Source organism: Ostrea edulis, chromosome 3, assembly GCF_947568905.1.
Source record: "Ostrea edulis chromosome 3, xbOstEdul1.1, whole genome shotgun sequence".
NCBI lineage: Eukaryota > Metazoa > Mollusca > Bivalvia > Ostreida > Ostreidae > Ostrea > Ostrea edulis.
Genome location: NC_079166.1, coordinates 33,718,667 through 33,862,845, shown reverse-complemented (window position 1 = coordinate 33,862,845; position 144,179 = coordinate 33,718,667). Strand labels below are relative to the sequence as shown.

Below are 144,179 nucleotides of genomic sequence, written 5' to 3'. Positions count from 1 at the left end.
AACAAGACAGCTTATAAAGAAGGAAATTTCTAAAAAGCAAGAAAGTTTACAACATATAAACTTATAATTATTATAATCATAATAGATATAGATCCAAACATGTATTGACATTATTTTTATCTTTCAATTGTGTACCTGGCTTTGAATATTTGCTGCCATATGAAGATCGGCACTTATACTGCCCCATTATGGGCATACTGGCATCAGACATCCACATTAATGATGACTGCACAATGCACAACACCTTTATCCTCAGATTCAAGGCATATCTATAAAATAATTCTAAAATATTAAACAATCTTAACCCATCTGTGATGTAACTGATATAGATAGACACATTTAATGCGCTTTGTTTATTGAATATGTATACAACTGTACACTGCAGGTACGTACATGTAGTATCGTTGTTCACCCCCACCCCACCCCCTTTCCGATCTCCCCAGTACGTTCTTATAAACACAAAGCAAGTTTTTATGCATAATCCGTTTTTATTTTCATGTATTAATATATTTTCAATTGGAATGATTTGAGAATATGAAAACGTATTGTACATCTCTCTAGCTCATAGATTACGCTTTTACCAACCTGCTCTTTATCTGCAAGACGTACCCTCGTCGATGTTTGTACACTGGCGGTTATTACACGTAATTCGTCAAACACGAAGCAAAGAATCCTCGACGACTCCACTAATGGTTCAATCCCCATGTTTACCTCGTTAAAACCTCCTCATAATCGATTGACAACGCTATATCTATGTATACCACTCTCTACACTGTGCAATCTGAGATGTTGATGTACCCGGAAGTTAATAATCTCGCTAAATCTCGGCAATCACATGACGAGACTTACAGACCCTATTGGTGATGTCTCCATATGAGTGAAAAATTCTTGAGAGGGACGTTAAACGTTCGCAGTTCACTATTCGCAATTCAATAGTGAACTGCATTCTAGAACGCAGTTCGCAATTCAAATTTCTATATGCATAAAATAACACCACACTGGAGTTATAAGGATGGGGTGCCAGTTACCAACCCCAAACACTGTTAAGAAATGGTGATGGTAATCTCTCTAGTTACGTAGATCCGCCCCTCCAATTTTTATGCGTAACACATTACACTTAGTGAATAAACATCAGTTTCAGAATCATCGAAGACCCCTACCCCAGGGACTGAAATTTTTGTGGGAGGGTATTAGTAGTCCTATCCCACCACTATGAAGAAATGGTGATGTTACTCTCTCTAGTTACGGAGATCCGCCTCTCCAATTTCTATGCATAATGCATTACACTAAGTGAATAAAGATCGGATTTGGAATCATCGAAGACTCCTATCCAGGGGATCGAAATTTTGGGAGAAAGGTTTTAGTGGTCCTCTCCCACCACTATGAAGAAATTGTGATGGTACTCTTTCTAGTTACGGAGATCCGCGCCTCCAAGTTTTATGCATAACGCATTACAGTAATGTAAAACTTATACGGTACCAATTTTGATGCACCAGATGCGCATTTCGACAAAAAATGTCTCTTCAGTGATGCTCAACCGAAATGTTTGAATTTGGAAATAGCTTTGAACTTTTAGAGCTAAATATAGCCAAAACAGCGTGCCAAAAAAAGTGGAGAAAATTCGTCCAAGGATAAGAGCTATGCATGAGGGAGAAAATCCTTAATTTTGAAATGAATTTCTAAATTTTATAACAGCAATTAAATATACATCCGTATTTTCAAGCTAGTAACGAAGTACTTAGCAACTGGGCTGTAGAGACCCTCGGGGACTAACAGTCCACCAGCAGAGGCCTCGACCCAGGGGTCATAACGTAAAACTTATACGGTACCAATTTTGATGCACCAGATGCGCATTTCGACAAAAAATGTCTCTTCAGTGATGCTCAACTGAAATGTTTGAAATTCGAAATAACTATGAAGTTTTAGAGCTAAATTTAGCCAAAACAGTGTGCAAGTGAATAAACATCGGGTTCGGAATTATTGAACACCGCTACCCCAGGGACTGAAATATTGGCGGAAGGGTATTAGTGGTCCTTTGTCACCACTGTGAAGAAAAAGTGATGTTACTTTCTCTAGTTACGGAGATCCGCCACTCCAATTTTTATGCATAATGCATTACACAAAGTGAATAAATACCTGGTTCGGAATCATCGAAGACCCCTACCACGGGGACTGAAATTTTGGCAGAAGGGTATCGGTGGTCATTTACCACCACTATGCAAAAATGGTGATGTTACTATCTCTAATTACAAAGATCTACCTCTCCAATTTTTATGCATAACGCATTACAGTAAGTGAATAAACATCGGGTTTGGAATCATCGAAGACCCTACCCCAGGGACTGAAATTTTGGGGGGAAGGGTATTAGTGGTCCTCTCCACCACTACAAAGAAATGGTGATGTTACTCTCTTTAGTTTTTGAGATCCGCTCCTCCGACATTTCTAAATAACGTTTTACACTAAGTGAATAAACATCAGGTTCGGAATCATCGAAGACCCCTACCTCGGTGAATGACATTGTTGTGGTAGGGTATTAGTGGTCCTCTCCCACCACTATGAAGAAATGGTGATGGTACCCTTTCTAGTTACGGAGATCCGCCCCTCCAATTTTTATGCATAATGCATTACACAAAGTGAATAAACATCGGGTTCGGAATCATCGAAGACCCCTACCCTGGTGACTGAAATTTTGGTTGAAGGGTATTAATGGTCCTTTACCACTACTATGAAAAAAAAGTGATGGTACTCTCTTTAGTTACGGAGATCCGCCCCTTCAATTTTTATGGATAGTGCATTACACTAAATGAATAAACATCGGGTTCGGAATCATCGAACACCCCTACCCCGGGAACTGAAATTTCGGGGGAAGGGTATTAGTGGTCCTCTCCCACCAATAAAAAGAAATGGTGATGTTACTCTGTTTAGTTTTGGAGATCCGCTCCTCGAACATTTTTAAATAGCGCTTTACACTTAGTGAATAAACATCAGGTTCGGAATCATCGAAGACCCCTACCCCGCGGACTGAAATTGTTGTGGTAGGGTATTAGTGGTCCTATTCCACCACTGTGAAAAAATGGTGATGTTACTCTCTCTAGATACGGAGATCCGCCCCTCCAATTTTTATGCATTATGCATTACACAAAGTGAATAAACATCGGGTTCAGAATCATCGAAGACCCCTACCCTGGTGACAGAAATTTTGGCGGAAGGCTATTAGTGGTCCTTTACCAATACTATGAAGAAATTGTGATGGTGCTCTCTTAAGTTACGGAGATCCGCCCCTCCAATTTTTATGCATAGTGCATTACACTAAATGAATAAACATCGGGTTCGGAATCATCGAAGACCCTTACCCCGGGGACTGAAATTTCGGGGGAAGGGTATTAGTGGTCCTCTCCCACCAATAAAAAGAAATGGTGATGTTACTCTGTTTAGTTTTGGAGATCCGCTCCTCCGACATTTTTAAATAACGCATTTCACTTAGTGAATAAACATCGGGTTCGGAATTATGAAAGACCATACCCCGGAGACTGAAATTCTAGGGGTAGGGTATCAGTGGTCCTCTCCCACCACTATGAAGAAATGGTGATGTTACTCTCTCAAGTTACGGAGATCCGCCCCTCCAATTTTTATGCATAATGCTTTACACTAAGTGAATAAACATCGGGTTCGGAATCATTGAAGACCCTTATCCCGGGGACTGAAATTTTTGTGGTAGGGTATTAGTGGTCCTCTCCCACCACTATGAAGAAATGGTGATGTTACTTTCTCTAGTTATGGAAATCCGCCCCTCCAATTTTTATACATAATGCATTACACTTAGTGAATAAAGCTCAGGTTCGGAATTATCGAAGACCCCTACCCAGGGGATTCAAATTTTAAGAGAAGGTTGTTAGTGGTCCTCTCCCACCACTATGAAGAAATAGTGATGGTACTCCTTCTAGTTACGGAGATCCGCGTCTCCTAGTTTTATGCATAAAGCATTACAGTAAGTGAATAAACATCGGGTTCGGAATCATCGACGACCCCTACCCCGGGGACTAAAATTCTGGCGGAACGGTATTAGTGGTCCTTTCTCCACCACTGTTAAGAAATGGTGATGGTACTCTCTCTAGTTACGGTGATCCGCCCATCCAACATTTATGCATAATGCTTTACACTAAGTGAATAACCATCGAGTTCGGAATCATCGAAGACCCCTACCCCGGAGACTGAAATTTTGGGGGACGGGTATTAGTGGTCCCTTTCCACCACTATGAAGAAATATTAATGTTATTCTCTTTAGTTATGGAGATGCGCTCTTCCAACATTTATATATAACGCATTACACTTAGTGAATAAACATCGGGCTGGGAATTATCGAAAACCCTTACCCCGGGAACTGAAATTTTGGGGCTAGGGTATTAGTGGTCCTTTCCGACCACTATGAAGAAATGGTGATGTAACTTTCTCGGGTTACGAAGATCCGACCGTCCTATTTTTATGCATAACGCATATGGTGATGTTACTCTCTTTAGTTATGGAGATCCGGTCCTCCGACATTTTTAAATAGTGAATAAACATCGGGTTCCGAATAATCGAAGACCCTTACCGCTGGGACTGAAATTTTGGCGAAAGGTATTAGTGGTCCTTTCCCACCACTGTTAAGAAATGGTGATGGTACTATTTCTAGTTACGGAGATCAGCCTTTCCAAGATTTATGCATAATGCATTATAGTAAGTGAATAAACATCGGGTTCGGAATTATCGAAACCCCTACCCCGGGGACTGAAATTTTGGCGGAAGGGTATTAGGGGTCGTCTCTCACCACTGTGAAGAAATAGAGATGTTACTCACTCTAGTTACGGAGCATCGCCCCTCCAATTTTTATGCATAATGCTTTACACAAAGGGAATAAACATCGGGTTCGGAATCATCGAAGACCCCTACTCCGGGGACTGAAATTTTGGCGGAAGGGTATTAGTGGTCCTGTACCACCACTATGAAGAATTGGTGATGCTGCTCTCTTTAGTTACGGAGATCCGCTCCTCCAATTTTTATGCATAATGCATTACACTAAGTGAATAATCATCGGGTTCGGAATCATCGAAGACCCCTATCCCGGGGACTGAATTTTTTTTTGAAGGGTATTAGTTGTCCTCTTCCACCACTGTGAAGAAATGGTGATGTTATTCTCTCTACTGACGGAGATCCGCCCCTCCAATTTTTATGCAGAATACATTACACTAAGTGAATAAACATCGGTTTCGGAATCATCGAGGATTCCTACCCCGGGGAGTGAAATTTTGGTGGAAGGCATTATTGGTCCTTTCCGACCACTATGAAGAAATGGTGATGTAACTTTCTCGGGTTACGAAGATCCGACCGTCCTATTTTTATGCATAACGCATATGGTGATGTTACTCTCTTTAGTTATGGAAATCCGGTCCTCCGACATTTTTAAATAGTGAATAAACATCGGGTTCCGAATAATCGAAGACCCTTACCGCTGGAACTGAAATTTTGGCGAAGGGTATTAGTGGTCCTTTCCCACCACTGTTAAGAAATGGTGATGGTACTATCTCTAGTTACGGAGATCAGCCTTTCCAAGATTTATGCATAATGCATTATAGTAAGTGAATAAACATCGGGTTCGGAATTATCGAAACCCCTACCCCGGGGACTGAAATTTTGGCGGAAGGGTATTAGGGGTCGTCTCTCACCACTGTGAAGAAATAGTGATGTTACTCACTCTAGTTACGGAGCATCGCCCCTCCAATTTTTATGCATAATGCTTTACACAAAGGGAATAAACATCGGGTTCGGAATCATCGAAGACCCCTACTCCGGGGACTGAAATTTTGGCGGAAGGGTATTAGTGGTCCTGTACCACCACTATGAAGAATTGGTGATGCTGCTCTCTTTAGTTACGGAGATCCGCTCCTCCAATTTTTATGCATAATGCATTACACTAAGTGAATAATCATCGGGTTCGGAATCATCGAAGACCCCTACCACGGGGACTGAAATTTTGGCGAAAGAGTATAAGTTGTCCTCTCCCACCACTATGCAAAAATGGTGATTTTACTCTCTCTAATTACAAAGATACGCCTCTTCAATTTTTATGCATAACGCATTGCAGTAAATGAATAAACATCGGCTTCAAAATCATCGAAGACCCCTACCCCAGAGACTGAAATTTTCGGGGGAAGGGTATTAGTGGTCCTCTCCCACCACTACAAAGAAATAGTGATGTTACTCTCTTTAGTTTTGGAGGTCCGCTCCTCCAACATTTTTAAATAACGCATTTCACTTAGTGAATAAACATCGGGTTCGGAGTTATTAAAGACCCCTCCCCCAGGGACTGAAATTCTGGAGGAAGGCTATTAGTGTTCCTCTCTCGCCACTGTGAAGAAATAGTGATGTTACTCTCTCTAGTGACGGAGATCCGCCCCTCCAATTGTTATGCATAATGCATTACACAAAGTGAATAAACATCGAGTTCGGAATCATCGAAGACCCCTACCCTCATTCTCTCACCAGAGGGCGCGCTACGCAAGCTTCACTTTCACCTCTGTTATCGTCTGATAAATAGTTCGGCTAACCACATGATCTCGCACGGACAAAATAGCGTCTTTGACTCCAGGAGATAGACACGTTTCTGTTCTTTGTGTAATGTCAGATTTTCATCATTATAATCTCGCTAGTTTTTCTAATGTACTTTTATGTAGAGTCCATAGTTACGAAGGGAAAGTGAAATTAATACATTTGACAAGACAAAATAGTTCCATAAATATGGAGGTTACACTAACGTAATACAGCGTTTCGATACCTACCAATGTGTTTTTAACTCATAAATTTATGTCTTATTTATGAAAATGATGCAGATTTATTTATTTTCAAAGACGCTCTGTTTTACAAAATTCTTGTAAATCAGACTGTTGTGGAGCGTAGCGTAACGCCCTCTGCTGAGAGATTGCCCTACCCTGGGGACTGAAATTTTGGTTGAAGGGTATTAGTGGTCCTTTACCACTACTATGAAGAAATGGTGATGGTACTCTCTTTAGTTACGGAGATCCGCCCCTCCAGTTTTTATGCATAGTGAATTACACTAAATGAATAAACATTGGGTTCCGTATCATCGAAGACCCTACCACGGGGACTGAAATTTCGGGGGAAGGGTATTGGTGGTCCTCTCCCACCAATAAAAAGAAATGATGTTACTCTGTTTAGTTTTGGAAATCCGCTCCTCCGACATTTTTAAATAACGCATTTCACTTAGTGAATAAACATCGGGTTCGGAATCATCGAAGACCCCTACCCCGGGGACTGAAATTTGGGGGGAAGGGTATTAGTGGTCCTCTCCCACCACTATGAAGAAATAGTGATGTTACTCTCTTTAGTTTTGGAGATGCGCTCCTCCGACATTTATAAATAACGCATTACACTTAGTGAATAAACATCAGGTTCGGAATTATTGAAGACCCCTACCCCGGGAACTGAAATTTTGTTGGAAGGGTATTAGTGGTCCTCTCCCACCACTATCAAGAAATGGTGTTGTTACTCTCTCTAGTTACGGAGATCCGCCCTTCCAATTTGTATGCATAATGCTTTACACTAAGTGAATAAACATCGGGTTCGGAATCATCGAAGACCCTTACCCCGGGGACTGAAATTTTTGTGGAAGGGTATTAGTGGTCCTCTCCCGTCACTGTAATGCATTACGCATAAAAATTGGAGGGGCGGATCTCCGTAACTAGAGAGAGTAACATCACTATTTCGTCACAGTGGTGGGAGAGGACCACTAACACCCTTCTCCCAAAATTTCAGGTATTGCACCGTTAATTGTCCAATCAAAATGAATTTAGTCAATTGTAGTTCCATATATTTAAAGAAATATTTTTTTCCTTGCGCGATATTTCTCATTTCCTCTTCTTTTTTCTTAATTTTTCTACCCCTGATTAGGAAATTTTGTGTAATTTTTAGAAATAACCAAGTGTATACAAAGCAATTATTTGCTGTTGGTAGCTGAGGCTACATCCTGAGGGGCACTCCGGCTGTTTACACACATGTGAAAAACACTTGAATTTGAGGGTAGTCTTGTTTGCGGATAATTTAATTTCGAAAATTCCGCGCAGGGTGTTGTTTTTCTGGTGTCAGCAGACGAGATAGGTAACATAGAATGTGTCTGACTGCGTTATTCGGCATCAATTTTGTAAACTGATTTTTAATGATTTTTTCCCCTCTATAGTAATATATAGTCTAAATAATTACCGGTGTGATATCTGAATTCAGTCCTCTGGGTAGGGATCTTCGATGATTTCGAACCCGATGTTTATTCACTAAGTGTAATGCGTTATTTAGAAATGTCGGAGGAGCGGATCTCCATAACTAAAGAGAGTAACATCACCATTTCTTCATAGTGGTGGGAAAGGACCACTAATACCCTTCCCCCAAAATTTCAGTCCCCGGGGTAGGGATCTTCGATGATTCCAAACCCGATGTTTATCCACTTAGTGTAATGCATTATGCATACAAATTGGAGGGGCGGATCTCCGTAACTAGAGAGAGTAACATCACCATTTCTTCATAGTGGTGGGAGAGGACTACTAATACTCTACCACAAAAATTTCAGTCCCCGGGATAGGGGTCTTCGATGATTCCGAAACCGATGTTTATTCACTAAGTGTAATGCGTTATGCATAAAAATTGGAGGGGCGGATCTACGTAACTAGAGAGATTACCATCACCAATTTTTCACAGTGTTTTGGGTGGGTAACTGGCACCCCATCCCTATAATTCCAGTGTGGTGGTTCTTTTTATGCATATAGAAATTTGATTTGCGAACAGCGTTCTGGTATGCAGTTCACTATTGAATTGCGAATTGTGAACTGCGAACTGTGTTCCAAAATCTGAAAGTCGTTAAGGAGGTATACTATATAACCATAATAGCCGACTTCCTTTTCAAAAATTAATGAAATTATAAATATCAGCAATAGTTGTATTTTCCTTTTCGCTTGAATTGCCTAGTGGAGTAGCTCAATCGGTTAGCGCGTTGACTGCTAATCTGTCTATTCGAGGGCTCAGGTTCACCAAGGGTATTAATTTTCTTTTCAGATAACTTTCTACTAAAACTGCATTTTTTGACTAAATAAAGTAAATTTGAAAGTTTTCAATTTCAAAATATTGGTGTACATATCCTCCATATTTTTATCCATATCAAAGTTCTCTGGTGTAGTATTCCTCCTTAACTTTATGGGATCAAGTAGTATTGAAAGACGACGTTCTGTACAAGTCCTGAACGACAACATTAAAAGAGATACTTACGAGCAGCTTATAGTTCCCAAAGTCCTCAAGAAAGAAATTCTGAATATGTTTCATTGTTGGCCATTATCAAGGCGTCTAAGTAAAAAAGAAAATTAAGTTCAGACAAACTAGAAACTTACTGGTTCGAGCTGAAAGAGGAAGTTAGAATATTCATTAACACTTGTGAAAATTGCTCTATGCGTATATGAACAAACCTCTTGTCTCAAAACCAAAGGATCTACTTGGAAATTTGTTGTTTGGAGCACCTTGGGAGTGCCTTGCCACATACTTCATCGGTCTATTCCCTATCACAAAGAAAGGAAATAGTTACATATTCGTTGGTATGAATTATGTTACTAAGTGGGTAGAAGCATATTCTGTACCTCACCAAACTGTTGTTGTCACTTCTAAAGTTTTACTACATGAAGTTATAACTAGATATGGTTGTCCTTTGATTCTACATTCAGACTAAAGTCGCAATTATGAATCAAATATATCTAAATGATTATGTTCTCTTCTGTACATATTAAGGAGGGAAACACGACAGCTAGGAATCCAAAGTGCAATATGGAATTTTCTTGACCATTTCTCTAATACTTTGTGGTTTACAAATAGACAACATATTTCAATCAACATCATATGCATTGTACATAGACAAGACACTAAAGGGGTCCCCAGCATAGATCCTTTGGGTACCCCAGCATTTTTGCTTGTACTTCGAAGAGACAGACCCTACAACATACGTCTACATACAGCTGTACACCAGTTACACGCTTCTTGCACGACCTGCCTTATACACGGGGCAAAACGTTTCTTATATGAAACGATAGGCTTTCTACACGTTTCTTACACTGTTTATACGAAAACATCCACAAGAACTGTACAATTCACGCTGTTTACACGAGATGTATCACACGCTGTGGTCTTATTCTGGTTCATAAACAGTCGGTCTACCCGTCTAGTACGTCTGATGAGACGACACATGTGACTGTCGTCACGTGGTGTTCAATAAAAGAGTAAGCTTATTAAATTTCAACCAAAACCTTTTAAAAATTACACACAGACTTAACTTCAAAGACGAGCATAACTGGGATATCGCCATTTCGGCATATAAAACCACTAAACCTGCCAAACAATTGATTCTAATTTCATTGATATGCATGCCAATTACTATCTATATTTGTTTATTGATTTTAATTTCATTGATATCCATGCTAATTACTATATATATTTGTTTATTGATTTTAATTTCATTGATATGCATGTTAGTTAATATCTATGTTTGGCTATTGATTTTAATTTTATTGATATGCATGCTAATTACTATCTATATTTGTTTATTGATTTTAATTTCATTGATATGCATGCTAATTACTATCTATATTTGTTTATTGATTTTAATTTTATTGATATGTATGCTAATTACTATCTATATTTGTTTATTGATTTTAATTTTATTGATATGCATGCTAATTACTCTCTATATTTGTTTATTGATTTTAATTTCATTGATATGCATGCTAATTACTCTCTATATGTGCTTATTGATTTTAATTTCATTGATATCCATGCTAATTACTCTCTATATGTGTTTATTGATTTTAATTTCATTGATATGCATGGTAATTACTCTCTATCTTTGTTTATTGATTTTAATTTCATTGATATGCATGGTAATTACTCTCTATCTTTGTTTATTGATTTTAATTTCATTGATATGCATGGTAATTACTCTCTATATGTGTTTATTGATTTTAATTTCATTGATATCCATGCTAATTACTCTCTATATGTGTTTATTGATTTTAATTTCATTGATATGTATGCTAATTACTCTCTATATGTGTTTATTGATTTTAATTTCATTGATATGCATGCTAATTACTCTCTATATGTGTTTATTGATTCTGTGGTGGATGTGATTTTTCCATACTTAATTTTTACACATAGTTTCCTCAAGTCATAGTCAGATGAATCAGTTTATAAAGACAATTTCTCACTCTAGAAACGACACTTGCTACAAACGTGTTTTTTTTTCAAAATCTTAAATTTGATTTGTTTGTTTTTTATCAATAAATGAATACAATTTACCGTATGGAATGACATTTATCTCCATGATTTCTAAATCAAATTGAAAACAGTGGGAAATTTTATATAAGGAGGGATAATATATTTTAACTTCTCAACATCATATAAAATTATATATGCATTACCACAGGAATCGGTAATTTTGTCTGTAATAATATGTGTCTATACCATACCACCCCTTAATATTTTTATTAGGGGGGTATGTTAAAGACCCCTAGCTACTATCATTATCACAGTCAAAATTACCGGTTCCTGTGATATTAAAATTCCATTATTGTTAGAAATCTTATATTTCTACATATTACAACCAGTCCAAGCCAAAAAGTATATGTCAACACAGCCATATTCATTTTAGATATAGTTCATACATTGTCAATAATTTATTGATAAACCTAAAAGGATTGGATAACTGGCATAGCCTTTATGGACCCTCTCCCAATCAGTTGGTTTTGAGGAAGTCATTAATTGTTGCTGCATAATGTGATTTGAATTTCCTGGTAGACACCAATAGGACTGTATGATTTAAACTATCATTTAGAAGAAGAAAAGTCGAACCGACTTGGGGAAGAACTATGGAGTTGATTTCTAATGTCAGACATGTTATCCATCGCCAACATTCGAAGTCCAATAATGAATTCTCCTCTGTAATTATGACGACCAGTATGCTTGGGTGTTTTTTAGCAAGCGAGAACTTTTTCCTTCAACAAGCTTGGAAAATATCTCTAGGAGTTCGTTTTGTCCTTGTGCTCAAGATAGTGTTAACAATATTAGCCACGTTTTCCTGGATTGGTGGCGTTGCTCTCGTGAAACTGAAACCCGACATGTTTCTACTTCCATCTGTGTGGGATCCCGTGGCTAATCTCGTGGGACTTTTTCTTTGGATCCTCGGTATTGTGATCATCATTCGTCGTTGTCTGGTCGTTGTCATAAATGTGTCATGCTACTTTGAAATCAAAGCAAATGACAATGAAGAAAACTTCATATATGCTTTATACGTTACTCTCAATATAGCACACGTATGCCTCGTGATCATTCAATCAATTTCAACTTATGTCCTTCGCAGGATCAAATTACGGAAAACAAAAGGTGTCAAGTATTTGCTATCGTTTATAGTTCTTCACCACGCCATTACCTGGATGTTCACCGCCTTCCGACAAGTGTATGGAATACGGACACATCACAAAGAAGTCGTCAACAAATCCACTGTTTTAGTAACAGATTGCTTCTGGGGTTCAAACTTACAAACAAAAGTTTTACATCCGACAGATGGCGTATACATACCAATGCAACAAACTTTCCATGTCCTCTATATATGTCTGACCACATTATTTTCATCATCCAAACGATATTCAACGAAAGAATGTCTTCAAGACATCAACAGAATGACGCCTGAAAACAGAAAATGTCCACAAATCAAGAGCGTCCTTCCTACGGCCCTTACATTAATGGCGTTTGTTCCTGTAACTGTGTTATGCTTGTTCAAATATAACAGCAGTTCAACACATTATTTACGAAAAGAATGGGAAGCAAGTTGGTGTTTTTTAAATCTTGGTTTGATTTCAATCATTTACTGTGGTTTCCACGTCATCCGGACATCCAATCCCCTCCCTCTTCCACAACATTCCCAGACACTGATTGGCGAGGATCTAGTGGTTATCTTGCTTTCGTCTGGGATTTTTGCATATGAAACTGTGGAGGTTTTCGATTCCATTATGTCACATTATTCCGTTCTTTTAATAACTAAATGCATTTTATCAATGACTCAATCATATCTTCAAACGGTCTTTATCGTCTGCTTAGGAAGAACTCGTATTCATGTACTGAAACGTGTACGGGTCCTAGTCATTCCTCTAACGGCAGGGAATTTTGTACTCTGTCTTTACGTGAACTTTGTCGTTGTGCTTCCGACGTTTGAGAGTGACGTAAGCATATTTGGGACTTCTTGGACCGCCATAAGACTTGCGCTGATGCATGTCATTGGTTTTTATAGACTTTTGTCTTTCTTGTATTTGTATCGTATGTTCAGATTTGCAACTGCCAGATAAACCTCATTTGAGAAATCTTTGAAATGTTATCCATGCAATTTCCACACCACTTTATATTTATTGTTCTTTAGTTGGTTGGTTACGTTTAACGTCTCATCTTAGAATTTTTCACTCATATGGAGACGTCACCATTGTCGATGAAGGGCTGCAAAGGTTAGGCCTATGCTTTTGAGCAGCGGGGGAATTTACGGACACGGACCCTTAGACATTGCAATTTCATTTTTGAACAACTGTCCCATTTAGTTGTTTCATACGACAAGCAAGAGGTACTGAGTACCTATTCTACGGATCCCCACGGGTTCTTTAGATTGAAAATATCTATGAATACCGTGAAAGTTTGGAATGTGCAATAACACTTATCGATTCTTCCAGGTGGGCACATTATTTGAAGGTCAGAGATAAAACATTCGGCGTTTTCACTGAACCCCTAGGTTGCAATTCTTACAGAAAGGTGAAGATAATGAAGAGTGATCAACGGACCCCTAGATATACCAGAGGTGGGATCAGGTGCCTTTTAAGAGTAAGTATCTCCTGTCGACCGGTCACACCCGCCGTGAGCTCTACATGTATATCTTGATCAGGTAAACGAAATTATTCGTAGTCAAAATCAGTGAGCCTAACAATCGCTATGAAACACGTCAGACAGCATTTGACGCAATGGTAGGTTATATTCACAGGCTAGATCATTATGACGACCATAGAATTTGTGAAATGCTAACTTTAAACGAGATTGTTGAAACCCCTGTATCATCAACTTGTTTGTCAGTAGCCTGCCTCGATTTAAAACCCGATCATGTGCAGCTCTTGTGTATTGAATCAATTGAGAGATATAAACACCATATACAGTAGATAATGGAATATTGCTACATAAATATGGAAGTTGGCGATGCTGAAATAATCCCGTTTGTCATACATTTGAGTTGTTAGTTTGCCGTTAATATTTATTTTAGATATAATATCTAAGTACGAAGCAGATGTGGAAGACTGTGGTGTATTTTATTTTGAGTTTGCAGGGATAAATCAAATCGATATATGAATGAAAATGATTATTGCTAATGGATAAAACGTCATCGATATATCTAAATGTGGAGTTGAATGCCACAGCAAGAGAATTTTCTTCTCATTTGAATAAATTCTGCTTCATGAAAATATGAAAACAGATCAACTAACAAAGTAGAGTAGTAGCTGGTTCGGTTCCGGAAAGAGACGAAATTACCGGAAAAGTACAAATTTTCCGTTTTTAAAAAAAATTAGGGTCGGAGCGAAAATATAGGGTTGGTCAGCTGACTGTAAACGAACATTTTTCCTTGAGCCTAATGAATACATTTCAGTTTTATTCATTATTAGATAAATAATATGAATTTACTATTTTATGCGAACTTTTTGCACGTAATCCTTGTAATGGCAGTGTGTAAAATATAGAAGCAACTCATTATTTCAATTGAATAAATGAATTGATAAAACCAAATATTTTTTTTTCGGGGGGGGGGGGGAGGGGGAGTGAATATGCTACGGTTGCAAATATTTATATACATGATTTTGTTATACTTTGTTTAAATCCCACGACGTTCAAACAAGAATTGCAGATTTATATGTACAGTATTTAAAGCCAGTCCGGTTATGATATCGCTATCATCACGTGACATAGATCCAGGGTATGTCTTGCCATCACATTCTATTTATAAACTATATGATTGGTTTCCGCAATCTATTGAGACTCAAAATCTAATAATATTGATGTTTGCTTCAATTGATGATGCTTAAGCATTTGAAGATACTTAAAAACATTTTATAAATCAATTTTTAGGATTTCAATTTAGAGGAGTGTGCAAAAGATTTTCAATATTTTTTTTTGTAAACAGAATTTAAATCAAATTGTTTCCTGATTTAAATAAAACATTTCATATTAAATTTCCGTGTTTCTTTGGAACTAGTCTAGAATATCTAAAACGTTAGCAGCCGATTTGATGAACTATTAGGGATGGTAATCGGTCTAAATATTATAACCGATTAGTCGTGAATCATTTCGACCATTTAATTGGATTATCAAACAAAACAATTGGGGGGGGGGGGGGGGGTATTGAAAATTATTAAAGTCATATTCATACGAACTAAATTCCAAAGAAAAAATATGCTTAATTATGATAATCAGAATTCTTATCCTTAATCAATGTTGCAAAATAACCTTGACTTCGTGAGATTAAAATAAATCGTCTTGATATCACTTTTTCACTCGTACTTCTTAATAAAAAAGAATGGATTCACCTTTCATTTTATCAATCCCTCATAATGACAGGCGGCTTCATTGTTCATAAATTTACAAGAACATCAGCAACTATAGAAAAAAAATCCTCTCTGACGGTACAGCTATTCCAGGCATCGTAAAATATTTCCGCGCTAAAATTGAAAGTTACTGGAATGTTGCGCTATCATCAGGCCACCACTGAAGGAGGTATGACACATCCGTTACCTTTTTCTGCTATAAACTCATCTAATTTCAACTTTGTTTCCTGGTCGTCAGATGTGACCGAAATGAGAAAGTCTAAAGATTGTTTGTCCTTGGGTGTTGTTTTTCACTGCTGGTTCGTTTTCCGCGTTATGTATAGGCACATCGTCCGGGTCCGACTCGATTTCATCCTTAATAAGTTTATAATACGAGAATGATTACGCTGAATAATATTGCCCAGTACAAAATATGCTAGGTTTTTTTTTCGCATGATTCAAACAAATACAGGTAGAATTTTTTATACGAGGGTACTTGTATGTGGGTGATAATGACTAACGTACGGGGTTGTGGTGTTTTGATAGCGGTCGTGTCTGTTGATCTTGTAGATTTAAACACGTTATCTAGTTTCTGTTTTTAAAGAAAAACAAGATGTGTTTGTGAAACACAAATGCCCCCGATAATGGCCAATTCCAAAGATGGCCAATATCACAAGGACAAATATCTTATTAACAGTAGAAAGATCTTGTCACAAGAAATGCTCATGTATAAATTTACCATTTACAAGTTATGACCAATGTCAATTTTTCAAAAGTAGGTCAAACTCCAAGGTCACAGGGTCAAACATTTTGGTACCCACGGAAAGGTCTTATCACAAGGAATAGTCATGTGAAATATGAAATCTCTAGTACTTATTGTTCAAAAATTATTAGCAAAGTTAAAGTTTTCAAAAAGTAGGTCAAACTCCAAGGTAACAGGGTCAAAAGTTTCAGACAAAATGACAGAATTTCAGAATGACAGACAGGACAAAAATAATATGCCCCCCGATCTTCGATCTCGGGGGCATAAAAATATTTTAAAAGTCCAAATACTGTAAAAAAAGCATCGACTAACCTGTTATGAATTTGAAACCCATTACGAATTTTCCGACCGATTAATCAGTTAACCGAATAACCGCATCTTCGCAAGCCAAGGGTTTTCGGTCCATTCTGGGAGCGGAATGAACCGAAAACCCTTGGCTAGTGAAGATTGGATAACCTTTGCCATCCCTAAAAATTATCTTGTATCAATTGTTAGGCCGTTCTTTACAGCGGATGATTATGGAATGCTATGAATGCCTTATTTTGGTGCATTTCATGTTAAGATGGTGCTTTGGTATTCCATTCTGTGGTTCTTCATGATAAGGTGGTGCTTTTTCATTATATGTTATGGTTATTTCCTGCTAAGGTACAAGATACATTAACTGATATGTTGTGCAAGTGCCTTTGGGTCATCCCAAACCCTATTTCATAATTGTTGAATTATATTTGAAACAATTGAGTAGATGACCCTTAAACAATGTATATTCCTTCTGCACATATCAAAATACATTGAGTATTCTGATGGCAAATGCCCCAGGGTGATTCCAACTCCCATCGTTTTTTTCTTATAAGGATTATAATCGTTAAAACAAATATATTATTGTAACAAATAGCACAATGCACTCAGCACCAAGTTTTTGTTCGTTGTTTTTCCATTCCATTTACCCCTCAAGATGAAAAAGAAAATTCTGAAAACTTATTGCAAATCTAGAGAACAATATCACGACCATCTCCCAAGCATCACTGAAGAGACGTCCCCGAGGGTCTATACAGCCCAGTAGCTAAGTACTTCGTTACTAGCTTGAAAATACGGATGTATATTTAATTGCTGTTATAAAATTTAGAAATTCATTTCAAAATTAAGGATTATCTCCCTCATGCATAGCTCTTATCCTTAGACGAATTTGACTCCAATTTTTTTTGGCACGCTCTTTTTGGCTATAATAGCTCTAAAACTTCATTGTTATTTCGGATTTCAAACATTTCGGTTGAGCATCACTGAAGAGACATTATTTGTCGAAATGCGCATCTGGTGCATCAAAATTGGTACTGTATAAGTTTTACATTATGACCCCTGGGTCGAGGCCTCTGATGGTGGACTGTTAGTCCCCGAGGGTCTCTACAGCCCAGTAGCTAAGTACTTCGTTACTAGCTTGAAAATACGGATGTATATTTAATTGCTGTTATAAAATTTAGAAATTCATTTCAAAATTAAGGATTAACTCCTTCATGCATAGCTCTTATACTTAGACAAATTTGACTCCATTTTTTTTGGACACGCTGTTTTTGGTTATAATAGCTCTAAAACTTCATTGTTATTTCGGATTTCAAACATTTCGGTTGAGCATCACTGAAGAGACATTATTTGTCGAAATGCGCATCTGGTGCATCAAAATTGGTACCGTATAAGTTTTACATTACAAAAGATAAATTGTAAGAGGGGTTCAGGAAACCAGGGGGTGTTTATTAAAGAAAAAAAGTAGTTTGTCGGCTCCCATTTGGGCCTCAGAGTGAAAATGAAATTTATGAAAAGCTATTGCACATCTACAGGACACCACCAAACATCTTCCAAAAGATGATTTGGCTGCTGCGTAAAATGTAAGAGGAGTTATGGGAACCTAGTCTTTTTATTTAAAGAACACTCATTTTTGCCCCAGGCTAAAATTGAAAGTTCCAAAGCCTTATCGCATATCTACAGGACACCGCCTATCATATATCAAAAGATCAATTGGTTATATACTGTTTGAAACAAAAGAGGAGTTTGAGGAGGAAGGAAGTGTGACACACGGACAATATACCCGAACTTTCTTTAGGTTCTGTTTTCTGGGTGGATTAGAGAGATAGTTAGTGAATACAATTCAGAAATATTCCAATATTATTTCTTACTACCATGTATAATACTTCAATCAATCACATCCATCGTTTGAAAACTGACACATGCGCAATACTATTGCCAGACTGATATATTATTACCACACTAACTCTAGTAGAAGGCAGTTACTTTCGTAAAGTTCAGATGTCGCATTCTACCACGGCTATTGCAAAGATCAAAGGAATGTCGCGGTCATTATACTGTATTATACCCTCATACGTACATGTAATAATTTTATACTATCAGAAAATTTATATTCATCTCGCTTGCACTTCATATTTTGCTAATACAACAATAAAGGCGATAACTCATCATTCAATTCTATACTCATAAAAATCAATTAGTATATCTTGTACAACAAAGTCATAAATGATTGAAAAACATTTGTCATTCAGTATAAATCAATCGTCTGCATTCCAGGATCGATACATGTAAACATTTCGATACATGGACAAGTTTTTCTTGAACTGCGTATTCAAAGCAGTACATATGATCCGTGAACATAAAAATAAATGTACTTGAAATATTTTTCAAAACAGATTTAGAATGCTAGTACCCCTACCATTTCACCTTTCTCGTCAGCAAAAAAACAGGCCTAGTTCGTTTCAGAAACTACAATGACGTCACAGTGACGTAATTCGTAGCTGTATAGGAACACGATCGGCTGCATATTTCTGAGCTGTAGTAGAATAGAAATAAAGTTCTTGTTTACGTGTACATTGCAGGGTAGCCTACATAATCTCAAAATGTTGTTTGAAATATAAGAGTCTCGGCTCTTTTATGTTTCAAAACATATCTCGACCAATTCTAGTAGCTTGAGTTCATACTCGAGCACGAACCGAAGCCGTTCTTTGAGACTGCTCGCGATAGCTCGCTTTGTAACCGGGAGGTCATGAGTTCGAGCCCTAATTTTTGTCGTAGCTGCATCAAACATGTGACGCACTAGTAAACATAGGTAGTGATTGATTGATTGCTTCTTCGTCAAACGCTGTAGCGCTCAGCATGTAGATACTAGAATCTCGGGTCTTTTGGATATAACCTTAGAAACGGAGGTTTCGTGTCGCCGCAGGCGTTGGTACGGTATAGATCCCTCACTGGCCTTGTTGTTTGGTACTATTATCTACAGTTAGTGACTTCTCAGTACGAGTGAAAAATTCTTGACGGGGTGTAAAACAAATAAATAAACTTCACTTGCTTAGGGACTACAAGCTTGTGCAGGGTATGTTTTCCCTCTTTATTCTTAGCAAATAAACCTCAATGTTTTGATGGTCTGAACTTTATTTATTTACATGTAACATGGATTAAGCATTATGTTTGCAGGGTTGGGGACTGTTTAGTAACCTTAAATAGCAAATATTTAGAAATTTTGCTAAGTTATTTTATATATTTCTTATTGTCAAATTTTCAGTGTATGTTTTCCATTGCTGTCTTTACTAAATAATGCATTTGTATACAAATTTGTATTTGGAGAGGTATAGATCAAGATGAAAAGGGAAGAAACCGCATAAAAAATACAAAATTAAGATTAGGACAAACATGGACTCCTGGACACACCAGAGGTTGGATTAGGTGCCCAGGAAGAGTAAGCATCCCCTGTTGACCGACCACACCCGCCATGTGCCTTCTCTCTTGATCAGGCAAAAGGACTTTCAGTAGAAACATTTTGATATATCTCATTATGAATTTGTTACATTTCCTTACCTTTTAGCCCTGACTTTTAATGATATTGCCAAAACCATAATATGTTTATGCAATTAAGATCCAATGAATTCATCTATTGTAGAAAATAGTAATTATTTATAATCATATAGAGTAAAACATTCGAATTCAATTCTTTATACCGAGCCAAACAAATTGCATACTAACCAAATAAATAATTCTGTGTAGTGTATTAAATTGTTTATGATGAATTCTATTAGAGGTGTCCAGCGTTTTATTCCTGTCAAATGTTTATCTAACTTTTTTGTGCAGCATCTTCTGGGTACTAGTATATCAGGTACATATATTTTTTTGTGAAATGATGAGCATCATTGAGAATTCTTATGAAATAAAAATTTCCTTAACATCATCTAAAGTGCTCGAGCTGGGCTTTGCCATTTCCGCGGAGACTTGTTTTCAATGTTCAAAAGTAGCAAATGTTTTACCCTCATTCGACTAAATGCGCCATTCTTGTTTGGCTCTTCAAAGTGGGGTAACGTAAACTTGTCATTTCTGTTTCTAATAAGTCTAGAATTTAAAAAAATTGTATATGCTTGGCTTACTTTCAGTTTGGGTCTGATCATTCAGTCACACCTGTTCAAACATATGATTCAGCCTTAGATCCTTTATCTTCCTCACCTAAACGTAAAGTTATACGTCAGCTAAAAATTTAATATGAACCATATATAGGCTCGTGAATTAAAAATGATAAACTACATCATTTACCGCAATCAATAATCTTTACAATGAAAGGTGAAGATAACGAACAGTGATCAATCTCATAACTCCCATAAGCAATGTCTATTAATTGAAATCCAGTTGAGAAGCAAAAAAATTTAATAATTATGATAAAATGTTATAATAAAACCCAGCTTGATACAGTATTTATAAAACAAATTTCCCTTGAAAAGAAACTTGTGAACGTTTTTAAAAACAATTCTCTTCGTGATTTTACTGACGCAACTCAAAAGAGAAAATTGTTAATTCAACACATACATGTATACTTTTCAGCTGTTTGCGAAAAGAAAAGGGGAAATAGTTCCACGTGCATTACAAAATTTCCGGAAAGAAATGTCTCACGCTGTAGCGAAAAGACCACGACTGCTTTTAATGGAAACATCCTCAAGGAAAGCTTGCCCTAAACCCTATTCGTAATAATCTGAATATTTGTACATGAAATTGTATTGTCTAATCAGTTGCATTGGTTTGGAGGAAGTCGGTCGCTGTTGCTGCATAAACCTATGTGAATTTCCTGGTAGACATCAATGGGATTATATGATTTGAATTATCATTTAGAAGAAGAAAAGTCGAACCGAATTGGGGAAGAACTATGGAGTTGATTTCTAATGTCAGACATGTTATCCATCGCCAACATTCGAAGTCCAATAATGAATTCTCCTCTGTAATTATGACGACCAGTATGCTTGGGTGTTTTTTAGCAAGCGAGAACTTTTTCCTTCAACCAGCTTGGAAAATATCTCCAGGATTTCGTTTTGTCCTTGTGCTCATGATAGTGTTAACAATATTAGCCACGTTTTCCTGGATTGGTGGCGTTGTTCTCGTGAAACTGAAACCCGACATATCTCTACTTCCATCTGTGTGGGATCCCGTGGCTAATCTCGTGAGACTTTGTCTTTGGGTCCTCGGTATTGTGATCATCATTCATCGTTGTCTGATCATTGCCATAAATGTGTCATGCTACTTTGAAATCAAAGCAAATGGTAATGAAGTAAAATTCATATATGCTTTATTCATTACACTCCATATAGCACAAGTATGTCTCGTGGTTATCCAATCAATTTCAATGTATGTCCTTCGCAAGATCAAATTACGGAAAACAAAAAGTATCAAGTATTTGCTATCGTTTATAGCTCTTCACCACGCCATTACCTGGATGTTCACCGCCTTCCGACAAGTGTATGGAATACGGACACATCACAAAGAAGTCGTCAACAAATCCACTGTTTTAGTAACCGATTGCTTCTGGGGTTCAAACTTACAAACAAAAGTTTTACATCCGACAGATGGCGTATACATACCAATGCAACAAACTTTCCATGTCCTCTATATATGTCTGACCACATTATTTTCATCATCCAAACGATATTCAACGAAAGAATTTCCTCAAGACACCAACAGAAGGACGCCTGAAAGCAGAAAATGTCCACAAATCAAGAGCGTCCTTCCTACGGCCCTCACATTAATGGCGTTTGTTCCTGTAACTGTGTTATGCTGGTTGAAATATAACAGCAGTTCAACACATCATTTACGAAAAGAATGGGAAGCAAGTTGGTGTATTTTTAAATTAGTTTTGATTTCAGTAATTTACCGTGGTTTCCACGTCATCCGGAAATCCAATCCGCTCCCTCTTCCACAACATTCCCAGACACTGATTGGCGAGGATCTAGTGGTTATCTTGCTTTCGTCTGGGATTTTTGCATATGAAACTGTGGAGGTTTTCGATTCCTTTATGTTCCATTATTCCGTTCTTCTAATAACTAAATGTATTTTGTCAATGACTCAATCATATCTTCAAACGGTCTTTATCGTCTGCTTAAGAAGAACTCGTATTCATGTACTGAAACGTGTACGGGTCCTAGTCATTCCTCTAACGGCAGGGAATTTTGTACTCTGGCTTTACGTGAACTTTGTCGTTGTGCTTCCGACGTTTGAGAGTGACGTAAGCATATTTGGGACTTCGTGGACCGCCATTAGACTTGTACTGATGTATGTCATTGGTTTTTATAGACTTTTGTCTTTCTTGTATTTGTATCGTATGTTCAGATTTGCAACTGCCAGATAAATGTAGTAGTGTGTTTTTATCTTAATGATAATAAAAACGACATGTACCATGCAACATGTGCACGTTTTAACTTATAGATCCACCCCATAAAAGTTTGTGGTCATGTGGTCAAGTTTAAGGGGCTTGTATTGAACTTTCATTGGTGCTTGTGACTGAGTTTTATTCAGGTACTTTTTCCAGAGATTTTGAGGTAGCAGTTGAAAAACGTTCTAGATTGCTGACAAGACATTTTTGAGATATTTTAGACCTTACGGACTGGACAGTAAGGGGTCATCCATAATTGTCAACCATTTTCCAAAGTGTGCAAAAAGCACACTTTTTGAGACCCCCCACCCCCTCAAAAAGTGCACATCAACCATTTTCAAATTCCCAACAAGAAGATCGACAATCAAGTTTATGAGCAATTTAGTTCAAACAATGAGTTCTTTAATATTGGTACCCCTATTTCTTGTTATATATGAATGATATAATGTTTTATAAATGTACAAATCTTGTGTACATAATAGATTTTTCTTTTCATAGAAAAAATAAAGATGTCTCTATCTTATCTTGTCGTCTTTTTTTTATAGGCATTACACTTTTATATTTTAAATGTGTATTTATAAACTTATTAAGACAAACTATCAGCATTAACAGTGGAGTATTAGAAATGCTTTTTTTTCTTGTTAAACAGGAAATGAAATTTAAAAAAAAATGTATAGAAGGATTCTAGATAGTAGAAACTTGAATTTATTTTTTTTTTTCAATTTGGTTTTCATACATGTGTTTGATATGCAAATTCATTAGGTAAAATCATTTACTGCACCAAAATGCAATCACTTTCTGTAATTTTATTACTTTACTTTTAATACTCAATATCTTATTCATAACCAACATATATATTACAACCATAAATTATATAAAACTACAACATAAGGATACGGAAACAAGCAAATATTGTTACATGTATATTTACCATCCCCTGTACATGCTGTAATTTATTTTTAACAAGTATTTTCTACCTGGTTATGTTGACTCGGGTGAGCGATAATTTTTTTTAATAGTTTCATATTTGTATTTTTTCAAACTGAGGTTTCAGATTCAGTTTTCAAACAAACTATGAATTTGCTTTAAATGCTCTCAGGTATTGGTTCTAGTATTTTGTTCATAATTGAAAATTTATAAGGGACCAGGAATGTTACGTTGTTACATATCAACTTTCTTCCTGTTGTGTAAGGTACTGGAATAAATAGTAATAAATCATTGTCCAGAACATTGATGCTTTACTATTTATCTAAAATTACCAAGAGAAAAAAAGAGCGTATGGTAAAATTGTCGATTTTTCTAAACACCCCCTCCCCCCGAGCGTGCTTTTTGTACACTTTGGAAAATGGTTGACAATTATGGATGACCCCTAAGTATCAACTTCTTTATTAACATGTCTGTATAATTAATTTCACTTTGAAAGAAGGGTGCGAGTTTAAATTATCAAATAAAAGTAAAATCTTTTAATTTATATTAAAGTCAAAGAATTTGGAATAAGTGGTTTTATACCGATAAAACAAATGATGGTCCTATGATTATGTATTTTTATTGACAGATTCACTTCTGGAACATCCAGTTGATATTAAATCATAGCTAGTATATGTACTGGGCTCTGTCCTATGGAGAAGTAATGGAATATTTGACCTATTATGTATGTTACGAGATTTATTAGTTTCGTAGACTCATAATGAAATTTTGTGAGATGTAAACATAATGTATATATTTATATTATCTAGATTAAGGGATAAAACTCTTAATGTCAAATCATTTCATTGTGACTAATAATCTATGCATGATATAATGTATTATTATGAAATAATATTTATGTATGTTTTATTTGTTATAGGGTCGAAAAGATACATTTTAAGTGTATATATCAGCATCAGATTGCATCGATAAATAAATGGATGAACCTAAGCCAGGAGTTTGGTGTTTTGCTTGTGATAATCAGTACTAACCAACCCTGTTTCATAAACTTCATTTGAGAAATGTTATACGTACATGATATCGTAGGCATTGATTAAAACAGAACCCTTCTACACTTGGAATACCATTACCAAACATCTTTCGAATGAGACCGTAAAATCCGGGACCCGTGACACAGCAGGTGTGGCACAATAAAGACCCTTCCAGCTCAAATGCCATAAACTCCGAGCATAGGCCTAAATTTTGGAGCCCTTCACCGGGCTCCAAATTTGAGTGAAAAATTCTCGAGAGGAACATTAAACAATATACACTGACACTGATTTTCACTACGGATAACTCCGTTTACCATCATAGATTGATCACTGTTATCTTCGCCTTTCATGAAAGGTGAGGATAACATACAGTAATCAATTTCATAACTCCCACAAGCAATACAAAATAGAAAGCTGTGCAAACACGGACCCCTGGACACACCAGAGGTGGGATCAGGTGCCTAGGAGGAGTAAGCATCCCCTGTCGACCGGTCACACCGGCCGTGAGCCCTATATCTTGATCAGTAAACGGAGTTATCCGTAGCCAAAATTAGTGTATCAAGAACGGTCTAACAATCGGTATGAAACAAGTCAGACAGCATTTAATCTAATGATAGGTAGTATTAGCAAACTAGATCGTTATAAAGACCATAGAAATTGCGAAATGCTGACTTTAAACTAGACTGTTGAAACCATCAGCTTGATTGCTAGTAGCCTGAATGGAGTTAAAAACTTACCATGCGCAGAACAAGCACTTGCGTATCGAATTATTTGAGAGATAGAAACGCCATATGCAGGTGATAATGGAATATTGCTACTTAGATATGGGAAGTTGATTATGGAGAAGTTTATGTTATGATTTTTATGTTCTCTTATACTAAGATGGTGATACCATACATGTAGCACATGCTGTGGTTTTATCATGAGATGATGCTTTTTAACATTCTTGTTGGGGGGGGGGGGGGGGGGGTCCAGACGATGGGGCTTTTTCAATGAAAGCTGGTGTTAATTCTTTATAAGATGGTGGTTTTGTGACAAATGGAGATTTTTTCATATTGTGTTGTGGATATTTCATTATAATGAGGTGATCACTCAGAACCCCTCGCATAGATTTCTATTTTTTTTTCACCCTTGGGCCCAAATAGGGGTCGAAAACGAAGTTAGATATATATATATATATATATATATACCATACATTCATATATATATATATATATATATATATATATATATATATATATATATATATATAGATGCTGTGATTTAAACAATAAAATCCTAGGTCTAACACACACAGGTAAACCCATTATCGGACATTCGGTTCAATGATGTTGTATGTTTGGGAAACATAGGGGAAGTTCATACGTGGTTTTTTTTCAATAAAGACACATTCTATGCAGTGGTAATCATAATACTAAATATATAGGTATATGATCATCCTTTCAACAGCCAAAGGCGCACTTCAAGCAATTCCAATTAAAGAGATTAACAGCACCGAAAATAAAAATTTCGTTATGTATTCTGTAAAAGTCTATCAAAAATGTGATATTATAGCAGTAAAGAATTGTATTTAGTCATTTCCATTTCTAGACTTAGATAAGCCTTTAGGAAATGATCAATCGAAATAAACTTACAATAAGAGAACAGAAGAGTTTATGAAAAACATCGAGTGGGATAAAAACATGTTATCGGCTATAAGGTAAATGTTATTGGAAAATTCGGTTTTTCAGTATTTATGTTATCGGAAATAAAGTTTCCATCGTGTTTCAAAATACCATATATAGCAATAAGTAGACACTAAATTGGTATTTTAGTGATTAAAAAATCGTGAAATTTCGTGTTGTTAGGTGGTCGGAACGAAGTAACAGAGTCGTATAATTATAGAATTTGTGTTGCGCCATCTCATCTACTGGGTACTGAGTTGATGGATCTAATGGAAATTAAAGAGTTTTCCTCTTGACAATTTGTATATGTGTGACTAACTGTCAGACAAAATAGTAAGCTAGTTCATGTAAGGTATGGGGCATTTTATACTAGGAAGAGGGAGCTTGGACTGATGCCAAGTTATAAAATGATCGTGTAAAAATTTTGAAAACATTTTTAAAAATCTAAGCCCCTCACTATAAAAATGATCCATGACCACTATCCGCTTGTTTCTTGATCATTCAGATATATGACAACGTCCACGATCTCTGGGTTGCTTTGATATTGGTTTATGATATTGCATCTTTGAATCCGAATTTTATATTTTCGTTTCAGATACCATCAATGTTTTCACGTGCTACTACTGTAGCTTCTCGGCATGTCATTTCGAATAATAGTAGAACCATCCTAATGATGTTATTAAATACAGACAATAAGTCATTAACGATTTAACAGTGATATTTCAACGCTATACAATGAGAAAATGGCCTAAATTCGTAAACCTAACAAAGATACCCGAGTGAAAAAACATGTACAGTAAGCTACTAAGAACTAAACGTTGATGTACTACCTACCAAAGACCATTCCACATGTAAATCAAATGTAACAATACTAATTTCTACATAGAATGTATAGCGGCTGACACATGCACCAAAACGCACTAACATGAATGGGTGGGCAGGGATAAATACACGCCCCTTTGTCCATCATGATCAAACCCTAACTTGATGGTACAGTCATTTTCCGACCATACAGAACATGCAATTTGGTGCCAATGCAATTTAGTCCGATAATTATGCAAAAAGGTATTTTTTATGCACTTAACACATTTATTCACTAACCATTTGATATCACGCTATAGGGCTGGTTCTTGCCCTGTTGTTTGATATTGCGCTATAGGGCTGGTTCTTGCCCTGGTGTTTGATATTAGTCTCTTCGACACATTTCTCATTTTCATTGCATTCTTTGAATTTCACACCACATATATACTTAAATTGTACGTACATGAATTTAGATATTCACTCTTATTTGAATGTTTGTCACCATAAGCAGAGTATTATATGTCTCTGTTTTAAGATAAATAGATACAGAACGCCTATTTGTGTATCTGATAATCACTGTGTATTCCTTTCCCAGAAGGAAGGCAGTGTTTTAGTGTGAATTCTTCTTCTTCTTCCGCTTCTCGTACAAAGTTTGTCCCGGACATAACATTTTTGTCTTTCGACATATAGGCCTTTGATATTTGGTATGTGAATATACCATGATACGACAGAGTGTCATGTATTATACATGTATTTGATGACCTTTGACTTTTATATAACAGACAAATATTTAGAATTTTTTGAACATTTTTGTTGCCCAAACCATAATTTTTTTGTCTTTTTACATAGGCCTTTGATATCTAATATATGGGTATACCATGATAAGACAGTGTGTCACGTGCCATTTTTGACGACATTTGACCTTTTATGTAATGGTCAAATAATAAAATTATTTGGGAATTTTTGTTGTCCAGATCATAACTTTTTTTTGTCTTTTGACACAGGCCTTTGATATTTGGTATGTGGGTAAACCATGATACATGTATGACAGTGTGTCACATGTCATTTTCATGATCTTTGACCCTGACCTTTTATGTAAAGGTCAAATGATAGAATTTTAGGGCTAGGCCTTTGGTATTTGGTATGTTGGTATACCATGATAAGACAGAGTGTCGCGTGTCATTTTTGATAACCTTTGGCCTTGACCTTTTATGTAAAGGTCAAATAATAGAATTTTTGGGCATTTTTGTTGTCCAGATCATAACTTTTTTGTCTTTCGACATAGGCCTTTGATATTTGTTATGTGGGTATACCATAATAAGACAATGTGTTATGTGTCATTTTTGCTGATCCTTGACCTTTTATGTAAATGTCAAGTAATAGAAATTTTGGAGCATTATTTTCCAGACCATATTTTTGTTTTTGGTCTTTTGACATAGGCCTTTGATATTTGGTATGTTGGAAATTTGATTTACTATCATATGTTCACAACACTGTTCCTTGTTAAAGCTCATATACATGTAAGCTAATTAAAGACGATCCCCCAAAATGCTTTTAAAAAGCTATGGAAAATGGAAGAGGAGACATCATTTTTAATGTGCTTAAACAATTCTTCCTAGTTTTTAATCTAACTGGATTGTATCATACATAGAAAAAAAACAAAGCCCGATGAACCCGATGATGAGATTATACAACTTGTTTATAAAAGCAAAAAAGGGCAATAAATTGCACTTTTTATTAGAAGACAAGTTTTTACATCTTATTTTATTTTATATACAACTCATTAAATGGCCAATGCTGAGCAATTAGTGTTATTCTTACTATCCTTTACATTAACACCAATCTAATTACCGATAACCAAAACTGGAGTTTCCGATAACATTCAAAACAATAGACCGGATTTCCGATTACGAATTAAAATCAAAACTATTGCTTGTAGATTGACAAAACTTGTTACAACAGACATTGACCATATGTTATATTGTTGACAGTAAGTAATGGTTGATAAATTGCAGAAAATGTTAGGTTGCTTTTACATACAATAAAAAGTGTGACCAAAATGCCTAACAAAATTGGTATATTCTACCTTTGTAAACGTCCCATTCTTCTACATCAACACTACAGAATACATCAGCGCATTTTACTTGACTTTTATTATCTATGGTTCAACGCAAACCGGTTGGCATGCCCTAAAAGAACGACAATCACAATGATTTTAAGCAAATAAACTTACCAGTCAGAAACCAATTTCAACCGAATGTCCGATAACAACCGTATAGCTGATAACGCGTTTACCCGTGTGAGCAACGTTATGACTTTCGACAGGAGTCGCGTACCAGTTATTGTAATCTCGGTTGAGATTCGGCTCGGCTGAATATTTGGACTGACAACTTCAACGAATCTCGAAGCAGTCCTTCATAATTCATGTCTGGAAATTTACTTTCAGCTTCGACCGGTTCTAGCAATTAATGTGCACTTAGGTGACACTGCTGTTCTCTCCATATAAGTGATTTGACTGTTAAACTAACTCTCTATCACTGTTAATTTTGTATTGCTTACCTTCTAGGTATAAAAAATCCCCAAATGAAAATAGGCACTTAATTTTCCGTTCACATGAAGATTTCCACGGCACAATATTTTATCTCCTGGAATTGAAGAGTTCCTATAGTCTGCTTTATCTAGTTACTGATACATTGTATCTCTACATACCTACTTGCATTTCGCTAATTTAAAACAAACTATAGGAACTCTACAATTTTGGGAGATAAAATTTTGCGCTATAGAAGTCTTCATTTGAACGGAAAAATTAATGATGGTTTATTTTATGGGATTTACATACTTAGTCGGTAAGTAATACAGCATTAATAGTGATACAGCTTTGGTTTGATAGTCAACTAATTGATTTGAAGCGATCAGCAGTGTCACCTAGGTGCACATTAATTGCTAAAACTGGTCGAAGCAGAAAGTAAATTTCCAGACATGAATTATGAAGGACTGCTCCGAGATTCGGTGAAGGCGTCAATCCAAATATTCAGCCGAGCCGAATCTCAATCGAGATTACAGTTATTGGTGCCAGGTGCAATGCATAGTTCTCCGTTTTAAAAAAAAAGATCAGTTATCAGTTGGCATGGTGCGTACATAGGGGACATCCCCGTAATCTAAAGACCTGAAAATTCGATAGACTTCACAAGTCTTTCACCATTATTTTTTTGGCTAAAAGTGTTGCGTGAAAGATCGATAGAAGTAAGTTATTGAAATACATGATAAAACCAATGGGAATTTGTGTTTCATTTCATGTCGTGGCGGGTGCTTGCCCTTAGTTCTTAAGAATCCCACAGGTATTTAAATGGCAAATACATAATAAGAGTTTAAATATGGATGAAAGTCAGTTCTTCGTCACAAGAGTTTAAATATCAGGCACGGAGCCCCGATCAGGGAACTTTACCGCTTCTGTTTAACACCCTCTTTACATATATTATACGTAACTTTATTGACAAATCTTAAACCTCAATTGTCTGCTTTCATCATCTTCGCTAGTCAAGGGTTTTCGGTCCACTCCGCTCCCCATAAATTTGGTTAGCGAAGATGGCTTTCATATCCGCAATCTTATCTTCTCCTAACTGTATTCAGTTGCGGGCCTGCTATCGATGCCCGAGTTTCCCCTTCTTTCACAAACAATGTCTGTGTTCCATTGACATTATTCAGATTTTCATGTGCAAGGCATTGATTTCATTTAACAAAACAAACACCGACAGTCAAACTATATTCAGTTGCGTATGAGGGTGGTAGTGAAGAGGACGATCCACAGGACGGACCCGATGCCAAGTAGCTCGCTACGCGAGTCGACTTAAAAATTTGCAATCTTTATTCCCATGAAAATTTTTACTCTGACATAACCCCAAAGAGTCACGACATAGCCATGATACAAGGTCAAAAATCTTGGTATGAGATGTAAAGGTATCAATATGAAAACTCTACCATAAATACTATTAGTTCAAGAGATATATTCCTACATAAAACTGTCATCCCCTATTATAGCCCCTAACTACCTCTGGCGATCCTGAATTGAACAAAAACTTGAATTTGCACTACATGAGGATGCTTGCATATAATAGCTGTTCTTAAGAAGATTTTTAAAGATGCTTTCCTATTATATTCCCATATGAAACTTTAATCCCCTATTGCGGCCCCATCCTACTTGGGAAGCGGATCATGATTCAATATAAATATTCATAGTCCTGCTATTATTGGGAAGATTTTTCCTATATATCCCAATGTGAAGTGCCAATCCTCTATTGTGGCCCAACCCTACCCCTGGTGGCCATGATTTGAACAAACTTGAATTGTCACTATTTAAGGAAGCTTTCATGTATATGGTTATTAAGATTCTAAAATGATCCCACCCTAATTTTGCCTTTTCTTGATTATCCCCCCCCCCCTCCCCGGAGGGAGCATGACCCCATATTTGAACAAACTAGAATCTCATTTACTCCAAGAATGATGATTGCCAAGTTTGATTGAAATTGGTCTAGTAGCTCTTAAGAATTTTTAATATGAGCCACAAATTTTTTGCTAATTCTTAATTGCCTTCATTTGAGAAAGGGTGTGACACTTCATTAGCACAAACTTAAAAATCCTCTTTACCCAAGCATAATTTATGGCAAGTTTGGCTGAAATTAGCCCTGTAGTTCTGGAGAAGAATTCGAAAATGTTAAAAGTTTGTGGACAGATGGACAGATGCCACACAAAAAGGAACCAGGAAAACTCACTACAGCTGAGTTAACAAAGGGTTCTCAAAATACTATAATGTACAGACAACAGCTGTTAACCAGCTGGTCCATCAAATGCTACCAACTGACCAAAGGGAGAGAAAAAAATTGAAATACACATCAACATTATTGATTAAAAACATCAATATACATGTATCAGCACCACATTGATTTATTTGGATTTGCTATACATAATCACATATTCACTGATAGACAGATCTATATGGAAAAATCAATAAGGAATTGTTCTCTTTATTACAGTCCAAATGTCTTTCAATAATAATAATAATAATTTCATTTCTCAGTGTCAAGTTAATTTTTTTTTAAATACAAATGCTTCTTAAAGCATGAATATAGTTCTTTGACATAAACAATGTATCCATTTTCAAAAACTAGAATCTACTTATCACTTCCAATCTAATCAACACATGTTAGATCTGCTTGCATACTCATGCAAGTATGTGAGCAAATATATCATCTAATGTCAATTAAATTGATCATTTCAGACTAAATAGAATGAAACAGAAATATTAACACAAAAAATAAATCCCGAGCAATTCAAGATTTTAACAGGGATGAATTTTCAATTAAAAAGTGTGAACATATATATTCAGTCATAGGAAAACTATATTTGTATGCTTTACATCTAGAAAGATTTAAAAAAAAAAAATGCAAAACCCTAGCAATACAGATATTCCAAAGTATGAGTATGTACATGTATTAAGTAACCATACACTGTACGCACTATACCGCTCGTTATTCCCCAGGTGTACATGTAACACTGAATAACACCATCAACAGTCTCTCACACATTCAACTAATACATAAACCCTGAATTAAAAAAAAGATTGAAATTGAAAACTAATTCTAGTACATTTTATGTACATACACAATGCAAACTTTATGTACATGAAGTTATCATTACAAGTATTGACAACCAAGATAATAATCTGAGTGACAATGTAAGAGTTCAATAAATACCGTCGCTTTAATTCACAAAGCAATAAATATGCAAGAAGGGTCTCGGCTTATTCAAATTATAAATCATAATTTGATTAATGACTTCATGGAAACCTAAAACACTTAGATGCATTAAAAGCATGGAACACAGAGCTGAAGTTTTAATCTGCTTGGTGGAACAAATATGTCAAGCGAAAGTATACGATAAAACATGTTCAATACTGTAACTTAAGTGTACACTCGAATGAAGATCACTAACATAAATATGGGTTTATATGTACAAAGCAAATGAGGCACACCATCTGTTCAGAAACAACTTTCTGCAACATCAAAATCTCCTGCATTTTGAGATTATGCTATATTATTTAATCACTGAAAGTCTTCAGTTGCTGAAATGTTCTGATTTCGAAATCACTACGGAAAAAATATGCATGAAATAGACAACACATAGAATAACCTGTAAAATTCTCCTTACGACAGGTGCACATTAACATAGCTTGATTATTAATCACTTTTAAAGTTCCTACCATACAGGCACAGCCTGGAGTCAACAATCTGGATTTAACAATTGAAAAATCTAATATTTTAACAATGCATTCAGATATAACAAGTTCTGCTCATCACTATACAAAAAAAAAATTTGTAACAATAACAATATACGTATTCTTGATGAGTAGAAATGAGTCCGATGATGAAAATGATGTACGTGATGGGGAGAAAAATAAATGGCACTAAAAATATATTTTAATTGCAGAGATGTAAACATGATTGTTCTATATGTCGTATGCATAGAGATTTGATAACAGTATTTTAGTCATTCTCGTAAAAGTTAAGCATTCCAAGCATAAAAAAACCCAGTCAGCAACAGAATAACACCGTTCAATATTAATAGCGAACCACAACAATGCCTATCAAAATATTTTTGCATCAAATTCAAACTTCCTCCACTTAGGAAATTTTGCTTTGCTTTAAATAAGGGGAAGAAACTTTTCAAATCACTTTATCATGATTATAACATCTTGGCTAATATTCACTTTAAAGCCAGTGTCTACACATTTCTGTGCTGTAGAAATTCAGCGTTGAAAAAGATGCATATCAACAATCCATATGCCTAAATGAACTATGTGCATAATTATTAATAATGTATATCATAAAATGAATAACTTATGTGTACATGTGATTTCTACAACTACGACATGTGTCGACAAATTGTCCTTCGTCACATCTAATTATCACTAAATGTACATATATACATGCCTCGAGGGATACATTAGTGGATGGTGATCGTGAATGAACCACAAGTCAGTACAAGACACAGATGAAACACAGCGCAACATGACAAATTTTGAAGACCGTCTGCTGGTGGCGAGGAATCCGGGACTAGTGGGAACTCTTCTTGCCCCTCAGCTTCCCGGGACTAGTGGGAACTCTTCTTGCCCCTCAGCTTCCCGGGACTAATGGGAACTCTTCTTGCCCCTCAGCTTCTCTATGATATTGCCCAGCTTCAGCACTGGTCCCAGTTTCAGTCCTAGGTACTTCATCATCATGTCACTGTTCAACAGCATGAAGGCGCCACCATCTATTTCCTGTAGATGAGGAGAAATTTCATTTTGTACATTTACTTGTGTTACTGTCACTGAATACATACCGTACTCATACCCTTAATAAACAGCACTTTGCATTGGTTTTATTTTCCTGATCGTTAATGTAATCACAAATACAGCGAAAATAAAACCCTAGCGAATATTTCCCCTTTTACAGTATCGGTACAGTACTGTGATACCTGATCAATGGAAGCAATAATTTCTTATCAATCAAGATTTACATGTAGTTTGATGTCCTATTCAAAATGTCATAACACATTACACAAGCTAGCTATTCATATTTCTTATTTATAGTCAAACTTGTTATAACGGCCACATTCATTCCATGATCACCTCCTTCATGAGGTCATTTTATTTACTCCTGATGAAATATCCAGTTAGCGGTCACCCGTGTAATGGGGTCATCAAATTTCATATGAAATCATTCAATTCTGCTTTTGGTGGCCTTTTCAACCAATCACATGACCCGTCTTTATCAAAGTCAGGTAATTCCTGAATGAACTGTTACTATTATAAACAATCAATCAAGTGTGAGATTGAGAGAAACTACAGCAAGGGTATTCACTTCAAATGGAATGGAGCTAAGGTCTAAAGAAAAGTCCTCAATATAAAAGACTGAACAAGATGTGTATGTTAAACACTGATGCCCCCCCCCCCCCCCCCCCCCCCCCATACAGAGGCAGAGTAATTGTGGTACCTCTTGTCACATGGAATACACATATGAAATCCCTAGCCATTCAAAAGTTATGGCCTAGGTTAAAGAATTTCAAAAGTAGGTCAAACTCCCCAAGGTCAAGAGGTAAAAAATGTTGGTACCAAAAGATGTGAAATAACATCCATTCAATTGTTATTGCCAAGGTTAAAGTTTTTGTCGACATACAGACCAAAAACTAAATGCCCCCCCCCGAATTTCTGATTACACGGGCATTGATATGAGACCCTTAAAATGGAGGAATCAGAATGTGAGCCCCCGCAGTAACCATTAAATCAGGAAAATTTAGTTACAAATAGTTTCAAACATACACGGATAACAAAGGACTACATAAGAACCAAAAGTACAAAAACAAAAATCACAATTAGTTCAAAAATTGAAAGGAATTCATTTCTACGTGTAATTTCCTTGAATGTGTCCTATACTGAATAAATCATAATGTTCAAATATTCATGTTATATTCTATAATATAGTAATTTAAAACACGAAACCAACAAAAATTGGAAGATAATTTTCTAGAAAAATGGACCTGTATTCAAAGATCACCTTTCCATAAATTTTATTTTTACAGATTCCTGCAGGGGACTGATCAATACATGTTTGATTGATAGTTCATTTTACTATGCCATGAGAGTATATACCAGATCATTCAACACTAGACTTTACTAACATGTTTCCTGAAGACTTCAGTGTGTGTAGCCAGCGTTGAGTCCACTTCTGAAATGTACTGAGCCACATCATCTATCGTCCAATCATTAGGATCGGACGACAGCTTACGGGGAGGAGGTCTGCTATCTGTTGTGGAACTGGCTGTAAAGGAAAAATTATTTACCTTTTAATTTTCATTCAATTCAGGTGCCTAATTCAAAATCTTATGGAAGCATCAATCAATTTACTGGTTCTGAAATGCTCAGCTGAGAATTCTTGTAAGTTATCTAGTGGCTGTTCCGTTTTATGGGTATAAATGTAAAGTTTACTAATACAGTCAAACTTTGTTACCTCAAACTTGATGGGACCAAGAAAAATATCAGAGAATTCGATATACTGAGGGTAAAATACTTGGAAGGATAAGTGGTTGGGACTTCCAAATCACCTCGACATATCCATGGTATTCGAATTATCAGTGTTCTAGATGTCGAAGTTCAACTGGATAAGTTTACTTATATACAAACTGTCTCAATTCTAGTCCTACTGAATGAAGACATCGTTCGTTATATGTATCAAACCGAAGATATCAACAAAAACTGCATTATCATGAGAGATAACCAAGCTGAATTCCATTTCTACAGCGTCGAGTTGACTTTATATATATTGCATGTGTACTTAATTTAATAGCAAAATTCGATTGAAGAATTATAATTGGAGGTATACAATATTTGGTGTGAATGTAACACGCCTGTTGAATCATCAGCATCTCATTCTCCAGCACTACAGTATGAACCTCACAACATTAATTACACGTACAGCAGTACAACACACCTTCTGCGGAATCGTAGGCAGAAAACCTCCTGATCTTCTGCTGTGTCTTCAGGGCCTGATTTTCCACAGAATCTGACGACCACCGCCTCTTCAGTGCTCTGTTGATGGATGTCCGATTCTCGTATTCTTCTGACTCTAGGGGCTCTACAATGAACATACAGAAATTGTACACAGTTCTGGGCTCTACAATGAACATACAGAAATTGTACAAAGTTCTGGGCTCTACAATGAACATACAGAAATTGTACACAGTTCTGGGCTCTACAATGAACATACAGAAATTGTACACAGTTCTGGGCTCTACAATGAACATACAGAAATTGTACACAGTTCTGGGCTCTACAATGAACATACAGAAATTGTACACAGTTCTGCAAACAATATGGTTTTTTCGTGTAAAGATAGATTTAGGCATCAGTACATGTAAATCATCGAAATAGAGACATACATGCACATATTCATACACAACAGAAGATATGTATACAAGTGATACAGTCTGGAATCTGGACCAGGAGATGGGCCTTCAAAACGCAAAAGATCAGGGGATCATTTCCTGGAGATTTTTATCATCAACATACAGTGTATAAAGTAATTAAAAGAGCCACTGCCAACCCCAATTTTTAATGAAAATTTAACTTTTAGAATTAAAGATCTATCTACATGTATATATAATTGTTCCCATTCAATATGATCATAATAAAAGCATCTTTCTTTTCAATTTGACACATTTACATAGGTCAGTGTATATTCAAAACAGTAATTCATTCACTACATTTTGGTAGCAAAATATATGTACATTGTATATGTACTGTGAATTCATAACAATTATTCTTTAAAAAAAACATGAGTCGCCGATGAGCAGATTATCAATGCTTGTCTAATCCGTGCAATTAAAATAACATCATGAACATGGAGCTCTGCTTCCTCGAGAAATAACATCTTATTTTAATTACTAGTATGCGTCTTAATGAGAAAATCAGGTTTTGACTCTTGGTAGGAGACGCTTTTTGATGTTTGAATTCAGGAGCCTCCTGGCCGATCCAGATGATATTACAAGTATGCATATGGACAAAGACAAGATTAAATTGTAGGTGTAAACAACCATGTATTTACATTTTGGAATCATTGATAAATGTGAAAATGGACCCTCCTTTGCTGTATTTAGCAAAATGCTAGAAAGTTTCTCCAATAAATGACACCCAGCGCCGGAGTTTTGCCCTTTATTCACTACAGTAAGACCACTTACTCTTAAAATCACTACCTGTCTTCTTGTCCCTGTTACACTGAGCACAGTATCCATGTAATGGCTGACTGGCAAAGAGATTCTCACAACAGCCCAGCTCCTCCAGCGATTTCTCTACGAAGCGCCAGACATCCGACACCTTTTCTATAGGTGGAAGTCGCTTTGTATGTGTCTTGTTGCCCTGGTTTGCTGAAATATAAACCATGCATTGTACATCAACATCTACTTGCTGATCTACAATTACAGCTGGATACTCTCAAGGGCCTAAATCACTAACCTGGCTAAATAATTTCAGTTAATTAAAACCATGGTGGCCAATATAAATTTCAAATCGTTCAAAAAGAGCAAGAACACTTATATGCAAAACCACTAGCATAAGCTTTGTATGTACGAGGACTGGATACACCCATTCTGGAGAAGAAGTCAATTCATAAGTCATGGTGGTAATACTGACACTCTGATAACAATAATCCCACTAGACTACTATAGGAATTTTTCTATTAAGGAAAATGACTTGAAATGCATTTGTTCTGGAGAATGACAATTTTGTTTGGACCAATCTAGAGCCATGGTGGCAATATGAAAATTTGGATTGTTCTAAAACAAAACAAGACTTCTGCATGACCCCTTCATATTTGCACTAAGTACAGTGACTAGGGATGATGTTGTTCTTGAAAAGTTGGTTTTGTTTTGGCTAATCAAAAGCCATGATGGCTGAAATTCAAATAGACCCAAAAAAGTAAAACCTATTAAGTGGGACTACTAGAAGAATATTTGTTGGGTGTGGTGACAGGGTTTGCAGCCATTATAGATGTGACTATTTACAGATCTAAATTAATGACAGATGAACAATGAGTGATGGTAACAGCTCACACTGGCTTTCGCTCAGGTGAGCTAAAAATAAAAGCATTCTGAAAAACTTAAATCCCTGCTCAAAATTCCCATCATACATCACATAAAAATTCATTCAAACCTATCTATATTAATCTCATGATAAAAATCTTGTCTCCTCATACCGATATGCACATGTCAAATTCCCACATAACAACAATGATAACCCCACACATTTTTGGATGCTTACCTGTGATAACGATCTTGCCATTACCATCCTGAATGAAGTTGTACACCTGTTTTTCGTGATTAGCACAATCCACACAGGCCTGGATGACCTCCCTTAGTACTTTCTGGTAAGCACCCGGGCCATACTGACTAGGAAGCTGTTCTATCTTTTTGGGATTCAGTAAGATGCCACAGCTGCAGTTGTGATTTACAAAGATGGTGACTGAAATAGAAGCCATGTTTGCTGGTTGAATATGAATAAGATTTATGATCTATTTACCTGAATTTTTCCCAGTACATGTATCTACATTGCTGTATATTTGTCCATCAGATTTTGATATTCGAATTTGAAATAAAAACAGAGCCTTTGTTGAAAAATGATCCACACCTATTGCTGTAAAACCTTAATTCTTTTTTTGAAATGTTGCAATAATTGACACTCTACTTGTAATTAGAAGTTTGTCATTACCTTTGTCTGTGGCCGTGGTGGATGAGCTGGTGTCGGGCTCCGTAACAGTAATAACGGGAGATTCTGCCTGGAGAGGGGACACAGATCTATCATGGGGGAGGTTTGGACTGGTGGGACCAGAGGAGGAGGAGGAGGAAGAGGATTTGGATGTGTTGCTCTGATTTCCGGGAGAGTGAGCAGACTGGGACACAGATGACTCCCGAGATTTACTCTTTACCTGGGGGGTACCTGTGTAAAAGTTCAATGTAAAATGTAATTCACATCTCAATGTAAAATGTACTCCACATCTCAATGCAAAAATGTAATCCACATCTCAATGTAAGATCTCAATTTTCAAACTTTCATTTCACTGTAAGATTTTTTTTTAACTCTACAGTGCTACAATTTCAGGATTCGTTACAATGGCAGAATCAAGATGGTTTTAATTTCACTTTCACATAATCTACTTTTAAATTTTCGAATAGCATTGAAATATGTTTAATATATTATTCACTATGGGTTGTATTTTCACTGAAAAATTATAAATTGTGAACATAGAAAAATTTAAACCATTGTTAATTTTCAAATCTAAAGTATGACTTAAGTTCAACTCCAATAAATTGAACAGCTGTCGAAGTAGATACACAAAGAATTAAAAAAACAAATCCAAGCTTGTAAACAGTAGAAACCATTCATGTGAAATAGTGTTGTATAGATTTACAGTTACAACTCTTTTTTGGCTTCAACTGTATAATGAAGTATCTGGTAGAGAATATAATTTAGATAATACACTGTACATTTACTTCTAAGTTTTCTTGACAGTACATGTACACAAACCTTTTTGCCCTGGGGGCTGAAGTGGGTGTCCACTCATCGCACACCAACCCACAGGAAACAGATCCCGTGTATCGCGCCTGGTCCAGTAATCGAAAGCTCCCCTCCAGCCATCAAATGTGACATGAACCTCCTCTCCCTTCACTGCACCAACGGTTGCTGGACAAATCAACTGGGGGTTCTTTCTGTCGACAGCCTCTAGCTTCATACCAATTTTGAATTCATTTGTTTTTGGCGTGGAGGGCTCCTTTTTAAAGCAGCCCTCAGGAGATCTCTCTGCTCCTGTCAAAGTCTTCTGCAGAAATGATGGCCATAACGTTGGGTTCTTGCAGAAACCTTTAATGATTCAAAAATCCACTGTCGTAAATCATGGTTACTTAAAAAGATTATTACTTAATGATTATATCATGGATGACAAAGTAAAATGGATTGTGCACAACCTCGCCCCAAGCATCAGCATAGCAATTGTGACAAATTTGATTTTGACCTTCATCAGCCACAGAGCTTTGACCTTGACTTTCAAATTACCATACATGTAGGAAGTCTCTAGTACAATTCAAAAGGTAGGAATAAGGTTAAAGTTGTGAACAGACAATGAAACAGACACAGAGAGAATAGAAATGATGTACCATCTTCACTCTTGGTAACTTAAAATATTCCATAGATGTAACAAATGATGTTTAATATAATTCGAGATGTGTTTGTGAAGATAACTTGCCCCCGAGCGAGACCACATTCAAATGTGGCAAATTTGACAGATGACCTTGACCCATATCAGTCCAGTATCTTTTAACTTAACCATTCCGTTCAAAAGGTATTACATGTATCTCTGGCAGACAGATAGAAGGGGCAGACAAAACAATATACAATCTGATCTTTGATTCTGGGATCCCAAAAATCAACTGTCCATATCACTTCCATCCCTAAAACTTTCAAAACAATTACTTCAACCGTAGAAGTCCTGTGATGATGCTGGAGGTTATATAGTTCCATAATGTACTGTAATAAATAACAAACCTAAAGGAGGTTGTAAGAGTCTTCCTGTTTTTTCACAGAACCCCACAGGGTGTAGATCTGCGGAGTCCACCAGCCTCCAGAAGTCATTCGTGTTATCACTGCCGTCCAGTCGCAGGCGGAGACGAGGGCCAATCATCCCCACCACAGTCGCCACGCATATTGAGGTCAGGTTACGGGGGTCAACGGCCTCAATCTTCTGGTTCAGTTTGAACTCATTAACAGGTGGTTCTACTGACTAATAAACAAGAGTTTGCTTTTTTACATCAATTATTTATGTGCATTACATATACAATGTACATCCATAGAATTACATATCATATAATACTTCTGAATCATACTAACCTAGCAAAATATACCGGTTTATTCATGCCATCTATAAAGTAACATCTCATTAAACAATTAATTACTTAATAGATCTACAGCATTCAGACCAGCTTGTGAAAGTGAAAGTTGAAAATAAGAAAACATCGAACAGGGAATAATAGTTTACTTAATCTATAATCTACATTTTGTCAATTTTGTGGTACTCATACTTCAAATCATTTTTATCATGGTGAATAGGGTGCAACTGTTGTCTGACTCACCTGTTTAAAACAAGACTGGGGTGCAGGTACACCATCATTTTCCTTCAGATACTCATCCCAGTCAAAGCTACCTGTAACCCACAAATCTATAGATATACACCTGTATTCAATTCTTTTTATAAGTAAATATAAGTGTATTGTAAGAAATAAAACAAATTAAAGCAAAGCATGTATGCTCCTGACTGGAGGGGGTCAAAACAGGGTTATACATGAATTCATCAAAATCAAAAATATATCACAGGTCAAAGGTTTCAGATCAGTTTGCTACCATTCATCAAATTAAAAACAAAAACAACCCCAAAAAACCCATATTATTTCCTATGATGAGTTCTGATTGGTTAACAAGCCTGGTGTAAATTTCTGCTCCTAAAATTTCACAATTACAAACTACTATTAAGTATAAGTTTTAATCAAACGAAATAAATTAATTAAAGCCTAGGACTTGGAGCTTCTTTAATTTTTTTTAATTACTAAATAATCATACATGCATGTAATATTACTTGGTTACATAGGAAATACTTTCCTTATCTGGGTCTATAATGAAGGATGAATGGGGATTTACCATTACCTTTAGGATTCACCCTGCGGCCTCAGGGTGCATGGAATACAACCTGGGGGTAAATCTCCATACATATTTGATTGGACCTGGATAACTAATAACACATGCATTTTTTTTATTTTATTGACTTTTTTAAATAAATTATGTATGGCCTTTTGCCTGCTTCAATTCAGTTTATGTAGAAAACCAGCGGAAATCAATTCCATCAACAATGGCACGCTATTCCACCTTATGATTTCTACAGTGTGTGTTTGATAGGTGATCCATTTAGATGACATATCAATAGCATTACTATTGGAACTGTGGTATCTTACTAGGCTTCAAAGAATTCATTTCTAATTCAAAATCCTCTTATATACATAGAATAATATGAATATCATAATATACATCCACATGTAAATGTAGTCTGCATGTATCCAATAAGGTCCATCATCAACCAGCACATCTTACTTCTTACTTGTACGTACATCACCTATACACGACACATTTACATATTTCTCCTCCAAGATATATATCTAACATATGTCTTAATAGAATGCTGTAGTTCGATTATTTATAGATTACTTCAGGGTAACTGCAGACATTAACCTGATGGCTATGACAATGCTATTTGTATTTGTATTGTGCAAACCATAATGAATTAATTCATTTAACACAAAGCAAAAAGCCCATGGGGTGTATTGCTCACCTAAGAAGATATATAACATTTTTAAAAACACAAAGTGACTCTGGTGGGGTCATGGTGTGAACAAACTTGGATCTATTCTGTATGAGGATGGTTGAGTTGTTTTTTTTTTAAGTTTACATGTCTATTGTGCCCCTGCCCTAATCCTGGCTTTGGGAGTCAATGTCTGAGCAGACATAAACCTACTCTATATATAATAAGGCTCTGAGCTTTCGTGTAAGTTTGGGCTTCATAGCCAAGTGTTTTTGGGGATGTTGCATGGTTAGTTGATAAATTGCACCCTGTATATCTTTTTCTACTCATCTATCTCTGTATAATTATGTTACGTTAAACCCTAAATCTCCATCATTAGATACATTAAAAATCTTATAAAAAGCCCTTATTCAAGGCTTCCTTTGTCTATTTTTGTTTTCACATTTGATACATTAAATTACACAAGGAAGACTTAGTTGTTTTCTTGGCTAGTTATAGAAAATAACACATTACCTTGTGAATCGTACTGATAGGATCTTCCTTTTCCTGTCAGTGTGTTTGTCATTGTCTTCTGAGCTCCTGTCTGCTTCTGTAACAAGGAAACTTAAAGGTCAGATAAGATGTTTGGTATTTTTTGCAAATACACCATCAAAAATGAAAAAAAAAAATTCTCTCTAAAATTCAGGATATCAACATCCAGATGCACTATGACAAAGAAAACTGTTTAGTTTTCTTCAGACTAGCACAAGCTATTCTTTTTTATTACATATAAACCGTACTACAATCTTCATGCCCTTTATAATTATATGTATATTGAAGTTACATGCAATCATTTACACTGAATTTCCCATCCTTAAAACAACAGTCATACGTGTCTCACTAAGCAGTAATCCAATATACGTGTGTATCCATTCTGAGATATTGAAAGATCACTTGATAATGGCGAACATTTTTGTACATCACAAAATTGATGCATGACATTAATTACCTAGTGAGCTAGAAGAAAATACCCACTACATCATTCAGAATATAGCATTATCTTTCTACATGCAGGTTATTATAATGTCAACATTAACTCTTCCTGATCCGTAATCAATAACATATCCCACTAAAAACACAGGTCACAGGGAATTCAAATATTAACAGTTACAGGTCCTACTTTTAGTTTCATAATCTATATATTTGTTTAAACTTAAAACTACATAAACCTCTCCTTATGGTCGTATATATATATATATATATATTACCTTATAATTATCTCTCCTGAGGTTTAAATGTATATCTATGGGGAGCTTACATACAGCGTAAATCAATACACATCTATTTTTAGTGCTTTTTCTATCTCTAATATTAAAAGCTTTCTGAAAAATCTATTTATATGTATACCATGAAGTTTATTTATGTGTATCACATGAAAGACTCACATAACTGCTTTAAGAAAAATTTCTAAATAGACGGTATATTGGAGAAATAAGATATCCATACATCATACCTGCAGTAAGAACAACATGTACGAACCCTGCATAACATACCTGACACTTTGCCAATATTTAATTCCTGACAAATATTGAATCCTTTTCTGTTTTGTGTTTTGAATACTAAACATACAAAGGAACATAGATTTGTAATATTTACATCTGAAATATCTGCCTTAATAAAAATTAACTTCCCCATTGGTTTTTCTACTGTTTGGTCTACATATTGAGTTCACCAAGAGCAAAATACTTATATGGCTTCACGACTTTCAAGGAGGGGGAGATTCCTTTGATTCTAATAAAACCTTTATGATAAAGAGAGAAACCATTAAACTCACTAGCACATATCAATCAATTGGTAACAGCATAAGTTTATAATGTTAATTACAACTAAAGGACAAACCTTAATTGATGTGATTTTGATTTAAAGTTCTATTGTACAAATTTCATTGATTTAGAATTCCTGACAGCCAAAGTCTCCTGACCTCACTATAATTCACCTAGAACAAACAAGAGCAACTTAAATTGTTGGAAGACCACAGACTCAATGTAACTCAATCAGGTCAGAGCCATGGTGTGCATGTCAAATTAAGGCCAGAGGATACTCCTAAAACATTATTTTTTCCCATGAGGTACATGTATAGTGGACTACAGTCATACATTTCTAATTCATATCACAACCAAAAACAAAAAACAAAAAAAAAAAGACATTTGAGGTCATAAAGAGAATTATTCCATCAAGTCAGTGACTGAGGAATAGATTTGCTGTAAAAATAACATTTTCAAATTATAAGTTAGATGCAGCAACCCAATCATGGATGGTTATGTACATCATCCATATAGATACACAATCACAAACACAATGGTGCATGGATACAACTGAATTTTAAAAAAAACGAAAATCATCTCAAATTTTTGTGAAAATCACAAACTCAAAACTAGCAGCCAGAGGACAGTGGATATATGTATAAATAGGATTACGCAATTCTGATTGTTTCACTTTGACAAATTCCTAAATGACAATTGAATTGTGATTAATTAAGGAATCTCAAATTGAGTCGAGTTTGACTATCAATTCACGTTAATTAAAGAACTGCATTTAAACTCTACCTAAATTTTTCTGATCATTTGGGAGTCCACATCTGTTGTATAGCTGTATGCTAAAACTGCAAGGTGACATTTTATAGGGAGAGCTGGTGGAGTGGGCCCTCGTGTTAGTTTACCTGTGTGATTGTGTTAGCTCCCCTTACTATAAAAGTTCTAATCAGTAGCAAAAATCTTGCTTTAAACAGACCTAAAGATATTGACTACGACAAAATTATTTTACCTCTGTAGTATTATAGAAATTCCCACTGAACACACATCAGGGATTTCTGTGGAAGGTGAGGTTGAGTACTTTCAATTTGAATAGTTCATGGCCAGCAGTCATTTTAACACAAAATCTTCAGATTTATCATGATTTTATGTTAGATCAATCTAAAGTCAGTTTCATGAATGTACTTGTAAGTGAAAAAGAAATCATACAACAACCTCAAAATATTTCAGCATGTTACATATTTTTTTTTATCAATTCACATTCTATGCATAAAATGCAAACAATAATCAATGTAGGAGTGGGTATTCAAGATCAGCATGCCATCTGTTTCACATGATAATTTGACTTAAAAGTTTTTTTGCTTCAGAGTTTTAAAAAAAAATTCTTTCAAAGTAATCATTGCTCTTTTAAATTACAAACATAAGAGATCGATTTTCAATTGACTTAATCTTTTTTCTAATTCTACAATACATCTCACAAACTATCTTTGTTAATTTTGATTTAAGACATCTTATATTTTCTTCTATTTATTTTAATCATCATCATATAGTGATTTAGATTTTGTTTATAGTTGGAAAGTTTGAAAATTTATTGTAAAAATTAGTTAACTTCATAAAAAAATTTAAAATTTAATAATCTTTCGATTTCTTCATTTCAATGGCTGTTTACATTTTTAAGCTCAAAGCTTTCATCTGGCATTTCCATGGCAAACATCACAAAACATAGCAAACTAATGAAAAAACTGATGAAAATATTAATGTTGTAATTAAATAATGATTGTATTCAGTGCGTACCATATGGTGGTATAAAAATATTGTGAATTGTTCATTACGATGGAGTAAACAATGAAACCGACTCTGTACTCTGAATCACATATCAAAGAACACCATACAGTTTAAATAAAAAATATTTACAATTAGTTGAAGGGTTCAGTAATACAAGAATTAAGCTATTTGGGTCTTCTCATCTTTTCAAGAAAACGTGAAAGCAGAACTACAAAATAAGATTTACCTCTATAGTCTTAATGGTTCTTAATTAGACTTAAATATAGTATGTAATTTCTTCCGATCACAATGTATTCCTTTTCAGTAAACAACAACATCGATAACGTCCAATGCCAAGGCCACTTACCCAACATCATGACCAAAACTCAAAAGTTTTCATACTTACTTTTAAGAGGTGTCCGTTGATAGTAAATATGAAATTTGGTTACTAATTACAGCAAATTAAGAATCTGTGCTGAAAATTGTGTGAGTCAGCACATGACAACCGTTGAATTAGTCACACGCAGTATAATTTCTGTTTTTCTTTTATCGACCGGACGCTGTTCGTCACCGCCATTTTTATTTAAGTAAAGATTAAATACAGAAACCAAACACCCTGAAAATAAATTTCCGGATTGTACTCCGAAAGGAAACGGAGGATGGACTATTTATTGTGGGTTTAAAGTATCATACAAAAATTACTGTTCTGTGTTTTAGTAGCCCAAAATATCATATAGTAAAATTGCATTGATCATTTGTATATAAAAAAAAAAAAAATACGTATTCATATTTTAAAGATATCATTACATATGTACATTATTATTTTCACTTTAAAGCAGCCTTAGAAAATTATGAAATGAAAATTATATTCAAAAAGAAAATAATGATAATAAAGAAAACTTAATGAAATATCCATAGGAATTATTTTCGGATAAGAATAACAGTTTTTAAAACTAATCTCAGCTTGTTTCATGCAGGTTGTAACAAGGCTAAAATTGATGTACTTTATGTCACTGATAATTCTGAAGTATTCTAATTAAAGTTTAGCTAATGTTACCTCGAATTTTAAAAAAGTGTTACCCTTGTGCATACACATGTGCATATATACTTATTTCAGAAGAAAAATACTAATAAAGAGGAAGAAAAGCTACACAAGCCATTTTTTAATGACGACTTTCATCGAATCTCCTCTGTCGTCGCCTCACCTAGGGGTAACGTTTCTTCTTCTTCTTCTTTTTTTTTTTTTTTTTTTTTTTTTGAGGGGTGGGGGTCGTTTTTTCTTGTTGTTTCAATGATTTAAGAGTGATGCATGTCTGACAACACCATGTAGTGTGACCGCCAGCATTTGTGAAATATATGAAAATATGAACACCCAATACTTTGTTTTGCACTGATACCTGAATTTGTAACTAAAATTAAAATCGAATTGCTTGCATATATTTATATATGTGCACATGTATTGATATCGTAACACACATACAGGGCCTATACATTTTATTTTCTATTATATATCATTTTTCAGCGAGAAATACGAAGGATGGCGCTGAAAATTTGAAGACAATGTGATCTAGGAAAAAAAATTCCAAAGACAAACAAAATTAATGTAGTGAAAGTTTTGTGTTAAGTGCCAATTCTAACCCAGCAGGTATGTTGAGACCATAATAAAAAAAAATTGACATGGGAATATATAAAAATAATATCTAAAAATATTCTCAAGCACCAATGACCATGATTAGGTATATTAATATGCAAGCATTCCAATGTAGTGTATATTTATACTTGATCAAATCATGACCCCCTTTAGATTAGAGTGGGGCTAAATCGTGGGTTGAAAGTTTTACGCAATATTATTTACAGAAAATGTTAAAACATTTTTTTTTTTCAAGAGTCGAAGGACCACATTAAATAATATTGATATGCAAACATTCCAAAGTTGTTCGTTTACTTTTTAAAAATAAAATATATTGAAGCTTTAAAAAAATCTATGAAAATTGCAAAACAATTTATACGTATTCTAATGATCTTGATGCTCAATTAGCGTAAATCAGTACTTATTTCTCAAACTTTTCTCCCCCCCCCCGAAGCAGGAGGGGGTGACCCCCACTCTCCACCATGGCTACCTATCCCCTTTCGACGCTTCGTGCATCAGTGAAACATTCTGTTTAATGAAATTGCCTATGTACACCAAAACAGCACTAGGTATGCCCCTGACAATAAAACCATTCCATGCCTAAATTCCATTATCTATATATTTTGGTATATTTTGTTATAATTGTTTTATTATAAGCTAAATCCAGTTTACTGTCAGAAAACATGAACATCAATAAGCTTGTGGCCTATTCATACAGTAGTCAGTGTCATTTGACATATCAATGTAAGAGTTCAGCTGTTGTTACTTCCATATAATGCGGGGAATCACGCGCCAATGTTTTTCTTAAAAATATCTTTTTATTATGCCATTCTGTCATGTTTTCTGAATAAAAATAAACGAAAATGTATGATCTTGCAAAGTGTTTTACGGTACATGTATTCTATAATATTTGAAGAACATTTTCCCACCCCTCCTCGCTGAAAACACCAAACTGAGTACTTTTTTCCCTTGGAGTGTATATACACATGTATTGGAGTTTCAGTAATCGTCTATGCGTATATATATATATATATATATATATATATATATATATATATATACACACACACACAAAGCACTAAAATGACCAACGACACGAACAACCAGATTGTCAAATTTTCGGGACGACCCGTCCATTCTTCAGGACAAACGAAAAGAATTACATAATGTGGCCAATATCTACAGAAAATAATAACAAAAACTACATATAAAACGTTGTAAATACGTTTGTAGATTAGTGTAGTTGTAGTGCTAGATGTATTTATATGTAGTTTTTGTTATTATTTTCTGTTGATATTGGCCACATTATGTAATTCCTTTCGTTTGTCCTGAAGAAGGGACGGGTCGTCCCGATAATTTGACAATCTGGTTGTTCGTGTCGTTGGTCATTTTAGTGCTTTGTATAATTTTTTGTATTTGACCTTGTATCCATGTTGTGGATCCGACACTTTGAGGTATCGGGTGTTGTTGGAACTTTAGTGCTTTTATATATATATATATATATATATATATATATATAGAATGCCCAGCTTATGCACCAAATATATCACAATAAGTGGCAACAATAAGACTGAAATTTGTACTCTGCTAATTTTATGGAACTACCCTTCTACATGTATTAACGTATCAACCCCCCTCCCCCGGTTTACCAGACATCAAATCTTCATGTTATAATCGCAGTAAGCCATGTACCTGCTCGAATCACAAGGGTAATTGAAAAGTCATGCATTTGTTAAGAAGCCAGCAGAAACTGGACAAAACGTGATAATTTCTTGAGATGCAATATTGATCGATGGTTTGTTGTAAAGAAGAAGTAATGCATGCACACACACCAGGAAGGTAATTGCAACTATGAATTTTAAAGCATCTTACTATTGACAAGTTTGTTCCGTGTCATGTATTGTGTGGTAACGAAGAAATGGGAAGTGGACAGAGATCAAACAGAAGCTGAAACAGACTCAGCCATACAGTTCATTACGGTATTACATAACGGTAATTATCACTGGTTACAACGTATAACACTGGCTAGAGAAGCTTTATTCGCGGTATAGACAGTTTATAAGACTTCCTATGTGTCTTATGTATAAGCTTTTTGTTTTTCTAGAACAAGGATTGCATTTTATTCAACTGTTGTACATGTGGAATCGGGTGTGGTGGTGTGAAAAAAGAATCGCAGAGAAAAGTAACATAAAAAATATCGTAAAAGAATACATCACAAATAAGCACAATAACACCCACCCCCCGAATTTATTGTATTGACTAATAGGTAAACGTAGGCATATGTATCTAGTATGTGTAGTGTATAAAGTATTTATAGTGTATTCTATATTTGGATGACTGGAGATATCCAAAGCATTGCTGTTGAAGTTGAAGGACGAGGTATCTAGATATTGGGGCGTCCGAAGTTAAATCAGTGATGTAGGCATATAACTTTCAATAGACACCTCTTTCAGCCTATGTTGACATGTAGTCAGTACCATATTGTTTTAAAATAAAGAAAAGCGCAACAATTTACCACAACCCCCTCCAAAAGAAAAACGAAAACACTTCAAGTCATCGCCTGGATATTGAATGTACAAGGATATTCCTTGATAAAAAAAAAGATTGATTGATTATTGTTTAACGTCCCTCTCAAGAATTTTTCACGCATATTATGGAGACGTCACCATTGCCGGTGAAGGGCTGCAAAATATAGGCCTATTCTCGGCGCTTACGGCCTTTGCGCAGGGAGGGATCTTTATCGTGCCATACCTACTGTGATACGGGACCTCGTTTTTTGCGGTCTCATCTGAAGGACCGACCCAATAAGTCGCCTCTTACGACAAGCAAGGGGTACTGAGGACCTATTTTAACCCGGATCCCTGATAAAATAGAAATTGCATACTCCCAGTAAAATATTACCATGTACTGAAGATGAACACTTTGTTGAATCATTTTAGACTAGTTATACAAATGATATGTTCCTTGATGGAAATGATACAACCATCTATTTTTAAAAAGGTTGGAACCCGAATTTTGTATTATCAGTTATCACCTCTTTTTGCGGGTTTTTTAAAGTATATTTGTTATTCTTACATTCTACATGAAGGGGAAATAGAAAATCAAATAGAAAAAATGTGAGTCATAATACTTGTTATTAATAAACTACAATGTGTTAAACTTAACCTTTTTGCACCTGAGTTGTAATTGATATATTCGCATAAACTAGTTATGTTTATTGGTGTCCACAGAAATCAATCATTAAATAAGAGAAAAACAAATAAATCATGTCTTCTTAAGATTAGATATAGATCAGGAAACGTAGATTGAAAATAAATAATAACCTTTTTTGCATTTAAATTAAAATACGTAAAAATTCATCATGAAAATATATAGTTCATTGGAACGGTTTAGGAGTAGAGTCAGCTAGTTGTCTTACCTCAAACTTTAGAATTGCGGACAATTGGATTTAACCGTGACTATCGTCTGTTACATTTAAAATACTAGACGCCACGAACGAAAACGGCAGGTACGATTAAGTGCGGACGACCGTGAAAACATTGGATTGAAATTGTATTTTTTAAAGTCAATTTCAATCCAATGTTTTCACCGCCGTCCGCGCCGAATCGGCTACCTGTTAATTTTCATTTGTGACGTCAAGTGTTTTGATTGTCATATAGATGGTAATTACGAACGCGGTATATTTCCAATCTTGTCCGCGGTCTTAAAATGAAACATAAAAAGTGGAAGTTAAAAATCAATTTGTTTGAAATAATTTTTGGTTAATACAGACTTTTTTTTTTTCAATAATCGGTGTTCGTTTCTGTTTGAAATATATAAAAAACAAATTAATGAATTTGCAATGTTTGAGTTGTATCATAAATTACAAAATTGAAATAAGTCTCTTGGGGTTTAAGAATTGACAATAGAAACCTACTATATGAAATTAAAATGGTCAAATCATGCAGATCTTATATGCAAATTTTGTTAAATAGTTTTCCCACCACAACATAACCTAACCTCTTTCTAAATTTGATTTGCTGTCAACTGGATATGCATATGTTTTAGTACAAATATATGATGTACATGTATTTTATGCCAACAGAATATAAATATTGAACTAGTACCTACACAGATATGGGATCTTCTTGCGCGGTTGTGCTCAAAATATGAGGAACCACATGTACATGTAACTTTTCTTAATTAAAGTGAATACAAGTAGTACCGGGGCATTCCTTCCTTGACTTATAGAATGTGAATGCTTTAACATCAATTGAAAATGGAATGACAATGACATCTGTACATTTTGTTTGAATTCGCATGTAATGGAATCATGTAATATTTGAACGCGCCAAATTGCACAGTGTCTGGGTAGAGATCTCTAATTACATTGATGCATTGGTCTCTGTGCGAGTTTGCTTTCAATGTTGGCTATACTGTGGACCAGTTGCACTCAATAAAATCTAATGAACTGTGCTAAAGATAACCTTTAATTGATTTTGATTAAATAAACGTTCTACACCATACGGGTCGAATGCATGCGGTAATTGTCTGATAAAGATACAGGGGCTTAATTAAGGCACTTTATAATTACGATTTCACTTTACAAATAAAACACGATTTAGAACTCACCGGGCCATGTTCAGCAACAAGCGTACCGGAAACTGTATATAGTGCGCCTGTCACAAGCTTATGTAGTATTTTTAAGTTATGAATTGTAGACATTTACTGAAGGTAGTATCAACCATTAACTGCGACATGTATCTTAATTTGCATCGTATGAATAAAACGTCCTAGCTTAGAAAAATAGGTAAGCAAAGAGCTCTAGGCGTGAACTATTTCCCCAAATTTCAGTAAGTTCTACTTTAACAACCTGTACATGTTTAAAAAAAAATTCCAAACATCACATCAATTGATCGAATCAAATAATATCTACTAAGAGCCGGACATGGTATAACAATTATACCATTCTCTCACCAGAGGGCGTGTTATGCAAGCACGGAACTCTTGAGTAGATACTGCAATTATACATGTACAACATTAGCTCTAAAGAGCTCTTCACTGCAATTATACATGTACAACATTAGCTCTAAAGAGCTCTTCACCGACCATCAAAGGAAGTTAGAAAATTATTGGGAATTAAAATCCTTGCAATACTCTTTTAGTTGTTTACACACGCTTGAAGGCGTGAAAGGAGTTGACAGGACAAATCATGTAATAACTTTACACATGTATAATATTTCATCAAAACTGACAAAGGTCAACAAAAATTGAAGAGAATAAAACTCCTTGCCACATGCGCATCTTTAATACCCATGCGAACGCCCTATCAAATAAAAAGGTTCTCACTTGATCACTGTGAGAGGGGTTTACCGAGTTATGACAATCATGTAATCTCTATTCATGTGTAGTATATAGCAAAGAGAAAATTTGTGGCCCGGGAATCGACCCCGGAACCCCTGCATTATTAATCAGGTGCTCTAACCACTGAGCTACCCAGGTCAATATCTACGGTCCGTATAGCCCTAACTGCTACATTCCTCCCTCCTTAATCTGTCTTCGCCCTCGAAGACACACACAACCCAGAATCTCCTAGACCCTGGCAGGATCGACTTTCGCCTGCAAGTAAAGTGGTGGTCAATGGCACCCAATATAGTATATAGGAGAGAAGAGAAAATCAATGGCTGGACTGAGGATCGAACCCTGGAGCCCTGCGTACTTAGCTATCCAGGTGGAACTGGGTATAGCCCGAACTATTACACATGTAATATTTCCTCAAAACTGACTAAGTTCACCAGGTTGTAATTGTCTCAAAAAATGACGAAAACCAAACCCCTTGCCACATGCACATCTTCAAAACCCATACAAACACTCTGTAAGATAAGAGGGTCCTCGCATGAAAACTGTGGGAGTTAGCAAGACAAATCGTGCATGTACATGCACCCTCCCCATAACATTAAATTTCAAATAATAGGGGCAAAACTCCGACAAGAGAGGTCGAAATGGATTACAATTGCAGCATGATCTAGATTGACTCACAAAGAAGCTACACAATAAGTTTCAGCTTGATATGTGACAGAGAAAGAAAATAGAAACAGAAAATCCCGCACGGACGGACGTATAGACAATATATCAAAATACTATTTCTTAGAATTAAATACCGAGGGGTTTTTTGTTGTTTTTTTTTTTTTTTTTGTTGCAAAAGAAACACGGTGGTCCTAAGAGCAGGAGATAAAGTTTGCTGACGAAAGCAGATCTTTGACCTGCCCCCCGTAATATCATGATATTGCCGATCTGGGTGACAAAACTACGAAAACCTATTAGCATCATATTAAATAAAAATCACCTTCCATTATCTCGTAATTACGAGAAAAGATCTCGTTATTACGAGATAATTAGTTCGAAATTACGAGAAAAAATCTCATAATTACGAGAAAGTTATGTCGTAATTACGAGAAAATATATAAATTTTGGTCAGATGATATGAAGGCCGTGGTTGCCTTTTTGTTGATCTTATTAAATGATTACATATTTCACTTGTTTTATTTTATATATCGATAAATTTCAATTTATCATATGTTTAATATAAAATATCATTATTTTAACAAACCACTATTTAGTGTCAGACAGATGTTTTAAGTGTGTGCATCTTTTGGGTTTTTTTTTTTTTACTTTCTTTGTTGCATGCATGTACAAGACTAATACCATAGAACTCTCTCTCTCTCTCTCTCTCTCTCTCTCTCTCTCTCTCTCTCTCTCTCTCTCTCTCTCTCTCTCTCTCTCTCTCGTACTCAATATGATTAATGAATAAAAAAGGAAAATATTGCAAACATTTGTGTATATTGTCTAGATGTGTAAAAAAAAAATCCAACCTTATTTCAATAGACCTCAGAGACATATATATGGTATATACATGTATGTCTTTGTTGGTGTGTGGATCAGTACCTGATGTTATACTTAGTATGTACATTTGATAATTAGTATGTACATTTGATAATTAGTATGTACATTTGATAATTAGTATGTACATTTGATAATTTTGTGGGTTAATGTCAGTACATATTGTAGAAGGAGTCATATAACAACTCTATCTATACTTTACACTTCCAGTTTACAATTTTTTGAATTGGAGATCAAACCTCCGTAATAAAGCAAAAATAAACACCTGGGGATCTTACAATTTTTGGTTTTTGAAAACACAAAAATACACGTATGAATAATCCCGCTCCAATGAATCAGTGTTTAATTATTGTAAAACCTATTAAAAATGTGTGTAAACATATGCTTTTTATAATTCTAAAAGTGTGTGCCCGGAACGAAAATTATGACCGGAACTAAACTTATCATAGCCCAGAACGAAACTAATAGGTATAAAATAGCGTTCCAACGGGAACGCTAAACTATCCGTAACTAAATTATGCGACACACACTTTGAATAAGATCATTCCGATTCCCTGACCAAGCAACAGAGGAAAATAGTAACTTGTTTTTTTAATTTCGAATAAATGAACATTAGAGGATTATTCAAGGATGGCAATATAACGTTTCAATAAAGATATTTAAATCGCACATTTTCCAATTTACCAAATCAAACGCTTCCAAGACGCTTCCAAGACTATCCATAAGTTGTGCACCTCCGCTCTATATACATCTATTATCTCGTAATAACGAGATCTTTTCTCGTAATTACGAGATAATGAAATGCGAATTTATCTGTTTACGTGATCCTAATAGGCTTTCGTACAAAACAAAGATAGGAATTGAAGATAAACACAGGATGCCGCCCCAATAAAGAAAGTAAAAGAAAGAAAGGGGAACAAGTATAATATCGTACACTTCCTAATATCTGGACAGCGCTGTATACAAAACATGGGGACATATACACGATGTAAAAGGCAGCATAAGTAAAACAAGTCCCCAGACTTTCACTGCTTTAAAGACACGTTGATACAAGGCGGGAGGGGGGGGGGGGGCATGGCTTGAAATATAGGCTCAGTTTGGTTGTGATAAGTACTAGTTGTAGAAAATTCCTGAACAAAGAGGGGAGGGGAATGGGCACGGTAAATTGTATTCATTTTACTTACACATGCAAAAAACAATTGATTAATTTTACATTTTCATCATTTTTGTAGAACAAAAATTGCAGCAAGTGTCATTATCACGGGACTAGAAAACCAAGACGAGCGCACTCACTATTACACTACAGTTTTACATCCCTAGACAATGAGCGCACTCACTATTACACTACAGTTTTGCATCCCTAGACAATGAGCGCACTCACTATTACACTGCAGTTTTACATCCCTAGACAATGAGCGCACTCACTATTACACTACAGTTTTACATCCATAGACAATGGTAAAGGTTACAACAAAATGTTAATCTTTTGACATTATCGCCATACCAGTATGGACTCTCCTGGATATCCTATTTCCACCACACGTTTTTAGTCTGGAAGTCCAGTCTGGCTTTGCCGTGTTTATATCACTGATAATCCTCAAGCAAACAAATAACGCAGGACATGTTACTTGTTCGTCGTTATATATTAATGCACATCATGTCCAGCTCATAACGTGAGAGCACGTGTACAGCGACATTAGATCATTATTGGCATAAAGTCTGCTTGACCTGAAGTCAAGTTACTCTACACAAATCTACGCTTGAGTGAATAAGATCCTAACTAGCGTAAGCTGGAAGATTGTGATGATTCTTGAATACGCCGCTTACAGGAATAATCACGTGCTCCCGTGTAGGTCATTACCTCACATGCTCCCACGTTTTCAAAAAATGACCATTTATTCATTATATATTGAACACAAAGGGAAATCGTTGCTTTCTGATAAGAAAATTTAAGGATAATGAAGAGATACAAAAGTGGTTATACATGATTTCACAGCCGTAATCCATTAATGACGAGAACCCCCGGGCACCTGCCATAGAAAACAGGTATCCAAAACGAAGGGGGGTGACAATTCATTTACCGGTACGTAATTAATCCATTTAGAATTAATAGAATCCACCGGGATATATTACAACTAAAAGAAAAAGACCGACGACCGTGAAAGCACGAGAGGATTTAAGATGATGTTAAAATTCTGCAGGGGGTGTTTTGCTATACAGGCTTTTAGCTTTTATGTTTTATATTTATTTACTAGTATTTGGTATTTCAACAACGAAAGTACTTGATAAACGTTTCTGTACATTAAAAATGAAATATTGAATTTATTTTGATTATAAATAAATGACAAAAAAGCAAGGTGTGGGAACTATAGATTTCCGCCTTATCTATATATGGGCAAAACAAACATTTTAAATCTATATTAACTTAAGTCCTTGACGCAGTGATGCAGTATCGTCCCATCGTTATCATGTTATCGTCCGTATTTCATTGACCTCTCCATTTTCCTAAATTTGTGTACGAAACGATTGAGTGATTGCACTTCTAGAAATAGACTTCGCGGAAATAGGAAGTTGCTGGAAAATTCAATTTCAAATTACATTTGTATGCCTATATATGTGATGTATATTACTTCCAAATTCTATTTTTAAAAATATGTTTGCATACAGTTTTATGGTTCCCTTTTATATCAAAATGTTACAACCTATAAGGTATATAATGTGACTTTTTTTCCCCTGAAAATTATCCCGAAACAAACAGATTGCTAACACAATTCAAAACTTTGTTAGTACTTAATGACGCATTATTAAACGCTGAGTTTGATAAATTGAAATTTTCAGATGAATAATTCTAGAGGTTCTGATCTAATTCATTCTGACTATCACTCGTCAAAGTTTGGAATGATATATAACGAAAGTAAAGACTTCTCAGCACTACACGAGGGATGATATATAACGAAAGTAAAGACTTCTCAGCACTACACGAGGGATGATATATAACGAAAGTAAAGACTTCTCAGCACTACACGAGGGATGATATATAACGAAAGTAAAGACTTCTCAGCACTACACGAGGACTTCGAAGTGACCAGACATATTCGTTTATGCTCTTGTCTTTATCAATTTTTTACCTGTGACATGGATTTGTTATTGATAGCGTCAATTGTAGTGGAAACGCAATTGTTTTTCAGGTCTATTTTGGAAATTTTCAGTGGATTCTGTAAGCTCTAAACTGACATGTTTACTTGTAACTTTCAACACGGAAAGCATCATATCTACGTCTGATGAATGTATACATTATATAATGTAATTATACCCCCACGCAACGAGTTGCAATGGGTACGTCCGTCCGTCACACATGTTCTTGTCAGTGCAACGTCTCTAAATCCGCTTACAGAATTTCATGAAAAAATAAGGACATACTATGTAGCTGTGCATATTCGCATAAAATTCTGATTCGATTTTTTTCCCTGGGAGTTATTCCCCTTTTGAACTTAGACGTCTGATTAATTCTGACCGAAGCCATGCTCCCAAAAGCAAGTCCAGTGATATCGGGAATTTATCCATTTTACCCACAATAAAAAAAAAATGTACAGAGCCAGTTGACATGTACAATATGACGGGAAAAAGTTTCCATATGTGATCTGCGGTAGAATTACCTATTGAAAAAATTTGTACCCCGTTAATAGATAGTTTAATTCTTCTGAGAATCAAGACGAGAAGGCTTCTAAACCACGTGACTGAGGACCAGCAGGAATGCACAAATATCGGAAATCAGACACATTTTGCAACAACTTGACCTTGAGCAATATAAGGTCATCTTATGCCTTCTCCTTGCTGAAGGAGATGACGCTGCCTGCTTGCGTCACTCTGTGATGCCGATGCGAAGGAAGTGCTCGCGAGGAATACGCAATTTCCGAGTTGCCCAATAGTTATTTCCCTTTCTTGAAGTAATACGCATGGCAAGAAGCAATGTTTACGTATTCACGCGGTGGGTACAAAGGCTTATCAATGCGTTCATGTATTGTCTAAATGATGATTACCAGACGCCATGCAACCACCCGAACGACAGGGAAACACAAATTTAGTAAGCTAATGAGTATTTCATAATAAAATAGCTCAAACAAATATTGATAATCACCATCTTTCTTTGATTCAAGTCTCACTGGTATAGAAGAGGAAATATAAATAATAATTTCATATTTAATTTAATGGCCTAATTCAAACAAAATATCCTTGATATGGTCAGTTAAATGTATACTAACGGCTGATGTTTAAAAACATTACGCTTTCATAACTTTATCCTTGCCAGTCTATATTATATGTATACATCTTGTACCCACCCAAGCGTTTAACAGAATACTTAATTTACCTTCATTACAAAAGAGCTGATATCTCGGGAATTGCGTAATATTCAGTTCTAATATTGTATATCTAGGGAATGTGTTAAACGTCTGGAACCACCAAATCAGTTTGACAGATGGAATACATCTTTCAAACAAGGAAACGTCTGTCCTACCGGAAATGTTTGATGGCCATCTTCCGATCATTAAGTTTAGGCCTTAATGAAAAGGTTTAGAATTTGGTAGCTTAAACCTCTGTCATATATTGCTCAAATTGGAATGAAATTTAAAAAAAAAAATGTTACAGGAAAATAAATCTTCGGGTGCACCGGCCGGCTTTGTGAAACTTTTAAAATGAAAATATTAATGTCTCTGTTTTACACATCGATAGATATGTATTTAAAATAAAAGATAGATCAGGCAAAGTTTGGGTGGGTTGATGTTTACATTAATGTTTTCCAAGTCTGAAGCATAAACAAAGATTTGAATTAGAAGGTAGTAATATTGAAACAATATGGCTTGAAATTCTACGTCAGATCTTTTTATTACGTCCCACGTAACCTGCTGACCAGAGGACCTGGTAAGAGAGATAAACCAGACCTCCTGCTGTGATGACCACGAATTTGTTCTTTCTGATTATTTCAGCATTGATCTTCTCAAAGAACCCCCGCAGTACTAGACATCTGCATATAGAAGAATTTGAGCAACACAAGTTGTAAAATCTCCGACCACAGTTACCAACACCTCAGATACCCTAATTGACCATTTTCACACTGCCGGGCCCGAACACATCTGTGAGAATATAATAACCTCCTTCCATTGGTCTGATGGGTATGTCCGATCAATATAAATTACTAGAAAGTCGAATTCTGTACAGACAAGGGGACGTCATTCTGAAATTAAGCATATAACTTTTTAACATTTTAATGAAGAAGACTCTCTATAAGACATTGGTAATAATACTCATCCCAAATGGCTGACATTGGACAATTCTGAAGCAAGATACAGTTGTAATGGATATCTTTAGATTGGCGATATGGCCAATTATCGAATATGAAGGAATCCATTAAATGTTCTAACTAGTCCCTACCTTTGCTCATCACGATAATATTAAATGATGTGAAGGAGAAACTATTGACGTATTGTACCACACCACATGCAGGAAGAGGTATAAATCAAATACGGATTCTAAAATATTTCAAAGAATTAATTTTTAGTAAATTTGAAATCACAAACCATCCTTTTCCAAAATCAACAACAGCGAAACGTATGACCTTTCAACACTTTACATCATAAATTAAAAGCTAGGCTTTTTGACATCGTAGGCAGTCGCTTGTTCCATAAAAAGAGGTCCATGGGCCTTATCGGTCACCTGTATAGTAGTTCAAAGTATCACTAGTCGCGAGGGATATGAAATGTAGAATACTTTCCCTCCTCTGCATATCTAATCTAAATTCTAATATTCATCAGCAGTATGAAAAATGAAAATAACGAACATACTATACATAATCACTCAGATTTGCCATCCGTTCGTTTATCACATGAAATGTAAAGATAACGAACAGTGATCAATCTCATAACTCCTATAAGCAATACAAAATAGAGAGTTGGGCAAACATGGACTCCTAGACACACCAGAGGTGGGATCAGGTACCTAAGAGTAAGCATTCCCTGTCGACCGATCACACCCGCTGTGAGCCCTATATCTTGATCAGGTAAACGGAGTCATCCGTACTCAAAATCAGTGTGCCAACAACGGCCTAACAATCGGTATAAAACATGTCAGACAGCATTTGACCCAATGATAGGTTGTATTAGCAAACTAGATCGTTATAACGACAATAGAATTTGCAAAATGCTGACTTTAAACGAGACTTTTGAAACCCCTGCACCATCAAATTGTTTATCAGTAGCCTGCCTCGATTTAAAAATTGACGATACGCAGAACAAGCTCTTACGTATCGAATCAGTTGAGAGATATAAACACCATATGCAGGTGATAATGGAATATTGTTACATAAATATAGTAAGTTCACGATGGAGACGCTGAAATCATCCCGTTTGTCATAAAGTTGAGTTGTTAGTTTGCCGTTAATATCTAGTTTGAATAAAATATCTAAGTATGAAGCAGAAGTGGACGACTCTGTGGTGTCTTTTATTTCGAGTTCACTGGAATATATCGAATCGATCTTGCTGTATGTATGTATGTGCAGAGTATCTATGTATTCATGCATGCACGCATGTACAGTGTACGCGTATGTATGTATTGGTGTTCGGGTAGGGTAGTGGTTAATACAGTTGTTTTCCACGGCTGCGACCCGAGTTAGATCCTCGGGATTGGCAGTGGTTGTATGTAAAAGCTCACACGGACACGCCTGTTTTCTCCGGGTACTCCGGTTTCATCCTACATCAATGACCCTTTCACGCCAATATCCGAGCGGAAGAGAACCATTGTAGAACGTTTGTTAATTGTCGTAAACTTTGTTAATTGTCGTAAAATAAGTAAAGTTTAAAGTTTTAGCGTTCGTATTCTACAATTCATACATAAGTGATACTTTTCCTTCATTGCATTTCATTACACATCATTATGCATACTCATAGTTTGAACTTGCTACATTCACGGTGCTACCATCATCAACATAATGGCATGTTAGTTGTATATTACTTGTACTTAACTGTATAACAATAAGTGTGGAAATCTTGTGATGATCGGTAAATAGTTGTTATCGGTTGTTTTTCTGTTTTACTCCCCACCAAGAATTTTCACTCATTGAAACGGCACCAGTTGGAGGTGAAATACCACAAATTTAGACTACGGCTTTTAGCAGTGAGGGTTCTTTAACGTGCCAACTCCTGTCATATCCGAAAGACCAATTATTCCCACTTCTAAATGCCGAGAGATTGGCGAAGGAGCAATCACTACCTATGTTTACACCTTACTAACTATGTTTACGCCTTAGGTTTGCACGAGCGGGACTCGAAATCACGACCTCCCGTTTACGAGGTGAACGCTCTACCACTGAGCTACCACGACCGGTATTGTTATTTGCAATGTGATTCACTGTCAGTGAAGGGCTTTAAAATTTAGGCCTATTCTCGGCGCTTATGGCCTTTGAGCAGGTAGGGATCTTTATCTCTTACATGTGGTGTATATTGCAAGTGAAATGAAGCATTAGCTTTATCACACGCCCGTTTGATAAAGCACTTCCGGTCCGAACTACTTTTGAAACTGTTCCCGCTTGGATGACATACTTTCTGTGTTTATGCATATCAATGAATGAAATAAAACGTATTACTTGTTATTCTGTATATATCTAGAATTTCGTTTATAGCAAAATTAAAATGATATTACCCCCACTGACATATAATGCAAGTTGCCGGCCATAGAAATGTCAGCTCCATCAATAACTACTCAAAAATTACGATAAGAAAACAAAGAGATGTCCACACTATTATCATCAACAAGGAATGAACCACCTACTGGACAGGCCTAATCGAAAGTAGATTTACCTCGACATGCTGCGGTACCAAGCATTAACAAACACAGTTTCTTCTTTTTGGAGCCATATATTGAAAGTAATAAATCTCAACAGCTCTACATACTGCATCCACCTGCGGTATACAGGTACAGTGATCCCCCGTTATAACGCCAACATTTGTACCTCGGCAATTTTGGCATTATAACGGGGGTGACATTATATCGGGGGAGGGTGTGTGTGTGTACAGCTGTCATAAGAAATCAAATAAATTTTATCTACTACATCAATGTGCTATTAGATTTCGGTGTGTCCGCCATACTTATATTTAAAAAAAAAGATACTGCATATTTGAACTCAGATGCATATGATTATCGTTTACGTAACTTATTATCTGCTCCAAACTTTGATACCTGGAGGACTAACGGCGGATAATTGGTTAAGGCTGCTCACTGAAATTTTCCTGCCGTAGATTGGCGATAATTAGCGGGGTGATTATAACGGTAATTGAACAAATCGTACCTGTAAATAGGTTTGCGGATGGCGGTATGCGGGGGATGGCGTTATAACGGGGTTTTTACATAGTGAGGAAAACGGGACTTTGAACTTTTTTGGCGATATGCAGGGGTGGCATTATAACGGGGGGGGGGGGGGGGGGGGGGGGGGGGGGGGGGGGGGGGGGCAATGTAGCGGAGGATCACTGTATATGTGTTTCTGATTTGAATTTGTTGAGTGCTACATGCAATTCTGGTCTAAATTGGCGACAGGTTGCAAATCGCTTCGTAATCGGGAGGTTGTGAGTTCGTGTCCCACTCGTGCCATGACAGTGTCAAACCTAAGACGTAAATATAGGTAGTGATTGCTCCTTCTCCAAACGTTCGGCATCTAGAAGTTAGAATCACGAGTCTTTTAAATATGACCTTAAAAATGAAGGAAGCATTGGTACGTTAAAGAACCCTTACTGCTACGGCTCCGAGCACTAAGCATAGATCTAAATTTGTGGCACTTCACCTACAGCTGGTGACGTCTCAGTATAAGTGAAAAATTCTCGACGAAACGTCAAACAAGCAAACCAACAACAACAACCAAATCGACGAAATTGTATAAATCATCAAATCTACTTAAGCGCTTTTACATTTATATACATACGTGTAGTAGACAGTAATCAAATTGGTTAATTACAACCGTTAAAATCATTGATCCATCTTTATCTCTCATGCCAAAAATACGACTAAGCGGTAGTTCTAACACCATCGTTCTGGCAGTTGCTGAAAGGCCCAAAGGCTTTCACCTGCTTACATGTACGATCGAAGTACATGTAGAACTCCCTATGCGTTCCCCGTGGTCTTTCATCGCTCAATCAAATACACACCCTCTTCCTGTCTCAATTATTGTCTCCTGATTTCCGTTGTCCAGCACTGGTGTGTGGGTTGTACCTTACCTCGTAATTGATAAGGGTCACTCTTTGGAGTGGTCATGTATTTGGGTCACTCTTTGGAGTGGTCATCTATTTGGGTCACTCTTTGGAGTGGTCATCTATTTGGGTCAGGTCTTGGTACACGTTGGACGTAACATTGGAAATAATTGTTTTCAGTTTCTATATACTGTGGAATCATTAGAATTCGTGGTGACTCAATTTTCGTGGAATTCATGGGTATACCCCTCACCCACGAATTTACATCCTCAACAAATAAAGACAACTAGTATACAAGAATCTTACAAATGTATAAATCCACGAAATTATGTCCCCACGAACCCGTAAAAATTCAGCAATCCACGACCACCACCCCCCCCCCCCCACCTCTAATTTAACTAATTCTACAGTATGCAGATGATTTTTACCATCCAAATTACGTATGCGGTGATAGTTGAGTGTTCAGACATGACGAAACACTTCATAAAGGGTTACATCATCCTCACAATTTCAAGGTTTTGCGATTCAAAATTTTGAAGTTGTGAGGATAGGGCAACACAAGATTTTGGCAATGTCTACAAGTATGCATCCATAAAAATACCATCTGAAGTGGAATCTATGGTTATTGAAGGAGTATCTTTGTATCATTTGATCATAGTTGCATAGTATTGATAATTTAAATTATTTACTGTTGTGCTTTATAAAGTTTGTGAACTCAACAAAATCATTGTACATGTAAATGCACTCTCAGTAATCTAACTCTCATGTAAACGATAGTTATACATGTTTCCTGTCGATTTTGGGATGTCTTGGAATTCACATTTGGTCTTTGAAAGGTATGGAGAATAAGATATGATTTCATATAGTGCTTGACAGAAGTAGAACGCCAGGCTTTGTCATTGGAAACTCTTTGGCGTTCACCATTTTCCCAACCAATACCGGTGTTTGTTAATTTTCAAATAAAATTCTATTTGTATATTTGTTTCTTTATTATTAATCGTATTATTTATTAACCTTTAAGTGGAATTCATTTTAATTTTTTTTTATTTGGGATTGCATTGACCCATGGAAACCTAATGAAAATGTTTTGAAAAGTCTTGAAAGGATATGTACAAACCATGAAATAAAATTTATATGCATCCAGAGTACGGGATTTGTTAATGTTAGATAGCGCCTTTTGTAAATTTCAATCCTTCTTTGCGCGATTTGCTGATGGAGTTACTGCTCTTTTGCTGATACACGAGTAAGTCAGACTTCTAATACATTCAGGACTTGAAGCTTACTTTTTATGTCACCAGTCCAGCCGGACTCATGGGGTATAATTTCAAACATATTTCGTTAATGTTATTAAAATGAAATTTAACTCAATATGACTCAGACAATATTGTAACACTTAAATGTGGGATTTATATTTACGTATCAGATTCGTCTGATATATACAGATCGAAGCATGCCAAATGTGTGTATAAAATTTCAAAATTAACCAGTCGCATCGGACTGACTAAAACAAATATCAGTCAGTCCGCCAGACTTTTAACCAGTCACAAACTGACGGACATACGTTAATTTCGAGCCCTGTACAGCTGGTCTGTGAATGAATTGTCCAGTTATAGAATCTCAATAGTAACTGTTCTGACCACTCAAAAACAATTAAGAAGCCTTAATATATATAAATCTTTTTTTTTTTTTTTTTTTTTTTTTTTTTTTTTTTTTTATAGATGTACAGTATGTATTATTTTCTTTATCATGAAATAAAAAGAAGCGGGATTTTACTTGTACATGTAATGTCACAATAAAAACATTTCAAAATGAGAGCAAATTGACAAACGAGCTAGGTACCGGTAATGTTTATAATTGTACGATATGTTGTAAAGAAATTTTATCTTTTAAATTACTTCACAGAAAAAAACCAGTAGCGGATCCAGAATTTTTTTGAACAATGTGTATGTGTGTGTGTGAGGGGTAAACTGCTGGGTATCTGGGCTGTGTTGAAGCCCCCAGTGGGTCCAGGGCAAAGCCAAGGTGGGGGACCAGGGCGCGAAGCCTTCTGAAAGTACTGAGTGCTGACAAATCTAAAAAAAAAAATGGTCATATTTGTGAGGGGTGGGGGTGTACGCAAAGTGCTGGATCCACCACTGTAAATAGTGACGATATACCGGTACACAGACGAAACTGTAAAAGCTAAAACCTCTCCTGAAGTCGATCATGTAAAGTGGTCATTTGGAGGCACATATTGTACTTCATCTAGTATGATGCCGGATGAAGAAAACACCAACGAAAAACAATGATATAAAAAATGGTAAAGGAATTACAGAACAACACATCCGAAACCCAATCAAGTGAGACCGAAGTCGAGGGCTCGATTCCGAAATATCGAGTTAATTGCTTCTTCATGAATATGATAATAATTTACATGAAAATCATCGAAGTCAACGGCATTGGTTCAATATTTACCGAAAGAGGCTCCGAATCCAAATATACAAGTATCTAGTTTTATTTTAAAAAGACTTGGGTTCAAAACTTGTTCGAGAGCGAATACTTATATCGAATGGAGTTTGGTGGTGGTGAAATTAAATATTTTCCATTGTCAAACAAAACCTTTTAGACAACCAGAATAAGACGCCCATTAAAGCTACATGTATCGATAAAAAAACCTCCATGATGTTCTCTTCATAATTATGGTGGTGACCTTTTTGTTCCCGTATAATATTCTATACTAAGTCTGAGGTGTGGTGTGTAATGTTTCCAGTCACCAGAAAATTACATGTATATGGCTTATGCAGAAACTTCATCTACTTATTTTGAATTGCTTTCAAAATTGATAACTCAGTAACTAACTTCAAAATCAGTTTAAAATCATAACACTGTCTAAAGCAGATCATTCTCTGCACAGAAAAGTACACAGTTTGGCTGGGGAAATAATCTCAGTCTCAAAGCTCCTCTATATTTTACAATTTGACAAGAATAAATATCTGCCTTTTTATTGTTATGACAATTAGTAAATCTTTTATCAAAACAGAACTATTTCTTGATCATCTTATCATGAATGGTACACTTATTGAAACTCTTCAACATGTGGGGCATAACGAACCCTGGTAGGGTTTATGAGAAGAATCCATATGCTCGAGGGATCATTGAATTTAATTCTGGAAACCATAGGTATGTAAAGATTTGTATGTTTGACTTTCAAATAAATGAATAAGCTAAATTAATTTTTATTTGACGTTTCATTTAATGTAATACGTACACAATACAGGACCCCCCCCCCTTTTTTTTCCACACAAAGCTCTTCTGTGTAGAAGGTGCGTTTAGTGGTACTTTGAATGCTTATTGTAAGTGGGAACGAGTGAACTTACAGTCAGTAAGGAAGATGATGAAATGTACTAAAGTCTTGTTTAAACATGGAAATGTAAGAAATACAAAATATTATCCAAAGAAATGTTCACACTAAAGTGTAAAAAAAAACAACAAAAAAACAACAAAAAACAAAAATTTAAAAAAAAAAAAAAACTACATAAAGACGAGGTCATTTATATTTGTAAGTAACTAAATCACGTGATAAGAATTTCATGTATTCCATATCACTCCCTGAATAGTTATCACTTTCGTAGTGTGCGTATCAATCGAATTCAGATGATGAAACTGCGTATAAGAAAGTTGCTGAGCACATTCGCTCATGCAGTGATGGGCATTTGTTCCATTCCCGCACGTAAACAACTTTTTCGCGCCTTACTGTATACGAGAGTTCTCTAAAGAAAATAACTCGGACGTATCGTGAAACTTGCGTATTGAATAACGATTTCGACGCGTTTTAAATTTACTCAAAGCCGTATAAAGGGGGAGGGGGTGTATTTTGTGTTATTTTAGAGGTCATTTCAAAGCTTTTTCTCTTTTTTCTTCACTCAATAGTAATGATTTTTATGTTTAGGAAAGGACGAAATTGGTGAAAATTAAACACTTTTTTCAGTCAAAAGTCAGGTCAGTCAGACTGGTTTCAGTCAAATGATAATATCCTTCGGAATACTACCACCCAGGTAAATAAGTTTACAAGATTACACATGCACAGGGAAATACCTGTCAGGTAGAATTTGTAGAGATGCTGTCTCAACATTTCCTGTTGAAATGATTGACATGCGTGATGGGAGATCACATTCTGCTTGAGAGAGAGATATGTACTCTTTGAACATTTTTATCATAGTTTCTACCAATATTGTCTCGAGTTAAAGACAATGGGATGTCAGACAACAAAGGAAAATTTTGACAGAGGCTGTGGAGAATTTTTGTTTGTCTGGAGTTTGTCTGAAGTTTTTTTTTTTTTGTATTCCATCTTATTGACAGAAGAGTACATACGTAAATTGAATGCCATTTCTTAGAGTGCTTCCACGTATTCTGATTTCTTATATTTCTTATCAAATAAAATCTGCTACATGACTAATAGTCACTAACCCTATAAGATGTGCCAGAAAGTAGAGAGAGAGAGAGAGAGAGAGAGAGAGAGAGAGAGAGAGAGAGAGAGAGAGAGAGAGAGAGAGAGTGTGTGTGTGTGTGTGTGTGTGTGTGTGTGTGTGTGTTTATCAATGGTGTGTGTAGTTTAATTACATTCTACCAAAAAGTTCATAAAATTCTGGTTTTGTGTTGGATCAATTGTTATTTGCAATTTATATCTCCCTATAGATATATATCCTCATCTCTCTCTCTCTCTCTCTCTCTCTCTATATATATATATACACTCTCTCTCCCGAGAGAGAGAGAGAGAGAGAGAGAGAGAGAGAGAGAGAGAGAGAGAGAGAGATGGTCATGTTTGTAGCTTTGTCGAACGAAATAGACCTAGCTCTAACTTTCATAATTAGTGCTATCAAAATATAAGACAGGGTGTCATCTATATTCATTTCACTTTGACGTTGTAATCCTTCCAGCCTACCGCCATTTATCAAGCGGCTCCTCTGGTTCGATAATTGCTACAATCAAACCACTAAAAGGCAGGATTCAATAACCTTAGGTCTAGTCCCAGCAATTTATTTAAGTCCCCTGTTACTAGTAAAGGAACCAATGATAATCCCCCTGTGCTTGTGTGTCCACTTCCGTTTCGCATAATTCTAACCTCTTCTCGCGAATACTTGCATTGCGGTATCAAAGTAACCATAAATCAAAATGGCTTCCGAACAAAGCGATAAATTTTGATCAATGGCTGAAATTTCCTCCCATTTGATTTACTTGATTGCAAAGTGAAAGAACGTTGTCTGCATCATTTAGTACATCAATTTATTGTTTTAAAGATTAATTTTCAATGCTGTTCTTTTCAGTTTTTAAACAAGCACTTAATGGGATGGAGTTTTTTCTCTCTCTCTTTCTCACCAAGATACCATTACATTACATAACTGCGAAGTTTCAGTTATTAATACCTTTATATATGATGATTATAAATCGCTCCATTGTGTATTTGTTTTCACGACTGATATAGAATATAAATCACGCAGAAGTGATGCGGAGCCTAAATTAATTGTTACATGGTAAACACTATTATAGACCCGTAGAGAACAATCAAACACAAGTCATTGTTATTTCTTTATCAATCATTTTCGATGACAACGTAATATCCTTTTTTTTTATTAAACGCACATCTCTTGATGTATGCACAAAGTTCAACACAAAACATGCAGTGTATATTGCGACGCCTTTGATTCTAAAGAAACTATTCTCTGGACAGATCGCTAGACGGACAAAAAAACAAAACAATGCGGGGGTCTTTATCAACAGCCTTAGTAATTCATGAAGAACTCTCTCCTAAACAGCTGTGATGTTTTCCTAATATCAATGGCAGATTTGTGGGGGGCGCAGCCCCCCCCCCCCCCCCACTTAAAATTTTCAATCAAATTTAAGGTAAACCGTGGTCTCTTGTTTAGGAAAGTGTAAACGTTAAAAGAAAAAATAATTTCTTCCACTCTCGGGGAAATAAATGACAAAATCTCTTGATTTTTTGAATTACTTTTATCAGGAGAACATTAAAATTTGCGTCATTTTATTAATTATCAAAAATGACAGAAAATAGTAAAAATGACGACATAGGAGACATATTTCAAGCCCTATAAAATCTGTAAAATCCAAGGGATTCCGGGGATTCACCCCCTGGGACCCCACCAAGATTTCGCCATGGACCCACTGGAGGCCTTAAGGCGGCCCCCTGCCTCATAAAGTTGCCCCCTAATTGCAATTCATGGATCCGCCCCCTGAATATGTATTAAGATATACTATAGTATAAAAAATAAGACACATCACATTAGGTAACAGGAAAGAATGAGAATTACTCAGTGACGGATTTAAGGGTGGGGGGAGGCGCAGCCGACCCTCCCCTCCCCCCCCCCCCCAAATTTTCAAATATATGGTACATCGTGGTATAATGTTAAGAAAAATGTACTAAACGATAAAAGAAGCAATAATTTCTTCCATTCCCTGAGAAATAAATGACAAAAGACAAAATCTGTTGATTTCTTGAATTACTTTATTGGGAGGACTTAATTTTTTCAAAAAACCCTTAAAATTTGCGTCATTTTATTAATGCCACCTTATAGAAAATAGTACAAATGACTAAATAGGAGATATATTTCAAGCCCTATAAAATCTGTAAAATCCAGGAGCTTCGCCCTCTGGGCCCCCACCAGACTGGGGGGGGGGGGGGGGAGGCTCATGGCGGCCCCCAGGCCTCATAAAGGGGCGTCCCCCGTAACAGCAATTCCTGCATCCGCCCCTGTTACTCACCTTTGAGGTGTTATCTTTCAATATGATACTTAAACATTATTGCTCTAATTCGACTCCAGTTTTGGGGTTTTCCTTGTATTGCAAGGATAATATCTTGTTATGTGTGTAATCTTGGAAGTTAAAAAAACGAACCCATTGTATTTTTGCTGGTAAATTTTCAAAGTTACACAGTGTGATGTAAGTTGCTTCTACAGATGAAATATGAACATCAACAGTTTAGTATTAAAATGATTGCTGGGGTTATATACGAACTGCAGAAAGATGAACACCCAGTGTGCAAAGATGCGCTTTCAAATCTATCACTCTTGAGTCACTGAATAAAAGACTTTATTTTTACGACCGTCATAAGTGGGGCGTATCATGGTATGTCGCAGTGCGTCTGTCTGTTCGTCTGTCAGATTCTTGTAGGCCAGCTATCATATACTTAGGACACATGTTCCCAATGATAAGAGGAAGAAGGGTATTGTTTTTCAAGGTCATATATCAAAGGTCAAGGTCAAACTAACACGGATAATTTTGTAGACAAAATGATAAAGGGGTTGTATTCTGGTGTGGTGCAGTGTATGCCTCTGTGTTGTCTGTTCATTCATCTTTCGGCACTTTGTGGAAGGGCTAGTGAAAATAATCGCTAGACGTGCAATCTCTGGTATATATCATTCACTCCCCTGAAATATATATTCTCCTGCACATCCAATTCTGCCACTGTCATAGCCATCTTGTAACCAAAGAAACTAAATGCATGTACATGTATATAGTTTGGGCACATTTTGCATCGTTGACGCTGCTTCTGTTTATTTCATTTTCACAAGGACAAACGAAGCTGTTCTATCATTTTGTATGTATGTGTAAATGCACGTACACTCACTGCGCTCCGTATCCGGAGTTACGGAACTGGCTACATTGGACTCATTTACAATGGGCAGTTTCCGATTGTTTAAACTCGACAGGCGGAGTAACATTTCCAATTTCAGTTGGTATTTTTTACTCGCTTTTCGGTTATCACAGGTTATAGAAAGTAACCAAAATGCCCCCTCGGGATACCTAACAATGATCATTGTTGTTGACGGTGTTGTACAGTATCACCATATTCTAACAATACGTATTAAAATAACTTCAGAGGTTACTATAAGGGATATCTGGGGATACAGGCTGTAGCATCTGCAAGTATCTTAAAATAGATAGGGTTTTGCAATATATATTTACGTCACCGCCTCTTGGGGATTCGGGTTAAAATAAGTTCTCAGTACCCTTTGCTTGTCGTAAGAGGCGACGAAATGGGGCGGTACGATGAGACCGCATTCCGTGGGGATCCGGGTTACAATATATTGTAGGTCCTCAGTACCCCCTTGCTTGTCGTATGAGGCGACTAAATGGGGCCTTCGGATGAGACCGCAAAAACGGAGGTCCCGTGTCACAACAGGTGTGGCACGATAAAGATCCCTTCCTCCTCAAAGGCCATAAGCGCTGAGGATAGTCCTAAATTTTTCAGCCCTTCATCGGCAATGGTGACGTCTCCATATGAGTGAAAATTCTCAAACGGGGCGTTAAACAATATACATTCAATCAATATTTACATCCTCAGATACTGTATTCAATGAGATATTTACGACATGTAACACAACATTTATTGAAAAAGCGATAGAATGCAATGACGCTCCGGCTAGTCTTCTAAACATCATATTTCACATTGCATTGCTCATAAATTTACTGGGGAGATGGGGGGGGGGGGTAAGCTAACCCTTAATGAAGTTTGTGTTGTCAGAGCTATCAATTTTAATGATCGAATACATGTTTTGAAAAATGCAAATGATATAAAATCTTGGGATATTGACTTTTCTTTTGAAAAAGTTGACGATAACGAACATTGATCAATCTCTTAAATCCTATAAACAATACAAAACTGGGAGCAGGTCAAACATTGACCCCTGGAAACACCGAAAGTGGTATCAGATGCCGACGTGGAATAGACATTCCCTAATGACAGGTCACACCTGCCGTAAGCCCTCTATCCGAATCAGGCAAATGGAACAATTCGTTGTCAAAATCAGTATTAAAAAGCTAGGCTAACAATTAGTATGTAACACGTCCGACAATAGTCAACCGAATGACAGGTTGTTATAAAGACCATAGAATTTGCGAAATGTTGATTTGAAACGAAACCGACTAAACCCCTGTAACATCATCTTATTTGTCTGTTATCTGCATCGGTTTAAAAATTGATCATACGCAGAGCATGATCTCCCGTATCGAATCAGTTGGGAGACATAAAGACCATATGTAATTGATAATGGACTATTCCTATATCATATGGGAAGTTGATGATGGAGAGGACATCCCACTTGTCGTAAAGCTGAGTTGTTAGTTTGGAGTTAAATGTGATGTGAGAAAATGTATTTACCACTTGATTACGTGTAGTTTGTGATATACATACTTGCTAAATGTCATCCATAATCAGATGTGATCCATGTGTCAAGAATTATAATCTTTCGATCTTGAAATTTCATAAATCAACACGTTATTTATAGATTTACAAAGTGTTCAAGTGACCCACCATTCTGTCATTTCCACCATTCCTTTACTTCTCCAGAAAATCAAAAAATCAAATGTGCATGTCGCATGATAGAGACAATCCATTTACGTTGTAGTAATGCGGTGTGGTTACCAATGGAAAAACCCGAACATATAACTTTAATGGCATAGAATAATGCAACACTTTCTTCTGGGCACAAAGCTATTTGATGTCAAGCATGATAGTTTGATCATAATTCTGCTATTCAACAGTTGATTATGTAACGCACACTAATATAAAATTCTAAATAAGAACAAATCAAGCAAGACAGGTAGAAATGGTGACATGTACCTGTTGCATTAGTTAAAATGATTGAATATTCTTGCCCAATCCGGCCTGGAGGCTATAAATCTTTTACCGTACTTATACTTAAACTCAGCCATGTTTGTTTTGAGTACAACTCTGAGCAAGCTTCGAAACACTCGACCAAATTGAGCATGTACTCCATTTGAGTGTGAGAATGATTTTATAAAAGTTTTATAACTTTCACTTTTGAGTATGAGTACGATTTAGACCACAGAGTTTGAGTATGAAAACTTGCTCTCAAAGTTTTATAACCCCCAGGCCTGGACTAATTAAGGAGACAGTTTTGTTCTTCCATTGATATAAAACATCAGCCTTGTGTAAAACCTATCATAGATTTGGGGGACAGAATCAAGGGTGTCAGGGTGGCGCAGTGACAACGACTTCGTTTCTAACATCTGTGAACTGGCTTCGATTCTCTTTATCAGCAGTGGTGGTGTGTGATAGGGTGTGTTGGTCGCCCACTCTGACATGTAGGTTTTCTCCATGTATACTTGAACTTCCTCCTATACTACCAATCCTTCTCGTAAAAGCTGCACAAAGCCAAAATAAGGCGAGGACCTCATTGGAAACAAACTGTTGATCTTTCATGCATCATTCTGATACCTGTATTGCTTTCATCTCAGCCAAATACAGATTCATTGTTTTATTTAAAAGAAAATATAAAATTCAGGATATCTCCTATTTATTCCTATGTAAAAATTTGAAACATGTTGATTGTTTGATTGTATATTGTTTAACGTCCCTCTAGAGAATCTTTCACTCATATGGAGAAGTCACCATTGCCTGTGAAGGGTTACAAAATTTAGGCCTATGCTCGGCGCTTATGGCAGTTGAGCAGGGAGGGATCTTGATCGTGCCACACCTGTTGTGACACGGGACCTTGGATTTTGCGGTCTCATTCGAAGGACCGCACTAAAGTCCACATCTTGATCCCGACAGACCTGATTTAAACAACCATAACTCTACTCTACTTGAGGATGCTGTCATATTGGGTTTCATTAATTGTTAAAATTAAAGTGATCCTCAGTATGTACGTATCTCCTGAAAAGTTCGTGACCTCGATGACCATGATGTGAACAACCTTTTATCTACATTATACAAGAAAATTATCACATGATTCATGATGTGAACAACCTTTTATCTACATTATACAAGAAAATTATCACATGATTTTTTTTGTCATTTCTAAGCAAGTGATTCTCTGAACTCCCCATCCTATTTTCCAAATTACACCCCACCCATTAGATGAGGCGTGACCCTTGATGTGAGCAAATTTGAATTTTTGTTTCCACAAGAAATACATTGTGCAATGTCTGATAGGAGGAGGCCCAGTGATTCTGGAGAAGAAGCCGAAATGTAAATATCTTGAAACACTCATAGATGATTGTGAATTTACCTGGGCAATTCTTATTTTCTGAAATATTTCATTTTGAATTTTTGAAGAATGTTTAAGCATTAATGTCTAAAAGCGTAGTTTTGTGAAACGTATTTCTTTGTTTTTTTTATGACACATAACGGAAGATGCAAGATGACTTCGTATTTTGTCACTGAAAGATTGAATATTTTCACGCACGAGACAATATAAATCTCCTCTTATATAAATATAACTAAACATTCCTTAATTTCGTGCAGTATGAGAGAATCATTGTTGCTAAAATGCAGTGCACTCAAACTATAAATTCATTAATAATATTTTAATTACTACTGACTAAACAAAATGGTAGAATTATTACACATACCGTGTCATTAAATTTTCTACAAACCGTGACACTTTTAATATCGATCATAAATCAGAATTTCTATGTGGTTGTCATACTAGCAGAAAGCCTGTTATATCACCCTTTGTATTGCTAATTATACGTTACCAGAATACATTTATGAACCACCCTCAATGTCATTTGTAATGTCAGAGAATTATAAGATTCTCGAGTTGCAGGAAAACCACTCTTAGGCGCCCGATATTTATATCAAATGTATGAAACTGTTTCCTTTGGATATGACGCTTGCGCAATATGAATTTTTGGCCTCAGAGGTTATGCATGTCTGAGTCATATGAAGCAATATTTTAGATTACTAATGTAATTATACGCCGTTTTCAAGGTAACGAATTTATTACATACATGGCTGTCTGTAGAAAACCAAGGGTGATTTCCGAGAATTCTTTCCCGAGTCAAATTTTACAAAACTTTCCGTACTCGTCGATCAACGTGTGATGACAGGCGAAGCATATACACTGTAGTCTTATGTATAACTGATTGATTTGAAGGTAACAGTTGACATTGAAATATAAACGGCATTCATAGTACCATGATTGCCGTCAAAATTTTAAGTTTAACTGAAGAAAGTCGTAATGGATGTACATGTATATATATATAAGATTTTTAGAAAGCAAAATGTTCTTTGGCTGCAACCCTGAGCTGAGTCACTTTGCTTCCACATAGACTTTTAAGCCTTGTGACTTAGACGATATCCATATAAATGAAAGAATGATTAATCTGCACTGCGCAAGGATACTGGCGTATTGATTTGGCAATGCGTTCCTATTGGAAAGAATTCAAGAGATTTTCTGAATTCCTTCCGCTGCTCGTACACACCGGAATATGTGCATCGTGCACGAATTCTTGCATTTGAAAATATTAATTTGACAACTGTACTGCATTACCCATGATATATCGATGATTTTACTTAAACAAATTTATGTGAAGCATTGACCACATTACCTCTTTGAGGTCCATGTTCGGAATTTAGTTGAATTATGACAATATAAGAATGACTGTAATGCATATTCATGTAAAAAGAAAAGTAACCTTGTACTTGAAAATATTTGTAACATCTTGGTTACAGTTTGTTATGTGAAATTTTTTATCCTCCATTGGTAGTTTTATCTTACTGAGTGGACTTGATGTGAATTTATATAAATGTACTTTATGATTCGAAGCTTGCAAGTTGTTCTCCTTAATATGATTTATATTCAACAATTTTGAAGTTCTCCTTAATATGATTCATGAAAAGGGTATTTTTGTCAGCTTTATTTTTTTCTGCGGTCATCTTATACAAAATGGTGCACATTAGATTCCAATATTAAAAAGTGTAAACTTTATTTGTTTTACAACGATTAGTACACAAGGTCTACAGCTTATTGTAAAGGTAATTCCACCCTCATGTGGCGTCATAAGTCCCCCCCCCCCTCCTAAAAAAAATAAACTTTGTGCATGATAGAAATGTCTTATATAGGATTTTTGTCAACGTGTACAATAAATAATCTGGTTAAGTATCTAATACTGAGAAAGTTCATATTTTCTATAAATAGTCCATTAAAATGTTGTCAAGGGTAATAACTCCTACGCTAGTTTTTCCTTTATCAAGTTGTATGTCTATTATATACAATGTTTTCTCTGATATCCACAATCAATGTATATATATATATATATATATATATATATATATATATATATATATATATATATAGCTTTTCGAAACTGCTAAAAAAAAATTCCTTTTAACCAGTTTTTATGCATTTTATGTAGTTTTATAATTCTGTTTAGAGAATATGCGCGATTTTCTTATTTTGACATACACTTCGGTTGATGTATACATATGTATGTCTGACATCTTTCGAAAAGTAGCAACATATTAGCTGTATATTTTCTTCAATTATTAATCAAATTAAACTATATGAAGTGGGAATTAACACAGTTTTTTCTACTTTGAACTCATAACAGTACGTGTACGGAACTACCTTAATGTCTTTTGGCGTACGAAATGTGTTAATTTGTGATTGTGCTATAATCAGCATGTTCTCGGAGAAATCTACCAAAACTCACGACTGAATTCAATCCCGCGATGCATTCATTGTACAGAAAAAATCCAAAATACGAGCCAAAAGATAGACACTCATTCTAAGTATTAGAAATCCCACTAGGCCTGCGTGCGAAATATCGACCCGTATAGAATTCCCCACATTCTTACAGGAGTTTTCAATTAACTTTACGAATTCAAGAATACCATATCGGAATAAAAAAATATTAGAGAAGTTTTGTTACTTTCCTGTAGGAAATTTCATTGTTTTTAGGAAATGAAATTCCGGTTGGAAATTTAAAAAAAAAAACAACAAATCACCATGCATTAGAAGGATAGTATTGAAAATTCTGCCGATTTTTTTCTTCTTATGAAATTCACTATGAATTCCACATATATCTTATCCTATAAAAAATCTAATTAATTTCTCTTAGGAATTTGTAAATTTTATGCAAATTTATATTTAAATTCACAAGAGATTTGTTTCAAATCCAACAAAAGTATGCAGGTTTTGATACAAACATACGGCACCTTATTTCCGTGTTAGATGAATACCTCACTTTCCAGACGAGGTGTATTTACCTTATTGACTTTTCCGTAGAGTGAGTGCATGGTATAGTTTCAGTGCATGCACATAAATTTGGGCAGATTTTCCCTTGAATTATTTAACTTACGTTAACTGATGCGCTAAATTTTGATTGCGCCAATACTATCAGGCTTATGATATTTATAAAGATAAATGTAGCTTTTGACAGCTGCCCGCGAGACTATAAACAAAAGACCTCTAGCCCTTGTATCAGATTCCTTTGTATCTCTTAATTATAAAAAAGTTAGATGTTTTATTTGGCCTCAGAACCTGATAGAGCACCGCCCTCGCTTGCGGGCTAATTCTTTGAACAAACTTGAATCTACACTTTATACGGCAATTTCATATTTTTTAAAAAAAAGTATTATCAGTCAAGCGAAGCGATCTTGGGAAACATTATCAAATGATTTCATCGTATGATAATCTCTACTTGGAAGACGTCAGAAATCGTGAATATACCTTTATACCTAGGTATGCTTAGAAGTTACCCTAATTCGGATTATCGATGATTGTCCTTTATCAGAAGGAACGTTTTTACAACTAGAATATATTTCGGTATAAGCTTTATATCGCATTGCCTGACTTAGAAAAACTCAAGCAACAACGAAGGAACAGTTTCATCGTATGCTTCACAGACAAGGGTTTCAGTGATTGACATCATAAATACATGTATGATCGATTGATTGATTGAGATAAATTTCTAGCAGGGATATGTTTAGACGATATCGATCCTAGGTGCCAAAATTAGGCCAAGAACTCCAGAATTTTACATTAATTTTCTATTGAACCACTTGTCAAAGCAAATACATGACTTTTTTTATCCAAACAACCAGTGACTCTTTGGTTGTAGATTTTTTGGGGAGAATGATCTAAAAGGGCAGAGATTTACTCCATGCTATATTGATTACTATGTATACGTGCTTTAAAGACGACCAAGCTAATTTAGCTGATTGGGTTTTCCAAAAACGTAGTCCGAAAACATTAAAGTTTTTGTAATGTTCAGATTCATTTAACATTTACGGAACGAAGTATTTCAGACAGAAGCACATGGTGTGGAGAAAAAATTCACACAACTCCATCACACATTATCATCACACTCGTATATTTATGTTTTAATCTACTTGTAGTTGTACTTAAAATGATGAATAGCGTATATGTTTATACCATAACTACAGGACGATTCTGTATCATTGTTATATGTACACATGTAATATAGGAGAGCGATTCTGTATCATTGTTATATGTACACATGTAATATAGGAGAGCGATTCTGTATCATTGTTATATGTACCCATGTAATATAGGAAAGCGATTCTGTATCATTGTTATATGTACACATGTAATATAGGAGAGCGATTCTGTATCATTGTTATATGTACCCATGTAATATAGGAAAGCGATTCTGTATCATTGTTATATGTACACATGTAATATAGGAGAGCGATTCTGTATCATTGTTATATATGTGCACATGTAATATAGGAGACCGAGTCTGTATCATTGTTATATGTACACATGTAATATAGGAGACCGATTCTGTATCATTGTTATATGTACCCATGTAATATAGGAGAGCGATTCTGTATCATTGTTATATGTACACATGTAATATAGGAGAGCGATTCTGTATCATTGTTATATGTACACATGTAATATAGGAGAGCGATTCTGTATCATTGTTATATGTACCCATGTAATATAGGAGAGCGATTCTGTATCATTGTTATATGTACCCATGTAATATAGGAGAGCGATTCTGTATCATTGTTATATGTACCCATGTAATATAGGAGAGCGATTCTGTATCATTGTTATATGTACCCATGTAATATAGGAGAGCGATTCTGTATCATTGTTATATGTACACATGTAATATAGGAGAGCGATTCTGTATCATTGTTATATGTACCCATGTAATATAGGAGAGCGATTCTGTATCATTGTTATATGTACCCATGTAATATAGGAGAGCGATTCTGTATCATCGTTATATGTACCCATGTAATATAGGAGAGCGATTCTGTATCATTGTTATATGTACCCATGTAATATAGGAGACCGATTCTGTATCATTGTTATATGTACACATGTAATACAGGAGACCGTCCCACTTGTTTCCGAATCCTGTTGCACTTACTGTATGTTTCATGTGATACATGTAATTTCAACCAAAGAAGTCTTTATCCTTTGTATATATGTATATATAATAGAGGGGCTTGGGGGAACTGAAGTGAAAACATGAAATAAGTACATCATATATCTATTTCCTTGAGTATCTATTTCTTATAATGTATAACAGGTAAATAGTTTTGAAGAATTTCATTTATTCCGTTCAATTCAATATATATAAAACGATGTATCAGTTTTACTGCTTTTACAAGCGTGGATGAACATCGGCGTATTCCATGAACAAATCAATGCAATAAACAATACCGAGTACAGAGGTTTTTTTTTGGTGTTAATTCAAGCTCTCTTAGACTACGGAATTTATGCGTCTGTTAGACATCCTACCTGATAAATTATGACTTAACCAGAGAGTGAAATAGGAAAACATTACTTAAGATTATAGTGATATCGTCTTTTCATGTGATTAATTATTAATTGATTTCTTTACTGAAAAACCTGGTAGACCTTGAGAGCATCCTTTGATGTGAGAAAATTCATAAAATTAACTATCGATAAATTACATGGGGATAAGATATGTTTACTGTTTAAATACTAGAAGCTTAATTTCTTGATCTGGCCCATTTGAGTCGTTAGAAAATTTATGAGAGAGGCTGCAATTCGTTTAAAGTGAATGAGTCCTTAGATTAGAACATTTGATGGAGAAATTTTCTTCATATCAAGAACTCCCGCGAAGTAACGAAGTTCCCACTTTGGTCATTTTGCCATAATCGATATAATTGAAGAAATGAATAGCATAGCATGTCTGGAAATAATTTTGCCGAGAAATTGGTCGTTCAAAACATTAGCACGTTTTTCCCGCGTGGATTAGCTATATTAGGCGCTAAGCATTTTGCCCCCGTGGGTTCCTTAATGATCAAGCCCGCCAAATCTATCTTAACGAAATACTCATGCGCCGGGAACTTGAAAATGGCTTTTGACATTCTATAAACCAATTGAGAAATATCTCACAAGTCAAATATAATTGTAAAGTATTGCCATAAATTGACTCATTTTCAAACGAACGTAAAGATTCTGGATGAGCCTTTTATTTTGATGAGAACGATAACCGATGCGTCTTGACACAGCAAGTTTAAAAGATGAATGGTGGTCGCATGGTTGTACAATTACACAATATCAGCGTTTCATTAAACGGGGAATAACTTTGTTAGTAATGCATTCATACATGTTCACTGATACCGAATTTTTAATATTATGATTTTTAAAATTCAGATAATATTTTGTTGTTTGGTTGCCAATCTTCTCTAGTATTTGTATCTTTAATTTTTCTTTTTTAATTTTTCGTTTCTAGTCTCATCTTCCATGTCAAACGATCAACAGAAAAAAATTCGTTCCTCCTATTTTGGTGTTGGTGGTGGTGGTGGGGTATATGCACACACCGAGAATCAAAGTTTTACTGCCTGAAAGACAAAACTCACCAGAGCAGAATTCCCAAATAATATAAATTGTTACATGATGAAGATGTCATCATCTTTACAGATGTGCATATCAGTTATGTCAACATTCTCTCGATTTGCCTTGACAGAGAAGAAATAGGAACAGGCAGTTCTGACAAACAGCTGGTGCTTTGGGACTCTTCACTGGCCCATCTGTCTTGTAACATCTTCAAACATCACGGAAAATATCGATGTGATAAAATATAAAATCTTCATGAAACAAAAAGATGCCTCATCAAAACAGTTTTTAGCAAATCAAAATTTACTGCCCTATCCAATATCATTGTCCCTACGTATCTTGGGTTATCTAATCACAGAATTTGGGATAAAGTAATAAAGAATATGGCATTGATGTCTTTTGTAACTGGCATTGAAGATTTTTTCATGACCCTTCTTGTAATTTCCAATTAAAATCGGATTATGTCAGATATTAGGAATATTTTTCAATGCATTTTCATTGACGTCCAGTTCTGATCCAATTTTAGATATCACCCGTGCCTGTGTGATGGAAATCAAGCCCAAAGACGATCACAAAGCCTGATTGACAGAAAATAAAGGGTCACCACAAAAAAGAACGTCATTGTGCGTCTAAAAAGTAAAAGTTCATTTAAAAGTTTTGCTTGGAAAATATTCACATATCTTTTGTATGTTGTTGATAAGTTTTTGTACTCTTTGAAACATTTCTTAAAGTGGGAACAAACATGCGAGACCAGAAGCTGCCGATAACATAGAAATACGCTTGTTGTGAGGATATTTTATTATCATACGGATAATGAAAATTTTTCCTTGTTTGAGAAAATTTCCTTGAGAACTTATTAAAAATCAATATCTTAACAGAAAATTGTAGCGTTTTCTTGAACAATGCAAGATCTCGTGAGAAGAAGAGGTTGCATCTTCACTTCTGAACTAGATAGCGACTTCAGTAATACGGTTCTGTTGCTCCTGCGCTTCTCGGCCAACAAAATGATGCCGATGGGAAATCGCACGTTATTGACAATCTGAACAATGCTTTTTTCTGCTCCCGAGTGATACTTTGCATACTAATTCTGTATTCCCTGAGCAGCTTTCACGACAAGAATTTCCCGATCCTGATATGTTGTCCAGCACAAACAAACAAAACAGCGGAGAGGTTTCTTCAATATCACAAAATGTTCATTCTTTACTCAAAGAAACCACCTCTTGGTATGTTTATACATCCATTTCGGTTGACTATCGCGTTTTCCTCTAACTTTTGGCAGTCTAACACTCATTTCTGCTCCTCGAACTTCATCGCTTGTTTCATGTTTCGTGTTGTTATTCTGAAACAGTATCCTGAAAAACAGAAAAGTATGGGTTACTCAACCAAATCATTCACACATAGATAAATATAGACAAAAAGATAGATAGATAGATACATTGTAGATAGATAAAAATTGATAGTAAAGTAACCTTGCATATTTTTATTTACATATATTACCATGTTTTAAAATATAAGTTTGAATTTACGAATGTTTTTTTTTTTTTTCAAGTGCGTCACATTTAGAGCTACCAATAAAATATACTATATATAGTCTATAAAAGCTCAATCTATATTAATTTTCAGTGAACCTGCCTGATACTTTCCTTTCACTTAAAAGTGCTTTACAAAGGACATTTCAGTTGTTTAGACAATGTTATTACATATATAATTAAGAAAACTGAGTGCCTTTTTTGAATACATTGTACTTTTCGACAATAAATATGGCCGCAATGCATGTTCATCTACGAGAAATGGTTGCGACATCTTGATTCCAGTAATCTTAGGTATTGCATGAGTCAGAAGGTACTAGATTGTACATTTTCCCGTACTTTTAATATGTAAAGAAGATCTCAAACTGATCCTAAATGATTTTTAAAAGTTCGAAGCATGGAACTCGCACTAGCTGCAGGACAGCTTAGGTGCCTTCTTTCTTATGACAGTGAATATTTATGGAACATTAAGTGAATAAGCAATTATAAAAGAATCTTGTACTATGCTTCAGATATGAGAAAACATACTATTTTTGATATTTTGAACATTCAAGAAGTATGATAAAAATGTTATTGATTTGCATTCATTGCCCCTATTTCAGGAAGGAATGTTAACTTTCATAAAAGCTATTTAGGAAATAGTACAACTCAAAGTTTTACTACGATATTTTGGTATGGTTTCACTCAAGTATAATTTTTGTGTTTCCATGACAAATAATGACGCCTCTCCATAATTCTCCCGATGTACGGACAATTTTCCGCGGGCTTTGAAATCGATGCAACAATTATGTGGTACAAGAGAGGTGAAACAAAGATATGAACAAAAATCAATTAAGAAAGTATCTAAATCGACAAAGATCTGGCGAAAAGTGATTTTACATGCGTATTTAATAGCTTCGTATCTGAGTTTCGATATAAAAGACGATCCAGCATTTGCCTGCCCTGCCATTTCACGTGATGAATGGAATAATAAAATTGGGATATTGTGTTTCCTCGTGCAGTAATGAAACAGACAAACAGCTCCATGCTAATTCCGTGCTTAAACTGACAATCATAATTAAATTTCCCAGCAATTCACCCTATTTTATGAGATAGATTGAACTATATTAAGTGACGCGCTGGATTGCACGACACCTTCATTGTAAAACGTAACGAAATCTTCTCTAGAGTAATCCGTGCTTCACTGTACTTCCATTCCCCCAAACATCACATGCTCATCACCAAGACTACATTTAATTAAATATTATAGAATGATAGCAAAATATTTAACCTTCAAAAGCATCTTATCTTATTTCCATGAATACATTTTTACAGTATGAATGTAGTTACTAGTATGCTATTAGAAAAAAATCTAACTCCAATAAATATCATTATGGACAATAAATATTTGATTTTTTCTTACATTTTTGAAGTAAGTTTGTTCTAGCATTTCACACCAGATGAAATATCCGGCTCCACTTGTCGATGGTGGCTACAGTTATTTCAACTCTTAATTTTGTATTCCTTATAGGAGTTATGAGATTGATCAATGTTCGTTATCTTCATCTTTTCAATACATGTCGTTTTCAATTCCCTACAAAACCCAAACAATTATCTTAGAACACAGTTAATTTGTTCAATTACTGGTGAAGTCTTATTTCAATTGGTACTTTAAAAAAAAAACCTACAAAATTAATCATGGGCGCTATTATATGCAAGTACAAGTAAGACTGGCTTTGGAAATAAAAACTGGTATAGTTTCTAACATTAACAGTATTGCCACTTTTATTTTCCAGATAAATGTCACTAAATGGATGTGTTTAAACGAGTACTGAAATTTAATGACATCTTCGCAAGTCAAGGGTTTCCGATCCCAACTCTACTCTCGGAAACCTTTGGGTTGCGAAGACGGTGAAAAAAAAATCGCCGTGAAGAATTATTTTGCAAAGGTAGAAATTTGAATTTGTAAAATTTGAATAATTTTACGTATATTCGATTCACTGCGTACGGGTGTGTTGTTAGGCAATATGTAATGAATTAAAGGTTCTATTTATCCGAACGTATAATGAAAAAAAAAACCCTGCGTCCTACGTAATATCAAGGAAATAAAGTAATTAACAAAATTCACACGAGCTATAGCAATGGGGCAATAAAAACAACAGAGGTGTATCAAATGAAAATTCAAATATTTTATAGGACCATAGTGCATACATAATACTGGGGCAATATAGAACAATAATAATACAATGTCGTATAACTTTGTTTTTATCACTACGGTGAGTTCAGTACGTTTGGAAGTTTAAATGCAAAGGAAGTGCTTTAATCAGCGTCTACTTTATCGGGAATGTGGGAACAAAAGATGATTATTGGTTTCTAACGAGAATACAATACAACAAAACAATATGTAAAGCCGTTTAACTATAAATATTCATAACACTCAATGTTCCGATAGATCATATGTCAAAAAATATAACTAAAATAATGATATTAGTCGTAAATAAATGTCCATTAACAATGATGATGAATTCATATCAAACCATAGTAATTAATTATTATCAGGCCTTTATTAATAGGTTTGTCCGGAACAATAAATACAAAACAATTAAAACATTGATAAAAGAACAACATATCAAGAAAAAAAAGGGTTAGAACAAACGGATAATTCTAGATTCCAGGTTCTCTCGTACATTTTACCAGACGAAATCGATTATAGGACAATTAAAAAAAAACGTTCCAAAATTTACCAAAGACTTGGAAATATTCTGAAGTCTTTGATGATCTTTTTTAAATAAACATGATTCATTTAGATTTTTTACTGAATATCTCATTACATTTTCGACTATACAATATTAGAATATTTTCCCACCATCTTCTAGACAAGAAAGGGATTGGTTCCGTTTTTGATGTCGTTATGTGTTTGTCATATCAATATGATATCAGATAATAGCACATAGCATAAAATGTGAAATAATAAAATGCAAAAGTTGTCCGGTGTAACTATGATACGGCAAAAAGTTTACACATAGAAAATGTGCCAAAGGACGACATATATGTCGAAAGTTAAAGAAATTAAAACGTAATATCTCGAAAAAAGTCCACATTTAAAACAGATAAAATCGAGATATCTGACACGTTTGCAAATATGAGATTAAATTCCCCAAGCGAAATACGAAACCATTAAAGCGGTGTTAGTACACTACCAAGTGAAAATTTAATACTTAATTTAGATTGTTTGTGGAATGCTGTAAGCATCCCTGTTTTATGTTTCATATTGGTTCAAGGGATAAATGTAGATCTTAAAGTGAACACTTTCATTCACTTAAGATACCATATCACTTCTCAGATACCCGCAAATTTTACTTGTTAACATTTTAAAACATTTTTCGGCTACGTGATTTAGGAGAAAATTGTTGAACTTTATATTATGAATGAAAAAGATAAGATACATGTATTTATTAAATGATAGCAGTTAGAGCATAAGTGGATAAATAAGTTGTATATCTTAGAATGATTAAATTTAAGTTTTGAAAAGAAAAGAAAAAGATATATTTGTGAAATATATATGCCTTCTTATTTAGTGTTTTGCGTAACATTTGCATTCAATATTCATTCATAACTAATGTTAATGTCTTTAATACCCAGTTCAGAACTAAAACGGAAATTTACAAATTAATTGATTCAAACATGTATACATATAATTTTTAAAACTTAAATCATTTCTTAATCAGATCCAGTTATAATATGCCATGATTTAAAAATAAATCTTTTTTTTAAATGGATAAATGAGATTGCACTTTACTTCGTCTGAATGTTACATCTTATGTCATAAACAAAATAAACTTGTAACAATATCTTTTACTGTATATTTCAGGAAATCCTTGGCAAACCAGGCGTTCATTAAACAACCGAGTATATCGATTTCTGAAAACCAATAATTATGATCCTCCCATTCCGTCTACGTGAAAGTGCGTTAGCGAAAAATTATAGGCTTGGGTTAGAAAATCTTTATGCTCAACAGAAAAGCTACAGTAAGGGTTAATTGCGGTTTATCTACACGCCCAATATAACACCGCATATTGAAAACATCCCTCCCTTCCAATTTATTGCAGAATCTATGTTTTTTAAATGTCAATGACATTAATCGATTAGATTTTCTTAGTTAAATATATTTTCCTAAAAATCAACTGAACATGAATACCAGGGGATTTCTTTATTATTATAGAAATCATATTTGGTGGAATGCATGAAAAATGCAAAACTGTTTAAATCAAATGTGTTAGTGATATTAGTAAAATAAAAATAAAAAAAGGATTATTTACAACAAACTTTTCAAATACAAAATCCTGCTGTGCTATATTTTAAAAGGATAGCACATATATGTAGTTTACAATAAGCAGTCCAACTAATTGTATTTATGATTAAATATTTCAAAGCGACGTTCGAAAAAAAAATATCGTACGGACTCTGCTAAAAATGAAATTAATTCACTGCTTTGCTCCATAGATGATTGTAAATATTATTCGTTGATTAAATATTCTACCTATTGCATTTGCATAAGAGTATTCAGTCTCTCTGGAGAATACTAAGCCTAACTTTAATAACAAAAAGGACTGTATCATGAACAAAAAAAATCCGAAATGCAATGACGAGATTATATATAATTCAGGGGTAACTCAGTGAAAGATATTGAAGATATCGGATTGTTTTAAGATCTTATTATCAGAGGTTATATCAAAGCATCAATTTTTATCGGACATGAAAAATACATCAAGTTTCCGTTGCTTAACACACCGGCGGTGACATATGGTTTGATTTTTCATGTGAGTAAATTAACGTTCATCATTCATATTTAAAAGAAACTGCCTTAGGTATTTTAAACCATTTAGTGTTCTAAGTTACATTAAGAGAAAAGCAAGAGGTTATATATTTTTTAGAGATTGAAATCGACTATTTCGTTGATTTATTTGATTAAATGTATGTAAATCTGAAACTACGTGTTGCAACTTCAAGGCAAAACAAGCCGCGAGAAAAAAATAAAATAAAAAAACCGGAATGAACAAACCAGTGATCAGGAATATAATGCATAGAAATTCATTTATCATTTTATCTATTATTTCATCTAATTTTACTATTTCCATAAAATACCAAGGCACTAAATGATTAATATCCAAAATCTATCTCTGATTTTCTTTTAATTTTTAATGTTGCTTTAACCAAAAAAAAAAAAAAAAAAAAAATAGGCATTGTTTTTATCAGGTGTTTTAATGCATCTTTTCGAAACCTGGTACAGAGGGTTGATAAAATCGAATAATGAAATTAAAAAAAAAAGAATGAGGGGAAAATCGTGTGAATGTGGATTTATGATAATTGCCGTTTTAAGTTTATACATGTAGGAGGTGTTCAATGATACAGGTATGGATTACCTTTCTTGTTCCATCAAGGTGAGCAGTATAGCTTTCCATCTGTAATAAAAATGAAATAAATCAGCGAACTGGATGATTGATAAATTATGATAATTTTCTATTTCTCTGAACAACGTGTGACCAAATTCAACATATTTCCATTGAAACAATAAAATACTGGAATGAAAGCCTGCAGTGATCTTAAAACACTTAAACAATTCTTTTACTCTGGGGGGTTTCTCTGTCGAATTTTAGCAATATTTATTGCAATAGATATATTCATCTACTTTCAAAAATTCAAAACGTTTAAAATATATAAAGAATTGTTAATTGCATTATTTAAAACGGCTGCACAAAATTCAAACATTGATATTTTCTTCAAAGAGAATATGAGCTGACAACCTCTTTTTCTCACTCTCTTTCTGTCGCTCTTTCGCTCTCGACATAGACGAAAATATCCGTCAACTTTCTTCGGACCGAAGAATTTGTCTTATTTCCTTGACGATAATTGTACGGAGAGAACTTTACTTAATTTCTCCAAGAACGGTTTTATGTGTACTGATAGCAAAAACGTCATAGACTCCGGTTCATTTGCATTTTGGTTGCGCGCTTGATGGATAGAACGTGATATGGAATTTGCCTTTTGACCCCTATTACTAAAACGTGTGAAAACTGTTTCCTTAATAAGTCAGTATTTACTGGGTTTAGGTTTCAAGTTAATCACACAACAAACCCCAATTATTACAAAGCTTTTTATAATACGTTTGATTATATCATCATAATGTTTGCTGAATTTTTTTGTTGTTGCGATGAATGAAATAAATTTTTCCACGTAGTAAACATGTTTATAAACATGTTTGAATGTTGCATCAACCTATCGTCAATCAATACACAGATTAGAAAATAACCAATTAGCGTGAAATAAGGCGTAATAAGATATCGCCTTCGGAGATGCTTGAATGGACAATATATAAAATACAGTGACCATTAATGCACTTTTAAATTGTCTCTTGATATATAATATGCGTTAAAATTTGTAGTGGTTTGTAGAATAAGTTGAAATAAAACTAAGGAGCAATCAATTTTATATATATATATATATATATATATATATATATATATATATATATATATATATACGTTTAGTAAAGCTTTAGCGCTTTCATTTCAAATCTTCAGAAGCTTTACATTTAGTAAAATAACGTGGCTATGTTACTAAATGCAAAGCTTATGAAGATCTGAAATGAAAGCGCTAAAGCTTTACTAAACGTCTTCGTGTATCTTTTTTATTTTATATATATGTATTATCTCCGTATGATAAATGTAACTTGATAAATCAAAAATAAATAAGATTCTACATGTAGATAACAATTGATGGAGATAAAGATAACTTAATAGATTCGTAATAATTCATTAGAAAGGTTACATATACAGCAAAGATGATGAAAAAATCTTAAAGAGGCCTGTACAAATATGAATACCGGGCCTCGAGACCAGAAACGGAAAATTAAGTCATAAAATCTATCACTTCTATCTTAAAATTTATCTAGAACAGATATTTACAAAAACTGCTGGTTTATAAAAAAAAAAAATATCAAATGTACACATATACTGAAAATTTTATTTGCTTATGAAAATTATTTCAAAAGTTGGTTGGATTCGAAATTTAGACTTAAATCTATTCTCAGTTTATGGTCTTGAGGCCAGGTCTAACTCTTCGGAAAGGTCTGATCAATGATGCTAGTGCACAAGGTTATGTTAATATGTCAAGGTGGTGATTTTGATATGTTTTTTATGTATGCAAGGACAATTTTCTTATTCATATGATAATGAGAAAGCGTCAAAGATCGGCATAAAAATACGTACCCCTAACAGGTGAAGCACGCGAGAGTTCCTCACCGTAGGAGATGAGAAGGTCAAGAGATTTTCTTGGTGAAATATCAGCTAAAAGGCATCTTTATGGGTAAGATTATGTATATATATATATATAATGTTGATACATATATGCGGTTAATATCTGTCTGCAATTTCAATATATTGCCTTTGCTTAAAAGTCAGAGGTCCTCGTCCCTGATTGTTGAGCCATGAATGACAGGGATCTCATTCCAACCTGTCCGGTCGTATTTATTGAATTCTTTGCAAATCTGTAGCGTCAAATTGAATTACATTTGTGAGAATGCAGCGAAAATAAAAAGCCTAACATAAAAATCAGCACAACTGTTAATGCGTCACGAACGAATGCCTCCGACTATTGAGATAAATCACTGCTCCAATAAACGGATTTATCCAATAACATTTGAAATTGACAATAACAACAAAGCGATAATCCTCGCCATCGTGTCAACGAAAATTTGAAGAAAAGGCCCCCATTCTTCCAAATTCCAACAAAAAAAGTCCAATATTTTCAGTGATATTCTTGCACGTGCAAAAATACATCTTGAGACGTAAATTAAGTTTCTCTCTGGTCAAGGGGTTGAGGATCATCTTCGTGTGGAATTCAAGATTCAGAAATTAACCATCTTCTCGGCTAAGTAACCTTGGACGAAAATATTTTCGCCAATTTTTGTTAGATATGTATTATTTATATTAGTTTACCTTAATTTGTATCATGAAACCAAATGAGCTTTGAAGGAAAAATACTATATTGAGTATGAGGTTTGGGTGTTTCCTCTCTGTATGTTGTAAATGATATTCACGATATATGTAAAACTGCAATAATTCTCATGCAATTTATGAGTTCTCTTTTGTTTTCAATTACATCCCCCCCAAAAAAAATTGAAAAAAAAAATCTTTTATGCATTAACATGACCGTGACTAAACAAACTACTACTGCCCCAAAACTCTCCGGGCTGACTTTACATTATTCGGGAAACGATTTGCATGAAATTTACATAAATTGTTTCTTTCTGATGATAAGGTCAACGATCGAAGACTATGAATGAAGTCCAGACACGTACTGAATTAGAACATAAGAACCATAATTTAGGAAAGAATCCGAATGTCTGAAGACTATCAAATCACGTGGTCAGATCTTTCTACGTCATATTTGTTTGGAATAGATGCAGTTTGATAAAAAAGACTGGGAATACACATTTCTACGAAATATTTACCAGTCATAAAATTATCAAATCGATGATAAAATGTAATTCTCATTTACTTTCTTATTTGAAAAACCCAGATTTATTGTTTAAGAGTCGCATTTTGCAGTTTAACTTTCAATAACCACGAATATACACTATTAGTTCGTTCTTCAACATTGACAAATATATAATTACATTCAAAGACAGTAACATGAATAAATGTATATTTAAATATGATTTAAGATAATTAGCGATTGAACAAGAAAAACGATATCCTAATGGAAAACAACATAACCTATTCTCAAGGTTAATTTTTAACTTACCCACAATATCAACAACACATTGGCTAATTCATTGATTTTTTTTTTAATATGAAAAGGAATGACTTATTGTACAAAAGGAAATGTAAATGTAGATTTTCGAATTAGAGGACATATTTTATGTATACTAGAAGAGAAATAAACGGCTGTGTTTCTAAAAATTAGTATGTTTTATTCAATAAAACTTGGGAAATTTTGAATAGTTTCTTGCAATCTTCCCTGAATGTAAATATCCCTCTGAAATTTCAGCAGGACAGGAAGAAATTTCTTGTCAGTTTCAACAGAACACGGGCCAGCTGGTGTCTAGGAGGTATTTTATTTGTCACAATGGTAGCCGTAGAACAATGCAGATCTCCATTGTTCCGGGGCTGTAGAAAACAGAGACTGATGGATGGTTATAATCCAGAATGGCTTTTTGATTACAGCAATATTGGTAAAATCCACATTATGTTCCTGTCAATAAATGTGAATGGAAAACGACATTTCTGTTCCCGTATTTTTCACTTGTGTTGATTACAGGGGATTTGATGTAAGGAAATTGGTGCCGATTTTACACTGTGGTGCATTTCATCGAAAAATCACTCATGGAAAATTTCATTATGCATTACATGAATTGAAATTCAATAGATTTTATTGGCTATAAAAAAGAATACTGATTCCAATTTTGTGACAAGTATAACAATAGTGTTTAAAAATGCACAACTATGAAATATTCAATACTTATTTTGATATGAGTTTTTAAAGAAATTGTTTTATGCTTGTTTCGCAGACCTTTTCGAAATTGGCCTAAAAGTGCATTTTGTTTAGATAGCTAAAAGAAAATATAGTATGCAGTTTTAAATAGGTTTACAATATAATCCATAGGGCTGGAAACAGATGTTAAACATAAAACCATTTGTGTATAGGGGAAGGAAAGTTTTATCTGCATAAAAGATTTATTTAAAGGAAAAATAAAATTGTGCACGTAAAAATCAAAATTTTGCTATAAAACTATTTGCCTATAGGAACGTTGTCGCCCCGAAGATGTATTCTGCTTGTGTTCATCCGTGCATTCGCCGAAGTCATTATATAAAGGTCAATGCATTCACCCTCGATCATTACATTTATGGCAAAATACATCTAGTGCAACCTAGGAAATCTAAATTACATTTTTGTATGGGCACCGAGGCGTTAAACTCCTAATTTATAGATACTAGACGCTCATATCGTGAAATTGTGCGGAAATATTAGGACCGATATCGTATTGATAACAGACTTTAGATTTTACCCAATCTAAAAAGGACCTCGAGATATCAGCTGTAATTGAACTCATTTAGATAGCCTCGTGGTCTATCGATAACGCCCGTTGAGTCTCGATATGAGAAATTCCATAAGGAAGAATGGCATATTAGGGGTTGTACTAGAAGAACAGATTTGAAAACGAAGAAAATTAATAGCTGTCGAATTTTCAGGCTTTCAGTTCATTTGCTTATATATGATGATCATTTAGAAGAAGAAAAAAACCCACTAGCCTTTTAACACTCCATGACTGGAAGCACAAATGAATGAGTCTTCTATAACTCGCCTAGAATTATTTTTTCTACAGAATTTTGTTGTATGCGAAACAACAGAAGAAATGACTTGATGTTATTCCAGTAATCAAAACACAGCATACTCTTCACATAACATACCTTGATCACGTGGTATCTCTGGAATGAAGCGGTTCTTTCGAAAAATAACAAAATCCAAAAATCCAAGAATTCATAGGAACCATGATATAGAGAAACAAAAAAGCCCAGAAGAAAATAACTAAAAAGGACCCAAAAAGCGACGTCATTCCTCTACGATTGATTTTCAAACACTGGCATAAAATAAGACGAATTCATGAATTTATTTTGACTGAAATAACTGATCTGATTACAGAAATGGGCTGTTAAAATTCACCAGGCCTCGATTAACAAGTCTTTCTGATCTGCTAGTCCATTCCAATTTTCAGCTTTGGACAATACAAATTACAATACTCATGAATAATATGAATGTTATATTAGTAGGGGTTGCTGCAGATATTGGTGAAAAGGGAACTTAATCGTTAGGTTAAAAACTGACCGGAATGCTTATTAGGCTCCACCGAAACTGAGGAAAATTAAATCGGAATTTTCATGAGCATTCGTTGAAGGGACCGCTGATTTGGTCCGCATACTAACAAGAAACTTTTGCACGATTAATTCAGCATCAACCGTGTCCTTAACATCATTAGGGACACGACTCTGATCGATCCGAGGTATCCAACATTTTATATCTCATATGGTACTAATCCGGATATGGACATAAATACCAGAGTGCGTACATCTTCCTCGGCCTTCAAATGAACTCCGTGTTGTGGACGAAACACGGACTAACATGTGATGAATGTTGAAGGTACGCCGTCTAGTGTCTGATCCAGTGTACCCCGACCATGCACGCATACAGATGGTCTAACCTTGACATCGAATAAAATAAAACCCCGGGGGTTTCTTTTCGGAACACTTCCATCCGCTCATTTACGGAATAACCATGCATTCTATACCCCAAGTGGAAAAGACAGTGATACCAAAACATATGTATAAGATTAAAATGAAACCCAAATGAATATTTTGTGTTCTAAAATCAGATCCAATGATATAATAACAGTTGTCAAATAACCAGTTCCTCGGATAGCTGTTCGTAGTACAACTCAGTTGTCAAACCTTTGATTTTTCCTGCATCCATTTGAAGTTAAGTATACGACCATGTAATCTACACAGTATCAAGCTTTATCAGATTCTGCATATAAATAACAACAAATAAATGAATTTCAGTAGGAAATGGACTGGAAAATTGTCCAAATGAGCCCAGATCAAAGGGGCATTATAGAGATTAATTGAGTGCGATTTATGGCGCATTTGGACGCGTTCACTTCCCCTCTCCTATATCCCATACATGTATTTTCTAGGTTTTCATTTCTTTCAATGAATCGAATTATTCTCGCAAATAAAATCGATTTAGCATACATAAACAGGTACGACTCTTTAGACTGCCTATCATGCTCAGGAATGAACGCAGTACAACACGTGACATCAATGCTGGGTATTGCTCGTGAGATCAGACGAGGAAATTAAAGCAGACCCGCAACAAAGGTATATTCGAATGCGTATATGTTGGTCTTTGAATCCTCTTCATTAGTGTAACATGTGAGAAAAGGTTTGATTTTTTTCAAGAACTATATATCGTGAGAAATGCAGATAGTACTCAAGAGTCAGTATTGAGTATTGGTGTCAGTTCGATAAAGTCACCTGTTGCCGACTTTAATGGTGACCCCAAATGAACAAGAATTCTTACAAAGAAACAGGTGCGACATTCAGTGCAAATAATTGTTGTAAATGTATAGCTGGCTATATATATAAAAAAAATATGGAATAATGTAATTGCAGTTACATGTGCATCTACATTTTGTGTTATAGGTTAAAGTTTTCGTATTCAATGTTTGCGACAACAAAATCTATACTTCTCTAGATAGAAAGACATTTTATTTTTTACATGTAGTAGAAAAGTGCTTCAGAGTATTTATTTTTCAATACTTGTATGTTTGGCGACCCTTACCTGTAACTTTAGGTTATATAGTATGTATATATTTGTAACTCATGTACCGGTAATGTGGTTTTGGGTGCATAAATGAACTGAAGAGTACGCATGAGTATTTTTATTGAAGAATTATTAAGGATATCATATACTAAACACTAAATAAAATGGTGATGGAACAAGTGTCCACTAGATTTTACTAGTCAAAACCAACGCATATGTGCTATACAACCCCCAAATTCCATAAGTTCTCAATTTCAAAATTTACATGTACGACTTCAAACGTATATGATGACGTCATAACCCAACTATAATTATGTGAAAACAATTTTGAACTCAATTGGAATAGTACTGTTTTGAACTTTGATGTCGGAGACAAGGAATGTGATCATTGTTGTCTGACAGTCCTGACCGAGTTGGTAGAACTCCTCGACCCAATACGCCGATATAGTTATAGTTTATAGTATTGTCCTTACTCTTTGTTTTCCATTATAATCAATTACAATGTGATACCAGAGACAAAATTCTAATGAGATCCCGAATTCACCTAGACGGTATCTTCTACAGTGACGGTAGATAACCCGGTACTAACAGTGCAAAAGGTCACGATGTCTGGCCACGACACTGAGGACTTGGGTTGACCAATTATTGATTAACTCATTTGCATTCCTAATGAAATCTGCTGGGATTAGATCAAATAATTGTGCCATGTGCAATTAGCAAGACAAACGACAGAACTAACTGGTCATTACAAACACTCCGAGAGACAACGCAAATTGAGTGAAACAATCTACAAAGAAGAGACTTGCACAGAGTCAATCGACTCCAATTACGCTACATCGTGTTAGTTTAAGTGGTAATCACTTTGTTGTAATTGGAATTTTAGTCAAGAAGAAACATTTCTTCTCGTATTTTGTGTATATATATCAAAAGAATTTGGGGGCTGGTAATCGGGTGCAATGACTTGCAAGTCAAAATATGTCTGAACCCGACGTATATGTGTGTTTCAAACACATTTAAGAATATAAAACAATAAGTTGAAAGATCCTTTTTTTCCCCAAACCTTCATCCAATATGTGAATGAATATACTTTTTCGGTACTTTCAAGATGTTTTCCGTTAATGCCCAAAGCGCTACGGAAAATGAATTATCAAGGAAACATTAAAACATACACCCATGTATTTAGTTCTATAAACGAGACTTTGACCCAACAGGTCTACTCTCTATGTCTTAACATTATCAAATCTTGTATAACATGGGCAAAATATGATGTTTATGTTTCATTTTAGTTTACAAGCCTTATTAGTGAAATTTAGGTCTGTTTACTTTCATTCGAAAATACCATGATATTTACATTTCATTTCCATGTAAGGCACATCTTCACTACTTTACATATGTGTATGCAATAGGGGGTCATCTTGTTAGACCCCCTATCGGATGTTTTATTTTGTGTATATATGTTCTCTTTCTCAATGTCAATTTTATAGATGTATGTAACAGGGGGTCATCTAGTCATGTGCAGCATATGATCTTAATTTTTACTTGGTTTTAATGACCCCCTGTGCTGTTATACATGTACTTTTCGTCATTTACTAAATAAATGACATTTTCTATTCTCAAACTTGTTCTGTTTTGCCTGCTTTGAGCAAAAAACGAGTGCAGTCCACTTGGCTAGTGCTTTTGAGCTAAGGATCATAAATTGCATTTTCTTATCCTTGTAAGTATACAGTCTCGTTAAAATAAATCTGTCTCATCGGATTTCTTCGAAATGCCACTTTCAGTATTTCTAACCCGCAAACGAAGAAAATATTCAGTAAATCCTCGCAAGGTCCCATCCAGGTTGACGAAAGTGATGTATTTAGAATTAATACCGTGTAAACTCTTCGCATTTTTAATCGACCCAAAAGACACCAACGTGTATAACTTAATATTAGTTGGCAACATTTTTGTGGTTTCACCTAAGATGATTTTCTTTTGATTATCAGTGGATCTGCTTATCATCTCATGTTCACTATTACTGAGGTTCATGTTATTGCTGAGGTTCATGTTATTGCTGAGGTTCATGTTATTGCTGAGGTTCATGTTCACTATTACTGAGGTTCATTTTCACAATTACTAAGGTTCACGTTATTACTGAGGTTCATGTTATTACTGAGGTTCATATTATTACTGAGGTTCATGTTCACTATTACTGAGGTTCATTTTCACTATTACTGAGGCTCATGTTCACTATTACTGAGGTTCATATGCACTATTATTGAGGTTCATATTATTACTGAGGTTCATGTTCACTATTACTGAGGCTCATGTTCACTATTACTGAGGTTCATGTTCACTAATAATGATGTTCGTATTCACCATTGCTGAGGTTCATGTTCACTATTACTGAGGCTCATGTTCACTATTACCGAGGTTCATGTTCACAATTACTAAGGTTCACGTTATTACTGAGGTTCATGTTATTACTGAGGTCCATATTATTACTGAGGTTCATGTTCACTATTACTGAGGTTCATTTTCACTATTACTGAGGCTCATTTTCACTATTACTGAGGTTCATGTTCACTATTACTGAGGCTCATGTTCACTATTACTGAGGTTCATTTTCACTATTACTGAGGCTCATGTTCACTATTACTAAGGTTCATGTTCACTAATAATGATGTTCGTATTCACCATTGCTGAGGTTCATATTCACCATTGCTGAGGTTCATCGAGAATCTGAGGTTGAAGAAAGACAGCTTTATAAATGGACCTGAGTAAGTTTTCAACTAAAGTTTTGATTTAATACCATTGTGCTGTGATTAGGTCTCTTAAACATGTCCATGGATTTGTCAAAAGACTACCCCACGTATATCAAGTAGCATCAGTAGATATATAACGCGGTAACGACAATCAGGGAACATTCTTATAATTTGAAATCACGCATGTTCGATGACTTTGACATAAAACGGGTCATGTCAAAGTGTATCTAAATCTAAAATATTTTAAGGTTTTATTAAACAAAATGATGATTTCTCATTATATTTTAAACCCCACATTTTATTCCTGGAGGGGAGGATTAACCCTCCTGGTTAAATCATAATACACGTTCGTGTAATTGTTATTCCAAACTTATCTATATACTTTCAACATTGCTATGTACAGGCATAAAAGGAAATATCTTTCAGGTATTCAAATCTCCTCGAGCCTCTTCACATTGGCAAATTGAATGGAGCGCGTTAACTAGTAATATATACAGAGGCGAAGACGCTCAATCAGCTGATATACTTTCGAAAAACTAAAAAATATTTCTTATATTTACAATTTAATCCTTTCAATTGATTTTACTAATAAGCTTTTATTGTGCTTTTTAGTCAAGGTGTGTTCATGGGCAGTGATTAGCCTATCTTAAGAGTGGAAAGTTGTGATATTAACCTTCAATTTCCGTTGGTAAGACTGTTCAAGGAATAACGGAGAAATTTGTAAATATATAAGAATAAAAAAAAAAAGTCATTGTCATTGCCTTCATATTGAACAGTTTCAAAGTTAAAATGAATTACCAAGGTATTTGACATTTTTATTTTTGATGAAATGTTTTAATAATGATAACCTCAAAATAGAGGAAAATAATTATACAATCAATCATCTAATAATGATTTTAAAGGCGTGTTATTTTATGGTTTTTTAATCATCATATGCGTGTAAATCCTAAAGGAATTATATTTTTTGTTATATAAGAATTTGCTGTTCGTGTATATTTAAATAAAAGCATCATTTTGGCAATATATATATATATATATATATATACAACTATATATATATATATATATATATATATATATATATTACATATTACATATGGTGTACATTAAAAAGAAAGGGATTACCACTTGTTTGATTTTAAGTGGCTGATGTACTACATATGTATTTCATAATCTTTATTATATGTATTTCCATCGCATAAATCATTGTAAAAAATTCCCATTATCATATCAGTCGGCAATGTTTCTAAAACGTAAAACATGATATGTTATTTGCAGATTAAAATGATACATTACTTGCGGATTTTTATGAGTTGTGTTTTCGAATATAATTAAACCTAAAAAGAAAGAAAAAATAAGTAAAACAGATTATTTGTACTCCACAATTCTTTTATTTTCTGGGTTGCAAAACAAAAACCCTAGATTAAGAAATCGATACTTGAGGGGAGCTCGGCCATATTTACGGAACCAAAATGTGAAATAAATCTTTGATCGGCACTGATAGTGTCGCGAAAACTGCAATATTCCTCGTCAGGCCTGGACAACAGGGGATTTAGAATGGCGATATGACGCCTGATAATTTAATTTTGTTATCTGGAAAATAACAACTAAATTTGGCTTTTTGCTAGTAGCAAAATAATTTTGGGATAATTTCCCGAAAAATTACATTTGTAGTATCATGTAAGGAATATTTGGTTATTCCTAGTTTTTGCTAAAATCATTCCAAAAGTAAATTTCATCATATATTAGTATTCATATGTGTTTGTGAAACTTGGAAAATTTAAAATGAAGTTTCTAAGATGAAAAAAAAGGAATCAACCAATTTTTTGAAATTTATGTGTTCTTTCTTTCTTATATGCCACATCAGTTTCAAAACAAAATGATAATCGAGTAATCATTTGCACACACCATTTGATGTTTAGTATTCACAATAAAAGTGAATCTTTACGGAATTTTCATTCATTTCATGTGCCGATACCTGCACCAATCTGTATTCTTGTAAGCATTATACTAAGATACTACATATACGCAATTCCTTGACCCGTAAGTTTGCAATCCCTGCTCTGTTTAGCTTGACAATAATATATTTGGTTTCCATAATTTATATTTTTATGACCAGTTTTTACGCGAATCTGCATAATTATCACCACGAGACTGCCCTTCAAACAAGTCTTACATAGAATTTGAAATGTCTTATGTAAAACTATCAAACCGGGCAATCTTACAGTATCGGGTATCATATTACCCCTAAACGTAAACAAAAAGGTATTTTGTCGCCTCCAGATCATTTTATAGCTTTATATGATTTACTGATTTTTAAAATGTGATAATTTTGCAAATTTATGAACCAGTGTTGTTCTTTTTTTTCATTGCAGTTATCTTCACCATCAATTTTCTGCAAGCAGTCAACTTTAGAGTCAGCGTCATCGCTGGTTATATGGATTTTTCCCCTACTGCTGTGAATTATAATTCTAAAGGGGTGTTGGTTTTCAAAAGGAACACTAAATCCATGTCGGAAAAATCATTCCTCCATTGTCTCAACGGAAGTATGGTTTTTCAGGGGACTACAAAAAGCAAAGCATTTAACGGGCATTAATGCAACTTTCTCATTCTTCATTTCTGGCCAATTTAGTCCATTATTTATTTGAATTTATATCACTTCATCCTGACATTGATATCACCACCATTTATCATCTTTAGATAGAATATAAACATCTTTACTCAATTATAATGCTTTATTGTGGCAATATTTTAAAATCCAAATTCTGTCGAGCTATTGAGAAAAAAAAAAGCGATGCCAGAGTTGTAGTTTAGGAAATGGACGAGCAAATCAATTAGTTTGAAATATATCTGATGAAAATAAGATTTATAAATTGATTAAAATCATTGAAAGCACTTGGTGTGGTTCACCAGGGTATTGATTTAAATCTGCAATATATATCTTTTTGAAATATGCTCTATCCCCCGGTAAAGCCCACTTTCTTCTCTATCGCGCGGAAGGATATTAGGAAAAAACTTGTTGAAATTTACACAAAGAAGGTAACATGCGGAAATGATTAATGCGAATAAAATATGATTAATACCGAAAGAAGTATTTTTCTTTCTGCTTGGACCTAACGCCATAATGATTTTCCAGTGACAATTTTACACCTCCCTAACTTTTAACGAGCAGGTGCGATTTAAAGTTCTCGACGTTGAGGTACAAGTTCCCAGGCCCCGGACAGTAGTAATCTGCTCGGGAATTCATAAAAAATATGCAGGGAGAAATGAGAATCGGTATTTAGGTGACGTTAAAAGAGTTACACCGTCAAAGAACCCATGTTCGCCGAAGTTATTAATTTTTGCGTTTAAGCATACCTCATATAGAATTGATATCGTAAAAGAAGCTTAGAAGGGGCACTTACATACATATATACAATCGAGTTCTTCTGACCAAAGCCTACGTAATGTGCCCCTACATGTTCTGACTGTGTTATGCAGACACACCATAAAAGTTAGAGGGACAATAGGAAGTATTAACTGTAACATTGTATAATCTTGATAGACATTATTTTCTTGCATATACAACGATTTATTTTACTTTGAAACGACGACAAATGTTCATGCTACTGATTTAGTTTCCACGTATCTGAACGTTAACCTGAGAATTCCTGTTTCTGTAGAGAAGGATAATACAGTATGCTGTACACTCTGAGACGTACCTTTCACAGGGAAGTCGAATCGGGCCATTTGCAGGTTTCTGTATTGCATTTCCACGTCTCACCCTGAAATAACAGATCCAGAATATAGTAAAGTGGTAGAGAGAATGTTTTGCTTTAAATACATTATAAAGCATTTATGCATTACTCTAGTAAATCCTTTGCTACAAATTACCATATTATGCAAACTATCATTATTAATATGCATCTATTGGTTTATTTCTGATGTTTTATTCATAAATCTCAGTTGGAGAAGGGGTGCTTTGAATGGCGATCAATTTCAGATTTTGTATAGTGTATTAAATCATGAAAAGGAGAATTTTGAACTGGCCGCCTGTATATTGCCAATGCTCTTCATTACTAGGATGGCATAATATTTCTCATATTTTCTAATGTAAAAGTCCTTGTAGGTGTTGTATATCTTATATAATCGTGATTTTTATTTCCCGTACATAAGGATGTGCAAACAAGGACGAACAATTTCTTTTGAATATGTGATATTTTTCGTATCATCATTAAGGAAAATGTTGCTTAACATTATATCATCTCATATTTAAAGAAGAAAAAAATCAAATGGGGAAGTCTGCATTGAAATGGAACTTTGTTTAGAAGCATCGTCCCCAAGTGTAATGGAGTATAAAATCAGCAATGGAAACATAATTTGTGTTTTCAGACAAAAAGTGTTTCAGATCTTATCGTACGTCTTAAATCTGCACCGGAATTACACTGTCTTATCATTGTTGAATCAGGATTTAATGTTAATATCAAAATTAGCATATCTGCATGCAGTTTCCAGTATTGCTATATCAAAAGTCATTTTCTAATGTAATGAAGGTTTTAGCTTTAAGACATACGGGGGATATCTACAGAAACTTCTTTTGAAACACCTCTTTTCTGCAAATGAAGATTAAGAACCATCCGACTCAAACCCAGGCAATATTGAACACATCAAAGCGACACTAACGTCTTCCACTATAATCCTCCGGAGTTAGCTTACTTTTCTATTAATGATTATAATGCATCTTATCGAGCTCGCTAAATTAAGCTATTCTCAAATTTCCCAAAAGTCTTTCAAATGTTCTTCTAATTTAAAATTTCAATAGTGTCTGTATCCCAAGTTTTACCTTTTATTGTCAGTTGTCCGTGTTTCCAAAATAATGTTTTTCGACAAGGTAAACATCGTCCGAAAATGAACCTTTGCTATCAAAATTAACACTCGCGGAAAGAGAGAAAAAGTCCTAATTAAACTGGGAAGAAATAAAAGAAACTAATTTCTTCACGGTATTTTAGTACTACAAAACACCTGTATTGGACAGGATTTGGTGGAGTTTGCTCGTTGATTACAATGCGTTTTGTGGAAATGCCATTCGTATAATTGAAAAATGGTGGACCATAATTAAGAATAATAAGACCAACACCATAAAAAGAAACAACAAAAGGACACAACACCATGAAAAACGACCACAACAAAACACCAGATAGGTCATGAGATGGTTAGAGCCTGGGTTTAACTTCATATTGCATCGTAGAGGGCACAACGCGACGTTCGGAAATTTGTTTGAAGGGCAGTAAACAAAATTATCAGCCGGGTCTGGATTCAGTCATTCGGTCTTTCCTTGTTGTTTTTATATGCATATCGATATAAAACTCATACATCATATTATAGACCTAAGACGGGCACCATTTGTTTCAAATAAATCAATGGAAAAGTGTGAAATATTAATTTCTGTAGCTTTGGAGTGATATTTTAAACAAAATTATCAATATAATTCGAATTATCGACAAAACCGACACATTTTATTCTACCGAGGCATATAATTTATCAGACGATTAGCCCCGACTGACTCCAGAGTGCGTCAAGCACTTTATTGATGTTACAGAACTTTACAGACATCACATCAGCTTTTTAGGGTTCCTTTTGTAACAGATATGCTCCAAAGTTGTTCAAATATCGACGAAGAACGGTCATAAAATCGTCGAGTAATTTCAGAAAACCAAACCAAATCGTTTAGGGTGGAATTTGAACCTGCATTCTCTAAAATGAACTGTCACGTCCATAGAGGATGTTAAGATCCGGTGCCGAGAAAATTATAGGCCTGTTACGTGCACTGTCCTCTCTTTCCCGTGCGAGATCGTGCGAGATCTGGAGATGCGCGATAAAATTTGACACCATGCTCATCTGCCGTTCCCAAATGGAAAGATTTAGGTTCTTGGGAACTGCATTTCATGTTATAACACTGTATAAAGTACAAAACATATCTTCATATTTCAAACCTTTGAACAATATTTGATATAGTGAATGCAATATTTCATTTATTATAGATTAGGTACACATCAAATGTTGACTAGTAATACCAGTAATTTAAACTGGTTCTCAGTCAATTACTGTGCTTTTACAGTATACATATTTCTCTTGTTGTAAGCCATTTACGAAACGAACATAAAGTTAATGATGAAATACATGTAGTGTAGAATCACTCAAACATCCAGATTAAAGAATATAGGAAATCACCACTGAAGGTGTTTCTGTTGTAAAAAAAAAAAAAAAAAAAAAAAAAAACAACCCGCCACTCTCTTTCAAATTAGACAACAGATTATGTTAAACAAATGGTTATAGGATAATAAGTTCACCAAGCACTTAATTTATAATGTAGCTGGAATGATGTATTGTTTGGTTGATGATACAGGGGTTATACAAATGACAAATTGGTAACAAACACCATTGCTCGTCAGATCATGTAATAAATGATCATTCTCCAATACATGTTCACAGTCCGCGGTAAAGTGCACGCGTCTACCTAAACACCGTGCGGGGATGTATAAAGCATGAAATTTTACTCTTAAATGGATTATAAACTATATTTTGTGCATGCATCAGGAAATTTCATTAATCATTAATACTGTGTAATTTTCAAAACCAGTTGTTGTATATCTGCCGAAACGAATGAAAATTTACTGTATATACTATAGTTGACTTCACAAAGTCAATGATTCTATAATAAGGACTAGAATTTATGTTCTATAAATATTTTAGTATGCAATTTAATCTTTTTTATGTTATTCAAAACGACTGCAAGTATAGCTTTTTTGGTTCAATTTCTTCTTTTTTTTTTTTTTTTTTTTTCTTTTTTTTTTTTTAGAGATGAGCAAACTAAACGTTTTTAAACGCTAATTGAAGTATGTTTTATCTCAGAGATATTGATCAACATTTTTTTTTTTTACCTAAGATAACAGAAGAATTTCTTTGTTATTTCCACTGCATTAGCAGGGGGACTTTATGAGCACCAGTTGTGTCTGTTCAGGTCCATAAAGGTGTTGCATGGCATTTCAGGTGAATACCACTTCTCAACTCTACGTAATAAGCAAGGTGGAAGTCACACAGATCAGTTTAATTGATTAGTTAGCGTTAGAACTACCTTAAATATTTACATAAAACACACCGTATCAGTCCATCAGCAACATAGGAAGATAGAAGCCGCGGATTCTCTGATTAACTGTAGAAATTGTCTGTCCCCAGGGGCCTCGGTTCCACTATCTGATATTAACTGTGTTTAATTGTGTTGTTTTGCAGACATATATTTTGTAGCGATGAAGTGGATTCGTGGCGTGAAACATTGTTGCAGACAGTAGCGACACGGAATAGGTCGGGGTGGCATCGTTTTCCCACACACGGCGGAGATTAATCACTGGTGCCACTCTCATCCACCAACATTTATCCAATACCACGAGTTAAGTCACAATCTAATCAAAGACACATATCCATGGCTCTAACTCGGTAGTTCCACGGTGTAATAAGCAAACTTGGAGGTTCACAGATTTAGGGATTGTAGGCCTAAATGGGTCTGAGGAAACTGGAAAATGTAATAAATAGAAAATTGAACACTCTTTTTATATAAAATCTATTTTCAGTCGTGAAACAACATTTGTTTGCCTTCTGTACATAATATATGCTTCTGGTCCTTTCCCTGAAGATAACTATTTTGAATTGAAGTTTGGAAATTCACATGGCTATATTATGCCATTCGTAAACCTAGTACCTCTTTTCAGTGTAAATGACCTCCTTTCTACTATACCGGCATAGTATGATTTGATTTACTACATGTACAGAATGTATATGAAAGGTGAAGATAACGAACAGTGATTAATCTCATAACTCCTATAAGCAACACAAAACAGATAGTTGGGCAAACACGGACCCCTGGACACACCAGGGGTGGGATAAATCCTTTGAGAGATATGCAAAAATACATGATAGTGGGACCACAAATTTAGAGGACGGATGATGATAATTATCATTAGCCTTCGCCTCACCGTTTATGGACTTGATCAATCAAATTTGTGTCTGTAGGTCAGTGACAAACCAAATATGTCGAGGGTTTTGTCACCAGAGGCAACTAACACGTAATATGCAATGTGTCAAAAAGTACGGTAAATTTTGTACCCAATCGGACTCAGGCCTCGTTATTATAGAAAATGTAAACAATAGACCACTACGTCACGAGTAAGAGGTATTGCTTTAATTTAAAAAGAGGCCCATAGATCACACGCTCACAGAGCCACTTTGTTTAATTAAGATCTTAGTGGAGTAATAATAATAATACCAGAATAGTTATGATATTCGACCACTATATGCATAAGATATAGGATTGTGAAATATTCCTACACCAATCATGATTCTGTTTAATTCGTCAGCTTCCAATATTTATGTAGCAATATTCCCCATTAACACCTGGATATGGTGTTTATATCTCTTAACTGATTCTATATGCAAGATGTTGTTCTGCGTATGGTCAGTTTTTAAAATGGAGGCAAGTTATTGACAAGCAAGTTGATGGTACAGGGGTTTCAACAGCGGATTATTACTCCGTTTACCTGATCAAGATATCGGGCTCACGGCGGATGTGACCGGTCAACAGAGGATGTTACTCCTCCTAGGCACCTGATCCCACCTCTGGTACAGTGTATGTCTAGGGATCTGTGTTTGCCCAACTATCTATTTTGTATTGCTTGTAGGAGTTATGAGATTGATCTTCACCTTTCATGCATACCTTTGGTATAAAGCACAATAAATGTTTAAATCTTGAAACCCAAACTTTGACGCATTCTGACTCCAGGGTAATGACATGAAGAGAATTAAAACCTAAACTACATAAGGACAGTTTGATATCAATAAGACTAACTATATCCATCTACTTTGTGAAATAAATATTTTCCAAATAGAATTTCTACACATGTATGTAGTTATACATGCATGTGAAATAATTAAAACCATATTGCGACAATGCCTAGGGCCTGGGGACATGGTTTGAAATAGCCATCTTTAATTCACAATACATTAACTGAAAACAAAATAATAAATTGTGTTACCCTTTTGTTCTTGATAGAACATAGAACATTTGAAAAAGAACATACACACATCAGAATGTAAAACATTAAACCATCTCTATTACGGGTCTCTCTAAACCTAACGATCATGATCTTAATAAAGTTGAATCTCCATAACTTGTACCCTTGTTCTTGAAAATAACATTTCAAAATATTTTTAATTATTCATTGCGTTGTAAGCTTAGAACCCCCATTGTGACCTCGCCTTGACCCCTAGGATATTGGCCTACACTACATGAGGATGCTTGCATATTCAATCAAACGAATTGTAATCTTTTGGCTCTTCAATGTAGATTTGAGGAATTTTTCTATGCAGCCGTATATAAAACTTCGAATTTCTATCCTTACCCCGCCCTGGCTATGGGGGGCATGGTGCGGATACAACTGACGTCACACTGCATGGGGATGTTATCATATTAAGTTGATGAATTGTGCCTTTGTGGTTCTCAAGAAATAGATTTCCAAAGAATCATTCTCCACATTTCTATGTAAAAAGGAGAACCATTATTGTAGCCCAACCCGGCACCCGGGGTTCAATGGTGCTCATGGTTAGAACAAACTTGAATCTTTGTTACATAAAGAAGCTGCATTTATACAAGTTTTAATTTTAATTTATGGTTTAATGGTTCGTGAAATGATTTCTAAAACACTCCACCCCATTCGTATTGTTTCTTAATTATCACCCCCTTGGAAGGTGTGCTTGTTCATTTGAACAATTTTAGATCTTATTCACTTAAAGATGCATTGTGTCATGTTTGGATGAAATTGGTGCAGGGTTATTTATAAAGAAGTCGGAAAGGTAAATAAAGGTAAATAGTTTACAACTACAATATATACAAAGATGAAAGCAAAAGTTGGATCTCAAAAGTTCACCTCGGCATTCGGTTCAGGTGAGCTAAACTGGAAATAAGTTAGTGATAAATTATACTATAACCGTTATAAATTCATGATACTTGTATTGATTAACTCTTACAAATCCGGCGTGAAGTTTAGCTTACACCAACCGTATTGTTGCTTTTGTTTACAGAAAATATGCTAATTGTATTACAAGTGTTCTTCTCACGCTATAGAATTAATAGTTTTGCTATTTTTACAGTGTGAAAATAAACAGGTTTGCTATTTTCACATGGTGTGAACGAAACGTTTTGCTATTTCCATGGTGAACATCTTTGAAAATATCACTATCCTTGAATGGATAATTTCACTGCTGTAAAGTACAATGTATAATTAATGCCTGGATATAAAATGTTCTTAGATAGTGCTGTACATAAGGAACCCATTGACTTATCCAAAAGGAAATGACGTGTCCGAAAGAAACGAACCCATTCAATCCTGACATTGAAGATTACTCCTTATACAGAAGGTCAAAATGGCTGCTTTGACAATCGAACATTCAGTTACAAATTGTTTTACTGGTAAAACTATGCACACTATCAGATGATTGGGATAATTGTCTCTCGTACTCAGAGCTCCAGGATTAGAGTGACGCTGGTTCTCAAAGAACACAACGACGAACCACTTCCCGTGTCTGCCAACGCATGGTATGCTTCTGCTGTAACACGAGGATGTCGGGGTTTGACCCTATCATTGCTTTGTTTAACCGCCTCTCAAACGTTATGAAATATAGTCATGAAAAGCAAGTATTTCAGACTCCATGATACCCTTTTAAACAATATTCAAAATCCGAAAACGTTTAATACATGTGCTACTTAACAAATCATCGGCGTAACATCCTTCTTCTTTTTGGTGTTACAAAGAAAAATACCCGAGAATAAGTATGTACATTCGAGTACTATCAGATTCTTACCAGCTGTGCCTCAAATTCCAGTTGTTTTCCAATATTGTAGCACCGAGATAGTTTGGACATATTGTCGGCACAACATTGCTGGCTTTGCTAATGGCAGTGTTAAAACATGTTACAGATACTGCTAAATGATTTTTATCAAAATGCAAATGTAATGTTAATATTTAATATTTATGAATTACGTCTTGTTCACACGACTCTCTTGCATATCAAAATTAGCAGCACCATGTGGTACACCAGTAAGTACAATGTTTTTTAATTCATCTGTCTCAAAATGGCGTATGATTCCAATTCTTTATGTCGGAATGACTACAGCATATTTCCAAATGTAATAACTTTTTACAACCTTTAGAACCTTAACACACTTAATTATGTTTTAGCAGGCGAAAGAAACCAGGAGGCCCTGGAACAACTTCTAAATCATTACCCAATATAAATGCCTGTAAACGCTTTATCAAATTATGATAGATTCGTGATATTGCGTTAATTCTTTATGAAATATTGCGATAATCAGAGTGCATATCAATTTAAAAGATGCACGAATTGCAAAAAAAAAATTACTTTTCACTTGCAACTGCATGAAGACTAAAAATGTGATTCCGTGCAATCGTGAAAATAAGAGGGATGGTTTTCTTACGTGCGCGGTGTGCTGATGGATAAGGAATGTGGAACGGTAGGAGGGGTGCCTGGGGTAAGTTTCATTAATTGACAGAATTGACAAGTACCACATTTCCACACTTGTACCCTTGGGTGTTGCTATCGTCTCAAAAACTGAAGTATATCGATGGATTTTTGTGATAAAAGGGCATTCATATTTTTGTGGTTATTTTCGCTGTTTTCCTTTAAACTATACGTTAAGCTTACACAAATATTTGCGATGAGATAAGGGTATCAGTGCTTAAAAAGCCTCTGACGACATGAATACAAGTGAATGATCGTGGTTCTGTTCAAGAGTTAATAAATTAGTAAGCATTATATGTGAATTATATACCTTTCAAACTGAACCATCATTATTTTTCATCTCCATAAAGCATGGAGGAATATTTTCATATTAGTATTTCTGTATCTGACTAGGGTACGGTAGTTTCATTTTTGACAAGTGTTGACAGTTGGATCATTCCAGGTATAAAGACATTGAATAGAGTAATTTCATGTAAGTTCGCTAGTTTTCATGTGGTTTTATTTTACATGGTATGGCGATAACCCTAGATTTTGAATCTTCCACGAAAAGGACACACTAAGAAGTCCAATAAAATATATCAACTTTTCATGTGCGGTATTAAATACCCCTATACTTCATTTTTATTTTCAAACCACGAACATTTGACCTGACGAAAATAAGTGATTCTTGAGTATGTAAAAAGCAACAATAACGGGAGATCACTCAGAACATAAGTTTTTGACACTTTACATACATATATCTGGTATATAATCTATGGTTTTACAATATATAAACACTGACGATACAATTGTATAGGCGTGACACTAAATGTATTATGAAGTAACTTATTGTGTTGCCTGAAATGTAAAGTAAAAGTTATATGAAGATTCTAAATGAAACAGAGAAAAAAGATGATAAATTAGCTATGTACATATATATAGTAAACACAGGTTAAGATACCAACCATTACACATAAGGCTTCAAATGGGAAAACCCGACAGACCGCAACGTTAATGTGAAGTCGTAGGGTTATAATCAAAGGCTAGGGATCGAAGCAATATACTTTGCGGTCACACAAGGTGACGGGTTTATACGCTGTTTCTCCAGCATAGAGCTGTCCACGAAAAAAAAAATGTCAGAGCCCTCGGGATACAAACACCGCTTGACCAGACCTCACCTTGGATGTTGTGGGGTCATCTGAGGTTTGAAAGGTGTTCAGCAAAATATTCAGGCGTGGCTTTGGGGGGATTAATCCCAGCTGCAATCGCCCCATCGAGAATGAAATATGTTTATCTACGCGTGAAATCTTTCAGACAATAGGATCTATAGGAATGTGTTTTTTCGAAGGCATCACCTAATGATTGTATGATTCGTTATTAAGATAGCATTGATAATGTGTACATTTTCAGACCAATTCAACATCAGCTGTTTCTACACTTCACGCTATATGATTTTTATTGTTTAATCTATGGGATACTTTATATCCATGATAGCTTGTGTCACATAACACCATCAGATGTGCATAAAACATATGTTGTTTTTCAGACCAGTTACGAGAAATAATGTATATTTCAAAGCATTGTAAAACATTTTGATATGAAAAGGACATTAAGGCATGCAAGATCTCACCCCGATGACGCAATCAAAAGTAAATGCTTTAAACAAATCGACGAGATAAGTCAAGTCAACCGTGTATGATGAGCTATGAGATAAATATCAAGCTACTATCTAAACGCATCTTTATATTCCCACTATATGGGAAACTGTCGTAAGCTTAGACAATAGCGAAATGGACATATCGCCATAAAATAGTCCATAAATTTAACTTTTAAAGGTGCTTCATTGTGTTGGATTATGCAAATATTTCAACGTTTGTAGCAAGTACATCAGTTATGATTTGATAATTCCAAGCCAAGGTAATAAAAGTCTAGAAAGTTATTTAATGCTGGTTACAGGACAGCGAAACTGTTGTGACACTTGTCTCCCTTCTAGTTTATTACGCGAGAAAAGAACGAAAGGTTCTATAAGAAAATATACTCAATTGAAAATGATTTTCCGATTTTGGTATACTTATAAAATTATAGCCGAATCGTGCACTTATACAGTGAAACGTGTGTAATCCAAAATCCTTTGGGAAATAGATTTTCTGTCGGGTTAAGCAGGATGTCGCATTACACAGTGTATATATATTTTTTAAATGCACCATTGTAAATGAATAAAAAGAGGTTGAAATATACCAATAAAGGGATTACAAAGGTGTCAGTTTAGACAACTGTGAGCAATCTTATAACTCTGGGTACTCTAGGAGGAAAAAGCATCCACTGTTGACTTGTTGCACTCTTTGTTAGCCATCCATCTTGATCAGGTAAATGGAGAAAACCGTAGTCAAAATGAGTATGAACAGAGAGGTTAAAAAATTTGCATGAAACACGTGAGGCAACAATCCACCTAACGGCCGGTGTACTTGCAAATAAGATCATAACATAAAATCATAGAATTTGCGAAATGCTAACGTTAAACGAGATTGTTGAAACCTCTGTACCATCACCTTACTTGTCAGTAGGATATCTTGGTATAAAATTGATCACACGCAGACATGCGCTGGCGTATCGAATCAGTTGGGAGACATAAATGCCACATGTGGATAGTAATATATTATTGTTACCGAAATATGGGAAGTTGACAATGGAGAAGCCAAATTCTCAATTCCGTTTGTTATAAAGTTGAGATGTTAGTTTGCCATTAACGTCTTTGTTCAATAAAACATGGACCGGATGTGGATTAGGAAGACTGTTGGGTATTTTAAGTCCACAGGGATATATAGAATCGGCATAAAATATTTGTTTGAATTAAAGATTCTGTAAGTTCAAAACAGTCAATTCATATTATACGGAGTCAAAGTACATTGGTTATGTACTAAATATAGTAAGTATTATTACAAATAAATCGCACTAAAATATGATCTGACGAAAAACAATTTAGAGGATCAAAATGTGTTTCTGGATAGCAATAATTCCTGTCCTTAATACATGATATGCTAAATACTCTAATAAACATACAGGATATCCTCATATTAATAAATGATATATAGGCAATTCTTGCACCAGATCTTTTCTTAGGGCTATTTTGTGTTACGGGTATAGGGGTCCTTGGCATTTCTTTAATTGCCCTAATAATGCCTTGTATCACCAGGGCAAAAAGGTGACTTTGGGATATTTCATGTAGCTATTCACCAGTAACATCGTCGTTTATCATACAATTTTCCCGGAATGGTGTAAAAATATCTAAGAACTTCGGTGGACAAAATAATTCTCCTGTAATTACCTTTTCTAGATAATCAAGCTATAAAACCCTTAAAATTATCATAAAGTGTTATTTTCTTTTCTGAATTCAATGATGACTTAATCATATGTAAAACAAAAAATAAAGAGACTGGATGTAGCAAAGTTTGATCAATCGTGTAAAGAATGCTATGTACAACAATCCCATCAATTACATAAAGAATACGAAATCCGGAACAGGTCAAACACGGACCCCTGGAAACACCAGAGGTGGGAGCAGGTGACTCGGAGGAGTAAGCATCCACTGTTGACATGTCACATTCGCTGTGAGCCTCTATCTTGATCAAGTAAAGGGAGTAATTCGTAGTCAAAATCAGTATGTAAAGAACAGCTTAGCAAATTGTATGTCAGACATCATTCGACGTTCTGATCGGTTGTATTTGCAAATAAACGCATTATATAAACACCATAGCATTTGCAAAATGCTGCCTTCAAGGGAGGCAGTTCAAAATCCTGAAACATCAAATTATTTGCCAGTAGCCTGCTTCGTATTAAAACATGATGATGCACGGAACATTCTCTCGCGTATCGAATCCACACCATATTCAGGTGGTTATGTAATATTGCTACGTCAATGTGGAAAGTAGACGATGGAGAAGGTGAATGAAGTCAATCCATTTATAATAAAACTGAGTTGTTAACGTCTATGTCCAGTAAAACGTCTAAATATTAAACAGATGTGGAAGAGTCTGTGGAGCATTTTATTTCGAGTTTACTGAAATATCAACTGCTTTGAAGAAACTTCAGACGTATTATATCACAACATATGTAAAAAAAACCTTTTGTGAATCAAATATGGATTCTGAAACATTCCAAGGAACTTTAAGTAAATTTGAAATCACAAAACTTTCCCCAAATCAAAAGCATCAAAACGTGTGACATTTCAACACTTTACACAACCATTCCTCGTGATGAATTAAAGACTTATCTTTATGACATCATAGACTATTGCCTCTTCAATAGAAATGTAACACTGAAATATTCATAAATGACAACTCAACTTTATGACAAACGGGATGATATTCAGCTTCTCCATCGTCAACTTTTCATACCTATGTAGTGATATCTCATCACCACCTAGATATGGTGATTATGGCTCTCAACTGATTCGATACGTGTATAATCCATTTTTAAATCGAGGCATACTAATGACAAATTAGATAATGTTACAGGGGTTTCAACCGTCTCGATTAAAGTCAGCATTTCTCAATTTTATATCGTTATAATGATCTTATTTGCAAGCTGTCGCTAGGTTGAATGTTGTCTGACGTAATAGATAGATATAGAAGAAAATGGGTAATTAAATTTTGCATCTTGTAGCTTTCAGCATTGTGAAAATATATCATCATTTAAAATTTTAGATTAGAAAAGCAATGGATAAAACAATTCAATTATTACTCAATAATAAAAACCCAACTTATTGTAGGATATACGTATAATTCTAAGAGGAGTTCCGAGGAAAAAAGATAACAACATCAGGCCAGCATATCAAAATACCCGATATACCTCGAATACTTCTATGACGTGCAAGATTAATGTTTCCTAACATGGGAACATGAACGTAGTTCCGGTTTTTATTTGTAATATAAAATAGGATCAAAGGTGGTATGTACAGATGGGATCATGGTCAAGAAATAAACCATGAATTTAGCAATTCTATGTGTACATTTTCGACGCCATATTTTAACTCGTCAAATGGCACGATCTTTGAAACTATGTGGCTTGGGGAGTATGGGCTGCATATATTAAATTCCAAATTTGAATACTGCAATGACATAAACCCAGTTTTGGTGGACGCTTTCAATTCACGATTTCTATTTGAAAAACTGCCTAAGTTTTTAAGAAATGAGCAATATACAATTTTCATGGAAAGTGCAAATTCATCAAAATTTGACATATTTCAAAATTAATTAAAGAAAGTTTTAATATTTTCCCCTGACTTTTTCAATAATGTTGACTTTGAATCGGAATGAGAATCAGAAATTTTAGATGTTGCACTTCGTCCTTTCTCGTTATTCTTGAGACTTCAATCATCCTGCGCGATACTTCATCCTATGCACATGTGGCGCATCGAGCACGGAAGTCAGCTCATCAACAGAGAGTGATCCTCTACTGGACTGCGGCCAGTGGTGGTTAGACAAATTGACGGGACCATCGTCAATGATAGACGTTTTCGACGCGTCGCCATTTGTTTTCCCGCATTTATAATCCTTCTGTGTACGTATTATGTGGACTCCAGGGTGCGAGTGTTTTCTGTTGGATTTTATAAAGCATTTGTCACACCACGACGAAGAGTCCGTATGGGATGTATATATGGAATTATAAGTTCATCAGAATGCGAAATATGGTTATCTCTTGCAAATATATAATTGCATATTCTATTAATGTTCCAAATCATTTCTCATATATTAACATTTAGTATCATTCAAATCAATAATGATTTATGATAACTGATATTGGAGTGTTGTCTTCATTATTTAGATCTATTACCTGTACTAAAATTAATGTACTTCTTTTCGCATTCTATTCAGTGTCTTAAACCATTAAGACAGACGTTGGCATAATCAAGGAATTGATCTCTATATGCACAGGAAGAAATTCCTGCACAAATATTAAAATGCTACTTGATTTTTTTGTTAAGCTACATGTGATTGCACTGAAAGGGAATGTAAGCTCTAAAAATCGAGAATGAGAAAAATAACCAAACTGGCTTCCCTACAATGAATTGCTCTCTTATACAATGATATGCCTAATAGAAGTCATTCTTACCATCGAATTACACACAAAATATGAATGTTCTAGCAGGAACATAATACAATCAATAGAAGTTATGGGGATTTCATTGCAATAGAAATATTATCTGATTTTTTTGTCACAAATCGTATCAAAATAATAACAACTTCTGACAATCATGTTGACAATCATAATCATGAAACTGGCAAGGTATAGGTCAGTGGATAGATTGATATTGCGGTCAACCGTCATATATATCAGCCTAACACGGGGAAGTAAAAACAACTTAATGGTGAAATGACCAAGTCGTGTTCACACTGGTATATTTCTGGGAATGTAAGGTTACAGTAAAAAGAATCAAGGAGAGATAAAATAAGAGGCCAATTGGTCATCACACTCACCTGAATTATCTTGCTCATATAGGGGAAATAACTCATGCATTTGGGAACTATGAGTACAAATTTTTAAACCCTTACCGTGGAAAAGTGAAGTAACAAATACATCGATACATCAATGAAAGGTGAAGATAACGAATAGTGATCAATCTCATAACTCCTATAAGGAATACGAAATAAAGAGTTTGGCAAACACGGACCCCTGGGCAAACTAGAGGTGGGATCAGACAAACACGGAGCCCTGAACAAACTAGAGGTGGGAGCAGGTGCCTACATCGAACATCTCAAATGACCCACGTCCAGACCAAGATGGTCAATATTTGAACCAGTATCTCTATTATATGAGGATGTTTGAATACCCATTTGACATCATGCAATTTTTCCTATATATTTCTATGTAAAACTTTAAAGCCTCAAAGCCGTTTAATCCATTCTCGGGGTGAGAGTTAAAAATCGAATCTGCATTAAAAGAGGATCCCTTCATATACACATGACATATTTCACCACCGTAGGTCTTCAGAGGAGAATTTTAAAAATGTTTCCTATACATTACTGTTCTGAATAATTTTTACCCCAATTTGCATCCTCGTCCTGGCTCTGGGAGTCATGATTTGATCAACACTGAATCAATATTGTACTGAGTTTACTACGGATTACTCCATTTACTTGATCACGATATAGAGCTCACGGCAGGTGTGACCGGTGAATAGGGGATGCTTACTTCTCCTAGGCACCTGATCCCATCTCTGGTGTGTCCATGGATCCGTCTCTGCCTTCTTCTAGATTTTTTATTGTTTATAGGATTTACATGCACGAGATTTATCACTATTTTTATCTTCATTTTCCATGAGGGTTTTTCTATATTCATTGCTGTTCCTGAGAAAATTTTATAAAGATTTTTATGATATGTTTCAATGTAGAATTCAATGTAAAATTTCAAACTCTTCTTGCAGCCCCATCCTGTCCATATAGAACATGGTTTGAGTAAATTTTATTAGATGCTAGAGTTCCTCATTGACCATATTTATGTCGTCTTTAAAGATCAGTTCTTCAAAAACTCTGTTGAAATTTCCATGGCCACAAATCGTACTCCTGTATTAGATAACCTGATTTTGCATTTATTGTGAGGCATAGTTTATTCAAAAGCTTCTAGATAAGAAGATAGCTCTTGCCCTCAACTTGACATTTTGATACATCAAAGACTTTTTATTTATTAACAATATTCACTTTCATTTATATTCGATTAGATATATCACAGTGAACTTGAAGTAAAAGATATCATAGAATCTTCCACATCTGTTTGATATTATGATGTTTTATTGAACATAGACGTCAATGGCAAACTAACAGCTCAATCTTTTACAAACGAGAAGACTTCTTCTACATCGTCAACATATTTATGTAGCAATACAATACCACCTGCAAATGGTGATAATGTATCTCAACTGATTCGATATGCGAGAGCATGTTCTGCATATTATCAATCTTAAACCGAGGCAGGCTACTAATAAATAAGTTGATGTAACAGTGGTTTCAAAGCCTCGTTTAAAGTCAGCATTTCAAAAAATAGTCGTTAGAATGCTCGTATTTCTGCAAAAACAACCATCTGTTGTGTGGAATACTGTTTGGTGTGTCATACCAATTGTTAGATCGTTATTTTCATACTGATTTTGACTACGGAGTACTCGGTTTACCAAATTAAGATAAAGGACCCACGGCTGATGTGACCGGTCATCAGTGGATGCACTGTGTGTCAGTTGCTTGTTTGTTGTCATCAATATCGTGTAATGAAGCTTTCATGTAACTGTGCTTTTTCTGGTTCCGTGGTTTTTAAGAGGAATAATCAAACAGGGATTAGTTTCACTACTACCCAATCATTTCCTATTGGAAAGGAACAGGACGTCTCATTCGAAGGAACAGAAATTCCTTTTTTTCTTAGAATGCTTTAAATGCTAAGTTTAAGGAAGAATAACACATCGTCATAATGGCAGACTTCCCTTTTCAAACATGAATGAAAATAAAGATATCAGCAATTGCATATTTTTTCTTAAAAATCCAATTGCCAAGCTGAGTAGCTCTGAATGATGTGACGACTGCTGATCTGTCGATCGTGGGTTCAATTCCAGCGGGGGTTCATTTTGTTCAGATTTCTTTCTACTAAAACTGCATTTTATAAACTAAATAAGGAGATATGAAAGTTTTCAATTTCAAAAGTATCATTGCACATAATCTCCACTTTCCATCCATCTCAGATTTCTCAGGTGTGTTATTCCTCCTTAATTGGAAATGACCGAGTGGTTCAAGAAGTTGGGAAATGTTTGAAAGTTTATTTCAGTATGTGATTTAGGTGAACTTACGAGACATACAAATGTGTAAGACATACACATGCATACATTCTCATGGAAATGTTATAATTTGAAATCAACCTGAAAGGGTCCGTATTCTTTTTGTCAAGCAATATTTGAATGGATAGGCAGCCTTATTTCGAAGAAATATTGATATCAATCTCTGAAAATCTTTTGTTTAAAAAACCTATTTAACTTTTGAAAAAGTGGTAGTGGTACATATTAGTGACCATATGCTTCAAAACACCTCTGGAATTCTTAACATAGCTCTCCATGTAAGGTAAAATCTACACAAGATTTGTGAACATGATACATAAAAGAAACGTTTAAAAGCATAGATCACACATTTGAAAAGGTCAACAATTTTCAAACTTTATAATGTAAAGCTCAGCGTTTCAGAATTCGTGGTAGCTTTAACATCAGATTCACTTTTGTCGAACTATGATACGCGTCTGACCTTAAGAAATGGATCATTAACCGAAATACGTTTACCCATATCAAGTTTATGGATCAATTCGTACGAATGGACTCATAACGAAGGAGAAATGAAATGAGGTTTTTAACTTTCCGACACCCTAGGTATATTGCAAGACGTATATCTCTCCACACGCACGACATGTGAATGTTTTTATGTCATTTATCGCTAAAGATATCCTGGGGAGACAAACTCGAAACATTTTATTTGTCATAGTCAAATATATAATGTGATTTGTCGTATCTAAACTTTAATCAAAACATTTTTCGTCCATTGTACATCTTTTACAGACTTCCAATCATATTCCATTATTTTCTATATTTACAGAATATCATGCAAATTTGCACACCAAAGGTGTGAATACGATTTTACATACATTATATCGTTTCCTGACCGTTGCATACGAGCATATTGACCTAGTCAAAAGAATAATCCATCAATTGAAGGCATTTTATGAACACGATAATGTATATTATACCACGAATATCTACATACAGGGAAATTAACAATGTCACAGCATGGAAGTACACTCTCGATGTCATTAAGAAAATTATTCGAATTAATCAATTATCAAACATGATATAAATCATATCATCATATATTTCTTACATTTGTTCCCGTAATATCAGATTCTACCTATATGCATAATGAATAACTCAGAACTTACCAAACAAACGTTTTGCTAAAGTGGATTTAAAAACAATGAATTGTGTGAAGAAGTAATATTTACGTGTAGATGGAGTCTCTACATTTTAAATGAAACGCTAACCACTTGAGCTATGCTGGTGTTTTGTCAGATGGAATGTTTGGCATTTCAATATTTTCTATACAATGTCCGTGATGAAGATAAGACATAATAAGTTTCAGTCATCAATTTGGGGGAAAATTAATTTTAAAAAATAGAAAAATCACCTATTTGACACACATGCAAAAATGCGGGAAGAAATAGGGTAGTGGTCATTGGGCTATTTTGGTTAAAATGCCTTCATGATAGATGTCTCGTAAACGTCTGTTTGAAACATAAACCTGGACGTCTGCTCCGTACGGCCGTCGTCAGTCAGATATATGCCAAAACTGCCAGACAGACAGAGAAACATTGGTTATCATCGGGAAAACTTTTATGGTGGAACAAGAAGTTCAGGGTTAAAGCTAAGCGAGGTCTGCTTTCATGTGCTGATGTCTATATCGTCATGTTGACCTGGTCCGAAAAGGTCATCACCATAGCGTACTATATGTGTCGTATTTATTGAAGCTTTCGACGTTCCATTACATGGGGCAAATTTTCTGTGGCTGTGTAGAACATACCCACGCATCTACATGTATGATGCAGCTCTAAGTGTGAAGCAACTTCATCCAATGAATTGTATCTTAAATCATTTTATACAACAGAACAAAAATATCACCCTTTCCTGCAACGTTTTTATATAGTAGAGCAGCGCTGCACATGTTAGATATCATATCCTATTTTTCACAGTCTTTGTAACTGAGCAGTTCGTATGTCAGACCCCACAAAAGAGGGCGTCAACTTGAAGGAGATGAGAAGAACCTGAAACGCTGGGCAAGTTTAGTCGGATTCTAGAGAAACGTGTTTTGGACAAACTGGATGAATCCGATACCATTGCGGGAATAAGATCATTTGATACCACTGTTGTTTAAAGGGGTGAAGGATATGAGGATATTTTGCATTGTAGAACTTTAAAATATCCCCATTATAGTGTTTTATTGTCATAACTTGAATTTTCGGAATGTAACACATCAAGACCCCGTTGTCTTAAAATTTATAATTGTTTCCCCTATATAATCGTATTTGTTCTTTCTTAATATGCAGTGTATTTCCAATTATATATTAGCTATCATATCTGATTTTTGAATGCATTTTAAGTTAGATTCTTAGAAATAATGAAAACAAAATATTCTTCTTTTTTAATTTTCCACTATTTCAGTAATGTACAAATATCACACCAAGGTATATAGGAATATAAACTTAACATTTTTGTAATGTTGAATTAAACACGTGGATGTTTGAATGTTCGATAAATTGGACAAATTTGTCTTTAGAGTCTAAAGTCACAGACATACTGTCTGGTCCCCGTAATAACGTTTGAAGAAAAAGCATTTCAACGGAGCTTGAAAGAAGCAATTTCGGGGAAGATTTATATTTTCCGAATGCTAAGATCGGGGTAAGATGAAGACTTAAATTATAAACGGTGTCCCCAAGCTAAATAAACCAACATCATCTGCCAGGGTACCGAATATCATCCACACATTGTATCCCGGAGCTCCCCTTTATAATTTGTGTCAACATGCTTCTTTTCGTAAATTCTATTGAAAATGTATCTCTGACAATAATGGAGGGCGTGAAATTAGACCCCAGTTGTAGCGTTCTGGCCACAGAAGGTCGGAACAGGTTTGCTGCAAGTCTCTGTCAGGGTCTTAATGGAGTGTTTCCATCTTCGGGCGACATTTTATTGTTATCCAGAGGTACACCTGTTGATGTGTTTTCGCCCACAAAAACGTAGATGATACAGTTCTAGAGTCTCGTTTTTATGTTTCGTTGGAGCTTTACAACCGCACAAAATTTTCATCTTTGTAAATAAGAAATCATTGTGTAGAAAACCCAAACATCACTCTTTCGAAAGTTGAGACCAATAAGTAGTTATTAAGTTAATCACGCAAACACTTCTTTGACAACTGATATAGGAAACAGAGCTATAATGGCATAAAAATACAGATTCAAAGATTATCTCAAACCACGGTTACTGTCATTTCTATTACTAGGCTGATAAAACGACGTAACTGGCTTCCCTTTCTTGACAATTCTCAATGTACAATTAAGTTATTTTTACGTTTCTTGTAACTGACTTGGAGGAAATTTAAACGTAATGGATTTTGTCTATCAAAATTTGAAATAGTAAAAACAGAGACATTTAAGGATTCCTTTCGGTATTATATACAACAGGTGCGCTGATGAGGTATTGTGTGAAGGAAGAGATATATAATTTTGCTGAGTTTTGAAATTTTTTAATTCCAACGAATAGTGTGGTATCACCTGCAATAAATTTAACTAAATTGGACGGAGTATCAAATTCGGAATGCTACTACAATTTTTATCAAGCAGATAACTGCACAATAGAGATAGCATTTTCTTAAATAAAATAACTGTGTCGATTCCTTGTCTCCTATATATGGATATTTCTGAAATCTTCACTAAACCTATGGCAACATGTTATCAGAGTAACAAGCTTCAAAATGCCCAACTGAAGCAACCAATGATCTCCCAATTCCTTAATATACTCGTATATAGTTAAGAAGAATGTCTCGTTGACGTCAAACATTTAGGTGTTTTTATAGATTTTAAGTTAGATTTTAATACACATATTACTGATATATGTAAGAGGGGTGCAAGGTGATTGTATATACTAAACGAATTGGAATAAAAAGTTAACCAAACTTGAAGAATTTACATTCTTGTAAATGCCTATATACCTTCTCTATGTCCATATCTTGCTGGAGTCATTTTTCTGGGTTTTTTTTTTTTATTTAGTTTGATTGTTTCCTCTAGATGTAGTTTATCAGACGTGTGTGTTTTTCCAGTGTCTGTTTTTGTTTGTGTCAAATATAATCCTCTATTTTTTCCTCTACTTTCCTATATATTTAATCAAATTGATCACCTTTTTTTAATTATACTACGAATTGTGAGAATTGTTCAGTTCAATGTATGTTATTGTTACTTTTCTTTATTGTGGGTATATGTCAATCATTATTTGAAACATGTGTTAGTGAGTTATGTAACTATGTTCATAGTCGGTTAAAGAGCCTATTTGAGTTTGTGTTTATTGTTAAATGCATATATATACTGTATGCACCGTCTCTAAATAAGATTTGATAAGATTTACTTAACTCACTCACTTACAGGAGAAATATCAGTAAAGATACGTAATACCAAATCAAGTGGAACCATGGATGAAGAGATCCTCAAAGCATATTAGAAATGGGTCTTTTCCTGTTAAAACACATTGCTGGTTCAAGGATAAGGTCATCCTTGAGATAAACATTTGAATACAAAGGAATATAGATTTATATAAGGAGACGTTAGAACATGCAGGGTGCAACATGTTTTTATCGCGCGTATCTCAATATCATTCCCCCACAGTTATTTTTCTAAAGTAGCACAATTGATCTGCGAGTCCCTCAGATTAAATTAAAATATTTCCTTCGCTCAATTACGAACGCCGCATAGTGTTGACTTTGTTCTTTTTGAAAAACGGGCGGCCAAAAGAACCTCCTTTGAGGGGAGAGTTCTCAATGCAGTAATCCTATGATATGGATATTATGGGCCATTCTCAGAAATCGATGGTGAACAAAAGCGACCCTTCAAAAGACGGATGATGTCTGAAGCAGGCAAGACATCCTCTGAATAAAACTTCCGTTCAAAGACTAGAAATCATATTGTTCCGGAAAAGTTGACCAAGAGGTGATTCCAAGGCGATTTAGAATTTTTTTCAGCATTAACTTTGTTTCCTCTTTGCAGTACATTTTCCCTTTGTTTCATAGCTGTATAAACTTCAAGAAAATCCAATTTCTAAGCCTCTATCGGTTTTAAAAAGCAGACAAAAAAAATATTTTTCGTTCGTTTGAAATGATTTGAAAAACTTTCATTCCACATATTAGTATGTATCAAAATCATGCTACACGTACTTTGATATCGTTTACAAGGACATTGTAGGATTGCATCATGGTCATTTAGTATCAAAACGTTGATATCACACAATAAAAGACATTCGTAATAAATATGTAATTCAAGACATTTCTCCTGACACTGTCTGTTGTTAAGGAGACCCAGACTATTTTATCACCTCTAAACACAATTCTAAGGAATGAAAAGTAATCTCTACGTGTTATATAACAGGACACACCAGAAAATGCGGTCAACAAACCAACAACCACTGTCTCAATTTTCAATAATCATAATATATCTCCTATAGACCCCTATCATTATCTTAAGACATTTCTTAAATCAAAATGTATCCTATGGTAAATTTGAGAAGAATTTTGTAATCTGACTATAAACAGTATGTGAAAATGCGGGTTCCTCATTTCCCAAGTGTACTTTCGGAGGATGTTTAGATCTCCATCACATACATGAACGTTAAACGTTATCAAGAAACTATTGAGAAGTCATTTTGCACGACTATTTTGTCTTCTAGAAGGAGAAAAAACCTCCTCTATTTTAAGGTTTAATTAGTTTGTTTCCTCCAAATTCTTCACAGAATGTCATTTGCGACCGAACGACCGACTGTCTCTTAAATTGGAGGCCATTGATAAGGAATAAATTCATCTCTGCTTTAACGGGCATCCCATCAAATGGAAATATTTAATACGGGAAATAAATCGGTTGTCAGCAGGGTGTCTTTGTAGGAAGGTGTTTTTGCCATGTCTTTTCTTCGGGCTAACTTCCTGAGAAACACTCTATCGTATTACATTTCAACACTAGGATCTAATGGCTTTGACATAACATTTTAAAGGCTAGAAGAAGTTGCAAAAAGGCGAGTTTGAAGAACGCTGTGGTATTGTTTTCATTGTAGCGATCGGGGAAGTTGCGATCAACTTGGATCTTTTCAAGATCTGCTTTATTCTGTACAAAACAGTTTTATTTGAAATTATCACGACATCTAGAAATATAGTAACGCCACTTAATTACCAACAGATTTTTTTTTCCATTCTATGCAATGTTTGTTTATTTTGCGATAGTATTTTGAAAGCTCTAGTTGAAGGTATTTCTTGAATGTCTCTGTAATAGTAGAAAGGGAACGCAATAACCACAAGGACATGGTGTTAAATACCCGATGCCGACTCACACGACAATTCGATGAATAGCAGGACGTTTTAGAGAAATCAAGTAATAACAATTTTATAATCTTGTAGATATTTATACCGACTGAATTACTGTTGGGGAAGAAAAAGTATAAAATGTTTTGCACCGTGAAAAACTTAATTTCCTACAATTACAGAACATTACGATGTTATAAGACCTTCTATTTTATGTTTGACTGATTTTGGACTATAGAGACGTAAACAGGAACAAGATTGACCGAATTACAACTAATCACTGTGACAAAATGAGATCTGAACATAAATTATTGTAAGTGTCTGTTAAATTATATTCGCAAGATATGATAAAACTTGAAATATCTTTAATGATTAAATTTCCTTGGTGAAATAAAAGCGAAAGTCGCCACACCCGAAATTTTAAATCATTCTGGAAAAAGGACAAGATACACCATACAAAATTGTCATTTCGTTGTCATATTTTTTTTAAATCCCGCGACCCTTAACATTTCTCCAGCAAAGAAGGGCACACATAGATGAAAAATAAGATGAAAAGTTAAATGGTTCATTGCATTTTATATGCATGCTTCGAATGACAATCTTTTAAGATCTTCGGGACAAAAATCCTCTCAAGTGTGAAATTTAAAACCTGGAAGCAAAAATTGCTATTCATTTGTTATACTCAATAGAGATTGCGCAGACAGTTTGCTGGATACTTAGGTCATATTTCGATTCACGATTCTTCCTACAAAATGCTTTGATACTCGAATTTCGTGTCGCATCCTAATGCTTTTGACATATAATGCACTTTTTGTACGTAGTTTTGAAAATCGTTTTGTTTCTTATCATTTTGCTATGATTCAAATATTTCATTAATTCACTCAAGTTTCCCTTTCATATATTTATTTGTAATGAAATTTACACCATTGCTTGATTGAACACGGTTTGTTCAATATACTTCTCCATTTGTTTATTATCCAACATTGTATCCGGTAGAAACGCATGCGCACAATAGACAAAGGAGGCATCCCTCTCAGAGACAACTCCGAAAATTAAAATTAGTTTTAAATACGGATTCCTAACAATATTTCGTAACAACACGTTTATGAAGGCCCATAGGCACATATATACACACAGGTAACACATGATTGATAGCTGACACACTTACGTTTCGTACCTGTCGTCTGCATAACCGTAACAAATTTTGTAGAGGACTCCGTTCCTTCTGATCCGTGTTTCTGCATCTGAATTCACTGAATGTCCAGACTTTAACACTTTAAAAATCACGAATCCCTTGACCACATCCAGCGGCGGATTAAACAGTACCGTGTGCTGACTTAATGAAGGGCATCCGATTTACATATTTTTCTCTCGTGACCTGGTTTCTCGCCATCATCCTGGTCAAACTGCACTTTTCTCATTCCGTATACAGGTATATTGCAGCTTTTTTCTGTTTTCTGGACTCTATTCCATTCGTGAATCCATCCTCGTCTACAACTAGTGTTAATCTGATGTGCTATTTCCTATTAACATTCAGTGTTATGCAAAATTTTTGTGAGTGCAATTCAGATTTCACATTTGCAATTGTAATGAAGCAGAGGCTTTCTATCATCCCGACGTGAAACTGTATTAATATTTTACACAGAATAAACTAATCAATGTTGATTTTCCTGAGACGCTTAAGAATAAATGGAAGAATACACTTCCAACGTTCACTATGTATATAGTTTAATTTCTAATGGAGATCATATGCAAAAAGAGGGGAAAGGAAACTTCTCATTTGCAAACCAGATTTGATCAAATAAGTCGTGCTACAACAATTTATAGGCTAGGAACGCACACGGTATAACTCTGATATGTTTTGTTGTTAAATAAGACAACCAGACAGAAAATAGTGGTGTATGGAGACGATACACTTTTATTCTTGCTTAGATGACGTAACTGGGCACGTGCACGTAATAAGCAATCTTTTACAACACCTTTATTTAAAACAATAATAACAAAACATTTATGCACTATGTATTCTTGAGGAGCTAGCTGAAATGGTATAATTATCATATTTGGTATTAATCATATATATTTTTTTGAATTTTGGTCCATCTGTCAAATGTCTCTTCTTTTTTTTTAAATTATCAAATTCATGCAAAAATGAACTTTTTACAATATGTTCCAAACATGCTTTCCACCGGAAATATTTTATGCAACAAAAGCCAAAGAATCGTTTCCAACAAGAACAAGAATGATCAATAGATTTTTTTCAGTTGAAGTGTCTACAAGAGGGTATCTGGTATGTGTGTACTCTGTGAATGTGTCAGATCAAAATGTAATTTCAAAAAAAAAATGCAGAATTGTTTTGACATTCACTGGCAACATATTTTATTTAAAGAACGTTGATACCGTGAAATGATTCCAAAATTAATTGTTTTGCATCACATCAAAATGCATAATTCATTAGTTTAACTTTTCAAATGATCTTTTTATTTGATTTGATTAAGTTACAGTATTTGCTCTGGAAATAGAAGCCAAAATCGAATTTCGATCTAAACAAGTTTCGTATCTTTTTGCAAATTTAAAAATATTTTACCAAGCAGCTAAACAAGACATAAGGGTATACAATTTAGAAATACAATACTTTAGATAATTTCGACCTAAAGCTTTCAAACAGATCTTTTTACTAGGACTGAAATTTCCACATTTTATGTCAAATTGTTCATTAATCAAAAGACAAACTACAACCAATACTTTCTAATGATTTTGAATTAAACTCCTCGACAAAATGATTCTGTATCATATAAAAATTAAGGGATGTGTTTAGCGATTTGAGGACTTGTTTGCAATTTCACACGCCCGATAGGGATAATTCAATATCAGATCTTGGAAATCAATTCATCTCTTACATCGATGTCAACGAAAGGGGAAAATTGAGAAAATACTTAAAGCCTCCCATCTGCCACAATCTAAGCCAGGGATGTCATTCATTAAATATTTCTTAGATGGCACTTAACACGAATAAGCGAAATTAGAACTTAATGCTGATCTTGGGGCGGTTAGTAAAACGCAACTTCCATGGTTGTTGGTTGACTCTGCGGTCTGTAATGCTGATTTATGCAACAGAAGAGGCTGCCAGGGGCTTCATGTGACAATAGCTTCTCTGATGTAATAACGAGTTATTAAGTCATTTTACTCTTATCCTGAGAGTTAAACAACAGTCATACCTTATCGGATCTGTAGACGTTGCATCGTTGATGTCAAAATTGTTTGTAAATAATAAAATTGTGGTGCATGATTCACTCTCCTGGCACAAGTGAGATGGTTCTCCTGCAAGGTATATGCAATTTACACATCATTCATACTATTAACCGTTAACTAACCGTGCAGACATTTATCATAACCTTGGCGTGGTGGTTTCAATTAACAGAATCTGTCTCGGGGAAGACCTTAATATTATCTATTCTTACATAGTATCATTATCTTCTCCAAAGATTGGAAATCACTTTGTGACTGCATCAATAGTATATTTACGAACAGCATAAAAAAGAACCAGAATGGTGATTGGAAAGTATTTGAAATGGATTAACAGCTTCCATATGTCAGCTTCAAATGCCAGTTGTATTCTAGTGGAAAATCCTATGATGGAAGCTAATGTTTTTCTTCAAATAAGAAAAAAAGTTTGATGTGTCTTTGACGAATATTATTCACTCACGTAGTGACGTCACCAGCTTTATTGTGACCAATGACACTCAAGATCGTAGTAGTGATATTTTTTGGTGGTCCTATCCGAAAAACCCGTGACTCTCACTTCTATTGCCGGGTGCTTGGGGAAGGTTTAGAAACACACACTACATCTGATAAACGTCTTAGGTATGACGCGGTGGCAGGCTAGAGAATCGAACCTGGGTCGAGAAGAGAGAACCCTAACCGCAAAGATACCGTGACCGGTTGCAAAGGTGAAATAAGACATTTCATATAGAAATATTATTACGATATTCATTTGTTTTCAATTAACCGTTTGATATGCTAAGTGCAACAGATCTGTAACCCGCATCCTCTAATATCCTACATCTCATTTATACATTGCTCTGATTTAAGGAGATGAAAATACATGTACTTACAGCGTTTGAGATTGGTACTCTGTATTTGTAAATAAAGAAAGACCTCAAGAAATGAAACTCTTCACCGTGTTGTGACTCTGTCTATTTATACAGACGTATAGTGATACAAAATTTATGCTATGGATTTCGCCCCATTACATTCATTGAAATTATGCTTATTTATTCTAACCCCGTGAGAATATTTTTCACACTTGAATTAACAAGCAGTTATATATGCAGCAGACAACCCCATTGCTCTCCATGAATGATACTACTAAATAAATTTACATACTACACATATAAAAGCCATTCGATATCGTAAAATTACACGCGCGCCTTCCATCACAAAAAAAGGCTCTAGACAGTGAAATAAGTAACATATACAGCTAGGTTAACAGCGGGAGCAAACGCGATAAACGGGATATTTGTAATGGAAATTAGTCATTGTAAGAGTTTCATATTTATGAATGAAATCCTTGATATGGTTTACCAACTGTAATACAATTAGATAAGCAGAGCTAGACCAAAGCGAAGAGGAAAGAAATCTTAAACGAGACCATCACGCGTACAGACTTGTCGCTGCGATGAAAGACACCAAAAATACTGTATTACGCGATAGGGGGGTCTGACTTTAAAGCCTTAGACAGCATCAGTCAACTTTTTTTGCAGGTGTTCTTACCCGACTGGATTTTAATGGCTAAACTCCGTCATCATTGCATTTGTTTCATATACTTAAACAACAGACTGAAACCTATATCATGCCAGCAACCGTGTTATAGTGTTACAGGATATTTGGCGTTATTTAGGTGTCACCATTAAACACATCATTACTACCAATACAGCGGTAGTCGAATTGATATGTCCCGGATATCGTTACTTAACTAGCAGCACATTTTGTACGTCTATCTCCCAAATCTTGTTTTGGGTAGGAAAGTGTGCTGTATTCTCTAAAACTGTTATATTAAACTTGACAATGTTCCTGATGTAAGCTGAGATAGAGTACAAAATATCGCTACACTGTTATCGTTCTGACGTTTTCCTTTATTTAAAAAAAAAAACAACATTACATTTATACATTTCTCTCTTTTGTACAATGTGTCAAGAATTTTGTATGTCGAGTTTTGTCACCTTCAAGCATGAAAACGAGTCAATCCATCTTACGTGTATATATTCATTTGTTTGAAATGTTGGTTTCTGAAATGATTGTAACAGATAAGTTTGAGAGTAATATGAAAATCACTTCTTTTGACATGTTTGTTAGAACGAGTGGCACCGCCATGTCCAACAACACCACAACCCTCCACATCATCCATCACGTCGCTCGTTGCTAGGTAAAGAGAGCGATGTTACACTCCACTCTAAGGCTGTAAACGTTACCAAATTTTGTCTTCGTTTTTAATCTTTCTATAAAATGTGGACATTTTTAATTGTAATATCTATGTGTTACAGAATGTGTGTTTTAAAGTTTGAATATAGAAATATTTTTATTTTGAATTACCTTCTCGATCTGAATATTATACACACAACTGAAGACAGTTCAAATTTGATGACAGTCTGTTTTATCTTTGATGAATGAATTATCAATTCACTGGTATGTACACTATTATTTTGTGACAATATTATTCCGTGACTTTTGATTGCTTGATGTTTAAAGTTACATGCATTTTTGGATAAAATCATGTATATAAGGTGTTTCTTTTTTATTTACTTTTTTCATTATTTTTACAAACTGTTTTGTAGATTAGAACAGTTTTCATTATCTATTTCCTTATGATATTCAAATATGATAATACTCACAGTTTTATATTTTTTTAAAAAAACCCAGAAAAAGGTAGTTATTGTAGAACTGGTTGGTGATTGGTGATTTGAAGTAGTTGATACTCGACATTGTAACCCTCGTCGTTATTTTGCGGCTTCAACGATTTACTGTCTGTCTGTTTCCAAATTAGACCTAACTTTTTTTGATAAATTTGACACACAGACAATAAAGTATAAAATATTGAGAAAGTGTTTTAAAGACAGACCGATATTTCATACAACAAATTAAGCACAGATCGTGAAATAAAGTGGATCAGTTTATCATCTTTATAATTTCTGCCAAGCACGTGTTGACTAAAAGTTAAGTATTTAGTTAATATGACATAGAGTCTTTGTACAGTAAATTACTGCAGTTGTGTATTTCTGGTTTTGTTCGTGTGTGGACATTTGTCATAGGAACCTTTCTCTTCTACATTACGGAAAACCCCATTAAACGGGGATAATTTCTCTTATAATTCATTTGTTTGAGTATTAAGGCAGCCCAATAACAAACGTTCGTTGACCTGAAATTTTTACCTTTCTGACTTTGTTGATCAGTGTGTGTAGTTGAACATCATACAATTGGCTTTCATGTTATTTGAAAGCATATACACACTTAACACAGTACATGGTCATTCCAATGATATACAATATGTAAATGGAATTCCATGTTCGATTTTAACAGTCTAAGATGTTTACCAAGCATCATATTCCTTATTCCTATCGTATTCCTTCAAGACACTGAGAATGTTAGCGGAATACAGAGGCTGTGTCCCTTTATGTTCCAAGGCAATTTTAGGATTACATTGAAATAATAAGATACAGTCAGGTGTTTCTTAGTGAAGTGTTTCACCTATTGTACCTTACAATCGCTCTTCACATTATTGGGGAAAAGGCGTCGATCTATCTAATGTCAAATAGCTATCACTGAAATCGTATATCATAGACATGTCTTACATCTTATTGGACATTTTTTACCAAGTCATCACAATTTCAATAAATCTTGGTTAGGGCAATCAGACCTCTTTCCTTGGATTCACAATAGGTATACCCTAATTTACAGAATCTTGAAAACAAGGATCACAATGTGGTTTGTGTAAAACCCCTCAACAGTGAACAGAAGTGTACACTTTTTGACATTTACGCAACATAAATTCATAATTTTTAAGAGTGAAGTCCTATGCTTCGCTGCGTTTGGATCTGTAAACATATTTGATGTTCTTGCAACAAAAAATGCTAATGACTGAGAGAGAGAAAACAAACCACGTGAAGATAATGGTTTGGGGAGAGATTACATTTAAGAACAGATATCAACAATGGATATGCTCAGTTTTTATTTTTCAGAATACTGCGAATAAGAACAGAAAAAGCCAGCACCATTGCTAGGTTACATGATAAAGCACCGGTGACTTCAGCGCATGCAAAATAGGGGAAAAAATGTGAAAATAAAACAGTAATCTAAACGCAAGATGACAATAAAATTCGGATGTTAATAGATGTTCTACATATGTTGTCAGGAGTTCCCACACACACCCACTCCTAGATTCACAATTTTTCACACTCGTGGCCTATGCTGCATTAAAAGTGACGGATGGTAGTCAGCTTTGTTGCGACCTCAACTATATTTCAAAACTTTAAGTGCAATTACCAGGAAATTGTGGTATGCTGAACATTTTTGCCTAAAATAAATGAAAACTTCAGATTTTTTAAATGGTCCATCAAGGTTTATGTAATATTGTGGCCAAAAAAAAAGCAGAAAGAAAAAACTGGGAGTCGCGTAACTTTAATTGTCCGACAATTTTTTATGGCAAGTAGTTTTTTTTCATTAAATATTTTTCACGAGGACCATGATCATTATCATGTTACCAAATAAAATCAAGTTCTTTTGTCGTATTCTTATTTTCCAAGAGAGTTTCAGAAATCATATTCCATCGACAATGGTATCTTTGGTTTCAGGAGAAGAAATAGAAATAAGTGAAAATGTGTTGCATTACGATAAACGTTTTTATCTGAAAAATTCCGTAAGTGACATCATTTTGAAAATGACGTACGAAATGCATAGGGTTCAGTCGTTTCAAAGTGTTGCTAAGGAGCCTTGCTCCTCATTAAGTGGTTGTTTCATGTAATTAGCTTATAGTAGTAACTTCCCAGTATGATTTACAATACTTCACGGAAAAAGCAATAGTTCTGAACTTCATACTGACTTTTCATTCTTATTTTCTCTATATATAATATATACGAGGTACCTGCACTTTCCATGCACTCTGCAACCTTCGCACTATTGACAAGAGTAATTTAAAAGTCAAACATAATTAATTCTCAAAGATTTGAGAAAATGGGTTTATGTGAAAACATGTACAGCAACTTACTTGTATTTGATTTTGCATGATGTGCAATGATTTAAGAAAAAAATCAAATTTTTATTGTGTAGAGAGAGGGAGGGAGAGGAAAAAGATGGCCTTTTCCCCCTAAAAGTAAGCCTTTAAAGCAGCTTTTTATTACGAGGAGTTATATTCGCAGCTATAAAGATTACGTAGATATGATTATGTTCTTTTTTCATTAAAGTTTTGTATGAATAGATATTCTTTTAATGGCCTGGTTCATTAGCTGTTAAATGGCGCGCAACTTCCAAACTTCTCACATAACACTTTAACTCCCAAACAACATGGCTGACCACCATACTGGGTGTTTATCGAGATCCAAATGATAGATAAATTTTATAGAAACGAATTTATCGCCGGGTGTTACTTCAAGAAAATGTTTCATCACGGGCATTTATCAGATCCCAGCAGAGAACGTCTTTTATTTGATTTTTCACGCTTTTTTCATGTCTATTTTATTGCAGTAGTCAAAAAATAATATTTACATGGATTACAAATTCTAAAACACCGTAATGAAAACATTTCTTTTCATCAGAAACATATGCTTGAGTTGAATACAATATATTACTGATATTTCTCTATCATATTACACGGGACAACAAAAGTGAATGTGGGCATGACGACGCAGTTTTAAAAATCTGTTTGTAATATGACCTTTAATGGTGTCGTTTGGGCAAACAGAGACATGTGTGTGTTTGCAAAATATTATATAGCATTTCTATAAAGAACATGGGGTGTATTGAAATGTACAATAGATATTGATTTATGAAACAGTTGCCACATTGCAACCTTCACAAGTTTGCAATAAAAATTTGAATTTGTTGAATAACTTTTACTCGTTTGAAATATTATCATCTGAACAATACTAGTATTGACCAAAGAGTGAATCTATTTGAAGTTTTTGGATTTATGATAAAAACAATTTTTAAAATCTGCAATTTTCAACAAGACTGGTTTGTTTTGCAGCATAGAAAATGTTCTCAAGAAACAAAATGTCCCTCAGTTAAGTAGTAGAGGTAAAGGAAATCTTCATTTTTATAATTTATGAAACCCGTCAAAGATCCGCACTGTCGGGGCCTGTGGAATTGCAAATTTAGGAGACAAGTTCAGGATCTTGCTCTTTAAGAGCAGTGACGTCAGAAAAAAACCATGTGACTTACCAATACCATTCTGTGTCGGGTATGAGTAAGGCTCCCGCACTCTGATTGGATAGCGTTCATTTCTTCGTGTCGATTTCTGTTAACAGTGAAACATTGTTTCATTTGGAAAAAAAGGAAAATGGGAACATGCCATATATAGAAGTAAATAAACAATTTTTGAAACATGACAGTTGATTTACAAACTATATATGTATACTTTTAGTGTACTGACACTATATAATATCAAAACGTTTAACTATATTAAAATCAGTATATAGAATATTAAAATTGATCACCAACATAAGAGGAAACAAAAACTAATACATACATCGTACACACATGCACCATAATCGTTATCTGTCACTCGCTGTATTCTCTGATAGTTCTTATCAAAAATAAAGTTTATTTACATATAACAAATTACAAATTCTAGTCATAAATTAAAATTACACTTCTACTGACGTATGCAAATTCTATGTTAATTTCTAATAAGGTTGTATACTTTGTAATTATACTCCGAGAGTTTTTAATAAATTCCACTTTCTTGTACAACCATGTCTATAATTTGATTCAAATGCAAATGTGAAAATTCTTATATAGCAATTGTTTTATGCACTGAGAACTTTCACAGCGGGCGTGTTTATTTGGGACCTATATGATCTTAGTTTGTAGAATGGGTTAAATTTCCGTCTAATTCCAAACATGTTTCAAATCAATTTGAAAAATGACTGAATTGTCAATTTTGTCGTGATTCTTAATCATCCTGAAATAAAAAAAAAGATTAAAATACTATTAATAAATGAATAGCTGTCATGTGCAAATATTTGTCAAATAGACAAGAGAACTTGAATATGTCTTTTCTGATCTTATACCTATGTAAAAGCAAAACACTTAGCTCTCACGTATGGTATAAGAGCTAAGGTGTCCTGATATCATGCATTAACATGGATAGCTTTTTCCCCTAATGATAATAACTCGGCACTCAACATACCTCTAGAAATGCGATTGCCAAAATTGAAAACATACGTCTAGAGCCTTGTACGATATTGTTGTCTTTTTTTTCTTTTTAACAAGATTGCATGCCTTCTGAATCATTCTCCAACCGTTCGTTGACATGAATCGTTGTCTTGCGGACAGACAAGTAAGCAAACCTGAGAGACTGCATGCACCACCTTCCTTCTAAGTTATCGGATTAGGGGGCAGCCGTGGATTTAGCCAAATGAGTACTTTTCGTGTGCAGACAAATCTGTGGTTTTGCCCAATAATGCAATGTTCGTGGGCAGCATGTTTTGTGTTTTCCCAAACAATAAAATTTTTAAGGGCATTTATTTTCGCAGTATAGAGTACGCGTGCAATTTCGAAGAAGCTTAAAATCTCTAATTATTTGTTGTCAGGGTTGGGAAAGACCTTGAAATCAACGAAAACTGTTTTTCAACGTGTATGATAAAAACCACAGAATTCATCAACGCGAAAACATTTATAATCTTCCTTTACAATCTTCTAAATATAACCAACAGCAAAATCAACTGCACAACAAAAATTACTAAGTTGATATATACTAATATTTGCATAAGCTTATTTTCTAAACGGCATGTGAGAAACAGCATTTAATAGCAACTACATGTACATCTAGTCGCATTAATAGTCAATGATTTATAGTAGTTGATAGTTTTATCCAAGAGGTATATATATGCCTTATAGCCAATGTCATTTCAAGTACGAATTATTGTGGCAAAAAGTAAAATTGTTCACGAAAGGTGAAGATAACGAACAGTGATCAATCCTATAACTCCTATAAGCAATACAAAATAGAGAGTTGGGCAAACACGGACCCCCGGATATACCAGAGGTGGGATCAGGTGCCCACGAAGAGTAAGCATCCCCTGTCGACCGGTCATACCAGCTGTGAGACCTATAACTTGATCAGGTAAACGGAGTTATCCGTAGTCAACATCAGTGTGCCAAGAACGGCCTAACAATCGGTTATACATTTTTATAACATCTTATATGGAATAATGAGATTTTACGTTTTTAGTACGTATGGTGTGGCGTTTGTTTATTTTTGGTGGGGTGTTTTGGAGGGGGGGGGTGTTTTGTCTATTTTGTCTATGTTTTCTTATCTAATAGTTTTGTTTTTTATATTTTAAAACATAATTTCCTTGGTTTCTATATGTTGGTAGCATGCATTGTAAGATTGCAAATTAATTTTCTGATTCAGAAAATGACATTTATGCCGAGGCAAAAACTACAATGTTAAGCAGGGACCGCATGTTGTATAGTTTAGCTGAATTTCCTGGACAATATGTATAAGTTAGTTTGTTGAAGAAAAAAAAAAATCTCCCACGCGCTTGTAGGTGTAAATATCGCCAGTTTGCAAATTAATTATGCACATGTATTAATTTTAATTGCTACCATTACGTGTTAATTTTATGTCTGAGACAACGTCGGCCGTAGCAGATTTTATGTACATGTACTGCAATTGAAATATAATGCACTGCATTTTCAAAAAGTAGGTTTCATGTTTATTCATTTAATGTTAATTCATTCAATAAAATGTTCGTACTGTCACCGTTCTATTGAATCCTTCAGCATTATCTATTTCAGAATGATGGTGCAGTAATTTTGTATAACTGCGATGTAACATTATGTCACCCGGATCACATAAAATTGACCTGATACTGAATCATCGGTCCTTGGTACCACTTATATACATCATATAAATACTGTAGATTTGTAATATCACGTCAGAGAAAATTCAGGACAAATGGAAACGTGATGTGAACCGACGCATTTGTACAAAGCTTGATTTGGATTCACTGAGAAAACAGTTGCCAAGATCTTCAATATTTCCAATATCATTTAATATTAGAGAAAGTTCAAAATGTCCATCTGCATGTAATGTTATATACATGTACAATTATAGCCTTTTGATTTCCTCACCTTGATGTATCCTAGCTGGTCCCAAGGTCATTCAGTGATATAATATTAACTCCATTGATTTATCATAGATCCATCGCAATCATTGTCATTAAAGATGTTATATGTACAGTATATAGTTGGAGCATTTTGATGAGGTCAATAATGTTTTGATCGACCTGATGAGAGTACATTGACCGAGGACGAAAAGGGAAGGGGGTGGGGGTGGGGGTTCTACTACATGACTTTCTGAAACAAATTTCTCTTCACAACCCCATGTCTGTGGATCATGTGACGTATCCCAAACCCTATTGGCAGGCGAATCGGGGCCCGCCTTAGGATTAAATGGAGAAAGTTATCCTGAACTAAACACCGCCCAATTGATCACGCATTTCAATTTACAATGTATTTGCTGGATGAAGTTGATTCCGGAGCTTGGACTTTGTGTGCCGTGATCTATTTCAATTATCCCAGTTTAGAACCTTACGGTTATCTGGGATGAATCTAGAAATTCTTGTCTCGGGGATTCAGAGATGGTCTACATTACGCGACAAGCCAGCTACAAACAAAAGACACTCATAAACCGGAAGTAACATGCATCGCCTCGCTGTGCACGCCCACAGTCACGTGATATATGTCCGTTTGATATGATTGATGGCTGTATATTGTTTTACGTCCCACTCGAGATATTTTCACTCATAGGGAGACGTTACCACTGCCGGTGAAGGGTTGCAAAATTTAGGCCTCTGCTTTAATCATAGGTCTTTCAGCAGGGAGGGATCTTTATCGTGCCACACCTGCTGTGACACGGGATCTCGGTTTTTGTTGTCTCACCCGAAGGACTGCCCCATTTAGTCGCCTCTTACGACAAGCATGGAGTTCTGACCCATTCTAACCCGGATTCCCACGGGCTCCGTTTTATATGTGAAACTTTTCAAGTTATAACCAAAAGAAGCGGTCATACCAGGAAATATAAATTTCTATTTAGATAGAAGCGGCCATACCAGGAAGTATAAGTTTCTGTTTAGATAGAAGCGGCCATACCAGGAAGTATAAGTTTCTGTTTAGTTTAAAGGAACGTGATGTTGCAGATTGAATCTACTTAGATCATTAAAAAAAAACATAATAAAATGGTACTAAATTCACAGAATAAGAAATACCAATTACACAATTTCTGAAAATTTATTGGTACATGCACGTATTATGTTAAAGATAGCCTGCGGTATTTGACAGTTCAAAAGCTTTAAGGTCACCTTCATGTTCTGAAGAGAAGTCAGATCCGCCACTTGAATGTCGGGTAATGCAGAATCCACATAGTAAGATGTTCAAGATACTTATTGATGAATAATTTGTCAAAGTACGAAAGGCTTCATTTATGTTATACAACTGAATTGCTAATTCATGATTACGCCAAAACGTGCATTGGATCCATTTGCGCCGAATATTAAAAGCGCTAAAATAAATACACACGCGGTATTCCATTGTATTAGATTAATTGATCAATCCCTTTACACACTTTCATTCAATCTAGGACAATTTCGTGTTCCTATAAGAAATGTATACCTTTGTTCTGATAGGATTTAGTTATGTGTATTAAGGATACTCAATGCAAACAATAAACTCAATGCGTGTGGATTCGTACACCAAACACATAACATACTATGGCATGTCAAATGTTGTAATATTCAAATCTTTTAATTTATATTGTATAATTTCCATTTATGCTATATGATTTTTCATTTGTATTCTATTGTAAATTTCTTTTTTATTTGTATTGTATAACGTTTCATTATAGTGGTTGTTTACTTTGATTTGTTATGAAGGATTTCATTGGTTAAGTTTTAGCGTGTATCGTTTTGAAGACGATCGAGATGTTAATTCCGGATGCGCAACCACACGATAAACTGGTCCCTATTTCCACGCACTTATATTTCTGCCAGAATTCCTAACCCGTAAAATAGACGTACTATATTAATAAGAGCACTGTTCACAACTGCAGCGCATTCATGAAGAAATGACTATCATTACAATTTGTAAAGATATCAAAGGCAAAACATAGGAATTATAAATGATAATTATGAAAAAGATATAACTTATGGCTTCATAGTCGAACCATGGTTTAACCCTATAAAATTATATGTAACAGTCCTTCCGATACAATGCAAATAAAAAATCATATAAAATTACACATCTTAAAATTATCTATTAAAAAGATGCCAGAATTCCTCATTAACATTATTTTCGTAGTCTTTGGTGATCAGGTCTTCCAACAGTCTGTTGGAAATCCCATGGACACGGATTGTGCTCCTTTTTAGCTGACATGTTTTCATTTTCATATTAGTTTGCTAAACGACTCTATTCGTGCAATACAACCAAACTGAAAGTTACATGCCGTTCCAGGGAGTACTTATGTCTACCATATCTTACATAGCTTGGAAAGTTCAACCATAAAAGATGGGGGGAAATAAGCTTAAAATAACATTATTTTCTCCCATGAAATTCTTTTAAGGACAAAAAAGAATTATATAGCATTTGAATTTCTAAAGAAAGACCAAAAGCTATTTCAACGATTGTTTCTCAACGGACGGTTTCAGGGGAAACATTTTTATAATACATGCATTAAAAGACCTTCATTGAATCTGAAGGCTAGTCCATCCTTTACTTGGGAAAATATTACTTCTTTAACATATTTGCAGTTTTAGTTATTGAACGAATGCTTAAGGCAATGCACGGACATAATAATTTACATGAAATGCACACAAAACAGCTGACATGGAGAAGCTCATTGACATATTTAATATTTATCATGATTTCCGCTATCAAAATGGTACTAAATTCACAGAATAAGAAATACCAATTACACAATTTCTGAAAATTGCTTTCTCCTTTAATCCTTTTTTCATATATATATATATATATATATATATATATATATATATATATATAGGACTTCATTTCTATGAACTTGATTTTTATCTATACGCTTGCAGACTGTACCATAAAAATCACAGCAATATATCATTGTTTTCAAAATAATTCAATAATTCAAATGGTGATGTCGTATACCATATAGATTTTGTTTCTTTGTGATAACAATCTCAGATAACAACGAACTTTGTTGTAAAATATATATTTGAAGGGCTATTCATTATTAACCATATTTCCGAAGCATATTGCTCACACACTACACTAAATTCTTTTTTGTTTGTTTGTTAATACATACTTAAATACTTTTATCATCCATTCATCATTGCTGAAGTTTGTTTTGACTCTTCATATTGTATTGTTCCATTAGTCACAATACGTTGAGAGGGTTAACAGACCTGTGAAACAAATAACATTAGAAACGTACGTTAATAATTAAATGTTTTCAACTTAAAAGGTTTTAACTTTTCATCACGGTTCAAAGACAAATAAAGCAACTTTCCAAGTCCTATCAATTTATCATCAAATAATTCCATTAGCAGCTCTCTCTATTTCTTTTAATAATGTTTTTTAATCAGATTTCGCACTCAAGTGGTAGATGAACAGAACAACCTAGTGTCTGGTGACTTCTGTATAAAGTCACACTCAGTCATGTAACGGTTCTTTTTTTTTTTTTATCTCTCGGGTGAGACCGCAAAAATCGAGGTCCCGTGTCACAACAGGTTTGGCACCATAAGAACCCTCCTTGCTCAAAGGCAGAAAGCGTCGATCATAGGCCTAAATTTTGTAGCCCTTCTCCGACAATGGTGAAGTCTCCATATGAGTGAAAAATTCTCGAGAGGAACGTTAAACAATATACATTCAATCAATCTTTTTTATGCTTTTTGTGGGCATATGAATTGTGAGCATTTGTCTGTCGGTTTGTCTCAAACACAAAACCGAATCATGAGAGAGATAGTTTTTATATAGCATGTGCTTAAATGATGTGACAAAGCTTTCCCAACGCTATCATAACTAACAACTTAGTGACCTTGACCTCTGACCTACTTAATTGATTTTATATCTAACTTTTGTTCTGAGTTAGCCTTGACCAGGCCTTTTTAATGGTGACATGATTGGCCACCTTGTGACCTTAGCAATGACCTTGACTTATATATAAAAAAGCTTTACCCCTGTTTGTAACCTTTGAAGCATTTAAGAGAGTGATCAGAAATTCAACAGGTGCAATCATTCTGACATGACCTTACCTGTGATACATCATATAAATGGTGCAAGTAGTTGAGGGTAACATTGAACATTTTCACCCCGAGAAAACCATTGTCAACAGAAGCTAAGACAGCCGAGGTCATCCCAATGTTACCCTCAACAAATTTACCCTGCACTATTTGTTTTATCATGCTGAACATATCTCTCTCTCTCTCTCTCTCTCTCTCTCTCTCTCTCTCTAACAAGAAAATTATACATGGTGAAATTGATTTAAATATTATCAAGTTGAAACCGTTGCTATCTGCGATATTTACACGGTTCTGAAAGTACCAATATCCCCGCTTTGCTGTCGATTATCGTTTGTTTCTTTCATTCAAAGTGTCGTTGTAATGCAGTTGCAAACCGCTTCAATTTCAAACAAAAATTTACAGCGAACCGTACGCGCTTGAATTTGATGACGGTGATATATACTTTTTACAATATCACCCGTTGTCGAGTATAATGCTCACCGTTGCGAGATAGATCTACTATCATCCTGGAGAGTGTGGCATTTACTCAAACAAGGAAACATCGATTTCTTTTTCAAAATTTTCTCGACCAATCAGATTTGAGTATCTTAACATTCTTGAAAGTGTAATAAAGTAATTGGAATTGGCTTTCATTGGTTACCCTACGTTTAACTGTAAGAGGGTATACGTATACGTATTTCAAAGATTTCTTGCATATCATCTCCTATTTGAAAACAATTTTTGATACAGTATATTTACTTGAAATGTATATGTCAAGTTAGATCGTGTTGGTCCATGTCGTTTGAATATTAACCGTTGCAATCGCACCTCATTAGAATTCGGAAATATTGACTGATCGATTAAAACCACGCCATTAGAATTAAGAATTATTCAATAATGAACATTAATTTTCGTTGAGTTCATTATACATGTAAGATACACTTTTTCATGTTAACTGCATTGCAAAATCAGATACACTTATACATGTACAGTGTGTACATAGGTTTACGATAGTGTAGGGAAAAAGCAGAGTAACATTTTTCGAGTTATTTCGGGCAACACGTGTTTTAAAACTGTTACCTTTGGCGAAAGTTTCAAATTAGCCCCGAGAAGGAAAAAAGAAAACAATTGTTCTCAATCGAATTATAACACCCCAAGACTTTTCTATCACTTATTGGCTCTTGGCAATAAACTTTCTAAGTTGACATGCTACACTATTGAACCTAAACAAAATCTTCGTCGAATGAGCACTGTATGCAAATTGAAATGATAAAACACGTTTAATATATGATCGGATAATTCCGAGTGTTCTGATTGGCCGAGATCAAACGAACTAGGGAAAATAAAACTTTTTATTCACTTGCAAGTGCCTTCGAGGTGAATATAACATTTGATTTCTTAAACATCGGACAGAATATAGATTTAGAATTTCCAAGTTGATGTGCTCGACTGTTATTTTTTTTTATATTTCAATAACAAATCACGTCTATATTCACTTTCGATTTGGGTTTGCATTCGTAGTTGTAGAAAGAATGTTACCTCTATCGTGAACTGGAGCATCAATTGTTGACGTATTGTAATGTCGAACTCGATCTTAAGATGACCGAGGTAGATTATAGTAATATCAAACTCGATCTTACGATGACCTAGATAGATTATAATAATATCGAACCCGATCTTACGATGACCGAAGTAGATTATAGTAATGTCGAACCCGATCTTAAGATGACATACGTAGATTATAGTAATATCGAATTCCGATCTTACGATGATCGAGGTAGATTATAGTAATATCGAACCCGATCTTACGATGACCGAGGTAGGTTATAGTAATATCAAACCCGATCTTAAGATGGCCGTGGTAGCGGTTGGTAAGTTTTAGTAACCGGTTTCGATGTTTTGAATTATTTAGTTAAACAAACATTCGCATCTATAATCACTTTTGAGTAGGTTTTGAATGTTTGTATTGAAAACGGCCAATCAGGTATCGTTTCGTTGGTTCTGGTAATCATTTTTGAATTTTTAAATCATATGATAAAACAATATGCAACGTTCAAGATGTGTT

The 144,179-nt window shown here is 34.9% G+C and overlaps 1 protein-coding gene and 2 long non-coding RNA genes across 14 annotated transcripts in view; all 3 read right to left on the bottom strand.

Moving 5' to 3' along the window:
* Positions 1 to 9,449, bottom strand: part of LOC125669905 (uncharacterized) — a 10,490-nt gene extending 1,041 nt beyond the window's left edge. Inside the window, exons 1-2 of one of the 2 annotated variants that reach the window (XR_008801946.1) lie at positions 9,307 to 9,449; positions 136 to 269 (exon numbers count right to left, since the gene is read on the bottom strand). This is a non-coding gene — a long non-coding RNA (uncharacterized LOC125669905). Of the gene's footprint in view, positions 1 to 135; positions 270 to 585; positions 5,590 to 9,306 lie in introns of those variants that run through there. The other variant, XR_008801945.1, reaches the window with a different exon arrangement.
* Positions 9,450 to 32,465: 23,016 nt separating this feature from the next.
* On the bottom strand, positions 32,466 to 47,303 carry LOC125674926 (polycomb protein SCMH1-like). Of its 5 annotated transcripts, none has more exons than XM_056160521.1 (11): positions 47,270 to 47,303; positions 43,982 to 44,057; positions 42,252 to 42,322; positions 41,668 to 41,902; positions 40,654 to 40,986; positions 39,838 to 40,065; positions 39,391 to 39,591; positions 38,313 to 38,498; positions 37,067 to 37,210; positions 36,258 to 36,397; positions 32,466 to 34,857 (listed from the first exon to the last, which is right to left on the bottom strand). In XM_056160521.1, exons 2-11 carry the CDS (start codon positions 44,031 to 44,033, stop codon positions 34,726 to 34,728), a joined length of 1,722 nt encoding a protein of 573 aa, XP_056016496.1. In that variant the 5' UTR covers positions 44,034 to 44,057; positions 47,270 to 47,303; the 3' UTR covers positions 32,466 to 34,725. The 5 variants fall into 5 exon arrangements, with proteins under 5 accessions (XP_056016496.1, XP_056016494.1, XP_056016495.1 ...); XM_056160519.1 differs by lacking the exon at positions 47,270 to 47,303 and adding an exon at positions 44,716 to 44,781; XM_056160520.1 differs by lacking the exon at positions 47,270 to 47,303 and adding an exon at positions 44,457 to 44,603.
* A 35,832-nt stretch (positions 47,304 to 83,135) lies between these two features.
* Positions 83,136 to 135,453, bottom strand: LOC130053375 (uncharacterized). 7 transcript variants are annotated; one of them, XR_008801942.1, is made up of 5 exons: positions 135,388 to 135,453; positions 135,081 to 135,156; positions 102,687 to 102,749; positions 89,287 to 89,325; positions 83,136 to 83,707 (listed from the first exon to the last, which is right to left on the bottom strand). It is a non-coding gene; the product is annotated as an uncharacterized LOC130053375 (long non-coding RNA). The 7 variants fall into 7 exon arrangements; XR_008801940.1 differs by lacking the exons at positions 135,081 to 135,156; positions 135,388 to 135,453 and adding exons at positions 106,124 to 106,534; positions 126,820 to 127,721; XR_008801941.1 differs by lacking the exons at positions 135,081 to 135,156; positions 135,388 to 135,453 and adding exons at positions 106,124 to 106,534; positions 126,829 to 127,721.
* Between the last annotated feature and the right edge of the window lie 8,726 nt (positions 135,454 to 144,179).

Bases quoted from the DNA above. Each gene is read 5' to 3' on its own strand.
- LOC125674926 (XM_056160517.1), bottom strand. From the start codon at position 44,444: ATGCATCAATTTTGTGATGTACAAAAATGTTCGCCATTATCAAGTGAT. The intron at 39,592-39,837 runs GTAATGACAAAC...CTTCTATTTCAG, and splicing joins CACCACGGCCACAGACAAAG to TCACCATCTTTGTAAATCAC. The intron at 37,211-38,312 runs GTAAGTGGTCTT...TGTTCATTGTAG, and splicing joins GACAGGTAGTGATTTTAAGA to AGCCCCTAGAGTCAGAAGAA.